This window comes from Alosa pseudoharengus, unplaced genomic scaffold, assembly GCF_046254945.1.
Source record: "Alosa pseudoharengus isolate Yale_2024_CS ecotype anadromous, Long Island Sound unplaced genomic scaffold, YU_APseudo_1.1 YU_APseudo_1.1_scf_9, whole genome shotgun sequence".
In the NCBI taxonomy this organism is placed as follows: Eukaryota; Metazoa; Chordata; class Actinopteri; order Clupeiformes; family Clupeidae; genus Alosa; species Alosa pseudoharengus.
The window spans coordinates 31448437-31592615 of record NW_027468881.1 but is presented as its reverse complement, the minus strand read 5'-3'; the positions used below and the strand labels follow the sequence as shown (position 1 = coordinate 31592615).

The 144179-nt window shown below is 42.4% G+C and overlaps 7 protein-coding genes and 1 long non-coding RNA gene across 12 annotated transcripts; 7 read left to right on the top strand and 1 right to left on the bottom strand.

Moving 5' to 3' along the window:
- Positions 1-26678: 26678 nt before the first annotated feature.
- Positions 26679-27618, top strand: LOC143115471 (uncharacterized). Its single transcript, XR_012985108.1, has 5 exons — positions 26679-26759; positions 26849-26911; positions 27057-27089; positions 27211-27451; positions 27537-27618. It is a non-coding gene; the product is annotated as an uncharacterized LOC143115471 (long non-coding RNA).
- Positions 27619-50942: 23324 nt separating this feature from the next.
- Positions 50943-59322, top strand: LOC143114275 (troponin C, skeletal muscle). The gene is made up of 6 exons (XM_076275797.1): positions 50943-51143; positions 53690-53744; positions 54586-54729; positions 55095-55209; positions 58246-58382; positions 58543-59322. The coding sequence occupies exons 1-6, from the start codon at positions 51141-51143 to the stop codon at positions 58572-58574; spliced, it is 486 nt and encodes a 161-aa protein (XP_076131912.1). The 5' UTR covers positions 50943-51140; the 3' UTR covers positions 58575-59322.
- Positions 59323-60970: 1648 nt separating this feature from the next.
- tnnc2.2 (troponin C2, fast skeletal type, tandem duplicate 2) lies at positions 60971-63707 on the top strand. The gene is made up of 6 exons (XM_076275582.1): positions 60971-61055; positions 62236-62287; positions 62398-62541; positions 62672-62786; positions 62873-63009; positions 63127-63707. Exons 1-6 carry the CDS (start codon positions 61053-61055, stop codon positions 63156-63158), a joined length of 483 nt encoding a protein of 160 aa, XP_076131697.1. The 5' UTR covers positions 60971-61052; the 3' UTR covers positions 63159-63707.
- Positions 63708-64399: 692 nt separating this feature from the next.
- On the bottom strand, positions 64400-65180 carry taf13 (TATA-box binding protein associated factor 13). Its single transcript, XM_076277039.1, has one exon. It carries the CDS (start codon positions 65042-65044, stop codon positions 64670-64672), a length of 375 nt encoding a protein of 124 aa, XP_076133154.1. The 5' UTR covers positions 65045-65180; the 3' UTR covers positions 64400-64669.
- A 52-nt stretch (positions 65181-65232) lies between these two features.
- LOC143115140 (solute carrier family 35 member C2-like) lies at positions 65233-71048 on the top strand. 4 transcript variants are annotated; one of them, XM_076277035.1, is made up of 11 exons: positions 65233-65288; positions 65387-65420; positions 66211-66412; positions 66566-66716; positions 67367-67430; positions 67655-67727; positions 68293-68461; positions 68800-68883; positions 69469-69644; positions 70003-70129; positions 70373-71048. In XM_076277035.1, the coding sequence occupies exons 3-11, from the start codon at positions 66302-66304 to the stop codon at positions 70495-70497; spliced, it is 1080 nt and encodes a 359-aa protein (XP_076133150.1). In that variant the 5' UTR covers positions 65233-65288; positions 65387-65420; positions 66211-66301; the 3' UTR covers positions 70498-71048. The 4 variants fall into 4 exon arrangements, with proteins under 4 accessions (XP_076133150.1, XP_076133153.1, XP_076133151.1 ...); XM_076277038.1 differs by lacking the exon at positions 65387-65420 and having other exon boundaries at positions 65252-65288; XM_076277036.1 differs by lacking the exon at positions 65233-65288 and having other exon boundaries at positions 65295-65420.
- Positions 71049-72201: 1153 nt separating this feature from the next.
- On the top strand, positions 72202-118072 carry LOC143115139 (collagen alpha-1(XX) chain-like). The gene is made up of 42 exons (XM_076277034.1): positions 72202-72635; positions 74219-74332; positions 76871-76975; positions 80689-80832; positions 81841-81996; positions 83419-83676; positions 85597-85764; positions 89088-89207; positions 89736-89900; positions 90432-90590; positions 91283-91455; positions 91879-92008; positions 92377-92531; positions 92969-93098; positions 99739-99878; positions 100585-100711; positions 101582-101721; positions 102527-102659; positions 105699-105844; positions 106000-106129; positions 106610-106726; positions 108050-108196; positions 108301-108357; positions 108684-108722; positions 109020-109158; positions 110660-110802; positions 111179-111288; positions 111384-111542; positions 111816-111893; positions 112014-112100; positions 112341-112394; positions 112669-112764; positions 113738-113791; positions 113952-114005; positions 114445-114498; positions 114595-114666; positions 114825-114860; positions 115048-115114; positions 115249-115437; positions 115910-115987; positions 116326-116490; positions 117043-118072. Exons 2-42 carry the CDS (start codon positions 74245-74247, stop codon positions 117069-117071), a joined length of 4791 nt encoding a protein of 1596 aa, XP_076133149.1. The 5' UTR covers positions 72202-72635; positions 74219-74244; the 3' UTR covers positions 117072-118072.
- A 5978-nt stretch (positions 118073-124050) lies between these two features.
- dpm1 (dolichyl-phosphate mannosyltransferase subunit 1, catalytic) lies at positions 124051-127232 on the top strand. Its single transcript, XM_076276705.1, has 9 exons — positions 124051-124203; positions 124627-124726; positions 124814-124847; positions 124963-125039; positions 125297-125322; positions 125448-125543; positions 125654-125722; positions 125843-125957; positions 126058-127232. The coding sequence occupies exons 1-9, from the start codon at positions 124076-124078 to the stop codon at positions 126160-126162; spliced, it is 750 nt and encodes a 249-aa protein (XP_076132820.1). The 5' UTR covers positions 124051-124075; the 3' UTR covers positions 126163-127232.
- Positions 127233-128592: 1360 nt separating this feature from the next.
- adnpb (activity-dependent neuroprotector homeobox b) lies at positions 128593-136507 on the top strand. Of its 2 annotated transcripts, none has more exons than XM_076275953.1 (4): positions 128593-128686; positions 131497-131612; positions 131955-132047; positions 132150-136507. In XM_076275953.1, the coding sequence occupies exons 2-4, from the start codon at positions 131505-131507 to the stop codon at positions 135183-135185; spliced, it is 3237 nt and encodes a 1078-aa protein (XP_076132068.1). In that variant the 5' UTR covers positions 128593-128686; positions 131497-131504; the 3' UTR covers positions 135186-136507. The 2 variants fall into 2 exon arrangements, with proteins under 2 accessions (XP_076132068.1, XP_076132067.1); XM_076275952.1 differs by having other exon boundaries at positions 128593-129036.
- The last annotated feature ends 7672 nt before the right edge of the window (positions 136508-144179 follow it).

Below are 144179 nucleotides of genomic sequence, written 5' to 3'. Positions count from 1 at the left end.
GTACAGTTTTAATTGCTCTTATTTGTAGGAGTGCATGTATGGAGATGTCTTAAGGGGCTATCACATTGTACACGGTATGCGCTGCGCTCACCGCTAGGTTGCTCTTGGTTGAGTTAACGTCCCAAAGATTTTTGGTGTGCTTGCCGCTGGGCTCAGCGCAAAATACCAATGACTTACAGCGTGCCGCGGTACAACCTGAACCTTGACCGCGGCACGCGCAAGGGTGGCAAAGTGTCAAAACTTTAACATAAATTAAAAATGTACACTATAAAAATAGTAATAATATTTTTTATGTATATATTTTTAAGATTTGTTGCCTCAATAGATGTTGGTATGGTAGTCAGGGCACATACTCAACCATAGCGCTGGCATTTTGTAAAACTTCATGAAGCACACTCATGCACTTCACACAAACAGGTGCCCCTCTTCCATCCTTCCATCCACTGTTAATCACAGACACAGGGTGCCTCACTAATGCATCGCCTTTTCATGGGGGCCCTCATACAGGGCTCAACCTGACCTAAGGGTCCCTCATACAGCTCTTACTTTGAGCACACTTCCATTAGCTTCACAGCAAGCCCTTTCACTTCTGGCATTATGTAGCGACAGGAGAAAGCAGTCACCCCACCTGGCCTCAAACCCCAGTACAAAACCTGCACTCTGATTGCATTTTATTTGTAGAGCGCTTTATCATGTACTCAAAGCACTGTGACTGAACATTGTAGGATACAATGTAGCAAAATGCCGATTGTGCTGCGCTTTGCTGAGCGCAGCGGCAGACCAGTTTTTGCGCGCGCAAGCCATTGACTATAATGCATTTCATAGCGCATGTCGCGTGTAATGTGACTGGCCCTTTTCATCTCCTTGATGAAAATTATACTCTGTTCAATATCGATCTGCCTTTCAGGGTTTTTTTTTCTGCCAATATAAATCATAAGCCTTACCATAGTGACTGTGTGTGTGTGTGTGTGTGAGAGAGAGAGAGAGAAAAGGGGGGGGTGTATGTCTGTGAGAGAGCGTCTGTGTGTGAGTGAGTGTGTGTGTGAGAGAGAAGGGGGGGTGTATGTCTGTGTGAGAGAGCGTCTGTGATTGTGTGTGAGTGTGTGTGTGTGAGAGAGAGAGAGAGAGAGAGAGAGTGAGAGACACAGTGTGTGTGAGATAGCGAATGCCCGAGTGTGCAAGACGGTGGCAAAATAGCAGAAGATATATGATTGAGATACTAAACAAAACAACTCTCAGGACTTCTAGTCCACCTTAGCATTGACAGCTAATATTTGTAAAACAGTGTGCTTACCAGAACATGCAATGTTTGACAAAGCAACATTTGAAAATGAAATCAAGGTCACGGTGCAAAAAGTGATTCAAGTAATTAACATTTATTTATCCATCTAAAAAGAAAAAATGACATTTGTTGCATGAGATTTTACTGAGGTATTTATTAAGCTTTTTACAGATACTATTATCAATGGCTTTTCAAAATGACCTTTGTCAACATTTAAAATATATACATACAATGCTGGCAGCTGATACTATGCAGAGCAAACACATACATACACATATACAGTACACACACATATGCATGTATGCATACACTCACACACGCACAGAGAGAGAGAGACGGATAGAGAGAGAGAGAGAAAAAGAAAGAAAGAAAGAGATTAGATTTATTTTCATAACAGTGTTCACATAGAACAATACACTACCATTTTTTAAAACTGCTACACACATTTGCATTGTTTTTTTTCTCAGAACTCTACACACAAATCCAACTATGCTCACACAAAATGCAAAATGCCTCATATCTCCTGCAAAATGAAATACAGCATTCAAAATATTGTAAACACATCTCAAAAGCAAGCATTTTGTAAAAGCATGTTGCACATTGTAAACACTTTTCTCATAATATGACATTTTTGGATACATCATGCTCAAAACCTAAAGCTCTTCTGTCTTGGGCTTCTATGTATATTTCCACAGTTAAAGTCATCTGCAAAGAGAAGTTGAAATATACACAGTAAACCGGCAGTGTTTCCTCTATGTTGATTTGGTAGTGGCGGCCCGCCACGGTTTAATTTTCTTCCCCCACGGTATCAGAAATGGGGCAGACGCACAATAGTCGCAGTTGCCTTTTAAATGATCCTGCCGACATTATGCACCCCCGTTGGCAGCCGCTAACATTGCAATTTAACAACAAGCAGAACTATTCAGAGGTTTGGGGCTGTCCAGTTTAACTCCACATAGTGTGTTGATGTGCTTATTGTCCAAACGTTTGCTTTCTTCTGAGTCACTATTAAACAACACCTCCACCAAAAACGTCACCGCGGTGGGTCCGTTTTAATAAGACAACGTTCAACTTGTCAGTTCTGACAGCTCACGTCCTGATATCAAACATCTGGAAACATTAAAACGATAAGTGAGTCACTAATATAATACAAATTGGAAATAGGCTATAGATCTAGTAATAGATGTAATGATGTTAAAGTAAATAGTTGTGTTGTATGACACGGAAAAGTTTATTTTTTAATGATTTGGGCTACACAGACGCACAAAGGCCGCACGACCTAAACGTTTGTTAGCCTACCCTTGTTGCTAAATGTGAAAATAAATTAGCAAAAAGAAGTGCAACCATTTTTTTAATTTTCTAACGAATTAGGCTACAGAATGCTTAGCCTAGGCCAGGGGTCGGCAAACTGCGGCCCGCCGAGCATTTTCATCCGGCCCGCCGAGCATTTCATTTGGTTATCAGGCTGCTCGCTATTTTTTTCCTGCGATAGAGACGACGTTGGTTAGCCTTACTGCAAACTGCTTTTCAGTCTCCTTAGAGAACGTTTGCAATGTCAATGTCAAAACATCATGTTAAATAGAGATAACATCATGTTAAACTAAGTTAACTCTTAGTTATCTCCTTTGCAGCAGATCTAACGTGAACATTATGCGATCCATTTAATTGGGAACGCCTCTGCACTCACGAGAGGGAGAGAGAGCCGCAGGTTCCAGCTGGCTTGCCGTTGTTGATAATTGATATCTCCTTCTTATAAGAAACTTTTAAAAGGAAATCATGAAGGCAACAGTAGTTCCCACTACTGACCATTTAAAAACTGTGAGAGGGCCCAGCCATAGGCACAGCACTAGCCATAGCGGTGCAGGCAGAAGATCATTGAGAAAAAAACGTGAATTAAAGCGACTGTCTTAAAGCGACAGTGCACAATTTATACATTTCTTAAACTGCATAAAATTAGCAGTATTTTTAAGCAATTCATATTTTAAAAGAAATACTTTTCATACTAAATTATAGGCTATAAAAACAATAGTTTTTTATGTGTCGTGGGGGGGGGGGGGGGAGAATTTCTTGTAAAATTCATTTTGCAGACCTGTTGTAGATTCTCCAAAAATACAGTTCAATCACAACTGAAAATAATGCCTCATTGAATAGAGTGTGTGAATAGAGGTTAATAAATATAATTGTTTGTGTTGCAGCGAAGTGTCAGTTGTCAGTTCTGTGGTGCTGGGACGGGGGGGGGGGGGCCTGGGGGGGGGCCTGCCCCCACTGCTTTAAAAAATCCTAGAGGAAACACTGGGGCAGTTCATCACAGTTCATCCATTGCAACTGGATTGATGAAAGGTCACTTACACCTGTAGGCTACATTGTATTTTTACAATGTTTATTTATAAACAAAAACATCTCTGTCAGTTCCATGCCGTTTTCAACAGCTATCAAAAACAAAGCTCATTTTTGGATGGATGGATTTTTTGTGAATGTTTCGTCTTCTACATAAGATTTTAGTCATCTTTAGTTCATGTAATACTTTATTGTCAATGCACAAATTAAGTAACAGTAGTCTGAAACGTTATTGTTAATGAAAAAATTAAGTAACAGTAGTCTGAAACAAAATGCTGTTTTACATCTAACCAGTGGTGCAAATAACTGACATGTCCAAATGGACCTTGATGAAATGTGTCGCTAGACTGTTCATACACATTTTAACGGGCCAAAGTTGAAGAGCTGTTGTCCGTTATTGTTCGTGCAAATATAGGCTGATTCATGTTCCCTTGCATTGTGTAACTGAGGTCCATGGCTAGTCTGGCTTTCACCAGACCAAGCTCAATCTTTTAAGAAATCAAAAAATAAATAGCGGGCAGATCAGGCTGGGTTCACTGGGTGCACCCGATATTGTTTAATTTTCCGATTGAGATATCCACGCTCTGGCTATTCTAAATGCAAAAATGCATCAGGGAGTTATGACAAAACTGTAACTAACAAACCTACTAGATCCTAATAGAAAGCTGTTAGCTTCCCTAAGCTACAGGTAGGCTTATAAGGTAGGCCTATTTACAACATAAATTGTCAATAGGCTATGCTGGCGACACAAATAAAATCTCCTTTGAAAACCAATGGCTTACGCCTTACAGTATCAAGCGGACTTAAACTCCCATATTGTGGCGAAAAGTTGTAATAAAATTCACGCAGCTCCATGAGTCAAGGAAAGCGCGAATGAAGTAGCCACTTCTAAATGGGACCCACTACACAGTAGCTTAAGGTGTGTTGCTAAAGCAGCCAAAATGAAATGAAGGTGTCATTGTTTGGATACTTCACACACACATGCTTTTTAATTTCACAGACTACAACTACCAAGCTGGAATCAAAGCACATCGATTCCCTTCTCACACCCTGCACGCACATAAAACAAAATAAACAGGCGTCTCAGTCTCACGCATGTATAGGCAAAACTGTATCAGACTGGTGTAACGTTGGTAAATCTTCCATTGCACAGAATGATTTTTGTAGCACGTGCAACAAATGACAGTCGAAAGATACAATTACAGTGCTGCTATCCAGGGGCGTATCAAGCTTTTTAAAAGTGTGGGGGTTGTGGGATAGGAAAATGAAACAATCTTGCCAAATTACAAATAACTCGCTACAGGGACGTTGTAAGTATTTTCAGAGAGGGGTGCGGACTATATTGGTGTCCGGCAGTTTCTACCCCGAAAAAAATTAGAAATTCTGATTGCTAAACACACCATTTTAATGCGGTTTGGGAGGGACAGAAGAAGCAGCGCCCCTCATATGTGTGGCTCATGTGACATGTAGGCCTACATGATCTACCTGCTATCACTTCACTATTTGACACTACCCTACATGGCGACATATCTCATGTTATAAATCAAAAAATCATTTCAGAAATTATGTTTTGTGCATATGGGTTAGCAGGCTACAATAAATTGCCCTAACAGACAGCAGCCTAATTTCGAGGTATCACTAATACCTATTAAATAAATGTAAAGGACACAGAATAGTGACAGAACTGTAAGCTCAAATTCAAAAACGTTTGAAGTCTACCCAAACAAAGGGAATATAAATAAATTGTGTTGCATATAGCCAGCTTAATTAATGTCAATTTAAAGATTATGATTAGCAGTCTATATGCTTTTTCCATTGATAGAGGAAGCCACGTTGTTGTTTAAACTATTGTTGCTTCTAGCCCACGTTACCTCCAGTTTCACTTGCTGCAGGGACACACACATTGCATGAGCGCTCTAAGAGTTCTATTTGAGTTCTACATGCTGGAAATCTTAGTTCTCAGATGTAGAACTCAAATGTGTCTTGACGCCTCCGTTTGTAAGATCAAAATAAGATGTTCTAAATGGAACGCGATCGTATTTAAGACGTAGTACTACGACACACACATTGACAGTGAAATCAGATCAGACGTGTGAAGCACCAGGCATAACTTAATTTCGCGGCTATGTGGACCAGTAGGTTAATTGTTGAGGAGACCCATAGTTTGAGAAAAGCTGCAGATCATAGACAGAGAAAGCATAATGCTCTGAGAACAGTAGCCAAAGGTCTTTCTGCACAAAAAAGTGCCTTGGTGCGCGCACCCCCGCTTTCACTTTGACTCCCTGCATTTATACATTGTGACAAAAACTGTCAGTCAGACAGTGAATTTTGGTTTACTAAATTAGCATAATGCGGTAACAATTATCATTTCAATATTGTAAATCTGAAATCTGCTCACTGCAGACGTTATAATGCAGACCCAGCAGCAGCACATGTTGAAAGATGCACACTTTGAATTTGATCAGAGCCGTCAGGTTCTTCACTGGCTAACTTGATGTGATTGGCTGGATGACCGTTCAATAAATCAACAGACCTATTTGTGTCTCTTTGTGTGTGCGTTGTAGATACGGTTCCAACTCTTTACGGGAGCGTTTATTTCCATTTTACTTTCATTTTAATCTGACAAAAAGTGTGGGGGATGGAATCGTGTTCCAGCAAAAGTGTGTACGTTATAACACCCACATCCCCCACGCTTGCTACGCGCCTGCTGCTATCGATTTGCTTGCTATAATCGCATTTATAGTTTTCTACAAATGCAATCAATCAAATTGTCCTCCATCACTCAACCAACGCTAACGGTAACATTACCTAGGTCCTTATTGATATTATAAGATTAACGTACCTGCAGTAAAAACCAAGCATGTCCGATAAACATCCTCAGATTTATTTCGGCTTCAAGAAGAAATGGGAATTACATTTCATGTGAACATCGTCCTATCCTTATTAGACGTTCTCTGCGGTAAACTTCAGTCCTGTAGGAAGCGTCCATTGTTTTTTCAACCCACTTTTAACTTCCAACAAAATTACGTCTCACTGCAACGATGTGCCATCTAGTGGACAAACGACTACTTATCGCCAATACTGGAAATGCAGCCATGATGATGATGATGAATATTTGGCTTTCTTTTAATCCTACTGAATTTGTAATTATGTATCGGCCGTTCTAATACCGATAGTATGTGGGTGCCTGTGTGTGTGTGCATGTGTATATGTGTGCACCGCCATCTACAGGCCAATGAGTGTACAGTCACTAAATGTACACATAAATGTACACCTAATTTTTTTAGACCCCCCCATGGATGAAATTCTACGAAACTTGGCATACCCCCAGAGAATGCCAGGTCAATCATACACATAAAATTTGGTGCAGTTCTGAACATCTTAACTGAAGATAGGGGCGATTAAAGCAGAATAATATTGCATTTTCCTTTTTTACCGGGGGGGTGCAAATCACAAATGAGTGATTATGGGCCAGGTTGATGTAGGCCCTTGAGACCAACATACCATAAAAGATTCTTCATCCTCGGTGCCACGGTTCAGGTAGTTATTTAGGAAAAACAGCTTTTTTTGTGGTTCGGGGGGCCCAGCACGGGGGGGGGGGAGTGGCCCCCGGGGACGAAACAAATTTTTTCCGTAAAAGTCTAGTGGGGCTACATACCCACCAAATTTCATGTGCCCCGGTGGTTCGGTGTCCCGGGTACCGTTGACCAAAAATTCAGGAAGTAGATGACGAAAAAAAAAAAAAAAAAAACTTTGACAATCCCTATATGACCGCTTCGCTAGCTTCATAATAATATGGCCTTCAGGTGCATCGGAAATATTATGGGTTAATGACATTAATAGCCTACCGCCCTGCAGACAATACCAACAGCATCTCTGCGACTAACACTGCAGCCAAGAAGGAAGAGTACTTTTGTCCCTGTTGGCCTTCCATACACAACAGCCTGCCAGCGAGACAATTTGCCTAGGATGTGGACCTAGCAAAGCTGTAGGCTATCATGGCAACTTTGGCAAGGAAACCATCGCGAGTGTCGATAACTGGAGTAGCCTAACTGAGTTTTTTAAAAGGTTCTGTACATGTATGTTAACAGCGTAGCCTGATAAGTCTGACTGTTTTCGTCAGAAAAGTTTAGCAACCATATTTGCGTTGTTAGCGAATACGACGTTAACTTGAATATAGTTACGATAAGTCGAGCGACGAGTAAGAATGAACAGGTATGATAAGGGATCAGATTCCAAAAATAATTCAGTGGAAATGCATGGATTCCAGTTTCTTCCAGTAGCAGCAACTGGAATCCATGCATTTCCACTGAATTATTTTTGGAATCTGATCCCTTATCATACCTGTTCATTCTTACTCGTCGCTCGACTTATCCTGACTAAATTCAAGATGGCTGCAAACGCTAAACTTCGTGAAGATGCTGTCTGTATAAATCGTCTTGTAAGTAAACTACCAGTGCTTTTTCGAAGTTGTCAATGTCTCGTTTTAAATGTCAGGGCCCTCGGAAGTCTACTAATAAAGTGTGGAGATACATTGAGCCTCATAAATGGGTGTAAAACAGTGATTTATTTGCATGGCTAGCCCGATGCCGAAGCACCACTATTGAAAAAGCTGTTGGTAGCATCGGCTAACTAGCGCCAGATTTTGGAGTGCAGGGGACAAGCCAAGATGGGCTATGAGACATACGTTCACACTCGGTATCATGTTTCAATACACTTTAGGTCAATATCACACTGGAATTCTCCTTTAAGCAACTAGGATCTAACACGAGACTAGGGTGAAAGAGAATCTTCAAGCCGCGGAACTTGTCTCTTTCCGTTGATAAGACCGGGCGGACAACCCGAACAGTGCCACAATTTGGCCTACCTTACTCTCCGACGTTTACAAGCTACTATGCTACATTAATGGAAACCCCCGAGACTTTGGTGAGATGCGTCCAACTCAGTTGAAGCGAACGTAGGGTAGGCTAAGCTACTGGTCTGTGACTGCATCACATGTTAAAGTTGTGGCGAAGTGAATGACTAGCTACCCGTGCATGGATATGGAACATCTAAAATCGGCACCTGAAAGCAACAGGCAGGTGCAAAGTGAAGTGATTATAAAGGATGATGCAGACTGGTGATTGGTCGGAAGTAATGAATGAATGAGTGACGCATGCATTGAGTCTTCCTGACAGAATTTAACGCTAAAGCTTCCATTACTATGAAATCAATGTACAACTTACCAAGAGCTCTTCAGGTCTCCTGTTTTTCCAACACAAGAAATGGTTCACAAATGTATGTAGTAGAGATGCACCGATATGGAATTTTAGGGCCGATAACGATAACCGATATTTATTGGTTTGTTGTGGCCGATACCGATACGATAACCGATAATATTACTCTTAAAAAAAATTGTGAAAAGTGATTTGGGGAAAGCATTTAATAAGCATAATTTTATTGCAGTAATTTTACCTACCACCAAATGATGGACAGAACTCAATAGTACAGCAGTCAACATAACAGTAGCCTAGCCCTACAGTATGTGTGGCTCCTTTAAGTGAACCTGACGTCAGTGAATTGCGAGTGAGTGGCTAGAGAGTATGAATCGTTTTCATTTAGGACTAAACACTCATAAACGGCTCAGCTGGGAATAAGCTACAGTATAGCGACCAAATCAGAGTTTGTGCGGGTAACTGAATAAAGCTGCAACTCCTCAGACTGTATCTTATGTCCGTCTACTCTGTTGCGCACAACCTGCTGCGGCAGAAATGAAAGGGGTTAGCCCCGAAGGTTTTAATAACTTATTTTGATGACCTGTCTGGAACTGAAGCAGCAATGGTTGGCATATTTCTAGGTAATAATACAAAACCCAAGCTAAAGTAATGCAAATATAATACTAAAACACAACTTAGAACTAGGCCTACTTATGTACTCGTCCCACTAACGAGTTTGTTTATTTGTTTCCCCGACCAGCGCGGTAAAGTGCAAACACATCAGCACAAGACGACTCTAGATAGGGCTGAGCTCCGCTCTGGTAAGGTTAAATGGCGGATCATTCACGAGAGGATTTTGAGATGCACAGATTCCCAAATGAACGCATATCCACAGATTTTGTTAGAGTGGTGAAATACATTCACACCGCTGACATTATATTGAGGAAAAAGTATAGCCAACCAAGCTCAAGTAGCTCAGTGTAGCCAGACGGACATTACGTAGGCCTAAATTAGGACTTTAAAAAATATCGGCGCAAATTATCGGCCAGAATTCTGTTATCGGACCGATAATAATATTTTCATTTTTTCACTTATCGGCCAATAATATATCGGCCGCCGATATATCGTGCATCCCTAGTATGTAGCCTAGCTTCTTCATCCAAAGGAGTGCAGGTCTCTGGTCAGTGTGGCCTGGATTCTGATGTGTACATTTAAAAAAGTCACAGTAACGTTAGGTTATGGAAGTATGTGTTCAAAATGATTACATGATCACAAACAACCCCTCAGTACAAAATACAGAACAACCTTAAAATACAGATTTTGATGAGCTTTACATGACCAGGACAGGACCCACCCTGCTACCATCTCTCTCTCTCTCACACACACACACACACACACACACACACACTCTTGTATAGGCATACAGTCTCAGTCCTGCCTGCCTAGTGCCAGTTGGATAGATAACGATGAGATGCCCAATTACCAATCGCTATATTCTAAGTCATGACATGCAATACTGGTTAATTGTTAAGCTATTTCTAAAATGATTAGATCACAATTTTCTTTGAAAACCACATAATCATGCAAGTAAAGCTAACGTTACAGCACTGAAAGTTTTTGACTAACCACCAACACTGACGTTAAAGGAATTATCCGGAGTAAAATGCACTTTAGATCAATTTACGGATGATTGGGAGTAGCCTACATACGTTGAGTTGACATCCAAATCATGTCATTCGGATGTGTTTTGAGAAAGTTCAATGTTACCGTTTTTAGTCAAAACTCGTTAGCCTGAAAGTGACGCGGGCATATCATTTCGCCGCTACAAAACGCTATTTTTATACCTCTTCTACAGTTCCAAACAACATTACACTTACATGGTAGTGAGTAGAGGGTCCCTAAAGCCAAACCGAAGTATCCCGAGGTCTTTATGTGGTCGGATAGAGAGTCCAGAATGATTTTCATCAAGCCAGTACCTTTCCGGAAATGTTGCCATCTTTGCTGCCATCTTCAGGGGAAAGTCCGTAGGAGTCGATTGCTGAGTGTGGAGTAACACGCTCTGGAAATTTACAATTTCGTCGCCACAATTTCAAAATTTCAAATTTACAATTTCGTCGTCACAATTTCCATGAACAATTCATATATAAATATGAAGGTAAAGTCAGTCAGCTAGCTAGATGGCTAATGCCAGATAACTAGATGGATAATACTAGATAAGACACAACAGCTTGTAAATGCACTTCAATAAAGCAGTGTAACAAAATTATCCTGTAGCCTACTTCTACTAAACCATCAGAATTGGATTGTAGATATAGATTGTTCCATGAACAGTTTATGTTTTGTGAAGGTAATGTTGATGTCAGCTAGCTAGGTGGCTAACGTCAGATCCAAACAGCTTGTAAATGCACTTCAATAAAGCTGTGTAAAGAAATGATCCAGTATTTTATTTTGCAATTATTACGTGCATGTTGTTTTTGTATAATATCCAACGTAGTAGGCCTAGATGGTAGTGTCGTTGTGAGATCACTGTGCTACCAATCTCTTAGAAAAAACGAGGAGCCGCACAAAGAGGTGTAGTGAACATTGAATCTGTCAGGGGCAAAAGGAACAAGTAACTTAGCCCTACGCCGAAATAGCTATTGTTTACAACAGTCTTTTTGAAGGGGGTGCGTTGGCCAAATAATATTAAAAAGATGCAACACTGGTTTGTCAACAAAAACGTTGTCTAGAGTATGCATCAATAATTGACAAACAAACGCTACCTACCCTGTTTTTCGTGCTAAACGTCACTGAAGCCTATTGATTGAAGGATGACATCTTACTTGCAACAGTGTCGATGCCTGAGACCTGGGCGATGTTTGAGCATCTTGCAATGTTAATAATGTGAGGTCCATAAGGCAATCCAAGCCGGAGACAGGATATAAAAGGGTATAGAAATACAAACAATTTATTAATTCTCTCCAACCCTCGGAGACACGTCAGATCATAACAATCGGTCAGACAACGTGCACACACAGCTACAAGCCCCCAAACAATTACCACAAGTAGACCTACGTTGGCACAAACAGGCTACTGCGCATTAGTAGCAATACCCACCCAATTACATTAATACACAGGATTAGATGTTAAAATCCCTTGTGCCAAAATCCAAGGTAAAAACACATTCAGAAGCCCCTGCTCAAGTTTAACTTTAAAAAGCACACTACCCACAAATCCGCAACCAAATGGTCACAAACACAATACAAATGGCCCATCCAACAGCAGTATATAGTATGCGGCATGTCATTGAGGTTATCTAGTGGGCACCCTCATTCACCGATGTTTCGTTAAGTTAGGCACACGACACCTCATGAAGGCTTAACAGTGAAACCAGCGTTCTGGAGACACTCCCCTCCATGCTGCCACCATATTACCACATTGAAATATCCAATACCCAAAATACTCTAAACCAGCCCAGGCATGGTCAAGGTTGGCTAGGTTGGTCCCGTCCCGTTGATATGGACTGAACGATAGCCATAAAAACCCTGGCCAACCAACCATCAACCTAGGCACAGCCCATCACAAACACAAAACAAATTAGCCAGTTAGCTTACCTTAGCTTGCGCCCCAGGAAGGGTAACTTCTCCTTACCCACAACCATTCGCTTGCCCGTTCTGCTGCTAAAGACATGTTACTAAACACCTGCCTTAGACTTCGACCACAAATGCCCAATTCAGACAGCAAGCCAATAGCAGATCTGGCCACAAACCCACGTGCACCGATTTCAATAGGCCTTAATCGTGCACTCCAACCTCGCTTAGCTGCCTCCTCTGCTATTTCAGTGTATTTAGCTCTCTTCAGCTCATTGCCCACTTCCACTCTGTCTTCCCAAGGAACAGTGAGTTCAATGAAGTAAACTATCTTCTCTGAATCCGACATAGAATTACGTCGGGTCGTAGCTTAGTACTCACTATATGTGGAGGTACCGCCATCTGCTGGCCAAGATCAACCTTCATTTCCCAGCCTGCCCCATTTTTCTACTGGCCGGTTTTACACCTGGCCTTCGCGGAACAAGGTTTATCCCCCTGACGTACAAAGTTAATTTGCCTTACCCCTTTACTAGCTGCTAATGAATTGACTTATCTCCTTTTATCCTCTATTGCCGCTGCCACACATTTCAATACTTGGTTATGACGCCACGTATACCGCCCCTGGGTGAGACTTACCTTGCACCCTGATAGGATATGGTGGAGACTGCCCACACACGAGCAAAGTATGCATTTATCATCCTCACCAAACCATTGACTTAAATTCTTGGGAGATGGGAGCACATCATATGTAGCACCTAACATAAATCTGATCTTACCAGCTTCCATGCCCCATAGATCTTTCCATTTAATCCATCTTTTTTCCACCCCTTCCCAGTTCACCCACTGCCCTTGTTTTGCCTGCGACACTGCCTTAGTACATCTTACAGCCTCCTCCTGTCTATGCATTTCCTCCACTACCATTTTCCTCTTTTCTCCTGCAGAAGCCTTACTCAACAAGGGTTTACTTACACCCACCCCTAGACCCCCCCGCCCGTGCTGCACATGGCCCATTATATCCCTATGCTTCAATGCTGATTGAGCTTGCTTAACTGCCTGCTCTGGGTTCCACTTCCTCCCTGCATTAACTGTGGGTGCAACTTTCCTCACCACTGGGTCCTTGGACTGAGTAAGAGTCATTTCCAATCTAGCCTTAGCACACTTAAATTCCTCTGTCATACTAAATATTGGCAACTCTACAATACCCTTCCCATACAAGGCTACACTGCTTAAGCAGCGTGGGACTCCGAGCCATTTTCTGACAAAGGAGTTGATCATTTTTTCCAACCTCTCTACCTTTGACAGAGGAACTTCTTAAACTGTCAATGGCCACATTAGCCGAGGCAACAAACCAAACTGCAAACACCACAGCTTGAGCTTACCTGGCAGCCCTGACTTGTCAATTTTTGCAATACCTTGCCTAGTGACCTGTCTCAAGTCCTCAACCTGTGATTTATCACTAAGGCTTGCATCATACCACCTTCCCAGACTCTTCACTGGTTTCTCCAGAACTGTGGGAATCACCTCCTTATCTATTACCTTCCCTTTAACAATTGAGAGACTCCTAGACTTACTTGGCTTCACCTTCATTCTGGCCCATTGCAGATTACTATTTAACTTATCCAGCAACCTGTTGGTGCATGGAACGGTTGACGTCAAGGTTGTCATGTCGTCCATGAAAGCCCTAATCGGGGGGAGGCGTGGCCCTCCCTGCAACTTCTCCCCACCCACTACCCATCTTGAGGCCCTAATGATGACCTCCATTGCCATTGTAAAAGCAAGTGGGGAGATGGTACATCCGGCCATGATTCCTATCTCAAGTTGTTGCCACCCTGTGGTGTAATCAGCTGTAGTAAAAAATAATTGAATATCCAGAAAGTATGCTTTTACTAGGCTTTTAATGCTACCTGGGATTCTGAAATAATCAAAGGCCTCCCACAACAGACTATGCGGCACAGACCCAAAAGCATTAGCCAAATCCAAGAACACAACGTGCAGGTCTCTCTTCTCACGCTTTGCTAATTGAATTTGGTGCCAAATCATGCTGGTATGCTCTAAGCACCCGGAGAAGCCAGGAATTCCAGCTTTTTGCACCGTGGTATCAATTAGTTTATTCCTTTCAAGGTAATTTGTCAACAATAGATAATACAACATAGATTCCCTCTAGTGCCCGACGGGCCTCACAATAATATACCCCACCTGTACCCTGATATGATGCGCACAACACAGCTGTAATATGGACTATAAAATGGGAGATATGAAACAGTGGCGTACACAATGCCTGTAATTAAAACAAACATAAAACACCTCATTTACAGATATTCCCACGCTTCCCCGCAACCACATCAAGCAGCCTTCCCCCCACACACCAGGAATCAGCAGACAAATCAATTAAAATTGCCACAAGGCCCATGCCAACTCACCCAGCTTCTCACGCTATGCCGCTCACACCGCTCGCGATAACCACCACAGCTCTCTGCATAAGCTACAAAACACATTGCGATATTACCCGGTGCTTGACTCGCAAAACCATCACATTTAAAGATCTGTGCGTCTTACCTTGGACCGCAACCAACACTCAAAACTTCGCAAACATTCCGCTGGACGAAGATGGCAAGGGGCTTGTGCAACCACACACAATCATCTGCTCTCCCACCTGCTTACCTAACGGGGCTATATCCAGGTGTGCTGCAATCAATGGGATTCCCCCTACGTCACTACAAGCGACACACCCCCCGACGTCATTCCCGCGGATACCCCCCGACTACACCACAATAACAAATGCACCTTCCTGTGTAGACTACAGTAAGGAGCCTAACTTGTGAAAGTTATGTGTGTTTTATGGGGAAATGTTTTGGATATCATACAAATGATGGTCATATGAAGGACAGATACACGCGAGGCATTTAATCAATGATATACCAGATGGCCTTTTATGTAGGTACATTGTAAAAGGCAATCTTACATAAAAAGCCAAGCTGGTATATCATTGATTAAATGCCTTTGTGTATGTGTCCTTCATATGACCATAATTTGTATGATATCCAAAACATTTCTCCATAGAAACACACATAAGTAGCAAATTGTTGCAACACTATGGAAGACAAAGCTCTTATTTCTTTCCCAAAAGTTTTAGTTGTTGTTCCACGAGTTAAGGTTCAGAAACTTTTGCTAATATGTTCCACTCACCGTGCTATTACTAACACTACTTCGGCCAGCAAGACTGCGGGGATATGCTGTTTTGTGTGTTGGTAGAGGACTCTGTAATCACATTGTTGCACATGCCACGCACTCAGGTAAACGTAACCTAACCAGTTGGTCATTAAAAAAACAAAAACATCGGGACGCTGCAGAGTGAAATCCACATTATATATGCCCTATAAAAGGTTAGTGTCAAAGTAACAAGTAAACAAGAAACATATTTTATTGAAAAACTTGTGGACATCATAGAAATACACAACATGGAACAATACATGAACACCCAAAATGAACACAATGAACAAACTATAAACCAATTATATATAAATATATATATATATATATATATATATGTACACCCGGTGCCACCTGTGGAGAGCAGGCTCACAGCAAGCCATGAGGTCCTTGCTGCCAGGAGAGATGAGACCCAGCAGTGGTTAGCAGGGAGGATCCTCAAGGGAACGTGGCAAACCTCAGATATGCGGCAGGGGCTGGAGCCAGAAGTGCTCCACCACTACGTGGATCTCTGGTAGGTCAAGGTCACTGCAGCATGGTTATGATACATCTGGGTGCAAGCCTAGATTGTCAGGTGGTTGATCCTTTGCAGGTTCCCCACTTTGTACTAATGGAGGTGAAATGGCCAGACATCACCAGCATCACGAGGCACCTCACATCAAGTTCGTTGGGGTGAAACCTCAACTAAAAATGAGTCACTGGAATTTCAGCCAGGTGCAAGGTCAACTTGCGGTCACTAGCCTTCCCTGGTGTGACAGTCACTGACACCAAGTCAGACATTTTCGTGTAGAGGAGAGGATTTGGTGAGACGAGTCCTTCATTGAAGTTCTGAAAGACAAATTAGATATTTTTTATCATTCCACATTTATGGACGTATTTCTTCAACAGTATGTGTGTGTGTGTGTATGTGCATGTGTGCGTGCTTTGTTCAATTTTCAATTTGTCTGTTTTACTGTTATTTTGTTGATCAGCATGTGGGCGTGCATGTGTGTGTGACATATTTCTCGATGTATTTTCTTGATTTTGGATTCAGTGATAATTGCTAACAACTTAGCATGTGGGAGTGCGTGCGTGCGTATGCATATAGAAGAGCAGGGAAGTGAAAATACTCACGTGACAACACCAGCACCTCCAGTTCCACGTGCATTGGATGCAGTTCTCGTGTGAGCTGCATCCAATGCACCTACCTGATGCAAACAAATAGACAAGTAGAGAAAAAGTAGAGAAATAATGAAACAGATCACAGCACCTCTTTAAACTCAGTCCATATCAAGAATAGCTTATTTACCTGATGCTGACATCCTGCTAACTGTAAACAACAATACTTATTAATTACGGTACACTACAATTACTGTAGTGTGCAATGATGACATACTGTAGTAAGTTATGAGTGCTGTGACACAAAATAACATCACAATAATCTGTGTTTCAGTAAAAGGTGTATATAAATGTATGAAATAATCTCTCGTTTAGTTTAAAACAGACACAGACACACTAACACAATTTGCTGTCTAAACCTAGCTAACATTACTATCTATATCTTTGCTTTGTTACCTAGGGCTATTGGCTCTGTGCAGCATGTAGAGACAAACTCCACGTAGTGCACGTAGGCGGGTGGAAGCTAACATCACGTAAATATCTACTTGAAACAGAGCAGACTGGCACACGGGTTTAAGAAGCGTAAAACACTTACAGCAACTGAAGCATTCATCTTTAGGTGTTTTTTAAAAGCGATTACAACGAGCGAGAAACGTGTGCCGTTCACCCACCATAACACAAACACGAAGTTCGTCTTTCATGTCATGCTGTAGGCTGGTGTATTTAGGAAAAAGGTGGAAGCTAAAATTGCGTTTAAATATCTACTGAAACCGAGCAGACTGGCACACAGCAGTGCTTCTTGGAGCTGCCCACGGGTTTAAGAAGCAAAACACTTGCATAAATTGTATTTCATACATTTTGGCACAACTGAAGCATTCATCTTTAGGTGCTTTTTTAAAAGCGATTACAACGAGCGAGAAACGTGTGCCGTTCACCCACCATAACACAAACACGAAGTTCGTCTTTCATATCATGCCGTAGGCTGGTGTATTTAGGAAAAAGGTGGAAGCTAAATTTGTGTTTAATCAGGGTTGCCAACTTTGGGTGTTTGGCTGGAGTGAGATTTTGTGAAGTCATAGTGCGTGTGCGTAAAATTTTTCCCTAAACCTAATTTTAAAAATGTCTGTCTCCTGACTTTTTTGCTATGTACAGTATAATCCCTGATTTATGTTTTTTTTTTTTTTTTAAAAACCTAATAGAATGGAAAAGTTTCTTCAAAATGTACAATTAAATTATTGATTGCACTTGAAAACAAGACCAGTGTTTTAACCCCGTGGCATGGAAGGATTATGAGCCACTGGGCCCCTGGGCACAGACATGAAAAGGGCCCCCCTGCCCACCTGAAAAAGTAGTAGTAGCTCAGTAGAAAAAATTGAAAAATAACCCCTTAAATGATGACTTCTGGCGAGTTTTGTGGAAAGAAATGGACAGATTGAGACTTATGAATGAGTGTACATATGTATCAGGGATGGAAATAGCCTAAAATATTTTTTTCCACCCATTGTGGCTGATGGATTCCAAAATCTACCAGCCACTAGAGATACAGTGAACATTTGATGAAAAATCATGACCAAAATGATCACCGTTATTGGTATTATTGCAATATGATTAAAATGTGCTGACTTTTTTTCTAAACCTACCATAAATGTTGGACAGAACTCATAATTGGCCTGCCCTTCATGCCCAGTATAACAAATCTAAAGGTCAACAGACTATAGTGTCATAAAAGTGGTGTGGCTCCTTTAAGACCCAATCCACTGGTGTGAGTTCTGGAGCCATCCAACTTTATCTAACTATATACTATCCTACATCATCTGATTTTAATATTATGTCTAGGCTATATTTAACATTTAACATTTATTTTCTATTTCCAGATCCTCAGGAGCTGCGCAGACCTGACGCGCCACAACTAACGGACCACTTTTCCCCCACATAAACCTGCAACTGCAACTACGTTATGTGATTATGCAGAGTGGAAGACAGGCTGCACCGTCTTTGTGATTATTGGTAGGTACATTATACAAGTATCATTTTAAATGTAAACTGGTGTTGATGTCATTTTAGTCTGCTAAATATTTAGGCCTGTTCTGTATTAAACATGAAAGTTTACAAACTTAGTTTACTCTGAAATTCTGACAACCTGAAACGTGCCAGACAAGCTACGGTTAGCTGGTAGTCTAGGTTCTTTTAAACATGCATCCACAACTAATGTGAACATATGCTTTAAGGCTAAATTGGTGAGCTTTGCTTATTATTCACCAAAATCGCTTAATATCGTGTCCTTGTGTGTTAGCTGCAAATTCGTAGCCATTTGTCTGTAGCTAGCCTTGCTGCTAGTAGCACTGCAGGTAGCTTTAGACGGCGTTTTTTAAGCCTGTTTAAAATGGATTTAGAGTGGAAAAACTGGGCTGTAAAGCCTTTTATAGAAGGTCCACAAGAATTGTCGCTGTCCTCCAGTTTATCCGGTTTGGGATGCAATGCGTTGTTGGCATACTATAACGTTACTGTTATAAAATAAATAATCTTTGGATGTTGAATCTAATATTTACTCTTTGTTTCTTTGCTTTGTGTGCTTTTTGTACGTCTCACAGGAGCAGTGAGGAAGAATCGCAGGTTGATGCCTAACTTTAACGTTAGTCCATTGGGCTAGTTTTTGCCCTGGTCCTCTGACATCCATCCGTGAACGGTGCTGCTATTCACCGTCTGCTCGAAAATATTTCTCAGGACAGATAGCCTCTGCGAGAGATCTGCCGCTGCCGCGACCAAGGAACTGCTGCTGACCTGCGAGCTGCCATGATAGCAGCCTGCACTGCAGTCTGGATTGAGTAGCCTAGCTAACGTCGAAGAACTCACGAAACAACAAACTGTCGCTGTCAAAGTCCACCGACCTGCTGATCTGCAGGATCGCCCAACTGTTCTGTGCTTTCAGTGCTCCCCAGACTGCCAGTAATCTTCCTCCGACACAGCTGAGCACCGTCGTCATCATCATCGGGACATCAGCCGGTTAGATGCAACGGACTATATTAACATGACATTTTCTTTCAGTGCGTTTAGCGGAGTTTGTTTATCAACATAAGCCTTATATTTCACATATTGGTTTCTGTTATGTTGTAGGCTTAGGCTAGCGGACACAGTGTTCTCTTTTGCCTTTTTAAAATAAAAAACTATTTTGAAAATTACAAATTGTGTGGGTCTTAATTGTCTGATAGCTATATGAATCACAGACCAGGGCCAGATGAGCCCCAGATGTAGAATATGAGTCTGGGCCAGATCCGCACCAAATGCCATGGCAATATTAACTGTACTGGGCCAGTTCTGGCCCAGATCTGTCTCTGATCCGTAATTCCAACATGTTCCGGTATTGGCCCGTTGGAAGAAATGACCCCGGGGCAGGTCCGTTTAGAGGATCTGCGCCAAATGCTAATGAAGATCTGGACCAAATCTGGCCCAAATATATTTTGCTGTCTGGGTCATGTCTAAATAGCAGCGTGTTCCGTGAAGGTGTCGCGGACCGGATTAAACAGTCAGCGAATCAACAATCAGAGAAAACTGCGCTGAGAACGTTGTAGGCTGATATTAGAACTACCTGCTGTTGGTCTAGACATATGTATGCCTTAAACTCGTATCCTGTCATTTAGAAACAATGCTGTGGTCTAGTCTAGTCATCAACAAAAAATGAACGGATTGCAAAAAAAAGAATGGATTTGGCGTGACATTTCTTGAGTGTGCGTGAGAGCGTGAGATTGGTGCTGAAAGCGTGAGTGTCACGCCAGATGCGTGAGAGTTGGCAACCCTGGTTTAATATCAACTTGAAACCGAGCAGACTGGCACACGTCAGTGCTAATCAGTCACCCATGGTTTTAAGAAGCTTAACACTTGCACATTGTAGTGCGGTAAAATTAGATTCAGATTGGATATTCAGCTGAGTTGATTTTACTGTTACAAACATGCGTTGTGTGTGGCGCATGAGATTCTAGGCGCCAATCCCGTTTACAGAGTCACAGGCTACATTTTGTTAAAAGAAGACTTAATTTGGTGTTTGGAAGCAGCAATATCTCACTTGTAATAACACGCTAACGCAAAACAGTAGAAACACACCGCACACGTTATAAAGAATCTATTGCTATGGACTACCTTTCACAGCAGTTGGTTTTTCAAAATAAAAGTCTTTCATCTGAATACAACAATTGGCATAATTTTCCCATGCCAATATTTCAGGCTGTGGCGCACTTGTGGCCAAATAAATCACACCATTCTAACCCTTTTCTGGAGCTCTTTGTATCACAGCTCATATTGTTTGGAAATAAGACTTAATTTGGTGTTTGGGGGCACTTGAAATATTTTACTTGTAATAACACACTAACACAAAACAGTAGAAGCACACCGCAAACGTTATAAAGAATCTATTGTTGTGGACTACCTTTCACAGCAGTTCGTTTTTAAAAATAAAAGTCCTATCATTGACATACTTTTCCCATGCCAACATTTCAGACTGTGGTGCACTTGTGGCCAAATAAATCACACCATTTGAACCTTCCTCGGGAGTTCTTCCTATCACAGCCCGTATTTTTTGGAAATAAGACTTAATTTGGTGTTTGGGGGGCATTTGTAATATTTCCCTTGTAATAACACGCTAACACGAAAGAGTAAAAGCACACCGCAAACATTATAAAGAATCTATTATGGACCTTTCACAGCAGTTGATTATTAAAAATAAAAGTCCTACATCTCTATACAACAATTGACATACAGTAATTTCCCCATGCCAATATTTCCAGCTGTGGCGCAATTGTGGCCAAATAAATCATACCATTTTAACCCTCTTCTGGAGGTCTTCGTATCACAGCCCATATTTTTTGGAAATAAGACTTCATTTGGTGTTTGGGGGCCCTTTACACCTTCCGAGGCAACTTAGGTTGATTGTTAGAAAAGTAGAACTTTTTTGTTTTAAAAAAACCTGTGTGAAAGGTACTGTGCAGGTATAGGTTCTTTGTCATATTTGTGCCATGCCTCAATCCTGGGCATGTTATTACAAGTGAAATATTGCAAATTGCCATACAGAACCACACAATTACATTTTTAGAAGATATGTGATGTGACATGAAGATCTCTATGAGAGCGATAAAATTATGTGACCTATTTGCTGAAATATTGGCATGTGAAAACTGTTGAATAGAGAAGTAGGACTTTTACTATGAAAAACCAACTGCTGTGAAAGATATTCCATAACAATAGGTTCTTAATAACATATGTGGTGTGTTTCTACATTTTTGTGTTATTTATCGTGTTATTACAAGTAAAATATTACATATGGTCCCAAACACTAAATGAATTTGTATTTCCAAAAAATATGGGCTGTTATACAAAGAGCTCCAAAAGAGGGTTAGAATGGTGTGATTTATTGGGCAACAAGTGCGCCACAGCCTGAAATATTGGCATTGAAAAATTATGTCAATGTTTGTATAGAGAAATAGGACTTTTACTTTAAAAAAACAACTGCTGTGAAAGGTAGTCTATAGCAATAGTTTCTTTATAACATTTGCAGTGTGTTTCTACTGCTTTGCGTTAGCATGTTATTACAAGTGAAATATTTCAAGTGGTCCCCAAACACCAAATGAAGTCTTATTTCCAAACAATATGGGCTGTGATACGAAGAGCTCCAGAAAAGGGTTAGAATGATGTGATTTATTTGGCCACACGTGACCATAGCGTGAAATTATTGGCATTGGAAAATTATGTAAATTGTTGAATAGAGATGTAGGACTTTTATTTTGAAAAACCAACTGCTGTGAAAGGTAGTCTACGACAATAGATTGTTAATAACGCTTGCGGCAAGCTTGTACTGTTTTGCGTTAGCGTGTTATTACAAGTGAAATGTTACAAGTGGCCCCCAAGCAGCAAATTAAGTCTTATTTCAAAAAATATGGGCTGTGATACGAAGAGCTCCAGAAGAGGGTTCGAATGGTGTGAATTATTTGGCCACAAGTGCACCACAGCCTGAAATATTGGCATGGGAATATTGTGTGCATTGTTGAATACAGCAGTAGGACTATTATTTTGAAAAACCAACTGCTGTGAAAAGTAGTCTACGGCAATAGATCGTTTATAATGCTTGCGGCGAGCTTGTACTGTTTTGCGTTAGCGTGTTATTACAAGTGAAATGTTCCAAGTGGCCCCCAAACACAAAATGAAGTAATTATTTCCAAAAATATGGGCTGTGATACGAAGACCTCCAGAAGAGGGCTAAGATGGTGTAATTTATTTGCCCACAATTGCGCCACACCCTGAAATATTGGCATGGGAAAATTACGTCAATTGTTGTATAGAGATGTAGGACTTTTATTTTGAAAAAATAACTGCTGTGAAAGGTAGTCCATACCAATAGATTCTTTATAATGTTTGCGGTGTGCTTCTACTGTTTTACGTTAGCAAGTTATTACAAGTGAAATGTTACAAGTGGCCCCCAAACACAAAATTAAGTCTTATTTCCAAAAAATATGGGCTGTGATATGAAGAGCTACAGAAGAGGGTGCGAATGGTGCATTATTTGGCCACAAGTGCACCACAGCCTGAAATATTGGCATGGGAATATTGTGTGCATCGTTGAATACAGAAGGGGGACTATTATTTTGAAAAACCAACTGAAAGGTAGTCCAGAGCAATAGGTTGTGTATAACGTTTGCGGCGTGCTTCTACTGTTTTGCGTTAGCATGTTATTACAAGTGAAATATTGTGGCTTCAAAAGAAGTCTTCTTTTCACCAAATGTGGGCTGGAGACCTCTGTAAACGGGATTTAATTGTGTGATTTATAAGCCTAGAATCTTAGATGTGTGCGACACACGATTAACAAGCAACGTTGTAACAGTAAATCAACTCAGTCGAATGTCTGCCGAATATCCAAAATCATTCTAATTTTACCGCACTGCACATTGTAATGTTATTTCTTACGTTTTTGGTACAATTTAAGTACTCATTATCTAGTGCACAGAGCCAGTAAAATCCTCCAAATAAACATAATGTATATGCAAATGTACACCTGGCTATTTATCTCCTTGCCAGTTCATCTACTCAGATCAAATCTTACCAGGGGATGGTCGTGCGTCGTAGTCGTGGTCCGTAGCTAAGATCAACATCTTCATTTCCACAAGGTTGTTGGACTTCATTAACATCAAACCCCAGTCTCTCAGTTGTCCTCTCAAAAACAGACTTCCTGGCTTGGGTTTTTGTCAGAGACCCATGAAAAAACAAAAGGTACCGCGTCTTGTTTAACTCTGGTTTGTTAAAACCACTAGGTGTTTTGTACAGGTTACTGCTATGGAAATGCATACTAGAAACGACTGTGCTATTAGAGACGTTAAACAGTGGGCCTTCCTCTCTCCTGATGGCTTGAATCCATTTTCTTCTACGGTCCACATTGCGGGAAAAATTATGAAAGCTCAAATATGGTTGTTTTTATCTGCTGTTGGTACACAGAGGTACATAATACCGCCTTGTGCAAATCATCTGTGCTATTGCCATTCACCGTGAATGGTGTTCCGCATGACCGGAAGTAGCGATCCGTCTTAACATAGCAAAACGGAAGAGACGCCATTTTTAGATGAGATAGGCTAATTCTTGTTATGCTACTTGCTTGTTAAACTTTGTCTGCAATAATAAGCCTACGTACATTCATAATGATTTACATGCAATAACAGGTAAAGGTAAAGTTGCATGTTACTTACCACAGGCAGTGTCCAAAACGAGACAGTTTCGCGCCGTCCTGGTTTCAAACTGAACAGTTGCTCTGCTCGTGGCTCTTCCACATGTAATGGGCCGACAGTCACTTTAGCCTACGTTTAGCGTCCGGCTGCCGCTAAATGTTTAATTTTTGCCGCCAACAGTCGCGATACTGATCAGTGTTCGTTCCTGAAGTATCGGGCCACACACTGTATGAAATCCGTCTGCCGAGATTGCTTCGAAAACTGGCAGTAGCCCGTCAAACCGCAATCGGGCCAAATAAGAAACTCAGTAATCAGCCCAACTACTGCGTGTCAGTGTCGGCCCATTCAAGGGGACAGTGCCTCAGCCGACCTGAAACTCCGCCGACAGTGGCAGCACTCAGCCAGGATCGGGCCGACTGTGTTTACTGTGCTTCAGCCAAGCGGCAACATTCTAATTTGAACAATAGACCTCTCCAGAATAAGTCCCGCCTCCGTAACTTCCGTATCCATCCAACTTCCGGGCGTCGATTGTCTATGGGAAATAACATGGCGTTTCGAAATATCATACCGGTAAAACATCTGTAGGTAACGAAGTAGAAAAAGCTGGTGGGCAGATTGGCCTACACACTTCTGCCATCTAGTTTCCACTGGATTTTTTGATTGTCGGTGCCGTTTAAGTAGTATACTATAGACTATACTACTTAAACGGCACCGAAAAATAAAAAAATCCAGTGGTCACCTACAGAGTTTGACAGGTACGATCTTTCAAAACGCCATGTTATTTCCCATAGACATTTGACGACCGAACGTTGGATGATACGGAAGTTAGGAGGCGGGACTTATTCTGGAGAGGTCTATGAAGCCTACCCGGAAATGCGAAAAATTGCAATACATCGAAAATCCGCTAGGGGCAGGTCCCAAAAGGGAGCAAATGTCCATAGACCCCCATATTAAAATGTCCGTTTTCGCAGCATAAATTCATGCTTTTACAGGTTGGTCCCATGGACTTTTATTGTATTTGTTGGTAGTTCCCGAGTGCCTGAACTGTGAGGGGGTGAATTTTTTTCTAACTCGTTAGTTTAGATCGCATTTAGATATTAAATGTATGAATAATTAAGGGCGTGGTCAACTTGATTGACGGCTGGTGACGAGGCAGCAGACGACGTCACTAGCTGAGTGGAGGAAACTCCGAAATTATGTCTTGTCTGTGATCCTACACACCACATCCTTTCTGAAAATGTTTATTCAAATATCTGACGTAAAATGGGTTGCTATTAACTGAAGCCTACTAACCGAGTTTTAGTGTACAGTCCTTTTAGGCAAGTCACTCGGCAGCAGTGGTGTAGTCTAGTAGGCTAGTGGATACTGTATGTAGCTGGATCTAGGCTACTGTGATGTAGGCTAGTAGTTAGCTGTAGTGGGTAGGCTATACTGTGATCAATCCCAAATGTATCATAGTCTATTTTAAGTGGGTAGGCTATACTGAGATGGTGATGCTTTTTAAGTGGGTATAACCTACTGAACAGTCCTGCATATGTAGGCTACACTAGAGCCATAGAGAAGATAATGTATACATCGGCGGCCATCTTGTAACACAGTTTATCGGATAGACGATTCAAGTGAATAGACCTCTGAATTTTGCCTTCAAAAAGCTGAGATCCGGTAGCCTATCTTGCAATTTTTGCTATGGGAAAATAACATGGGGAGATAATTATTGCACTCTCCCGGGGATGAAGAAGTCTGAAATGCAGACATTTTGCTCAACACACTTTTGTCCTCTGCCTTCGAGTGGTAGGCTAACTGTGATCTTCGGTAGGCCTGCTACGTTAAGACAGCAACTTAGATTTTTGCTACCCCAGACCTAACTTGCAATGTAACTTGTCATAGGTAGTTAGGTTAAATTAACACCCTGATCTCCTTATAGGCAAAGATGGCAGTTTTGGTTCCTTTTTGTAGGCGAACTTCAGAGGTCTGTTGGGAAGCATACAGGAAGGGGCGGAATGTAGGCTATACACAGCTGCCATACTGGCTTTACAAACTAAGCCCATGCATTTCTAAGGATGCTGTGTCTCCCCATTAGAAATTCTCTGGGCTACAATACAAAAATCAAGTCAAAAGCTGGGCCAAATATCCAGTCAAGAAAATCTGGTTGTGTACAGATGACTGATTGCTGCAATACTATCAATAATAGTTTTCTCTATATGGAAATACTGCTTTGCTCTACTACTGGCTCACAAAAACGTTGTTCTCTTAACGTAGATTCATACACCAAAGCTATGGAAAAGTGTCAGCGGCTGATGGACACTTCTAGCATTGAGGCAGAAGAACATGCGAGCGTCCACAAAAGGCAGTGCAGGGTCACGTGATGGTAAGACCTCTTAAATACAGACTACATTATTTGCACAATTCAAATATTCTTTTTGCAATCAGTGCAGATTGTATGGTCTTTTATTTCAGATGAATCCGTTCCGCAAGCAAGAAAGCATTCCAGGATGGTGCGTGTGCCTGGAAGCCCTGTCTGTAAGTTAACATTTATACATGTATTATTAAAGAAAACCAGTTGAGTCATATTTCCTACCATGGAACTACTGACATTCATGTTTATTAACCTGGTGCATATCATGTGGCTGTTCTGATGTATTTGTCTCTTCCTGCCTTTTTTTAGGTCAGCAGATGTCACTGCCTCCACCACCTGCATGTGAGTTTTTCTTTTTAGCGATTGTTTAATGTAACAGCATAGGTTTATCTTTTGCAAATGTCATGTGCAAGAAACCTACCATAAATTAACTGACCAATATTCATATTTACTTTCTTTTTAGATGAGTCAACACCACACAGGCAACCAGCTCATTGCCCAGAGCTGGATGGGTCTATTATAACGCCTGCCACTTCATCTTGGGACCCAGTTGAAGGTACAGTGTCTTTGAATTTTCCATTTCCAAGTAAATACAATTTCATGACAAGGAACTTGAGAGTAAGTAACTTTTTTTTTGTTGTAAACAGCACAAGTGACTCATCACACAGAGGGAGGTGGCTTGGCCATGGAGACGGAAATAAGAGGTAAGAAGATTCACTTAATTTGTTCACATATGCAAGTATATAATGTATTTAACAACTAAAACTAACACCATCCATTTTTCCATAGCAATAAGGACAACCATTACCGCATGGCACAGCGAATGGACGCATTTGAGAAGAAGATGGATGAGCTGCTCATGCTCTTAAGGATCTCTCAGTCACCTCCCTCTGCTCCAGTCGATGACATATTGCTGTCGTCCTGCTCGACAGTCACTGAGCTGCAGGAGAGGAGGAACAAAATGCCGTCCCTCCAGGACTTGTACTCTGGGACCTAAGCAGGCAGAGACCATCACCAAAGACTCCACATATCCTGCACACACACTCTTTAACTTCCTCCCCTCTGGCAGGCACTACAGATCCCTGCACACAAAAACAACCAGACACAAGAACAACTCTTTTCCCACTTCCGTCACCCTCCTGAACTGCAGATAAGTGGGGTCATCCCCACTTTGACCGTTCACCTGCACATTACATACTTTATCATTCCAATATGTGTCTTGACCATTACATTTGCACTATTACTTTGCACTCTACATCACACTCCATGTGTACTTATGTAGGTATTATGTCTTATTTGTATAGTTGTTTTGTATATTGTGTATAGAGCATCTACCAAAGTCAAATTCCTTGTGTTAGTATACTTGGGTAACATGGAGTCTGATGTTTATATATATTTTTAGACCTTTTATATTTTTTTGTATTTTGATTATTTTATATTAAAGGAACACGCCACCCAAAATCAGTAGTAATATATGTTCTTACCTTAACTTTCACGAGTTGAGTCATACCTCTCCCGCGCCGGTAGGTGCACTCAAACGCTCTGTTGCGCGGCGCGAATGTGTTAGCATGTTGCTATGCTAGCGGGCTCTGCCGTGGCCGTAGAGAGAGGAACATAGCAGTAACCAAACACCTCCACGTTTTCCCTACTTAAATACAGTTGCACGAGTAGTTGATAAAAATGTGTACGTCACACAACATGAAACGTGGCGATTTTCCAAGCGAATAAACAGGAGAACTACAATGTGTGGCGCAATAGCACTTGGGAGTACTTCGACCTAGCGTGGTAATATTATTAACACCTAATTGTAGATCCTATCCACCACAGAGTTTAGAATCCATGCTGGATCGACCCTCAGCCTCTCCCTCCCCTCTGAGCGAGAGAGAGGCACACACACTAGAGATGCGCTGATGGGCTATTATTTCAACCATAACTGCATAGGAAAACTTATCATCCATCAGCCATCCATCAGCACCAAAGTTTGTTGACCAATTTTCAAAACTGCACCTGCCCACCATCCGTTGGTTGTTTTAATGTAGGCTAGCCTATATGGGTGATGCAGCGCTGCTGACGTGAGGCTAGAAAGCCCTTGCCTGTTCTAGAAAAGACTGATCTAATGCAGCAAATATATTAAAAGGCTAAAGTCGTACATTGGCTAGGCCTATCCCCAGAATATCAGCAGCAAACTCAGTCTCTGTCGCGCAAAACAGTCTCCAAATAAAACGCACATCGGCCTGTTGCCTATTCTGCCATGCAGCTTGTGACAATATATCGTCCAAAATGCTTGATTGCATTGCATTCTCCACATTTTTAGCTAAATTTTCATGTACCACATCAGCATTTTTGTTCAGTGAATCTTTTGTAAATTGCTTTACAATTACCGTCGGGCCCTTGTCAGCAGACTTCGGCTTGCCTCTTGCCACTATTTACTCCTTGTCTTCCGATGTCATTTCTGAGTCATCTACAGATGTTTACACACATTCACCTCCCTAAATAGAACCAACTTGACGTTGACTTCAACCTGTGTTATATCCTAGATGAGACTGCCTGGGTTATTTTGTTTAGATATTAGCCTATATATAAAACACATAATTGTAGCCTACCGTTCAGGGAATAGCCATTTAAAAGAGAGACAGAGAGTGATATGACATCGGGCGATGGCAGTGCGAGATGTTCAGAACGTAAGAGCTAAAACTTCTACAAACTCAATAACATCCACAGCGGAAAAAGAAGGTAAGAAAAATAGTCGGAAAACTTAGATGTGTAAGGCAAGCAATCCAGTTTGGCGGTTGTTACTAAAAATGTGAACATGCACGTTGCACTGTTGTGCGGTGGACTTTCAGTATGAATGGAGTCGGAGTTTCTTTAATATCGAGGCGTCATATTTGTCCGATGGCCTGCTATAAAATGAATTGCGATGTCTGTCTGAAAAAGACGCGCTCGTGCAGTCAAAATGAATGGGAGTCTTCAGAACAGGCTTGTCAGTCAACCTGACATAACAGTGTGTAAAGTAGCCTATAATGTGAATGACTTGTTATTTTATCAAGGATTTCTTTCTTTTTGCAAAAAATAAAGTACAATAGGCATTAATTAGTAGGCCAGGAGCATGCTGAAATTATGTGGCAAATTGCGTTTTTTATTACAATGATAAAATTGTAAAAGAACGTGACCGAAGCTGAGGCAAGCCAGGCAATAGGCCTAGGCCCGACGGTAATTGTAAAGCAATTTACAAAAGATTCACTGAACAAAAATGCTGATGTGGTACATGAAAATGTAGCTAAAAATGTGGAGAATGCAATGCAATCAAGCATTTTGGACGATATATTGTCACAAGCTGCATGGCAGAATAGGCAACAGGCCGATGTGCGTTTTATTTGGAGACTGTTTTGCGCGACAGAGACTGAGTTTGCTGCTGATATTCTGGGGATAGGCCTAGCCAATGTACGACTTTAGCCTTTTAATATATTTGCTGCATTAGATCAGTCTTTCTAGAACAGGCAAGGGCTTTCTAGCCTCACGTCAGCAGCGCTGCATCACCCATATAGGCTAGCCTACATTAAAACAACCAACGGATGGTGGGCGGGTGCAGTTTTGAAAATTGGTCAACAAACTTTGGTGCTGATGGATGGCTGATGGATGATAAGTTTTCCTATGCAGTTATGGTTGAAATAATAGCCCATCAGCGCATCTCTAGTGTGTGTGCCTCTCTCTCGCTCAGAGGGGAGGGAGAGGCTGAGGGTCGATCCAGCATGGATTCTAAACTCTGTGGTGGATAGGATCTACAATTAGGTGTTAATAATATTACCACGCTAGGTCGAAGTACTCCCAAGTGCTATTGCGCCACACATTGTAGTTCTCCTGTTCATTCGCTTGGAAAATCGCCACGTTTCATGTTGTGTGACGTACACATTTTTATCAACTACTCGTGCAACTGTATTTAAGTAGGGAAAACGTGGAGGTGTTTGGTTACTGCTATGTTCCTCTCTCTACGGCCACGGCAGAGCCCGCTAGCATAGCAACATGCTAACACATTCGCGCCGCGCGACAGAGCGTTTGAGTGCACCTACCGGCGCGGGAGAGGTATGACTCAACTTGTGAAAGTTAAGGTAAGAACATATATTACTACTGATTTTGGGTGGCGTGTTCCTTTAAAGTTATAAATCCCATCAATTTTGCCTGTTTATTAATTCCTGCAAATATATAATAATGCATTCCTGCTCATGCAGTTTCAAGTAGTTTAAAGTAATAATAAAATTGGTATGCAAAGGTTTCAACGTTAGGGGAAGGTTCCCTAAAGGTTGCAACGTTTAGGGAAGGGAACGTTACCTAAATGTTGCTACGTTTAGGGAATGTTATGGGAACGTTCCCTAAAGGTTGCAACGGTTAGGGAACGTTAGGGGAAGGTTTCTAAAGGTTGCAACGGTTAGGGAACGTTAGGGGAAGGTTCTCTAAAGGTTGCAACCTTTAGATAACGTTATATAACCAAGAACTAATGTTCCCGGAACATTCAGCAAACTTTCCATGGGAACCAAAACTTACTCAAAAACTAACCTTCGGGGAACGTTTGGGAACCAAAAACCAACGTTCCCGAAACCAAAAACTATGGTTCCCAGAACGTTTTGGGAACCATAAATTGTTAGCTGGGAGGCAGGAGCAGAGCCATATAAAGGCTTAGGCCTATTGTTATAATTTTTTGCAAGGTGTTGCTCCTGGCAATACTTGTTTATAAGACGTTTGGTGATTAGTTGATAGCTGTTTTTGGGACAACGTTCTTTATAATGAGCGCATATGGGGAGTAAAACGACTGTTACGCGCAGTTACAACTGTAGGCTACAATGATTGCAATACAAAAATATGCGCGTGTTAGTTTAGTTAGTTTTGTGATGTTTTGCACTTTTGCCTCATGTGTTTTCAGGTTTGAGGGCTTTTTTGGCAAGATTGACCTTGGTTAGACTCTGCATATGTTACAAGTAGGGCAGTTCATCGCAGTTCAGCCATTGCAACTGGATTGATGAAAGGTCACTTACACCTGTAGGCTACATTGTATTTGGGAAAAGCAAAAGGTATCAGCATAATGTTATTTATTTATAAACAAAAACATCTCTGTCAGTTCCATGCCGTTTTCAACAGCTATCAAAAACAAAGGTCATTTTTGGATGGATGAATTTTTTTGTGAATGTTTCTTTTTCTACATAAGATTTTAGTCATCTTTAGTTCATGTAATACTTTATTGTCAATGCACAAATTAAGTAAAAGTAGTCTGAAACGTTATTGTTAATGCACAATTAAGTAACAGTAGTCTGAAACGAAATGCTGTTTTACATCTAACCAGTGGTGCAAATAACTGACATGTCCAAATGGGCCTTGTTCATACACATTTTAACGGGCCAAAGTTGAAGAGTTGTTGTCCATTATTGTTCGTGCAAATATAGGCTGATTCATGTTCCCTTGCATTGTGTAACTGAGGTCCATGGCTTGTCTGGCTTTTACCAGACCAAGCTCAATCTTTTAAGAAATCAAAAAATAAATAGCAGGCAGATCAGGCTGGGTTCACCCAGCCTAGTCCATAGGCGCCCGATATTGTTTAATTTTCCGATTGAGATATCTACGCTCTGGCTATTCTAAATGCAAAAATGCATCAGGGAGTTATGACAAAACTGTAACTAACAAACTAGATCCTAATAGAAAGCTGTTAGCTTCCCTAAGCTACAGGTAGGCTTATAAGGTAGGCCTATTTACAACATAAATTCTCAATAGGCTATGCTGGCGACACAAATAAAATCTTCTTTGGAAACCAATGGCTTACGCCTTACAGTATCAAGCAGACTTAAACTGACATATCGTGGCGAAAAGTTGTAATAAAATTCACGCAGCTCCATGAGTCAAGGAAAGCGCGAATGAAGCAGTGTTGTAGTACTCGAGTCCGAGACTCGAACTCGAGTCCAAGTCATTAGCTAAATTTAGAGACTCGTGACTTGACTTGGACTTGAGCACTGATGACTCGAACTTGGACTCGGACTCGTGCATTCGCACTCGCGATGACTCGTCGAGGACTCGACTTTTTTTTGTAATATATCATAAGGCTATAATTGTAGTATGTCATTAGGCTATAATTTGCTATATGATTTTAATATCTAAATTGTTCGTAATACTAATTTTAGTTCAAGGGAATGTTAGGCTACTGCTTCGTGTCGTAGGCTACATCGCAAGTCACATCATGTTCACATGTAAAGCAAACTAACGTTAACTTTAACACCAAAATGCCTGGAGATATGGCCGCCGCTATTTCAATGTAGTAGGCTATTGCCAGGCAATATTAGTTCTCATACATGACATAACATTACCTAAGATTACACTCAGCCTAGGCTAAACAACACACACTGCTGCTGGATAGCTGATCATCGTGACTTGGTGAACAGTGTTTTCCCTGACTGACACGAGAAGCGAGGTTCCATTCATTCATTTTCATTCGGGGCGTGCCCAGCTGTGCTTCTGTCTGTTAATTTGCAGCAGGCTATTATCGGATGAAAGAAAAATAAACTAAACGTTTTCCCTATCAAGATATAGCATACTTCTTAATTTTGGTGTCATAAAATATAGAAGCATAACATTAAATTGCCTAGTAGAGTGTCCATGTAGTGTCAATGTAGGCCTACGTGTCTGCGCAAGTTATACTGACAAACTGAACCTCTCGTGGGTAGGCCAGAAACAACTATATTTAAAACCACATGAACTGGATTACTGTTACTGTTCAAACGAGCGATTTGATAGCCTAATCCAGTGCACGAAAAAAAAGGAAATAGCAACGTGTTCTATTTCTAACAGGTGAATATCGTAGCAAATAGTATGGCGATGGCAGCTTAAAAAAACATTTATTTCACTCATCTCGCTGAAATGAACGTGGCCTGTTGCACAAATATATTAATTAGGCAGATGATCTACATCTTCGTTAACCTAAAGCTAGTTTTCATCTCTATTGTTGACGTGAAATATGTCTCCATAGTGTCAGTGAAGTGATAACATAATTATGCAGTTGCCGGTAGCAGTGTTCACGTCACGGGAGTCAGAAAGAAGCTACCAAGACGGGCCCTGCTCCTGTCCCTCCCAAACTGCGCTAAAATTGTGTAGGCTATTTAACAACCAGAATTTAAAAAAATGCCCTTTTATGATCCACACTACCTCTTACAAAATAGGCCTACTCCAACGTTCATCTAGCTCTTGTGAAGTATGAACTTCTACAACACTGCCTATACAATTGTCAGCAGTCAGCATAATGTGACTTAATGGCCTGTGTGATTGGGATGTGGATTGCTCTACATCGCCTATAGGCCTATAGGCTATGGTATAGCTATGGTATGGTATTCTCTCCGATATAATAAATACAACACATTGGGTTTGGCAAGAAATTTGGCAATACTACTTTCACACAAGTGATGGCACCCTGCTTTTAAGGATTTCATCTGCAATGGAAAAAAATGGAACGACATGTAGGCTATGCTTACTTTAGTGCTGGACTTGGACTCGACTTGATCAATGGGGACTCGACTCGGACTCGACGTGGATCAATAGTGACTCGACTCGGACTTGACTCGGATGAGTAGTGGACTGGACTCGGACTTGACTTGGAATTTTTTTTTAATGACTTGGACTTGACTCGGACTTGAACACTGAGGACTCGAACCTGGACTCGGACTCGAGGCATAGTGACTTGACTACAACACTGGAATGAAGTAGCCACTTCTAAATGGGACCCACTACACAGTAGCTTAAGGTGTGTTGCTAAAGCAGCCATAATGAAATGAAGGTGTCATTGTTTGGATACTTCACACACACATGCTTTTTAATTTCACAGACTACAACTACCAAACTGGAATCAAAGCACATCGATTCCCCTCTCAAACCCTGCACGCACTTAAAACAAAATAAACAGGCGTCTCAGTCTCACGCATGTATAGGCAAAACTGTATCAGACCGGTGTAACGTTGGTAAATCTTCCACTGCACAGAATGATTTTGTAGCACGTGCAACAAATGACTAACCTGACCCTAGCCAGATGAATTTCGTTCCGCTTAGCTCCGCCTAGCTTCACTCACATCCATCTCGGACCTCGGAGAGTGATTTCTGCAACCGATTTTATGGTACAGCCTATCAGGACGCAGGGCGGAAGTTTCATAGATGTGACATAGAAGCGACTGTAACCTAGCGTTCATGGGCTTCGGAAAAACCTTTCTCCGAGTGAAAACATCATCATTCCGCGTCATTCACGTCACGTAATGTGTGAGTCAGAGGTCGGAAACTGGGGCTAGATTTTGCTAACAGAGTTGGGGCTCGTCATCACTTTTGTCGTCACGTTGTAGTTCGTTTGTAGTCCATGTGGCCTTTCATGTCCAACAGTTTGAATGTGAACTTGGGAATTTGCCCTTTTTATCACTTGAAAAGTTGCATATCTTTCTTTCACGAGCATCTTACACTATATTTTAAGCAAATACAGTTGTTTGTTTAGGATTAGTGAGTGTATGTTTTAACCTTTGTTGTGGCATCTGTGTTTGTCACAGATTTGATGGCAAAGCACTTGAACACTTGCTATCGGAAAAACAAAGTAGCCATGGGGGCGGTCCTTGTCATTCCGAGGTGCTCTGAATGCACCCTGAGACTGTTATCAGCGTCACGGGTTGGCTTCGATGTGAGTGGTTGAAGTAGCACGTCAATAGATGACGGACAAGTGGCTTATTCAATCATATGCAAGCATTTTTTGATTGACCTGGCATTCTCTGGGGGTATGCCAAGTTTCGTAGAATTTCATCCATGGGGGGGTCTAAAAAAATGTAGGTTATGTGTACATTTAGTGACTGTACACTCATTGGCCTGTAGATGGCGGTGTACACATATACACATGCACACACACACAGGCACCCACATACTATCGGTATTAGAACGGCCAATACATAATTACAAATTCAGTAGGATTAAAAGAAAGCCAAAATAAATATTCATCATCATCATCATCATCATGGCTGCATTTCCAGTATTGGCGATACGTAGTCATTTGTCCACTAAATGGCGCATCGTTGCAGTGAGACGTAATTTTGTTGGAAGTTAAAAGTGGGTTGGAAAAACAATGGACGCTTCCTACAAGGACTGTAGTTTACCGCAGAGAACGTCTAATAAGGATAGGACGATGTTCACATGAAATGTAATTCACATTTCTTCTTGAAGCCGAAATAAATCTGAGGATGTTTATCGGACATGCTTGGTTTTTACTGCAGGTACGTTAATCTTATAATATCAATAAGGACCTAGGAAATGTTACTGTTAGCGTTGGTTGAGTGATGGAGGCCAATTTGATTGATTGCATTTGTAGAAAGCTATAAATGCGGTTATACCAAGCAAATTGATAGCAGCACTGTAATTGTATCTTTCGACTGTCATTTGTTGCACATGCTACAAAAATCATTCTGTTCAATCGAAGATTTACCAACGTTACACCGGTCTGATACAGTTTTGCCTATACATGCGTGAGACTGAGACGCCTGTTTATTTTGTTTTAAGTGTGTGCAGGGTGTGAGAGGGGAATCGATGTGCTTTGATTACAGCTTGGTAGTTGTAGTCTGTGAAATTAAAAAGCATGTGTGTGTGAAGTATCCAAACAATGACACCTTCATTTCATTATGGCTGCTTTAGCAACACACCTTAAGCTACTGTGTAGTGGGTCCCATTTAGAAGTGGCTACTTCATTCGCGCTTTCCTTGACTCATGGAGCTGCGTGAATTTTATTACAACTTTTCGCCACGATATGGCAGTTTAAGTCCGCTTGATACTGTAAGGCGTGAGCCATTGGTTTCCAAAGGAGATTTTATTTGTGTCGCCAGCATAGCCTATTGACAATTTATGTTGTAAATAGGCCTACCTTATAAGCCTACCTGTAGCTTAGGGAAGCTAACAGCTTTCTATTAGGATCTAGTTTGTTAGTTACAGTATTGTCATAACTCCCTGATGCATTTTTGCATTTAGAATAGCCAGAGTGTGGATATCTCAATCGGAAAATTAAACAATATCGGGTGCCTATGGACTAGGCTGGGTGAACCCAGCCTGATCTGCCCGCTATTTATTTTTTGATTTCTTAAAAGATTGAGGTGAAAGCCAGACTAGCCATGGACCTCAGTTACACAATGCAAGGGAACATGAATCAGCCTATATTTGCACGAACAATAACGGACAACAGCTCTTCAACTTTGGCCCGTTAAAATGTGTATATGAACAGTCTAGCGACGCATTTCATCAAGGCCCATTTGGACATGTCAGTTATTTGCACCACTGGTTAGATGTAAAACAGCATTTCGTTTCAGACTACTGTTACTTAATTTGTGCATTAACAATAACGTTTCAGACTACTGTTACTTAATTTGTGCATTGACAATAAAGTATCACATGAACTAAAGATGACTAAAATCTTATGTAGAAGAAGAAACATTCACAAAAAATCCATCCATCCAAAAATGACCTTTGTTTTTGATAGCTGTTGAAAACGGCATGGAACTGACAGAGATGTTTTTGTTTATAAATAAATAAATAAATAAATAACATTATGCTGATACCTTTTGCTTTTCCCAAATACAATGTAGCCTACAGGTGTAAGTGACCTTTCATCATTCCAGTTGCAATGGACGAACTGTGATGAACTGCCCTACTTGTGATTGTTTAGAGATTTTAAAGGTTTTATAAGAATGCTACATCTTCTTTGGCTATTCTACAATCTATTCACCTTTTCAGCACCAGTAGGCTACTTTCTGTGCAGCCGCACACACACACTCAGGCATGCCAAACAAGCATACACAAAAGTTTCAAGAGTGGGGGATGGAGTAAAAGATGGAGACAAATTGAAGTGTGATTTATTTTCGCGGAACGGATGTACAGGACTGAGCGGCGGTCATATTTTGTACCGCTATGCGGTACATCTAGTTTTACCTACTCTAGGCTATTGATATAATTTAAGATTAATGTAGCCTACCTGCAGTAAAAACCAAGCATGTCCGATAAACATTCGCAGATTTATTTCGGCTTCAAGAAGAAATGGGAATTACATGTCATGTAGAAATCATCCTACGCTTATTAGACGTTCTCTGCGGTAAACTACAGTCTTGTCCTGGAAGCGTAGTGTCTTTCCAACCCACTTTAGATTAACTTCCAACAAAATTACGTCTCACTGCAACGATGCGCCATATGGTGGACAAACGACTACGTGACGCCAATACTGGAAATGCAGCCAAATTATTATGATGAATATTTGGTTTTCCTTTAATCCTACTGAATTTGTAATTATGTATCGGCCGTTGTAATTGCCGATACTGATGGTATGTGCGTACCTGTGTGTGTGTGTGCGTGTGTATGTGTGTGCACCACCATCTACAGGCCAATGAGTGTACAGTCACTAAATGTACACATAACTTTTTTTCGACCCCCCCATGGATGAAATTCTACGAAACTTGGCATACCCCCAGAGAATGTCAGGTTAATCATACACATAAAATTTGGTGCAGTTCTGAACATCTTAACTGAAGAGAGGGGCGATTAAAGCAGAATGATATTGCATTTTCCTTTTTTTTGGGTTTCGGAGGGTCCAGCGCGGTGGGGGAGTGGCCCCCAGGGACCAAACTAAATTTTTCCGTAAAAGTCTAGTGGGGCTACATACCCACCAAATTTCATGTGCCCCGGTGGTTCGGTGTCCCGGGTATCGTTGACCAAAAATTCAGGAAGTAGATGACGGGAAAAAAAAAAAAAAAAAAAAACTTTGACAATCCCTATATGATCGCTTTGCAGGGGGTTTCGCCTGGCTTTTGGACAGAAGGCAGGCAGGTCAATGACTGCTCCTAAAGGGTGAGGTCAACACTTTAGGATGGTAGAAAGGATTTGGATACTGGAGCATGAGATCCCACAGAGGGACATAGAGACTCCTGCTGGCATTCTTCTGTTCTCTATAATGTGAATTTAATTAAATTAAAATAATTATTGATTATGAATCAAATTATGAATTGATTTAATGATTGAATGGTTTTATCTAATTGATATGCACCCTTTCCCCTTTCCCTTCCTCATCTTCACTGCAGATTGTTATGGTTAAAGCTATTGTTCTGCAAGAGGGACCTAAGGACCAGGGTGAGTTCATATTGAACACAGGCCTTACTATGCCCCTCTCCTTATTTAGCTAGAGACATCTTTTGGTTGATGCCCAGGTTGCAGCTGTGTCTCTAGAAGGAATGTCTAAGAATAAAGTGCAGAAAAGGGGAGGGGCGCTGAAGAAAGAGATAGAGAGACTGTGAGGGAGACAGAGAACTCAGACAGAAAGCAAGTGAGTTCGAGTGTGTGTGAGACAGAGACAGAGAGAAAGAAACAGCCACCTGCTACTTTCCATCAGCTTGGATTAACAGTAGCCTATAACTACAAATGACATCAGACGCTTAGTATTTAACCAATGTCTAGGAGTTGAACCAGCTGATGGGGAATATCTCTGATTCTGATCTTTGATTGGTATGTCACCTCAGGGTAACACAGAACAGTAGCAAATCAACCAAGCCTGTTTGATAAAACCTTTGTATCTGATTACGCTGCAAACATATGGGGAATATCTGTGTTTCTGTTCTTTGATTTCTATGCCCCCTTAGGGAGCTAAAGTAAAGGTGCTCTAAGCGATGCTGAGTTAAGTCACTTCTGTTGACTTTCAAACAAAACAGAGAGCTAGCTCGCTACTTCCTCCCCCTCCCACCCGTGCTGCCCCTGTGCAATTGAAACTCTCCTAAATGCGCATATCGTCTGTGATTTGCTGGAACAGTTTATGTTTTTATTGGCTAGGTATGCCAAGGTTGTTTTTGTTGCCGTTTTTGGAGCCTGGGCTGTCCACAGAGATCACAATTTTTTACAGTATTCAGGACACAGACAGCTAGCGGTTGGTTAGATAATGTTTGCAGTAAGTGACATAAAATGTTTTAGGGACCGTTCGTTATTTATAAACGGGGTCACCGGAGGGATTGAACGTTAGGAGCTGGATGTGTGGATGAATGAAGCACAAGTATGCTTTATAAGCATGCACACTGTTTAAAGTTAGGCTAGGCTACACGGTAAACTAGAAGTAAACCAAAGTTAAATTTAGCTTTTTTATGGCTGGATAAAGTTGACCAAATGGATAGGCTGTTAGGCGTGAATAAAACAGGCTACTTTGTTGCTCCAACCCTTCCAACGTTAATGGGGACGGATGTTGACATTTTCCGTATTTTGCGTGAGAAACCCGGGAAATCTCCCTCATTTTCATTGTTCAATGTTGACAGCTATGGAACGAAAGAGAACGTTATATGGCGACAGAAATCAACAATCAAACAAGCCACTTTGATTTTTTGCTGTTTTCATTAATACAAAAGATGGGTGACCCCCCCTCCTAGACAAAAAAAAGTTAGGTGACCCTCCCCTCAACAAAGAATAAAAAGGCATGACCCTCCCCTATTTTCCTCCGGTGACCCCGTTTATAAATAACGAACGCTCCCTTAGCCTAAAAAACGCATGGCATCGCTTAGAGCACCTTTAAGTTAAATGAGATTGAACTGAAGTAAAATTACTTAAAGGACAAGTTCGGTATTTTACACTTAAAGTCCTGTTTTCAGATAGTTTATGATTAAATAGAACGTTTAAGATTGAAATTTGGACACATGCTGCTGTCCTGAGAAGTTTCGGTTTCTGTGGTAGCGCCCCCCCTCCTCCAGAACGCTGCATAGGTGCACTGGAACAATCCTTCCTAAAACACATTAAACTTTCGTTTACAAAGACGTGAAACTCACCGAGTGGTCAGGGGTGTTCGCTGATATGCTCACACAAAAATCGCTGCAAAAGATGCTTTCCAACAGGTGTTTACCATGCGTTGTAAAACCGTGGAGCTATTTTTCCAAACGCCTCACACCCGTAAATTCTTCCGTTGAGAGCTTGAATAATAGACACTCCAGCCCAGTTGGTGGCGATAATGCACCTTACACCGTCTTGCCAATTACAAGCAAACTACTGGCATTTCATTGAATACACAGAAGAAGCAGAAGATCGCTGTCTTGAAGTATTTTGCAACAGAGAGCTAAAAATGAGGCAATTTTGTGCAGTTCCGAATTGCGGGAAAATTTGTAGCAAAAAAAAGTTGTCACAGACTTCCTTTCAACGATCCAGAAAGGCTAAAGTTGTGGCTGGAATTTCTGGGGTTGGATTTGAGCACACCTGTTGAGAATCTGCAGAAAGCTGATCACCGTGTCTCTGCGGTCTGCATTTTACTGAACTTCGCTGGAGGTCGAAAGAAATCGCCCAAAAAGCTCTTTCGCCTGAGAAATACAGCGGTTCCCACATTACCTCCTGGGACAACAGAGTTGGAAGAACTTGGGGTAAGGTTGACATTTTGTAACGTAACGTTTGTAACAAGCGGAAAATGAACTTATTTGTTATGTCCATAACCTGTCATGTTCACATCATAAGCCTAACACTAACCCTAGCCTACATGAATAATTTGGCTACATGATTTTGTACGTTTACTATTTTTTTGACTGTGGAACTTTCATGATGAAAACGTAATGATTCAAGTAGGCTATCATTCACATCGTGCAAGTTCCAAGACATTTTAGCATTAGCCATGGTTGGACATGACAATAATTTGGATAGCGTAGTAGCCTACGATACCGCGAATGCATAAGACTACAGAAAGATTACAAACAACCCCATATCCGTTTCCGGCAGCGGAATACCCGTACCTCACAGCACATCCAATACAAGTCAATGGAGTTGGACAAAAACTACAATAAAACCTGTTGGAAAGAATCTTTTGCAGCGATTTTTGTGTGAGCATATCTGTGAACACCCCTGACCACTCGGTGAGTTTCACGTCTTTGTAAACGAAAGTTTAATGCGTTTTAGGAAGGATTGTTCCAGTGCACCTATGCAGCGTTCTGGAGGAGGGGGGGCGCTACCACAGAAACCGAAAATTCTCAGGACAGCTGTCACAGGCAGGAGGGGTTTATTGTCATGATTGTTGGGTTTTGGGGGTTTTCCATGTATAAATGTCTGATGCTGGTTGAAAATGCTTAATTGTGTACAATGAACAATTCCCTGTGATGGACGGTTTCCTGCTTTCTCATGTGGAACACTGTGATTGGTGGATGGACTAATTGGACTGGGGTGTGTGAGGGTTTGTGATTGGGAGAATTGGGAGGCAAATCCTTTTTATAGGGAAAGGGGAGGTTGTAGAGGCAACGGGGGAAACCCAGGGCTGGCCTGATGATGCGACCCCGAAGCAACAGCTGATGCGAGGTGGACTGCTGGATGACTGACCGCTGACGGGTTGATTAAGAGGGCGCAAACTACCGATCCATGAAGGAAAGTAACCTTTGCTTATCTGTTGTCTTGCTGTGTGAGTGGGCCATCGGTCATCTGTCTAAGTTTTAAGAACTGTCCTTTTCCCGAGGGGTGCCGACTTCTTGGAGCTGTGCAGCCTGACTGAAGAGAGGAGACAGCTGATATGCGCGATCGTACGTTTGCTAAAGGAAAGTAAAACAAACATCATTCTTTCTTAGTGTGGCTGGGCCAGCTCAAGGGTTACGAAATATTAAAACGTTGTTCTCTCCCCGAGGCGCGATTGCTGTGTGGAAGATCGGGCCTACCGACAAGGAAGTCTTCTGCGCGATTTGAACAGCAGTCTGAGCGTGCCCTGACGTCACTGGCTGCAGGGAGGCGGACTCCACGGAGACAGCGCCGCTACACCACCCAGTGCATTGTGGGATTTGTTGTTTTCTTGGTCGGCGAGGAGGGTGCCGCCGACCAATGTTATTTCTCTGATCGGGGGCCAGACAGCGGAGGGGGCGTGGACTGTGTCATGGTGAGCCCTCCCTCCTTATAACTGCGTGGGCCTATTGCACAATTGTCTACCTCTGTGGCAATGAAGAAACAAACTGGACTGAAGTGATTTATTGGGTGCTTATTCCTATGTGGCTGTATTGGTGTTAAACTTTTTGCTATGCAATTTTGAATGGTATACTGGAGTGCTGTGAATAATATTGTGTTTCTGGGCATTTCTCAGATTTCGGGCCTATTTGGGTTACTGAAATTTTGAAAAATAAAATTCAAAATTTTACTAATTGGTATGCATCAAATTATTAGTCATTTTGATAGGAGTAACCTTGTGAGCTTGGTTGAGACCACAATATAAGGGAATTTATGATTTTTTGTCATTTTTCAGGTAAATGTCATTACCATCACATCATGTAATATGTACATTTTAAAGATGAAATGGTCAATCAATGATCAATCAATGATCAATTATGGTTTCACATGAAGTCTATTTTTATCTTGAACTTATTAGAATTGTTGAATATTACTTACAACATGAATTATAGTCGTTTAAGTATCTTATTTTTTGATTTTTTCACTCGACCCTGGCTTGGAATTGCATTTATTTGAAATAAATGCCATATATCATATCTGTTTTCATCCAGTGGCAATTTAGACTGTCCAACATTGTCAAAAATATCTAATTAATGTCATTTATTGTAATTTATACATAATCTATTGGCAAAAATATGCATGGTGATGGTGATGACATTGCAGTTCTGGTAATGACATTTGTTGCGGTGATGACAAATCACTGATCGTAATCTATTGCAATTAAATGTTTATAATTTAGAAACCCAAGTTGAACTGACTTTGTGAAAAAAAAAACTTATTTCTTTTAAAAAGAGTACTTTAAATGTATCTGCAAAAATGTCATCACCAACACAGTCGTCATTACCACTACATTTCAAGCTATAATGTGCTGGTAATGACTGTGCTGGTGATGACATTTATACCGAAAAACTACCCTGAGAAGCAAAAATGATCACCATGCAAGTGTAGCTAGCTTTCTACATGTAATGTACATCATTTAAACCATTAAAGTCATTTTAAAATTTCAGGAATATTCAAAAATACAGAAATACAATGCGTATGGTAATGACACATAATAAGTGTACATGCCCAAAACGAGGGATAAAGAGTAGATTTTCTTATGTTTCTGGACATCAAGGCATCAATCTTTCTGCTGGACACCCATGTATTCCACTGTGATAATAGGTGACCATGGTTACCAAATATTTTTTTGATGAAAAAACAGTAGCAAAGTGCCTTTATGTAGAGTGTGCTGGTAATGACGGCTAAACCATGGGACAGGTAAACATTAAGCAAAATAAAGCAGGAAATGCATATATATGCATAATGTGTGCATGCAGTTCATAAGTTCAGATAACATTTAATTCATATGCATGATTTTTTAAATGAATTTTTGATAAATAATGTTTGAGATATGGCACAATATGTGAAAACTCTGGTTGCGGACAACACCAAAACACTGATATTGTACCATAAAACACCAATAAAATGTGTCTAAATCATGAGTAGGAGCAACCATTAAAAAAGTCTAGGCTTGTTTTTCTTTATACTAATTAGTGATGCTAAACATTATTAGATTTAATGTGTTTTTAATAGAATTACACCCTGTGGACAGAAATAGGCCCCAATTCTGGGAAATACCCATCTACTAGTGCTAGCCTGTGTGTGTTGGTAATGCTATTCCCGTTGCTGTGATTGGGTGTGTGGGCTATTTTATCTTAAGAGAGTCCTGTGATGTTTTCTTGTTGCTCAGAGGTAGGCTTCTAGTGGCTTAAACTGGTATTGCGGGCACTGTGTGGGGGATATCCTGGGCCTTAACAGAGGGTGGGCTCGGGCCTGACACTGTGTACACTTAACATCTTCTGCCTGCTCTGCATGTATGCTTGCTGCTGCTCCCTTGTAATAAATAATTGTAAATTTATTCAGTGTGGTGGTTGTGTCTCAGAGAGGTTCGAATCTGCATTGTTAAGAGTGGCACGACACAGCGGCATGTGTTCAAATTTCAATCTTAAACGTTCTATTTAATCATAAACTATCTGAAAACAGGGCTTTAAGTGTAAAATACCGAACTTGTCCTTTAAATATTTGTTTGCATACATCTCTTACTATGCAGCCTATGCGTTTCATCTTTCTGTTTATGTCTAGCATGGAGATCTCTGAGTGATTAACATTTGATGGCAGATCCATCACCGCTGGCTAAATCCCAGAGGTTAGAGGAAAGTTCTGGAAACCTGAGGAACACACAGTGCACACAAAAATTATTTAATGACGACAACATGGCACTGTTGTATTGCCATGTTTATTGACTTGATTAGCGACCCACACTGAGCTGTTAATGTAAAATTAAGTATTTCAGAGGTTCATGCATAAATTTGGCAGTGGATGGGGATTATAATTGAGTTTGGCCCATGAAACACTTCCATTGGTCGGTGCCTCTAGTCAAGAGGTCAGTCAGGTCAAGATCTGATATGTGCATATTAAACAAGATGTACCACAAAGCGGTACAAAATCGCTCAGACCATCGCTCAGTTCTGCACATTCTCTCCGCAAAAATAAATCACGCATGTGTGTGTTTGCTTTTGTGTATATGTATGCTTCTGTGCGTGTGTGTATGTATGTGTGTGTGTGTGTTTGTGTGTGTGTTTGGTGTTGTAAGCCCCCAACGTCATCTTCCAGGCAGCGCTGCATGGAAGGCACTAGGGTTAGGCAAGGGTTAATGTTAGGTGCATTGAAGTCGACGGTCACAGCGCTGCCTTGAAGTCAACGGAGGGGGCTCAAAACACGTGTGTGTGTGTGTGTGTGTGTGTTTATGTGTGTGTGTGTGTGTGTGCGTGTGCCTGCTTGCCTGCATGTGTGTGTGTTTTTATGTGTGTGTACGTGTGTGAGTGTGTTTATGTGTGTGTGTGTGTGTACGTGCGATCATGTGTCAGTGTATGCGTGCGTGCGTGTGTGTGTGTGTTTATGTGTGTGTGCCTGTGTTTATGTGTATGTGGTCACTAAATGTACACATATATTAATTTAATCCATCCCATGAACGGAAAGGTGTCATAGTGATCCTACACCTCCAATTTTGTGCAGTTTTGACCATGGTGGCGCTATACCACAAATGAGTGGTTATGGGATGGGTTGAGGCAAAATCCTTTTTGTAAATGCATTTTGGGCACTTATCGGGCAGATAAGGGCAGAACTGCGCGTGTGCAAGGCTTCACGACACCAACCTCGGTCCAGCTGCGAGACCACAACACATGATTGTCCCTTAAAGAGGCCCTATGCAACAATTTTAGCAAAAATTACCTTAATTATGCAGGTTGAGAGTCGTTCTGATGGTTCTACAACACTTTTTGGGTCGTTTGGTGGGTGCTTCGTCTCCCCCTAGTGCTTCTCCGCGGAAAAAACGAATATGCAACTTTCTGGTCCCGGACCGAAGAAATCCGGATGTGTCGGCGGAAGGCCTCGAAAATGTAGTAAGAATATAGTTTCTAAGAAGACTGCAAAATGGACTCCGACTTGGCTTTGTTGCTGCTGAAATTGTAAGTAGCCTACCCTTGGGTAAACTTCGTTTTTGTAATGTAGTTTGATAGTCTCTTTAACAATGTGTTTGCTCGACCGTGAGCCCTGTATGTGGTTTCTTGATGGCTAGCTAGTTGGGGTTTAGCGTAGCAGTCACTACCGAAGCTGCAGGGGGAGCTATGTCGTGAAAAATGCAAGCCAAAATCAGGCGAAAACCCAGAAACAGCGAAGGAATAACCAGACTTGCATAGGGCTTCTTTAAATACTGTTCAACTCCCTATTAATTTATGTTTATTTTATATTTTATAATGTTTGGTTTGACATTGTGTAATAACATCGGGAAAATCTGTCATTGTTATAGCAGCCTACTCCAGCAGAAGGCTGACCGTCTCTGTCTGCAGTGCGTAGCTGTTCTGTGGATTGGAGATGGAGATATATATGGAGCCTGCCAGGGATAGACGTCAGAGTGGTCAGATGTGTGCTTGGTCTTATTGGCATGCGGGGAAATAATGATTCCTTCTTATTGACACAACACTTGAGTGTTGTAGAGGTCACACAAAACACCTGGTATGATCCTCGCCAACCCCAGAATGTTGTGGGTGCTCGTGGTCTCCCCATGAACCACAGAGTGAAAAAGTGAGATCTATATTACTTTTGATGTAGGCTGTAAAGCAGTTAAGTGGACTCTGTGGTCGGAAGTCACAGGTCTCTGTGTTAGAATCAGATTCCAGAGGGCTTCTGTCTCGTTTGGGATTTATTTTGTTTTGGAGAGGTAGGGTAGAGTACTCTGAGAGATTAATGAATGGGTTGTGTTTCTCCAGCAGTACCACACACTCACAGGAATGTGTATATATATGGGTGGTTGACTAGCCTAGAAATCTAGATGCACCCTAGCGGCAGCGGGCTAGTCTAGCAACTCTCTGTTGGCTTGTGAGCTCTAAAAAAATTAAACTTCTATCAGGCCAAACAAATCGTGTATAGAGTCGTTAGACGGCCTTAACATAATGATTGATGGAGTTGCAACGGTTTGGCTTGAATTCCCTGCTACTTGAAAACAAAGAAGATGGATGTTGCTGTTGGCCAACAGTTTTAAGTTGGCAAAAGTTTGAACTAGCCAATTAGCTCCGCTAGTGGGAAAACGCATGGGACTCAGCGCTGTCCTATTGCGTGCAGAGGGAATTTGAAAGACAACCGATTATCCCGCCCCTCTGGACTGAGCACTGCGAACGGTGAGTGCCCAGACCCTACAGTTTAATGTGGGTCTGGCTCGTCAGGCTAGTGGTTGACATGACATGGCCTTTTTTTGGTCCAATGTGTCAAAGATAGGTAAATAATTTTTTAAAAATGTCAAAAACTATGGTGATATTGTTCAGAAAATGCTGTTTTATATGAACATACAGAGCATTCCTGGGATTCATTTTCCATTTTTTCACAATTTTCAGCCAAACCAGAAAAAGCTCATATCAGGCTGTCCCAAGCACATTTCACAAATTTTGATTTTGAATAAAAACAAGAAAATGAATTCATTTTCTGTTTATTCAATCATATATTGATAACCCAGATGCCTACTTGTGAGTCTGCTTGACTAAAAGTTCAGGCATAATATTGTGAAGCCACCCTTAATCTAAAACACTTTGTCCCAGAAATGGATATCATATGGTGTGACGCCATATTACTTTTTTTAAACGGGCAATTGTTTGGAGACCTTTGGGGAGTAGGGGTCCTCCTTCTTTCAGTAGGAAGAACAACACCTCAGAAGGACACTGAAAGTTACAAGGTGAGTTTTCTCTCTTCATGTTTTCAAAAAAATCAAGTATATCCGGCACTCCTGCTTCAGTTCCCTTTTGCACTGTCTTTTGGTGTGACGCATTTTACACAAAAATGCTTACTCTGTGTATTGATGAAGAAATATACTGTAAAATGTAATACATTTGCACAAGAAAAATGCTATTGATGAAGTAATGATAGAAGATTATAATACATTGACTCACATTAAAAACAAAATACCCCATTATAATTTTACACACAAAAACTTTCATGTCACACCATATGACCATTTTAGTCACTACCACAACTAATTAGTGAATAAATATGAATTTCAACACAAAATCTAAAAGACCATACATATTGTTGGGAATGGAAGGGTCAGTACAACAGGACTAAGTGATTTCCATGCCTAATATTTTTTTTCAAAAACTTTTTTCGGCCTAAAACGTCAACCACCATATATATATATATATATGCTACCTCAATTGAAATGCAAGTGAAATTCAAGAATTGAATTGGAATTTAAGAGCCAGTTTCAATTCAATTCTGGAATTTTGCACAAGCCTGCTGCTATGGCAGTGAAGAAGACACACAGCCAGAAAGGATGCCCTGTCAATCACCTGTCCCTTGCCTGACATATGAGCCCACCACTGTTTAGTAACCCAGTTGCTAAGTGACCATTGGTTTAGTCATGGTGCAGCAACAAGCCTTAATCACAAATTGATTTCCATGCTGATATTACGTAGGAAGTTATGATGAGGGCAGTTGATTTCCAAGTATTTAATTATGATGCTTTGGTATCAGTATAAAACAATGTGTGTGTGTGTGTGTGTGTGTGTGTGTGTGTGTGTGTGTGTGTGTGTGTGTGTGATAGATACAGACATACCAAACTGTTTTAACTTGACAGATAGCCTGGGCTTTTGACATGTAATGGAGCATGTAGCATAAGCAAGGGCTTGTTTTACTTCTTCCCGGTGCATGAGTCAAACTGTTGATTTAGGACCATGCTCCTTTGGTGGCTGCTCATCTATTAAAAGACTGGTGGCGATTGATACGACTATGTTAATGTTTGTATTAATGTGTTAATTTGCATTACATTGCGTTTGCGTTACATAGAGATGTATTGCGTTTGCGTTACATATGTCTGTGTGTTTATTTGTTGGTAAGTGTGTGTGTGTGGGTAAGTGTGTGTGTGTGTGTGTGTCTGTGCGTATGTCTGTGTGTGTGAAAAAGAGGAAGAAAAAGAAAGAGAGAGCTTTTAGAGAGGAGGAAGTGTTTGTGTTTGTGTGTATGTGTGCACGTGCATGTGTGAGTGGTCACCCTTGAAGCAAAGAAGTTGGGCCTTGGAGATATATATATTTGCAAAGCCAACGAAACTCTAGCACGTCAAGGATTACAACAAGAAACCGGAGCAGCCGCGGGCCGGGATGGATGTGTAGATAAGGATTAGTGGACAAGGTCACTCCTTGTGCAGTAGATGTGAGAGCAGCCCAGGAACAAGACGAGAGAGAGAGAGATAGAGATGAGCTGCGGAAGAGTGGTGAAAAGATGGAAGAAAGAAAGAAAGAAAGAAAGAACGAAAGAGAAATTGTGTGTAATACTTTAAAACGATATGTAATCATTCACTGTCCTAGATCAGTAAATCACTGAAGAGTTGAATGTTCTCATAAGTCATCAAGAAATTATAATGGTGCAGAATGAAGTACAGTTTTTTTTCCTTTAACTGAAACGAATTTAAAGGAGAATTCCTTTCTCCGAGCGACGAGTAAGAATGAACAGGTATGATAAGGGATCAGATTCCAAAAATAATTCTGTGGAAATGCATGGATTACAGATTACAATAATTCCACGGAATTATTTTTGGAATCTGATCCCTTATCATACCTGTTCATTCTTACTCGTCGCTCGACTTATCGTGACTAAATTCAAGATGGCTGCAAACGCTAAACTTTGAGAAGATACTGTCTGTATAAATCGTCTTGTAAGTAAACTACCAGTGCTTTTTCAAAGTTCTCAATGTCTCGTTTTAAATGTCAGGGCCCTCGGAAGTCTACCAATGAAGTGTGGAGATACATTGAGCCTCGTAAATGGTGTAAAACAGTGATTTATTTGCATGGCTATGCCGATGCCCGAGGCACCACCATTGACCGCTTTGTTGGTAGCATCGGCTAACTAGCGCCAGATTTCGGAGTGCAGGGGACAAGCCGAGATGGGCTATGAGACATACGTTCACACTCGGTATCATGTTTCAAAACACTTTAGGTCAAAATCACACCGGAATTCTCTTTTAACACGTTATGAAGATAGAAACATGTGAAAGATGAAAGTAAAAAATACATTTACATACATTGCATGGACATTTATTTCGGAATAATATGTTATTTTAAATAAAGTACATCCTATTCTCTCTTCAGTTATCTTTAAGGGAGTGTTAACAGAGCAAATAATTTTTTTATGTTGAACTCTGACGACTGATCATCTGATAGTTTTCCTAATACTTTTTTATTCTAATGAACAGGAATCATTGACTACAGATGAAGATTAATTACTTGTCACCTATTTTGCAGAAGTCCAAACAAGACGTGTCCACATAGTGTTGGTGAAGAAAGCCAGCGAACACTGATGGACAGATTGACAGATGAGGAGGAGATGATACACAAGCATGCAAGCAATGAAACACATCTCTCTCTCACTCTCTCTCTCTCTCTGTTTGTGCATATAACACAGAGACAAGGAGAGGGATAGAGAGAGGAGGAGGAGGAGAGGCGGAGAGCAAAAGAGAAGATCCATTTGTCCGAGCATTCTTTGTTAATCCGCTGCCAAAATAACTTCTCGATGTCTCACTTGTTTTTCTTTCCCTCCTTTTTCATTAAATGTCATTGCGGCTGCCCGTCCTGTCCTCTAGCTAAATATGGGGAAAGCAAGATTGTGCATGGGGCATTGGAGTGGTACAGACAGCCTATAGGGAACGGTGTGGGGTGGGGTTTCCTTTTCAAGGACGAAAGTGATTGGTTAAAGTTAACCCTCTCGAGTACGTCTCACCCTATCCCAGTCAGCTGCAGTTTAACTGAGAGGGGATATACAGGTACTTATTGGGGAAGTTCTGTTCTGTTCTGTTGTGAATCCCAGATCTTTCTTTTTCTCTGGCTCTCTTTGGTCAGCTCATCAGCCAAGCCAGCCACTATGGTAAGATTTTCTCTATGCTACCTACCTATTGGATGTTGAGATGTAAAAGGAAAGGACACTGAGCGACAATCAGTTAGTTAGGATGACCTGGTACTTCATGGGATTAGAAGCTTTTTTGAAGACAGTAGTCCTGGAAACAGAGTTGACCGTCTGTAAAGATTATGGATTATATTGGACTTTTTATGGACTAGTATCTTCCATGACCATGAAATCATCAAGGTGTCCAGAAAAACACCCAGCACAGCACCACTGGATGTATGGGAATGTTTATGTGGGAGCTCAGAGTGTTGGCGTGGAAAATGAACAGGTGTCTGTGGCAAACAGGTCATGCAGTTCTTTTGTGGACACCAGTTGTTGATCATTTTACACGTCTAGTCAGTTATCTGCAGTCAAAATGTGTACATTTGTATGCAAAATAATATTCAAAATGAAATACATTCAGACTCCATATTCGTTTTCTAAAGTATGTCACATACATTAGTCGTTATTGGAGGAGATTTTTTTGAGGCAAGTTTGCTTTATCTTAGATGCTGTGATGAGAGTTGACATGAAGGTCATCACTGTCCAGAGAGCACTGGCAGGAACATCAATGTCACATTCATGAGAGCTAACATAGCTGACATCTTAACACTTAAAGCTTAGCTTATAAGCCATGTGCATTGGTCTATGGTGCACTATTTCTGCTGCAGAAGACAGGTGAAAAGGCCAGCAAGGCCAGTAAATACCCTAGCCATTTGATGCAGAAGGGCTAAATCCCAGAGAGAGAGCTAGTGATTTCTGAACCTTGTGATCTGGTGTTGTGCAGGGAGAGAGCAGTCACCCCTTTCGGCCTCAAACGGAAATAATAATTTGGCGTTGTTGCTTATTAATTAATAGGAGCATAAACTCAACCATGGTGACATCACTACATTACACACAGGCATCCCTTGTGCACCACCCCACCTAATGCCCGCCCCCAACAACCCACCCATCCACTTACCCATCCACCTACACACACACACATACCCATCCACCTACCCAACACACACACACACACACACACATACCCATCCACCTACCCAACACACACACACACTCACACACACACACACACACACACACACACACACACACACACATACACACACACACACACATACCCATCCACCTACCCAACACACACACACACACACACACACACACAAACAGAACTTCTCCCATTTCATGGTGCTCCACATACTAGTGCTTCACCTTTTGCTGTGATCCCAGATACAGTGATACTGGGCCCACAAATGCCTCAAGACAAGCCACACTATCCATCCCATTTGAGACACTGACTGTAGCAAAGGGAAAGAGGTGTAGCACTGCTGGCCTCAAACCAGGACTTCAGAGTAATGAACAAATATGTTGGTTTGGGTTTCAGAGCACCAGTAAAGACCCTCTTCCACAGTAAGGGATTTCTTGCAGAGGACGTTACTGTAATGACAGTTCGCTCAGTGGCAAAGAGTGGGATTTTGTTTTATTCTTTGCAGTTTCTCCTTACTAATATTCTTAGAATGCTTTTTATTGTTGATTGCAATTCAGTGGAACGTTTCCTTCCTGGTTGAAATTAAGTGGATAAATAAGGTTCCCTCCTGGTTTTGAGGGAGAATGATTAGGGTTGTTTTACTGTGTAATGATACAATACACAAAGACATGTTACTAACTGTCTTATTGTAGAGAGTAATCTGACTCTCAATTATTTGAAACGATAGTCACTTATATCACTTACTATCTAGCTCACTATATCACTTCATGATAGGTTGTTTAGGAAGAAGATGGACAATTGCACTGGTTACATCAACATATACATGTTTAACAGACTTAGCTGTGTGTACAGCAGTGATAGTTTGCATTCAAATGAAAAGTTCAAGGTAATGATTTAGGGTGGAGCATACCAGTAAGCAGATGGAATTTGTTGCATTTAAAAATCGTACAGATGATTGTTTTCTGTGTAGATGCAAATATCTTCCTTTTAAACAGCTTCTGTTTCTTTATACGGATATCTATGGCGAGGCGTATATTGAAATTGACAGTGAAAGATGATAAATAGAAAGCTTTGAGGTGATTTTTTTGTATGGAAAATATCCACAGCTCTTTTTCCGTCTCCAGTGAAATCATTTGATCTTGATTAGAATCAAGAATCATGTTTCTAACTACTACTGACTATAGATAGCTAACTCAAGTGGCATTTTAGAGAAGGGGGGTGAGGACCAGTCAATTGTAAGTTTGAATGTTTTCGTTCAAATGGGAGGCAGCTAATATTGTTGAAGTCATCATTTTCTGGCACAAAGGTAGGCCTTATTCAAAACAGCACAAAGGTCTTCTTTCAACAATCTTTGATCACAGTCATCTGAAATAAAAATAAGTTATGCAAATTAAAATGAATCACTTGGTAGAAAAAAAAGAAGTAACAGAGATTAGTCCTTTTTAAATTGGATGGAACGTTCTTTGATTATTTGGACAATACAATTTTCTTTGTGTGTATTTGAGATAACCTCTCACAAAAATGCTTCTTTCTTTTTCAGCCGACTGATGCCCAAACTGATGCTCGCTCCTTCTTGAGCGAGGAAATGATTGCGGGTAATTTTGTATGTGTGTGTGTGTGTGGGGGGGGGGGGGGGTTTAAGCAAGTAAGTGGTGACTCCTTACCTTCAGTGGTCATGAAGTCCATTTGTGTCCCGGTATTTTGATAGAGGTCTCTCTCTCTCTCTCTCTCTCTCTCTCTCTCTCTCTCTCTCTCTCAGTGCACAAGGTTTGCCTACATAAAACATTGTCAAATAAATGATTGATAATTGATGTTATGTATAGCCTGTGGCCAGAGGGAGGCATAAATGGCTAGTCCACTGGCTTACAGATATGGGGGCCTACTTGGATTTGCCTCTGTATGCCTGAAGACATTACTGAATATAGTAGCCTACTCCGCCTCTTGCTGTTCCAATGCCATATTAACAGGACTTTTTTAGAAATAACCATCAACAACATCACAGTGCTTCAATATTGCTATTTAAGTGCGATTGAAAGTTTAATTTCAAATACAAAAAATACTTTCACTGTACAACATTGCCAACTATATCAGCTTTTTCAGCCTTTTATCAGTGTATGGTTTTTGTGTGCCTTTTCAGAAGTTAAAGGAAAAATCCCGCGATTTTTCACATAGATCTCCATTTCGCTGAGGTCACCGAGTACTGTCGGTATGGAAAAAAACCCCGAAAACAAACGGTTTTACCAAGCTCGAGTTGCTGCAGCCAACAGCTAAAGTAGCCAGGCAGCTACAGCGCTACACTCTGGGGGCATAAACATGGGGGCTCAAGAACATGCCTGGCTGCTTTAGCTGCTGTGAAAAATCACCAGATATCTCCTTTGATTGAACGTTTTTGAATAAAATACAGTTGCTTTAAATTCATATCTTTGTTTTTGTCAGAGTTCAAGGCTGCCTTCGACTTGTTTGACACAGATGGAGGCGGTGATATCAGCACCAAGGAGTTGGGTCAAGTCATGAGAATGTTGGGTCAGAACCCAACCAGAGAAGAACTGGATGCCATTATTATAGAGGTTGATGAGGATGGTAAACTTGTTAATGTAATATCTCCCTGCTCATTTTGTTTATTCCATCAAATATTAAACAAATGTGTAATCTTTGTATAGAACACTATACGATATGGTTATGAGTTATTCATTAATATAAAGTGCAATGTAAACACATACCTATTTAATATAAACATTAACATAAAAACACCTAGACAAAATGGACTTAAACTGCTAATTCTGAAAAGGCATCAATTCAAAATATAACTGTTTATTTCCTTCAACATTCCAGTTATCCTAGAGAGCATTAGTGTTTATATTCCAAATTTCAAATGCCTGTTATTATAGGTATCAGTGTGATCACATCGGTAAAGATATTATTAATCTTCTATTAACCTTCTGTAGGCAGTGGAACCATCGACTTTGAGGAGTTCTTAGTCATGATGGTGCAGCAGCTGAAAGAGGACCAGGCTGGAAAGTCAGATGAGGAGCTGTCAGAATGTTTCCGTGTGTTTGACAAGTGCGTATCTCTAAGCCTTAAGCATGAACTGAATCTCTGATGTATTTTCCCCCCTCCCCAATAATTTGGCAAGTACCTGTGAACCAACTAGATGTACCGCAGAGCGGTACAAAATATGACCGCCGCCCAGTCCAGCACATTTTTTCCACAAAAATAAATCACGCTGAAAGGCCTATATGATTCTAACTGTCTCACTAAATTGCATTATCCACACTCAATTCTCACTGGTATCTGCTAGACAACAAGTACCAAAACATCATTTTATACAACCCCACCTCCATCTTGCCTGTTCATAATTCTGAGAAATTCTTGAATTGTGTGCATGTGTGCATGTACATGTTTATGTTATGTGTGTGGTTGTGTGTGTATGTGTGTGTGTGTGTGTGTGTGTGTGTGCGTGCTTGTGTGTGTGCCTGCGTATGTGCCTGTGCATGCAAGCGTACATATGTCTACTGTGTGAGTATGTGTCATACGTATGATTACTGTGAATGTATGTGTGTGTGTGTGTATCTGTTTGTGCACATGTGTGCACATGAAATGGGTTAACATGACCCCTGGAGGCAAACATACGGAAAAAAATGGTCATCCTAGGCCCTACAGTTCTCAAGATATTCACAGAGAACTGTGTATGCCCTACCCTCCTTTCGGGGGGTCCAGTCCAGCGGGGGGGCTACAGATCAACAAGTCAAGATCAAGTTTTAGGAGGACCATTTTTTTTGTTGTATGTTGATCTCAAGGGGCCATGTCAACCCATTCCATAACCACTCATTTCATGTATAGCGCCACCTAGTTAAACACAAAAAAGTAAAAATGAGGTGTTGTAATCGCAGGTATCTGTGACCTAACATAGTCAAAACTGCACGAAATTGGAAGTGTAGGATCATTATGACACCCTCTGAATGCACGCCAAGTTTCGTGGAATTCCGTTCATGGGGGGCCACACAATAAATTAATTTATGTTACTATACACCAACTGGCCTGTAGGTGGCCGGAGACAGTTTTCTGTGAATATCTCGAGAACTGTAGGGCCTAGGAGGTCCACCTTTTTTTTGTATGTTTGTCTTAAGGGGGCATGTCAACCCATCCCATTACCACTTATTTCATGTATAGCGCCACCTAGTTAAAAATTAAAAATCAAACAATTAGGTGTTTTCATCACAATATCTCTGGCTGACATGGTCAGAACTGCACGAAATTGAAAGTGTAGGATCATTATGACACCCTCTGAATGCATGCCAAGTTTTGTGAACTTTCGTTCATGGGGGGCCTTACAATAAAATAATTTATGTGTACATTTAGTGACCTTACACCAACAAGGATTCCCGTGACACTGAAAGACCGGGGTACATGAAACTTGGTGGGCATGTAACCCCACATGGATAGCATGGAACCATCGTTTTTCGTTTTGATCTGTAGCCCTCCCGCTGTACTGGACCCCCCGAAAGGAGGGTAGGGCAGACACAATTTTCTGTGAATATCTTGAGAACCGTAGGGCCTAGGATGACCAATTTTTTGCGTATGTTTGCCTCCAGGGGTCATGTAAACCCATTCCATATGCACACATGTGCATAAACAGATATACACGCACACACATACATTCACAGTAATCCTACATATGACACATACTCACACAGTAGACATATATACGCATGCATGCACATGCACACACACAGGCACATAAACAGGCAAACACACAAGCACATGCACATGCACGCACACCCACACACATAAACATAAACGTGTACACGCACACATGCACACAATTCAAGAATTTCTCAGAATTATGAACAGGCAAGATGGGGGTGGGGTTGTATAAAATGAATTTTACATGTGAAATCTATGAACTAATCATGTTTTGGTACCTGTTGTCTAGCAGATACCAGTTAGAATTGAGTGTGGCGAATGCAATTTAGTGAGACAGTTAGAATCATATAGGCCTTTCAGCGTGATTTATTTTTGTGGAAAAAATGTGCTGGACTGGGCGGCGGTCATATTTTGTACCACTTTGCGGTACATCTAGTTATTAATAATTTGGTTAAATCTGTTTTTTGTTTGTTAGTTTTTGCAGTTGATCACCTGAATGCCGTCATTTGTGATGCACACGTTTATTCTTGCACATAAGTGCAGAGTAGGTACATGACAGAATAGCACCCCACAGGCCGACTTTACATGACCTGGGCCAGTGTCTGAGTTGCTGTACATGGTCACATTGTAAGAATAGGCTATAGCCATCCTGGTTGCAGTACATTTAAACATCTGCAGGGGGCACTGCCAAAAATCCTCCTGTGCATAGTAGATAGTTACAGACATCCCCACCTGCAAATAGTCATTTTAGGGAGGAATCCAGAAGAGCACTTCATGAACAGGCACATGGACCACACACACGCACTGTCTCTCTCTCTCCCTTTCCTTCGTGTGCGCGCTACACTCAGATGCACATGCAATTTGGAGCAAAGAGTTACTTAGCCTACTCTTTGATTTGGAGCAAAGTGTCGGTCTCGCGTGCGCGCTCCAGATTTCGTGAGATTTTATCTAATTTGCGGGCATAAGGGAGCCACTATCAATATGTGACTCCCGGAACTTCAGGAGACTTGGGATGTCTGCTTAGTTATTGAAAATTCCATTTAGATTTCATACATTTCATTCCTAAAAATAGCAGGAGGAGTCAAAACATGAGCGATACACATCAGCAGCACACTGTAGGCCTACATACATATCAGTATCAGTGCAGTAGATCTTCAGGAGATTTACTTCTTATTAACACTTAAATGCTCAGATTATTTTAGGCATACTTGAAAACCCCTGCTTATCTGGCTTTGGTGAAATTACCCTGGGTAGGAAAAACTAAACTTCTGCCAGTTCGTTGTCGTTTATGGTGTATATTTATCTGAAAATCCTGTATGACTGTGCTCATCTAAGCACCTAGCTGTTTTCCAAATCCAGCTGTCACAGCGGTTAATAGGAAGCTGTAGCATTATGGATATTAAGACATGAATGATTGAATGATTGTTTTGATTCCAATGACGGTGGCAACAGGAATGGGGATGGGTGGATTGACCGTGAGGAGTTTGGTGACATCATGCGCGCCACTGGAGAGCCATTGATGGAGGAAGAAGTGGACGAATTGATGGCTGACGCAGACACAAACAAAGATGGCAAGATCGATTTCGATGGTGAGGAGATTTGATCTGTAAATACACACACACACGCACACATTCTGCTCCCCTCATTATGTCTATATGGTAATCACCTTCATTATGTGTGTGTGGACTATCGGCACATCCCTCTCCCATGGTTTCACTGTAATCCAGACTCTCTCATTCTCTTCCACAGAGTTTCTGAAAATGATGGAGAACGTCCAGTAAGAGAAAAAACACATTCCTTCATGCCCCATTCTTGACAAGAGGCTGTGGTGAAAAAACAGAGAACTAACACCTTGGATACTAATGAAAGAAGAATGAAGATTGTAGATTGGAAGTCCATTTCACAGGAAAATCTGCAGCCGATGGTGATAAATAGACCATATATTCTACTGTCAACACTTTTCTGGAGATGGCTGCTGGTGGACATCTATAAATAGCTATGTGAAATCCTTGAAGTGGACAGCTAACACCCCCCCTCCCCCAATCTACTCCCATTCCTCCTCCTCCCAATGCACCCTTGAGAGACTTTCCCTCCCACCCCTTGCCCCTCTCTCTCAGCTGTCTTCTTCCACACCTGCTACTTCTGGAAAGATACCCGCCTACCCCATCCCACCCCTTATTTGAGTCTCCTCTTGGGCCCTCATCGTGTGCCCCACCCTCTGTGAAATGTTTCAAAATAAACCAGCTTCCATCTTTGCCTCAGAATCCCACCTCCATGTTATACATTGATGTTAAAGAGACTTTAAATGGTGTAAAACACTCAGAAACTAAACCATTTAATTCAGGAAGTTTGTGTGTTCAGGGAATTTATTTCTTCTTGAATTAGACAACAGCCCTGGCAGAGACAAACAGAATCGGCTGAGCTTCTCTCTACTTGACAGAAATTACTGGAATGTTTACAGCATGTTGTTTTTAATGTATTTCTCACTGTCCTTTCCAGTAAAATTTCCATGCCATTATTACAAGTTGACACATTTGTCTTTTTGTCATCTCATTCTCCATATTCCACACCTAAATATAATATTGCATGTAAAAGAGATACGTCATTGCATTTTCTCCTAAAAACTAAACCACCCTCCCCTCCCTTCCCCTTCCCTGCCCTCCCACCTTCCTTGGCACTCGTTTGGGTCACAGATCATATATCCAGATCATGAAAAATCTTCTCTCCCCTCAATTGCATTTAACATCCATGTGGCAGTCCATAGGCAGAGAGACATATTCCAAATGCTCCTATATCCACAATACTTACCTTTATGTGTTACTTGTCTTTTACTATAACAGCTAAACAGTCACAAGTGGCACATTTGTTTAAAAGGGAAAAAAACACCATTATACCTTTTCTAACCAAGCAACAGAATGCAAGGTAACGATGTCTTTCATAACCAAACAAAATGTCATCCCAATAAAAAAAAAAAACAGGGCAAAAAAGATCTAATCTCATTCACTCAGTGGGATCTTCGCATGCTGCTCAGCCTACATCATCCACTGATGTGTCTTTGTCTCCCAGAAAAGGTACAGTCACCATTCACCAATTGCGTTTGTTGTAAATGCCCATACCATCTCCCAGGACTGGAATGCAAGGTCAAGCCTCGAAAAGCCAGATAATTGATTCTGAACCATCCCCTGAGTGGTGCTTCTAAAAATGTTCGAATACCATCACAATGCTTGCGCGCATCACTCCACAAATTCTCCCTTTAAAAACATAGCCCCTCGACCTCAAAGTATATAGGGCTTAATGCCCTCCCCCATGCCAATAGCCCCAGTCAAGAGTTCCCGAACTCCTAACGCATGTCTCTTTGCCCGCCTTCCTGGCTGGGTTCAGGAAACAACCTCCATACATGGAGAGCCAGATTTGAGGCCGCAGTGTGTGCAAATTACCTGGTTTGTTGGTTGTATGTGTGTTTTCAGGGGAGGGGGCCACTCTATCCCCTTTTAGCTTTCAATCATTTGCTATTCGGGGCGCGGTGAAATTTCTGCACTACTGCAGTTTTTCCTGGGCATCTAAGGTTTCACTCTACCCCTGAGAAGTCCCAAGATAACTATCCACCCAAGAGCCTAACTTGCTCCGCACAGGCAGTCTCCTGAACGTTATAAACGTCATTTCAAACACCATATCCTTCATTTGCATCTGGAAACTAACAGCAGTAATTTGGCAACCTTTAATACAACCTCAAAATGAGAGTGATTACAACCTCGCTGTCTATATTGTCTACATTCAAAATAAATATTAGTTGACTGTCTAACAATGAGACACATACATGTTGGTAAAGTGGGCTTGTAGGCTGCTAAATTGATCAGAATCCAGCATGCATTTATCAATAACTGGATTCCTTTTTATTTGTCCAATTTATTTATCCAATTTTATTTTCAATCTGTAAACCTCTGATTCCGTTCTAAATATGCTCTCTGTTTATATTGAATGTCTGAACCAAATCTCAAAACGTTATAGAGCAATTGCAACTACTGTTGTACAAAATAAAAATTTCGATTGGCTTGTAGGCAACCAAGAACCCTAAAAGTTCAAGATTCTAAATCTGGAGGCCTGGGTACGCCAGGGGGCGTGTCTTAAATGCTCGGTTTTAAGTGAGTCTGAACTGTCACTTGACGTCTAGTCTATCTGTTGAGGTGCACACGGATTGACCACTCCTTTTGGGCTTATTTCGTGGATATTAAGGGGGAAAACTAATCCACTTGCCTACCATGGTAAGTAGGCATATAACACAGTCAGCGTCGACTTTGTTTGTAAAAGCATGAGAAACAGCCTTGAATGCAGTTGGCTATGTGGAATAATACCAGAGGAAATTAACAGATGTTGGCTTCTTAGAATTAAATAGGCCTATGGAAAACCTTAAGAACACAACAGGAAACTGTACAGAGATAATATGGAATACCCATGGAAACAATGATTGCTTTAGTAATTTCAGCTTTTCATTGTTTATAAAAAAAACTCTTGGTTAAAAAAAGTGATAGATAGATAGATAGATAGATAAATACTTTATAGATAGATAGATAGATAGATAGATAGATAGATACTTTATTGATCCCCAAGAGGGAATTCAAGGAATATACCGACCAGATGGATTTCATACGCTTTTGTATTGCCTAATTAGCCTATATTCTTGCTGTTACCTTTTAATTGGTTGTCGAGGTCTAATTAAAGTAGTTCTGAATAAAACAAGCATGAATATAGTGGATAGTGGATCAATAAAGTATCTATCTATCTATCTATCATTTGAGGTTGGTCAATTAACGCCAGCGGTTGAAGGAGAGAAAGCACGGATCTAAAAGGAAGTCTGTTAGAGTCGTTTGTGTGGCCCATGCTGATTACTTGCTTGGGCTACACATTCCAAGGATTGTGTTTCGGAATTACCATGTACAGTCACTGGCTGCGGGGATTATTCGCCTAGCCTTAAAATAGCCAATAACTTGCAGTAGGTGTCGGATGAACCAGCAGCCTCACCAATGGTTTCTATGACAATTTATGAAAGGCCAGTGCCAATAAATTATGCAAAGCTGAAAAAGCACGGTGGGCAATTCCACGGAAAATTGACTTTTTGTCACATCCATAACGCCATTGAAATACCTTGGCATTTGTATGATATGAATGACAACTTTCATTTTTCTTGATGTTTTTCTCATTTACATTCTTCAGCCAAAAATAGCAAATGCTCAAATTTCATGTAATCATGCACATCATACCATACCATCACATTTTATTGGCGTTATGGATGTTACAAAAAATGCAATTTTGCATGGAATTGCCCCGGTGTTCTAATTGTTAGTATAGTGTGTTGCGTAATGACTTATTTTATGGTTTGTCGGTTGGTTAGCTAAGGCTAAATCAAACAACAATAATGACAAACACTTAAATGTTATTTTGTAGACTGACGCGCAACAGGAGGCCCGCTCATACCTGAGCGAGGAGATGCTTGCTGGTGAGTGTATAAAAGAAAACATGAATTTTAAAAAGATTGTACGTATAAACATATCTGTGATGATAATAGGCTACATTATGTTGTTAACACTTCGTTGTTGACCCTGGTAGAGTTCAAGGCTGCCTTCGACATGTTCGACACTGATGGTGGCGGTGATATCAGCACCAAGGAGTTGGGTCAAGTCATGAGAATGTTGGGTCAGAACCCAACCAGAGAGGAGTTGGAAGAAATCATCGAGGAGGTCGATGAGGACGGTGAGAAGACACATATTTCGTTGATAAAACATTAAAGGCTTGGCTTACACTCACTCACGTTTATCTGTAGTGCGATGTTAGGCCTACAATGTGGGCCTTGTTTGTAAATGGATGACTGTATGACCTTCAGGCAGCGGTTCCATTGACTTCGAGGAGTTCTTGGTCATGATGGTGAGGCTCCTAAAGGAGGACCAGGCCGGAAAGAGCGAGGAAGAGTTGGCAGAGTGCTTCCGTGTGTTTGACAAGTAGGTCACTCTCTGCATAGACTATGTGTGGTATGTTGCTTACTTTTTGGAAGCAGGCTCTTTCATAACACCTGTTGTCTCTTTAGCAACGGTGATGGATACATCGACAGAGATGAGTTTGCTGAGATCATCCGCAGCACTGGTGAGTCCGTTACAGAAGAGGAGATTGATGAGCTGCTGAAGGATGGAGACAAGAACGCTGATGGCATGCTGGACTTTGATGGTAATTCACCCTTTTTACATGCTTTGAATGCTTTTAATTACTTTCAATTGAAGGTATTATGTCTGTATACTATGAAGTGGTTAGTAATTGTGGCTTGTGGATTTTGCTCTTTTTCAGAATTCCTCAAGATGATGGAGAACGTGCAGTAAAACACTCACGGACATTCCTCTTCCCCGTTACCCTCCTGCCAACCAACCAGTCCTCTCACACCCACTTATGCCCCTTACTGCCCTTATGTACTGGTCCATTACCTCCTCCCCCTTCATCTTGACTCAGCTAGTCCTCAACAGATAGATTGACACCCGGATGGGGCTATCCAACACTCTGGGGGCCATTTCTTTTTTTGTGACAGAAATGTTCATACGGTTGCGTCAGTGACCCGCATGTTTAAAGACCCAAGGAGCCAGGTTGTGACAGCCCCACGGGAGAACGCTTAGTACATCGAGAGCGCACACCATCAAAAATTTCCCCAACATTGCTGGGCGTTTAGTCTAGACATAGACTAAATCGGCAGCTCGCTATCGCTGCTTAGACCAATGCCAAAGCCTCAATAATTTCATCGTGACTAATAAATGCTTGACAGTACAAAATAAATAAATAAAACATGCTCATGTTTAGTTGGTCTAATGTTTGATGGTCTGTCTGTATGGTTTTGTTTTGAGGAATATCAATAAACATTATATATTTTTTTTCCTTTTCTCTCCAAAGGTTTCATTGATCTCTAGTGACATTCCCTACTAGCTTTTGTGACATTCCCAATCCAGCTTTCGTTTCTGGATACATGCGTGGTAATCCGGTTCTTGCCTGTAGGCCTAAGACTTCTACACTTGTGTTGTGTCATCATAAACCAGGTCTTAGTCTTTTTTTAGGTTTCTTTTCAGTTCAAAGTGTTGTGAATAATCTCTTCTTTTCTTCACATTTGAAAAATGTTGTCCTACAGGTATTCCTACAGGCACAATAACCATTTGCACTACACAATATAGGCTAGACATAAAACTTAACTTTGGAGCAAGTTGAAAAATGCTCCCATACTCACAATGTAATTGTATGGCAAGGATTGAAAGCCATCCATATCCCTGTGAAATCTTACATTTTCCTCAGCATATCTATGCCATCCCTAAATATACTGAAGCTTGGGGGTTTATGTATCAAACATGAATGCATAAAAATGTCAGGAAGGTGTTGTACTCCAATCACTCAGCATTTTTAAAATGTAGACAGTTTTATTTTGGAGACCAAGAACTACATTTACCCTAGTGGGCACATCACATTCGGACTGCAACATCTACTGCTTGACCACTGTTGTGCATAGAACACAATGACATATGATAGCATAACCATACTGCATTAGGCCTATAACTTGGAAGGGCAATGAAACAAATACGAAACATTGGCAATAAAAGGAAGAAATTTTAATTTCTTTAAAAAAAAAAGTGTTGGAAGGACGTTATGGTGAACAACAGGCTTGGTATGACAAATACCAGTCCAGCACGGAAAACTGAAAGGCTTCTATTTGGCCTAAATGCATGCGTCTCGATCAAGAGCTTCCATCACCTTGAAGCTGAGTGACTGGCTGTGTGTGGCGGTTTGTGGGACTGTCAAAATAGATTAACCCTTATCACCACCACTCGTTGGTAATTTGAGGACCACCAGTATCCCATTACGAGCCATAATTCGCTTCGTCAAAAGCTTTGCGAGCCCTCTTCAGCTCTTCGTTCATAGTGAGAAGATCCTTCACTCTGGCGAACTTTCTTGGATCCTTACGAATGAGAAACACAATGTCTTCAACTTGGACACGGCCTTGACGACCGATAGACATGGCTTTGTGGGTCATTTCAGTGATGAATTCGATCACAAGGTCCTCGAGAATGTCCACCGATTCGGTATACGGATTCTGATCATCTCCAAACCCGTACATCATGCATCGGAGTTCTTTAGAAAACAGTCTCTTTCTTTTGCCGTGGCCTGATTCAACACCGTTGCCTGCATCGTCGAAATCTTCATCAAAATTAGGGTCATCCTCCTCTTCGGCCATTCTAGAAAGCGGAGTCTGTAGTTACGTTCTGATTTGCAAAACCAAATTGAATAGTTACTTCATTAAAATGTTCTTTATCGTTACAGATAAGAGAACTCGCTGCTGAAGCGTATCCCGCAGCACAAACTAGCGGCAGTCTGCTTCTACGTCACATCCTGAAGTACTTCTGTAGTGGGCTGGAGTGTTAGTGCGTCGCCGCCACCTACAGTATTGGAGTGCGGATATGGCAAGCCAGTGTTAGAAGGTAAGCAGCCCTTTTGTTGCGTGAAAATCCACCCAAAACGTATTGCTTTGTTTTAGTCGCTGTTGCAATGTACTTTATTCCACCACTATCTTTTACAGTTGCATACCCTTGCCAACGTCACGACAGTCTTGTGTAAGTAAAAATGTCCCAGCCTGCATCAGTTCATGTGAAGGCTAGGTAGCTAACACGTTAGCAGTCTCACACAACACGTCAGAGAAGTAGTACGGTCAGAGTGGTCCCTTGTTTCGCAAATTTAGATTTCAACTCTAATTCGTTGTTCTTTTTTTAGTTAATATTATGGCATGCAGTCGCCATTGACTCAAAAATTAGGAGAATGTTTTGATAACTTTGACACTTTCGGTTAGGCTGCATGATTTCCTCTACATTTCTGAACAAGGCAACCTGCCAGTTGGTAAGTTAACCTGGTTAGCAGCAGCTAACGTTACAGTAAGGGAGGGGATTGGTGGTGGCGGTCGGTTCCTTAGAGATATGTTGGAGCTTTACACTTATATATGCTTCGTGTGATGCTCTCTTTTCGTCTTTGTTGTTATACTGGCTAAGCATTGTTCAAAGTCAACCTTGTCAACAAGTTTTTTGACGCAACCATGTCAGTACTGTCAACATTACCACTAACTTTCGAACTTTACTTTATCAGTCGTTAAAGTGTTGCCTAGCTATCTATATAATTCACAAATCACATAAAGACGAGCATGGTTAGTTTCTACAGCCATATTTAATTTATATAGAATGGTTGGCTCTGTTAGGCAGTTGTGCACAAACATGTCTCACATATCTCAACTCACACAGAACTAGTAGCGCATGGTTGTACAACGCTGAACATGATGAGACTACCTTATCAACACAGTTATCGCCCAATACAAAACACTGCCTGTCTTTGTTGACGTGGCTGTCCTTTCCCCAGGTGTGATCACTGTGAAGGACTCAAGGACTGGGAGCCATGATAGACATTGAGTGAAGCCCTCCTCCAAGAGAGGGCTGACAGGAGGGCCGTTATGGCGTTCCCCGTACAATTCCTATGCCGTGCGCTTCGCACCGTAGGATTGGTGCTTTTTTATTATGTCTTCTCTATTGGAATCACGTTCTATAACAAATGGCTCATGAAGGTAAGGCTTTGCATATTTATGCGTCTTGCTAAGGTACAATCTATCTACATCTAGAATAGAGGAACACTTGCACATGACTCAAACTATAACTTTAATTTGTCCATCACTGGTATGCAGTGCTCTCCCCTTAAACTTGCTATTCATGTTTCCCAGGGCTTCCATTTTCCTCTCTTCATGACCCTAGTCCACTTGACCATAATATTTTGTCTCTCTGCCTTGACTCGTTCTGCCATGCAATGTTGGACGGGTAAACCAAGGGTTATGCTTAACTGGTCAGACTACATCTACAAAGTGGCACCTACTGGTAAGACAGCCTTTTACTAATTCAGATGCTCCTCAGTTCCAAATGTTGTTGAACACAAAACAAAAGACACAGGAACCATAGCAACAGGGTCGCTGAATATGTCTTTTTCAGTGCCACAGTGCATGTTTTATCATTCTGTAGGGTTGCATTGAACCCAAAGTCCAGACTGGCTTGAAAGGCCTTATCTGTGATTGTTTTAGTTTTCCACAAAGTGAAGGCTAGACCATGAACCAAGATATATACCTGTATGAAATGTTTGTAGGTGTAATCAGTTCCAGCACTTTAAGTGTATACATTTGGAAAGTTTATTAAGACAGATAAAAAGCTGCTCTATCTAAACATAGTTTATTCTGCCATCGTGTTAATTTGAGTGATTAAAGATTAAATATAATAATACATCCTCTGTAATGTATGCACACTGCGCAAAACGCATGCTAAAATGGTCTCCTCAAGTGGTGCTGCTTATACATATCAATGTTTTTTTCTTGTATAAATGATAACCTTACATGATGGCAACATAAATGCTAAAATAGTATGACTCATAGGATTTGTGATTGTCATGACAGGGTGAAATTCTTTGTATGGTGTAAGCATTTGGCAAACATGTACCGGTACTGTTATTTACTCTCTGCTGTTCTTTTCTGCTGTAGCTCTGGCAACTGTGCTGGACATTGGGTTATCTAACTGGAGCTTTCTCTTCATTACCATCAGTTTGTAAGTAAGTGTGTGTGTGTGTGTTGTGTGTGTTTTGTGTGTGTGTGTGTGATCTAAGGTGGAGAGTGCATGAAGGATAGAAAGTATTTACGAGTCAAATTCCAGAGAGATTAAAAAATAGATATGTTTTTTACAAAGCATCTGAACATACCTGTATTTTGCATCTTAGTTCACTGAACAAGCTAGGTCTGATGTGTCTTGTTTTGTGTTGCAATGTTCCACAGGTACACAATGACCAAGTCTTCCGCTGTCCTCTTCATCTTGCTGTTCTCGCTTCTCTTTAAACTTGAGGAGCCGGTAAGATATGTCATCACCGTGTCTACTAAATGTGTTTAAGGAAACTCATATAGCCAACAGGTGATATTACATCTGATTAAGGAACTTGTATTTGGGCAGAGAGTTTATGGCAGAGTTGCTGTGCTAAACTTTTCGTGTTTGATTAACTTACATTTAATTAATTTATGCTGGTTAAAAACAGGGATGCTGGTCTTCCTAATGGGCCAAAAATGAAAGGATAGAAAAAGTGTTAATGTGTCTCCTACTCTAATTTCAAATGTCATAAGGTTCATTTCTGTTATGTGCTGCTGTTTGGAGTTATATATGTTGTATTTGGAGATTATCAGCTGTTGTAGTTGTATATGTTTGTATATGGATGGTTTTGTTCTGTTAAAGCCTAAAATGTGTGAAGGCAATATTGCCTGAAGGCACTCCATCAAAGTGTGTGTGTGTGTATGTGTGTGTGTGTGTGTGTGTGTTTGTGTGTTTGTGTTAGTAGAAATCAGAAATCATCTGATTTATCAAATAAATTAATGTTTTTGATGAATGTCTTTTTTTTTTATTTTGTAACTACCCTGTTTGTCAGAATCCATTCCTCATTGTGGTGGTCCTGCTCATTTCGGGGGGTCTGTTCATGTTCACGTACGAGTCGACCCAGTTTAACCTGGAAGGGTTCATCATGGTCCTCCTCGCCTCCTTCATTGGTGGCATCCGTTGGACCCTCACACAGGTCCTCATGCAGAAGGCAGAACTGGGTGAGTAACCGGGTTCCACACTTGAGAAGATGTTGTGTTCCCTGTGCCAGAACGTGGTTGGAGTGTGGTGTGATGTAGGCGGGGCGGGGTCACTTTCAATATTTTGTCCCACTAGGAACAGAGAATAGTTCATTCCAGTTTTACCAGATCTTTAACCGTTATTTCCTGTTACGCCAGTCCAAACTCTGTAACATTGTGACATTGTTGTTACAGTGATGTGCATTGGTGCCATTTCCCTCTGTCAGCATGGTTAACATTGCTCTTCTGTTGACAGGTTATTGTTGTTATTATTATTATTATTATTATTATTATTATTAACATTGCTCTTCTGTTGACAGGTCTTCAAAATCCAATTGACACCATGTTCCACCTACAGCCTCTCATGTTCCTGGGGCTCTTCCCACTCTTCCTGTACAATGAAGGTTGGCTCTGGGTCCTATTTTTACTCTGTTAAAATCTGTATGTTTGCAAATTATCTTTTTTATGTAATAGGGTTGCTTATTTGTAAAGACATGTATCGGCTTCTACACACAGTTGCGTGCGTTGCAGTGCTGGAGACGCATCCCATTCACTTTACATGGGCTCACGTCATCCGTTGCCGAACTGAATTCTGGGTCCGTTGCGTCGCGTTTCTCCCGTCGCTCGCGTTGAGAAGTTCAGCTGTTGCTGCATCGACATACGGCACCGGCCAATCAAGCCAATCGACGGACGGCATCAACCAATCAAATTATGCTTATACTTCAAGTCATTTGCATAGCTACTGTCGGGAACACCGACTGGCATGCTTTGACGGAACGCAACTGTGTGTAGAAGCCGTATGTGTCACCACAGATATTCACATACAGGTATATTTAAACTTTATTCATATTACTTACATGAAGACGCCATAATTTAAGTGATTACCTGCAGACCTGAAACCATATTGATCACACATCGTTGTCATTTATTGTTTATCATTCTCTGCCCTGTGGCTGAAAAAAATCAGCTGAGTTTTTGCCTGCTTTTAGGGTTGAGTCTGTGCACCTCGGAGAAGCTGTTCCGTGTGAATGAGCTGGCCCCTCTGTTGTACTCTCTGTCGACCCTGGCAGTGGGAGGCTCATTGGCCTTTGGGCTGGGCTTCTCCGAGTTCCTGCTGGTCTCGCGAACGTCCAGCCTCACTCTCTCCATCGCTGGGATATTCAAGGTGGGTCTGGGAGCCTTTTTACGTGTGGTCTTTATAGTATAGTAGTAGGCTATTCCCTAGGCTTCCCTAGTTATTGCACAGTTCAGGACAAGGGAGTTACCTAAGCAAGTTAACCCCAAATTAACACCACAATTGATGTTGGGGGTGTGGACCAGCTCAAAACAGCACAAAACTCCCAGAAATCTTTGTGGCTGGATACATCAGTTTGTATCACCTAAATTAAAAGCTGTCAGGCATCCAATAGATAGATCAGAGCATCAGCACCCAACTCTTACTCTCCCTCTCATCTCTCTCTCTCTCTCTTTCTTTCTTTCTTTCTCTTTTTCTCTCTCTCTTTCTCTCTCTCTCCACTATTTAGGAAGTGAGCACCTTGTTGCTGGCAGAGGTGTTCATGGGAGACAGAATGAGTCTGGTTAACTGGCTGGGCTTCTTTGTCTGTCTGTCAGGCATCTCTCTGCATGTTGGCCTTAAGACTTACTACAAAGGTAGGATGATCTTGATCTTGTATACGCCATGCGATTTTACAAGAGGAAATGCTCACTAAAAAAGAACCCTGTTCAGAGAAAATAAGAATCATGTTTGCTGCCAGAAATGTGTTAATTTATTTAAAACATATTAATGTAATTATTTTTTTTATTTGTTGGGCACAATTTTTTCTGTACAAAAATTAGTACCGGTAATTATTTTCTGTACTTATGTAAAGATGTCTATATGTCTATATTTTTAAGCTAAGGCACACTCTGTGAGGCAGCTGCCCTGTAAAGAAGGCCCTGAGATCGAGCTTCCTCTCCTACACCGGGAGGAGGAAGAGGAGGTGTACGACGAAGACGAAGAGCAGGAGATCCTGCACTGAGCGCGAGTGAACACTGCTCAGTTTGTTGTTCGGTCTGCTTGCGCTTGAGCCCCACATAAAGATCTCCACAATGGAGGAGGATATTATGCGGGATCTTTCTCATCCCAAGAATGGTCACATTGACCACAGAGACTGTAAAACAGTACTGTACCTCGGCAAAGATGGTGCATTCTGTTAACTATGGACCTACTAGTATCTTCCCATGTCAGACATGATTTCTTAAAAATGGATTAAAGATGCACATGGGGAGCGTTACCACATTACTGAGATGACCAACTGACATGACAGTTGTTTGCCAATGGATGGGAGGGGAGTTGGGGTCAGTTACTACACTCCCGTGTAGTGTCAGAACCATTTTTTTTGTGGCCTTTACGAATAGTTTACTAGAATAATCCACTGTTCTGTTTAGATGGAACACATGTTAGTTGATGAACAGCTGTGATTATTTGCTAAAGCTATGTCCAAACCATTAACTTAATTAATGAATTATACCTCGTTCACACAATTGTTCACATTTGTTGTTTGTGGATTTTATAAATGGGCTGTTTGCATTCGCTGCGTGATCCATACCACAGTCTCTACAGCACACCACCCTTGTCTTCCTGGCTCTGTGTCTCTTTGGGTATAAAGCACATCACTGACATGATTCTTGCTCCTCGCAATTAGATTCCACAAATCGGAAGAGAGAGGAGATCTTGTACCTTTCCCTGCGGAGTGACGGCTGTGATGAGATTTCCGTTAAAAGGAGGTTTACTTTCATGCGGCAAGAATAGAAGAGAGATATAGAGAGCGAGGGAGCAGTTATAGATGGAGGGGATTATTAATCTGATTGAATTTGACTGAGTTTGTGTAGGAAAATGAATCAACATGCGTACAGGGGTTGATTCATAAAGCAGCCGCAGGGACAAAGACACCCCAGAAGGGAAAGCAAGATGCCAAATTAACAACGCCAAGTTATTTTCAAAGCTGCTCTCATTTTTACTTATTGCAAATGATGATGCAAACCCATAGCCACATGGGAAATGTTAGCCTTACACAAAGCACTTAGTGCTTACTGGCCTGCTGAAAATACTGTCATGGCACAGTAGTGGTTACTGTATAATCTGATGTTTGAAGTTCTAGTTTTACAGGTTTGGCCAATGTTGTTTACTTAGTCTGAGTGAAGAGAAAATATATTTGTTGAGTGTCCCTACAGTCTGCTAAACTGGCACAGATGATAGTACTTTTTTTAGACTATGCATTTTATAAACAAGAGGGACTTACAGCTAGCTGGGAATGTTTTAAATATTTGGCTCAAATTTCAAGTTTTACTAAATATATTTTTTGTTTAAAAGAAAGGACTCTGCATTAAGTAGCTGATAACAAAAAAGATGATGACAGATTGGTTGCTAGGTGTGTAGCCTACACTGCTGTGTCACTAAGGGCCTTGAGTTTGATGTGATAAGCTATTGTGTTTTATGAGCTTACGGAAAAAACACAAAAACAGGCTGTTCAAAAATAAAAACCTGTAGACACATTTCAAATATGCTATATCAAGTGCATCTAATTGGTTTCTCGCAGTTTCTTCGCATGTCGTCATTCATTTGTAACATTTATGACTCCAGGAGTTTTTTTGGAAAGGTCATCATTACTGTACCGTTGTCCTGGTGAGTGCACTGCCTGCTGCTCACTGTGGGAGCGCAGTAGAGGGTAGCCTACTGCCCCCACCATTCTTTCAATTTTTTAACTGACAAAATTTTAGGCCTACATATTTTGAGAGTCATCTCACATAAATGACATAAGACCAGAATCAAGTGAAAAGATCATGCAGTTTCGGGAATGTCTGCAAAAAGGAATCAAAATGGCATGTCGCTCGCGCCAGGCGTTTGCTTTGTCTTTCGGAGACAAGTCACAACAGAGGGAGAAATTATTTCCCAGGAGAATTTATACCCTTCCCAAAAGTTACCCCGCCCATGTTCTTGTTGGAAACCCTGAAGACCCATATCAAATTTCACACCTAGTTCCTCTAGAGACAACGGTTGATAAGGGATCGACAGACACAAGAAGGTTGAACGCCTGTTGACACCCAGGTCTTTGGAATGCTCGGGACTTGGCCCGCACCGTCGGAATAAACTGCACGAGGAGACGTACGGCCTCAGGTAAATTCCCATTTGACTCATGGTGAATAAGGACCCATTCACAACGTACGCTAACTTTGAGGGCTGTGTGACAACATGTTACGTACAACATCTGTTGTGGTAATGCGCCCACTGAGTTTTCATTGCAAGTGTAAAGATATAGCCTACTGTGTTCATGGATAGTCATGGTGATTGAATCTAGCCTGCATTGAATTAGGTTTATCAGCTTATGTATATGAAGATATGTAACAGCATGGTGAACCGCAAATACACAAATCCAGCTTTTTCTGGCCATTAGATCATCATGATAACTTTTACGCTCAGTAGGCCTACAACACTACACAATGTTAATTCTGCAGTGTCTCGTTGTAGGCAGATATTAGACCTACCTGCTGTTTATCTAAAGGGCCTATGCCTTAAACTCGTCTCCTGTCATTTAGAAACAAAGCTGTGGTCTAGTCTAGTAATCAACAGAAAAAGAACGGATTTAAAAAAAGAAGAATGGATTTGGCGTGACATTTTTTCTGTGTGCGTAAGAGCGTGTGATTCATGCTGATAGCGTGAGTGTCACGCCAAGTAAGTGAGAGTGTGTCGTTGTAGGCAGAGGCAGATATTAGACAATATACCTGATGTTGGTCTAAAGATGTGTTCCGTGTGCGTGAGATTGATGCTGACAGCGTGGGTGTCACGCCAGATGCGTGAGAGTTGGCAACGGGTCTCAGTCTGGTTGCTTTCATCTTCTAGACGTTAGTCTTTTCTCTATTACCTTAAATCAGAAGGAAATAGTAGGTCTGAAGCTTATGATGTCAGAACTTAAGTTATGTGATTTCGCATTGCAGCCATTAACCATTGTGACACTCCATACACTCTTGAAACTTTGTGGTTCACCACTTGTTGGTTATTCTCTGACTCACCCACACGTTCAGACATAAAACAGCTGTTAAATAATGTTTGTCTTGTAATTAGTTAAAGTGGCTTTCCTAATGACAACTGTTTGGAAGGGAAGCTCCTTTTGACTCTTGCACAAATGTATGCTCCATGAGGCAAATTATGTGTCCACGCTGTAATTACATTCGTGTGGCTACATTAAAAACCCACCTGTGCTTCAGATCATGTGCACTCACCCACAGGTTCCCTTGGGAAAACAGGTTGTTTCATAGGACAGCAAGTGTTGGTCTCAATGGGACCACCAAATAGTGTGCAGTGTCATGATGTATTTGTTAATACATAGAGTTTTGGTCCACACACCTCTGTAGCCTACTCACCTCCAGCCACAGTGATGTCTTAGACCAAATTCTGAATAGGGAAAGGCATTTTATAATGTTCTGTGTGTGCCTATCATGCCTGATAGTAAATTTGCAGGTGCTCCTGTCATTCATATTTAATCCGTAACAGTTTACAGTATGTCTGATTTACCTGACCCTTATAGTATGTCAAATGGGCTCAAATTCTGTGGTGGACCTGATTAAACACCTTTTTATACAATAAGTCTTTAACATGCTCCATTTGCTGCCGTTCAATAACCCTTGAAAGGTGTCTTTACAACCCTCAGATTAAGTCTACTTTGGCTGCAGTGTGCTTGAAGTGTCAATTCATTTTTACAGGTTTATATGATCTTCAGTGTACCATCATGTCCAGACATCTGTCATCTGTGTCATGGCTTCCGCTGCCTATACTTGGAACAGTTCTTATGCTGATCACCGGAGTTAGCTCTCAAGGTAACATTACGATGTCTGTCAGCACTGCCTCATGCTTCCATACTGCACTGCACTCTGTTAACAGATGGCTCATCTCTGTATTGAAGACCACTCTACTACATCATAGAAGACCATGTATTAGAATAATTAGATGGTTTGTCTTTCTTTATAGAAACCCTAACCCTAGATGGCCAGTCACTCTCTCATACACACACACACACACACACACACATCTGGCACACACATCTGGCTTTGGTCCTGTGGACCATGATCCTTTCATGGAATGAATTACACCCAGACACTCATAGAGCATCTCTAAATGTTATTGTTATCTTTGAGTACTTGCCAGAGCAAGCATTAGCACATCAGCTTTATCAGAGTTTGGATGGACAGAGCTGCGAGATTATGTGGCAGACAACAATAACAACAATCATTGCTAATCTGTCCTGTAGCATGTACACACACCCAAACACACATTTTTGAAACCCAAACGTTTCTCATGTAAAAACAATGAAGATATGCAAGACACTCGTGTTTAATTATGCGTGACAGACACAGTTAACAGTTGTTGCATGATTTATGCTCTGTTAAACAGTAATATTATTCCTGAAGGGCTTCAATTACTGGAGACCTTAGATGAGCGTTTTTGGAATGCCCATTTACTATATGTTAGATTCTCTACTACGCCACAATGCTCTTTAATTGTGGTGAGAGCCTCAGGGTTTTAGCTCTCTAATTGTCCGTCATTGTTGTTGTTTGCGGGTGTGCGGAAGCCGGCGAAGTTCAGATTGCCTCTGATCCTCTGCCACTATTCCAGAGGCTGGGGTTCTTCAGCGTTGCCATGGACACAGCTTTAACCCTCAACTGTACCCCCTCCCCACCACAACTACAGACAGACAGACAGACACACACACACACACAAAAACATACATACAGGCACACAAACTCCCGCCTCCCCTCCTCACCCCACCCAAACACACACAGACTGTCTAAATGAGGATAGGACTTGAAAGACTACACTTGAGTCAAGACAAAGATGCCTTCACTCTCTGCCGGCAGACAACATCCTGCGCCCTTGTCCTCCCCCTCGCTCTCCCCCTCCCCCTGTTACCCTCCCCATCTTACCCCGCCTGGGCCCTGACGTCACCCCACAGGCGGTGTCTTAAATCTAACGCTCCTGTCACTATAACCCCCCAAACCCCACGGCCGCCCCACTTCAGGGCCCCCCTCGAAAACGGATGTCCTGTGCCCGTGACTCTGCCCCCTCGTAACCCCGGGCGACGGCATAAGGCCCGCTTTGAGCCATGCACGACAGCTGGAGAGAAGAGGGGGCCGCGGTACAGGCGAGGCATGAAAAGGCAGATTGTTGGGGAATGCCATGTGGAACTTATGCAGATGGGCCACAGACAAGGGAAGGGTTGAGCGAGAGAATGGAGAGGCGAGGGACGAGAGGGCAGGAGGGGGGGGGGGGGGTGGCAAAACCAGAGACTTGAGATGTTTTACAACTTCTGGAAGGATGGTGGAGAGGAGGGGGTGGCAGAAGGGCTTTGAGATATTCTTGGTGGATGGCTTTGATGTCCAAGACCCCCGAAGCCTCCACTTGGCCCATCACACTGACCTCGCTTTCTATGGATCTCCCTGTCAGTTTATTATCATCTGCCACAAGTCCCAGGGTACAGACACACAACCCATTTATTCTTGCCATCAGAGCTCCTGTTTTGCTGGCCTAGTTTAACTCCTGTCTACTGTATCTTAACTGATGTATGTGTTGACCACAGACCACAGACTAATGATATTCCAAGTTAAATTAGTGTAATCCAAGTAAAGAGTGTAAAAAAATTCTCACATTAGCTCCTATTTTGTGTGATTTTTGTGTTTTTTTAAGCATACATGCATATGAAAGTATGTGTAAGTGGTGTTTGCCTTTGTTGTCTTCAGTGCTCCGCATATAGCCGCTGAGTGAGTGCAGTCCCGAAATGTTCAACTGACAAGCACTCAATTAACAATGGATTTCGTTAAGTGACGCCGACAAAAATAGACCCGAAACGATGCGGTGGCGGCAGCAGCGTTCGATGCTGGTGTGTGGTGTTGTATTGAAAACAATGGAATCTAATGTAATCAAGTTTTTAAAAGCGGAATGCGGCGCACTCATGTCAGTGCCTATGTGCGGAGCGCTTTCATGTGCTGTAGCTGTAATGTGATGTTATCGATGTCGCAGTTGATGCTAGACAGAGCTTCCTCCCAATGCTCCTCTCTATCAAAGCATTCTCTTGTTAATCAGGGCCGCATGGAGCTCATTACAGTAGTGATTTGTTGGCAAGTGGTATCTAACAACCTCAAATCCATCAATCTCCAATCTCTGTGGGAAACCACAACCACAATCACAAAGACATCCAGATTCAATGACTTGGATCCCACAATGTAAGCAGCGTGTTTGTGTGTGTGTGTGTGTGTGTGTGTGTGTGTGTGTGTGTGTGTGTGTGTGTGTGTGTGTGTGTGTGTGTGTGTGTGTGTGTGTGTGTGTGTGTGTGTGTGTGTGTGTGTGTGTGTGTCCCACAGGCCGGCTAAAGCTAACTGTGCTGTCTGAGGATCGACTGCAGATGAAGTGGAAAGAAGCGGACGGACCAGTTCAGGGCTACAAGGTCCGAGTGCGTCCGATTTCGGGTAAGACATACTCACATAACCCTCAGCCCTCGAGCCTAGCCATGCCCCTGAGAACCCCAGATGCAGGTCTTCATGAAGAATGTCCGCATGATGAAAAAATATTGACCACTGAACTGTCTCTACACCTGGTTTTGGTGGGTCAGTTGTTGATTGACAGCCCGTTGCAAATGTCAACACCTCGTGATCAGTCAGTTATGGGGGTCGGTAGGTCATCCGTGGAATGTTTATGACCCAGCAGATAGAATCAGTGGCTAAGCTACGTCTGCTATATCTTCCCATGACTCTTGGCCTGACCCTCACGCCTTTTTACTGCCTTTTTAGGACCTAATGTAGCATAGAATCTTCAACAGTAGACCCCCTTAGCCTACACCTTTGCTACATTAGCGTATATTTTCAAGGGGACTTTTGCTGGTTGAGGGGGGAGGGCAGGCTGTGCACGGACTTCGAACCTTCTAACCTGATGAGAGCAGTGGTTCTCCACCTGAGGGTCAGGAACCCCATTGGGGGTCACAAGATAATTACTTGGGGTTGCCAGAGTGTGTAAAAATAACATATTTTAATTTACATTAAGCCATCACTTTTCATCCATTTTGTTTAATTTCCATTACCATTTCTAACACAAATGCATAGAAGCAGCGTTGTTGTTCAGGCAGTTTTGCTTTATCTAAGTGTCAGTAAACTGGCAAAAGGAAATTCAGCCTTTGTAGGCTTTGTGGTCCATTAGCTGTGCATTGTTGTTTATGGTCAGGAATTGCTGTTATGAACATAACGGTGTCCTAGGTATTTGTAACATATGTGATTGTAAACCACCACCATCCACCACGTAATGATATGGCTTTTCAGAAAAAGTAGACTTATTCCAACTCAAAGACTCCAATCTAAATCGAATCTAGAAGTACAGCAGTAAAGCTAAAATGGAAATTGTTATTCTGTCTGTGGACAAAAAAGTGCAGGGAGTTTGCAGGGTGGGGTTGGGGGTCGCGAACACCAACCTTATTATTCTGCGGGGTCATGACTCATAAAATGTTGAGAACAATTGGATCATTCCAATTGGAATTGGAGGATTCCAGCATTCATGCTGATTCAGTTTGTGTATGTGTAATTCTCTTGGAGGTGAGGGAGGTTATGACCATTGTTAAATTTTAGGGATTCATCAATTGTGAAATTCTGGGCCAATTCAGATACCGGTGTTAATAGTAACTTGCCCAATAACCGATACCAATATGCTTTTGTTTGTTTGTTTGTTTGCTTTGTTTTGTTTTGTTTTGTTTACCATTTAGTATCAAGAAAACAGTCTTGAAGCCTTTCATAGCACTATCTCTGAATGTGGTAGTTTGCACATTCTATTTAGCCTGTCCAGAATTGATGGGACATAGCAGATGAACACCAGAAGACACCAACTGCCATCGGTAAATGTCATATTCTTTGCCGATAGGGTGATAGATACCAGTCAACAAGGCAAATATCAGCCAATCCTGATGACAGGCTGATATATGCATGTACATGCCTAATAATTTTCCTGCAACATTACCTCAACCATTAAGCTCTCCCTCTGCGCAGTCGTAGTGCCCTTTCTAATCACCCAGAAAGCCATTTCTACAGGAGGGTTGGCCTGATTTGCTGCTTTGCCATATCCTCTCATGACCCAAACAAAAATTCCTGAAGACCTGAGATTAGCAGGAAGTGACTCTGTTGATGGTGGTAAATGCGGAACTGTCTGCCAATGAAGTGCACCTTTGCACATTGTTTTCACAAGTGTGAAGTTAACTAGTTAGGCATGGGTCAATGGCAGATGGTAGGGGTTATACTGTAGATTATGGTGTGAGTCACAAATCAGTAATTTCTCTTTGAACTTGTGGATATAACTTTTGAACTATGGAAAGTAAATCTACGACATGTCACCCCACTGCAATCATCTGCAACCACCTGTGCCTACAAGCTGCACCATACAGGGATAGAAACAGGAGTAGTGGAATAGCAAAAGCTGGATAGATGAGTTATGCTGTTGTGGTGCATTCTTTTCGCATGGTGTCAGACGCTTGTCTGCGGGCGGGCGAGGGGAGCTCAAAGGTGTTACACACTGACAATAATAGAATGTGGGAGAGACGAGATAGGCATCCAGCCAGCGTGCCGCCGCCCTTCCCCCTCTCAACCTCATACTCTATACTGTCATCTCCTTTATTCACATCCTCTTATTATCCTCACTCCCCCTCTTTCTCTCTGTCTCGCTCTCTTTCTCTCTGTCTCGCGCTCTCTCTCCCTCTCTCTCTCTCTTTCTCTATCTGTCTGTCTCTCTCTCTTTCTTTTGGTCTCTCTCTCGCTCTCTCTCTCTCACTCACTGTCTCGCCTTCTCTCCTTCTCTGTTGTTTTCCATCCTGCCTGCCCTTTTCTCTTCCTCTTTTTTATTTCTCCTCTCTTCTTTTCTCTTCACAGTCTTTCTACTCCTCTCTGTCCAGTTCCCTCTCTCTTTTCTCTTCTCCCATTTCTCCCTTCTTCTCTCTTCGCCTCATCCTTGCACAATCTCCCCTCTTGTCTCTTATCTCCTTCTCATCTCATCTCTCTCTTTCGCTCTTTTTGCTCAGTCCATACAGGCCTGTTGGGAAACCACACGGAAAAACAAACATGAGCCAGGTCTTCCCTTCAGGTCTTAGGTGGGGGAGCAAGATAAAGGGGGAAGGGCGAGACATAAAAGTGGTTTGATGGAAAGATCTGGAAAAAGTTGATTGTGGGGAGCGTGGATAGAAACTCACAGGGGGGCTTACAGTAGTTGAGTAACCCATTTTAAATATATAAAAAGTGCACCCGAAGAGCACTACTACTCCCAGATCCTGTACTTATTCAGTCTCTACCACGAGCCTTTTGTGATGCATGCTTGAACACCTGGACTGTATGCACACTTCCCTGTGCTTTGTGTAAGTGCGCAAGCATGTCCCACTTCTCTGCCGGTACTACATTTTTGCCCTCTCCACTCCTTTGTCAAGAGTGCTTAGGAGCAGGACTTGACTAACAAAGTGAATAACTCAGTGACATTGAAAAAGTGTCTCCAAGTAAGTGATGGTGGCTGGTGCTGCAAAATGAGACAAGCTTTTGATTTTTAAAAACATTTCCCTAAAAACATACTTTAAAAACACCTAGTTTGAGATCTAGTTTGGAACACCATATTTCATAACTGTTTCCCTCAGACAAGAAAAATGTCAGGGCAATCAGTGACGAGAGGCACAGTAGGGAGTAACATTAGGAATCTCTGATCAATGTGATTGATAAGGCTGGACCAATGATTTCAAAGTTAGTGCCCATCACAATGCAAGTGTTGGAAATGTTTCCCAATCGAGAGTCACCAGACTCTATTCACTTTGTGAATGAGTTGTACCCAATGTTAGAATGAAGAATCATTTTGATTATGATACATGACATGATACAGGATTATATAGCTTATTTATGTTGACCAGCAGAGACATTTGTGTTTACCAGACTGTCGACCCCTGCAATGGTTGTGTCTCTAAAATATGTTTTGTCTCTGTCTTTTTGTCGTGTGTGTGTGTGTGTGTGTGTGTGTGTGTGTGTGTGTGTGTGTGTGTGTGTGTGTGTGTGTGTGTGTGTGTGTGTGTGTGTGTGTGTGTGTGTGTGTGTGTGTGTGTGTGTGTGTGTGTGTGTGTGTGTGTGTGTGTGTGTGTGTGTGTGTGTGTGTGTGTGATTCTTCCTTGTGTGTGCAGATGATCCACAACCAGAGCTGATGCTGACCACCACCAAGGGCCGGGCCACAGTGGCGGGACTGGACTCCACTCAGGAGTACCTCCTGCAGGTCCTCATGCTCAACGGCACCATGGAGAAACTGGTGGCCAAGAGACGCTTCACTAGTAAGAACCCCAAGGCACTGTGGGAAGTGTGGAAGTGTGTGTGTGTGTGTGTGGGGGGGGGGGGATTAAGACCAAACAAGGACCATCATTCTGTCATGATCTTACTCACGCTGTCGATTTTTGCTGATTTTCTTATTTGCAAGTTGTGCAGGGGGTAGTAAACACCTGAGGCTCTACATTTGATGCACCAACAGTGTGTGTGACTTATTTTACTCTGTTCTCTGGTTTTCAAAAGCCCTGGTTAACAGTTGTTCACAGAAATTCTCAAAAGTGTTGGCATAGACCGGCTCACCTTTATATTGTTGTGAGAAGTGCCTGTGGGGGGGGGGGGGTGTGAGTTAAGTCGTATGTGTCTGGACATGCTGCGCTTGCGGCCGGGCCGGAACAGCATCTCTGTGGCTGCAGGGATTATTCCATTGTTCCAGTCAGACTGCCAACTCTATAGGTGCCTCTAGCAGCTCTGATGGACAGTTCACTTTTTTCCTTGTGAGTCATGAAAAAGGCATTTTCAAGCCCATTTTCTAGCCCTGGTCTGCTATTTCTGTCTGTCTGTCCTTTAGTTATTAGTTGTTGGTTAGTTGTGTATTTTCCTTTGTGCTTGACCATGCACATTGTTCCTTTCTCTAAAAGGAAATGAAAGTCATGACATTTTAACATTCATCATATCTCCTCCTCTATCTTCTGCTTTGCAGAGAAGAAAATACATTGATACAGTTAATACATGCTGATTTTCACAATGCTGTTTTTTTACTTTGCTATTGCTCTGATATTGTGAGTGGTTATTACGGTATAAGAGTTCAGTGGTGGATGGTCACCCTGACACAGGTGGAAAATGTGAAATAATGGTGCAAAGACCATGAAAAGGCTCAAAATCCAGGCTCTCTCTCTCCCTCTCTCTTTCTCTCTCTCTCTCTCTTATTTGCTCGCTCTTTGCCTACTCTCAATCCTGTGTTCTCTCTATCCTCCTTTTTTGGGGCCCCCCTTCTCTCCTCTCTATGCGCTCCCTAGTTGACGGACTGCGGGAGGATGAGCTGATACGCAGTGGGAACCGCGAGCAGAAGAAGAAGAGTCTGGCTACTGGCTCTGGCTCAGGAGAGATGGACGATGTTACAGAGCTGCTGACGGCCCTGCCCACAGTGCTCTACCAGGAGCCCACCACTTTAGGTACCCGGAGTCTTCTCTCTCTCTGTCTCTCTCTCTCTTTCTTTCTCTCTCTCTCTCTCTGTTTCACTGCATTTTTCTCTCTCTTTCTCTCTGTTTCACTACATACTACATCGCTTGCTCTCTCTTGGGCTCTCCCTCATTCTCTCTTTTCCTTCCTCTCTCTGTTTCACATTCTTTCTCTCTGACCCCCCCCCCCTCTCTCTGGAAAGCTCTGTTATTATGTGTGTGAGTGTGTGAAATGAGTGGAAGCAGGTGCTTGAGTGTCTCCTCATCCATTCATAAAACCTCAGCTCCACCCACCTATGCCCCCCCACCCACCCACCAACACACACACACACACACACACACACACACACACACACACACACACACACACACACACACACACACACACACTGTAATTTCATGGTTGTGGCAAAAGTGAGTCGAAGCCCTGGTTTGAAAGGGTTACGAGAGTCCAGGCCTCAAGCTAAAGCAATGGCAGATTCCTCCTTGTCTATTCTCACGGCCTAAGCATTTTTTAGTGACCCATCTGAAACACAAAGAGTACGTAATACCAAAACATGTATCTATTTAAGTGTATATCCTTCTGTAGTGTGATCATTAATTACATACTGTAATGTTATCCCACTCCTCTATATAGTGATATGTAGTACATGCCATAATGCTGCATGGGGAGCTTGATGAGACCATACTGTAGCTTTAGTGATTCATAATATGCTGCTATTGAACCAACAAAACTGAACCCCTGTGATCTTAATTCAGGGGACATTCAGGGGCCTCTGATGATGTTCGATATAGCCTACATTCGATGCAGGCTATGTCAGGGCATTAGAGATCTTCTATAAAAAGGTAGGAAAAACTGAGTGTCCTGAGTAGGCCATTATGTTAGGGCAAATCGTTAAATAAACTTTAACATTTTCTTCTGGTGGAACATGCCCCTGTAGAATGGAAAAATCCAGACTCATTCACAAAAGGAGAGTCTGGTGACTATCGATTGGGAAACATTTGCAACACTTGCATCACGACGGGCACTAACTTTGAAATCATTGATCTAGCCTTACCAATCACATTGATCAGAGATTGATCAGAATTGATTCCTATTTCGCCTAAACTTTACAAACTGACAATAAACAGCATCAACAGTCAGGAAACAATGTATGAGGGTCTACCTTTGCTTTAAATACATTTCTTAATTTTTCCAACTGCATTATTTGACGTTTGTAGGTGTTGCTGCTTCTGTTTATCAAATGTCAAAAATCACTATTAAACTACTAATCACTATTACTTACTCCCCTTGAATGGTACCGATTGACCTAAATTAGAGGATCTGGCTCAATGACTACATGTTAACTTGGGGCAGGGAACTGCCTTCTGGACCATGATGATGATGAAAGGTCTGATCACCTTCTCCATATTTAGTTCTGTCTTCAGCTCCCACTACAGTGGCAAGCCCCGCACCCACCGAGCCCCCCACTACAGCAGAGGACGAGGCTGTGACCGTGAGCGCGGCCATTACAGAGAAGTCCCCCAGAGAGAGGAAGAAGAAGAAGAAGGACAAGAATCGCTCCAGGACTGACGACAAAGGTGGAGATCAGGGAACAGGTCGGGTCGAACCAGCAGAGGAGAGCAGCAGTAGCAGAGACAAACCTCGCAAGGTGCCCTCACCACCAGTAACAGGTAACTCCCTAACCCCCCCCATTTCCTAGTCTGCCCTTTCAAATGGAGTAAAGTAATGGTGCCAGGTGTTTAGACATGGGCGAAAAAACAGAACAGAACAGACTTCTGGATGGTTCAACTCAACAGGGAGGCTGGATGGGACTTTTTGCTGTGTGCTGAAGGGCATAGTGACTGTTGCTGTAGGGACGGTAATGATTGGTCTCTGTGTAGTTCTTCTGATGTAGATAAGTACAGATCATAATAAGTATTTTTGTTTGAAGTGGGGGAAGTGTGTGTGTGTGTGTGCGTGTGCGTGTGCGTGTGCGTGTGCGTGTGTGTGTGTGTGTGTGTGTGTGTGTGTGCGCATGCGTGTGCGTGCGCGAGTGTGTGTGTGTGTGTATGGTAGTGGTGCATTTATAGGCAGTGTAATCAGAGTCACAGAAAGAACTCTAAAACACACACATACATACACACACACACACACACTTTCTCCCTTTTATTTTCCCCTCAGCTCAACAGCATGTACACAATCAACTAGAACAGTGGTCTCCAACACGGTGCCTGCGTGTCTAAAAATAGGCAACAAGTCTCCTGCAGATCACGCTCTAAAAACACGCTCCATTGTCAAGTTGTTAATAGATATTTAAGTCTAGACCAGAACAATTTTACAAATTGTAGCTGTGTTAAAGTTTAGCCTTTGGTTCCGAATCCGTTTCCCATTTAATCTTTAAACAACAACGGAAGCGGAGTGCATACACACTGCTTGCACGCATAGACAAGGGGGGGAAAAAACTTGCTCGTCTGGTGTAGCCAATGGAAGCATATTTTTGCAAAAGTTCTGTGGCCATTCCATTTTCGTCAAATATGGTTCTTGCATGATGGTTCAAGGACTGAAAAACAGTTGCTTTAGCTCACAGGCCTTTTCTCCTCTGTAGGCTACTGGCGTAGCAAGCACTGAATTTTGTGGCATGCATGACTGTGCATGACTGTGCAGGACTGTGCATTACCTGGTGAAAAACAAAACCTTTTTTGTCAGATCATGGAGAGATTTCAGGTGTGCAATAACTATAAAAGTTGTCTTTAAAAGTTAGGGTGGTGTGTGCGATTACGATTGAAATGTTAAAACCGAATTGTCCACTGGAATCAGAACTTAAAGGAACCGTATGTAAGAAATGTATTTCAATTAATCATAAAATGGCCCTGATACGTCACTAGACATTAAGAAATCATGTTCATTTCAAATACTTATATCACTGACAACAGTAGTCCGGCCAGGATATTGTCATTTAAAAAGTGAAGTTGCAGCCCTCAACTGATGTTGATGTTGTCATGTTGTGTTTTGGCCTGATGCGCCACCCTCTACCTATCTACTAATCACAAAGTCAGTAGTGATTTGGCATCCGGGTTGCCAGCTCTGCTAGTCAGGGGGGAGGGGGAGGGGATACAAATTACTTTCACAGTGATTGCAGTACCAGAATAAGTGATTGCAGTACCAGTTTGGCCACAATCTTACATACGGTTCCTTTAAACAACCCCTGAATTGCTAAAAATTGTAACCTAAATTATTAATTGCACAAAAGATTGTTTTTTTTGTTTAAAAAATAGATTAGATTCCCCATGCAAACTTTGAAATTAACAAACTGAACACAAATGTTGGTAGTGTTGCATATTGATATTAAAGTATTGAAGAATCAGATGAAAATACAGTTGCTTAATACTGTATATAAAGACTTATAGGCCTACATAATATTGATAATTGAAAAGTAAAAATTACATAGGCCTATTATTTAGATTACCCTCGCAAAAAAGGGATGAGGATGTGGGTTGTGATGATGATTAAGTTGATGTGGATTATGATGATGAGGATGTGGATTATGATGATGATGACTATGGTGATGATGGTGGTGGAGGTGATGATGACCATGATGATTATACCTCCAGTTGGGGCCACAAGTGGGACGTTCGCGTGTGACCCGGCGACGCAGGCGGACCTGGTGCTGCTGGTGGACGGCTCTTGGAGCATCGGGCGCACCAACTTCAGACGTGTGAGGGACTTCCTGGAGGGTGTGGTCATCCCCTTCCACATCGGCCCAGACACGGTGCAGATAGGTGAGGAGGAGGAGGAAGAGGAAGAGGAGGAAGAAGCTCCCACACAGCTGCACTGGCTTGTTCTGTAGAGACTATTTTATTTGCTGTTAGGCCCCTAAAACTTTTTTTTTTTACAACTCCAAATCAGAAAAAGTAAACTCGTAAACTCATATTGAGCAGCAAAAAGGACAGACATCACATCAAATGTTGAAAATGACAAATTTGACTATTTCATGGAAAATATATGTTAATCTTGAATTTGATAGCAGCAACATGTTTCAAAAAAAGTTGGGACGGGGGCTACAAAATGGTGGAAAAGTTCTGTAATGATAAAGAAATCAAAAGGAGGAATATTTCACAACTAATTGGGTATGAAAAAGAGCATCCCAGAGAAGCAAGGTCTCTTAGAACGAAAGATGTAGGGGTATTCATCACTCTGTGAAAACCTGTGTGGACAAATGATGAAACAATGTAATTGTAATGCTTCTTAACATGAAATTATAAAGTATTTGGGGAGTTCATCATCTTCAGTACATAATATCATTAAAATATTCAGACATTCACCATCTTATCTGGGCCTGAGCTTGTTTAAAATGGACTGAGGTAAAGTGGAAAAGGTCCTGTGGTTAGACCAAACAAAATTTGCAATTCTTTTTTGAAATCATGGACTCATCTGGGCTAAAGAGGAGAGGGCCTATCCAAGTATCTAACCTATCCAACTTGTTTTATTGCTCAGTTTGAAACCCAACATCTATGATGGTGTGGAGGTGCATTAGTGCCTACAGCATGGGCATCTTGCACATCTGGCAAGGTACAATCAATTCTGAATGATGTAAACAGATTTTGAGCAACATATACTGCCACCCAGGCAATGTCTTTTCCAGGGAAGACCTTGATATCAGGAAAACAATGGCAAAATGAATTCTGCACATGTTTAAACAGTATTTCTCCATAGAAGAAAAGTTCAGGTGCTAAAATGGCCTGTCAAGTTAGGAATCATCATGGAATGACATACATGATTAAGAATACCCCATACTGTTGAGCAACTGAAATCCTGTATCGGTCAGGAATGGGACATTTCATTCTCAAAACGCTAGCAACTGGTGTCCCCAGTTCCTAAACATTTACAGAATTTTGTTAAAGAAGTGAAGCCGCACAGTGGTAAATATTCCCCTGTCCCAGCTTTTTTTGAAACATGTTTCTGGCATCAAATTCAAAATGAACATCTATTTTCCATGAAATAGTCAAATTTGTAATTTTTAACATTTTATGTTGTCTACATCCTTTTTGCAGCTAAATATGGGTTTTCGAGATTTGTAGATTTTCACATTATGTTTTTATTTGCCTTTTACACAACATCCGATTATTTTCTGATTTTGTGTTGTACTTATACATACATTTTGCATATCAATATTACTTCAGTTCAGAAAACCAAAAATACTTACATTTGTTCTGCTGCTTGAATCGAAATGTACATTATTTCCTGTTGAAACACCAATACACAAGGTAGAAAATAACTGTGTTTTGGCTAACAGGCAGGCTACACCAGGGACGTAACTGAAGCGTTGCGTTTGCAGAGCGTGAAAATAGTTTTAGAAGATTGGTCTAATTCAGTGTTTCTCAAACTTTTCAGACGAAGGAACACTTAACCAATAAAAAAGAAACGCAAAAAAAAAAGATTAGACCTACTTCAACAGTATATTAGCCTACACAATATGCCTACTCACTGAACCACCTTGCTTATTGTCTTATTGGCTTATTGCTTATTGTGTCAGAGGATTCATATGATTTAAACTGGCTTATCTTACATAGATATTGTTGCAGAACTATTTGGATTTACGTACTAGTTGGTTCAATATTACAAACAACTCATCTATACTATTTTTGACCACGTCTGCTCACGGACCACTTGGGATAGCTTGCGGACCACCAGTGGTGCCCGGACCACACTTTGAGAAACACTGGTCTAATTCTTTCAAATGTATGTGCCGCTAACACATCTGGTGTAGCCAGTTCCATTGATTATAGTGGAAGCTATATTTTATTATCCCACCAATCAAACTGCTGTGTCTCAAATGTCCTATGCATAGTTTTACTGCAATCCCAATATTATTTGTAATAAGCAGACTCTTGATGTTCTTCTGTACTCATACTGTTCCCATAGCTGACTGGAGATCCCAAATACCAGTGCTTTCATTCCTTACACCCATAATATTGATTTGGCCAATATTAAGCCCTGTGCAAAGTCTCTTTTTGTGTCCTAGTTCATTAGGGTGTTGTCTCCCCACACTCATGTTTCGCTGCAATACTAGCACATAGCAAGACTGTAGGAGATTTCCCTGGATTGCTTCTCTATAGCTTCCTTCGGCAGCGGTGCCTAAGGAGGTAGAGGAGCTTGTACAGTAACTGGATGGTTGCTGGTTCAAGCCTGACCCCTCCTAAACCCTGTCGAAGTGTCCTTGAGCAAAGTCACTGAACCAATTTGCCGATGTGCAGGTTGGCAACTTGCATGGCAACCTCCACCATCAGTGTATGAGAGTGTGTGTGAATGGTTGAATGTGAGGCATGAAATTATAAAGCTCTTTGAATGCTCGGAGGAGTAGAAAGCACTATATATAAATGCAGTCCATTCACCATTAATGCTTAAAGGGACACCAGGCAAGCCTGATGCTTTTTCTCTACGAAACTCCCCCTCGCTCGGTCTGAAGCTCTTTTCCTTTACTTTGCATCTTCCGTCAAGGGTTTTCGCTGCTTCTTCGCCGGCTCTGCCATTATACACACGTTTGCAACAATCGCTAGCATTTCGTTAGCCTGCCTCTGTGCTGTGGATGCAGGATGTAAACTTATCCTGCTTCGGTCGGCGGGTACGATACACTGAACTTGCAAGCGGGATATTCTTCCTACAGGCAGTAGGGGCAGGCGAGAGAGTCTTCATTCGCCCTATAATGAGTAATTTAACCATATACCGACTTACGAAGATGATTAATTAACACGAAAACGTTGCCTGGTGTCCCTTTAACAGCATTATGTCACCTCACTTTTCACCTGCAGCTTTGGTGTTGCCATGGTGTCTACATCAGTACACTCTGAAGCATCAGCTCCACATGCCTTTGGCTGCATATTAGTGCACCTTAGGTGATCAGTTTGGGGTAAAACTGTCAGATGCATCAACCTGGTAAAAACACCAGAGGGTGTAAGACTGTCAAAAATCATAGGTGTAAGACGATCAAACATGCTGGTACAGCTGAAATGGCTGAATGTATTTGTCAGGAGACAAGTGAAAGGCTGTGCTGTATCAGAGGTCACTGTGAACTGTTAACGGACTGCCTTGCCATGTCCATCAGCTTTGTCCCAGTACAGTGGAGACCCTCGCACCGAGTGGCAGCTCAACAACTTCACCACCAAGGAGCAGCTTGTGGAGGCAGTACGCAACTTCAGATACAAGGGCGGAAACACCTTCACAGGTCAGATGTTATGATTGGCAGTGATCACACACATTTACACTTCTACTAACCACAGGATTCTGTAAGCACATTCCTGGGTGTACATTTGCATACTAAATGAAGACCTCAGCAACACAGCAAATCATTCTACTGTGGCACTGTGACAAGCAGTGGCATGTTTTGTTTTTTATAAAGCAACTGATGATCTTAAGAACTTTATTTATGTGCGTGTGTTTCTACATACTTATGTGCAAGTCCTTACTTGTGGTTTCATATATGTTCAAATGTGTGTGTGGGTGTATGTGTGTGTGGGTGTGTGTGGGTAATATGTCTTCTCCGGGTCAGGCCCTGATGCACGTTCTGAATGAGAATGTATAGACCTGGAGAAGACATACCCACACACACCCACACACACATACACCCATAAAAGAGTTCTTAATATCAAAAAACAAATAAAAACAAAACATGCCACTGCTTGTCACAGTGCCACAGTAGAATGGTTTACAGTGTTGCTGAGGTCTTCATTTAGTATATGTATGTCTTCTCCAGGTCAGGCCTTGATGCACGTTCTGAATGAGAATCTGAAGGAGGAGGCCGGGGCACGAGAAGACGTCCCTCGCTTTGTCCTGTTGCTCACCGATGGGAAGTCTCAGGACGATGCTATCGCTGCAGCTAGCAAGCTGAAGAGTGTTGGAGTGGAGATCATCGCTGTGGGTGAGACCTCTAGTGGTGAACTTTATGTACTGCAGCTTGGCTGGAACGGCAAACAGAGTTCCACGCAATGATGCAAAGTTCAAATGTATTTACTTGGGAGTGTTTTCCCCCCAAATTGTTCTTTCCTTTTAAATGAACCACATACATGTTGTGATCTGCTATGAGCAAAGGTTATTTGTTGCTGGTGGTGTTTGGAAAGATTTTCTCTTTTTCCTTTAATAAATATTTGAATTATACTGTATGTTTAAGTTCATGATTCTGCACTGAGCATCTGTCAATTATTAGCACATATGTGGGTGTATGTAAGAATGTATGCAAGTGTAGTCTCTATCTCTCTCTCTCTCTCTCTCTCTCTCTCTCTCTCTCTCTCTTTCTCTCACTTTCTCAAAATCCTTTTGATTTCTCACACTCACATCTATTTTTCATTTTCTATCTATCTGTCTGTCTGTCTGTGAATGTGTATGCGTGTTTCACTGATTCACTCTCTTTCACCGATTCTCTCTCTCTCTCTCTCTCTCTCTCTCTCTGAAGGTGTGAAGAATGCAGACATAGCCGAATTAAAGCAGGTGGCCTCTCCCCCTGAAGACCTGAACGCCTACAACGTGAATGACTTCCCTCTGCTCAGTAAGCTGGTGGGCCGACTTGTACGAATCCTCTGTGGGAAAATGGAGGAACGCAGCAAAGCCAGGAGTGAGTGGCACTTAGACACACACACACACACACGCGCACACGCACACGCACACGCACACGCACACATACACACACACACACACACACACACATACACATACGTACACAGACACAGACACACACACATACACATACGTACACATACACACACACACACACACACACACATACACATACGTACACAGACACAGACACACACACACACACACACACACACACACACACATACGTACACATACACAGACACACACACACACACACACACACACATACACACACATACACTTACACATACGTATACATACACAGACACACAAATGCATACACATCCCCTAAACACAGACACAAGTTCACTTTCACTGTATTTCATCTTTAAAAAAATCACACAAAACCCTATATTATAGCACAATTAGACACCTACAATAACAATATCGTAACACAAATTAGTATTATACTGTATGCATTTATGTAGCTATTGTATCTGTGCCAACTGAGAGCATGTGTCACCTGTATATTTCTGTTTGCGTGTGTGTGTGTGTGTGTGTGTGTGTGTGTGTGTGTGTGTGTGTGTGTGTGTGTGTGTGTCTTTGCGTGTGTGTTTTTGCGTGTGTGTGTGTGTGTGTGTGTGTCTTTGCGTGTGTGTGTGTGTGTGTGTGTGTGTCTTTGCGTGTGTGTGTGTGTACTGTGTTTAGGAAGGGACCGGCCCACTCAGAAGCCTGCGGTGGTGTCGTACCCGAGCCCCTCTGACCTGTACTTCTCTGACCTGGGGCCTCGAGAGGTGCGACTCAGCTGGACTCGGCCGTCACGGCGCCTGGGCCAGTACAGGGTGGTGTTCCACAGCAGCGAGGGACTCACACCACAGGAGGTGAGACACACACACACACACACACACACACACACACACATGGTTTATCATGCTAATGAAGCTCTTTTGAACTGAAACATTGAGAGAGCAAGAGAGAGAGCGAGAGAGATAGAGAGTGAAAAATTGCACAACTTCCATCTGTCTTCCAGTTAATAGTTGGTTAGCTGGTTAACAGTGTCCTCAAGCTGTCTAAAATATCATTTGTTTTTCATTTAAACTACAGGTTCTAGCGTCTTGATACCCTGCTGGGATGGTGCTAGCACCCCAGTTATGTCTGGTCCAATTGTCTGAGATTTCAATATTTCACAGCACTACAGTATTACCGCTAAATGAAATGACGGTTTTGAGAGTTCCTAGCTCATTATGACAGTTCAGTTCCTGTCTTCTCTCTCGGAAATTCCATTTTCGTGTTCTGCTCCTCAGGTGGTTGTGAATGGAACTCTGTCCAGTGTTCTCCTGACTGGCCTGTCCTCCCAGACACAGTACCAGGTGTCTATCTTCCCCGTCTATGAAGACAACGTGGGTCCGCCTGTGCGAGGCACCTTCACCACCTGTAAGAAACACGTTCCCCTAAAAATCAGTTGAAGCATTTTGGGATATATTGCCAGAACCTGTTTGCTGTTTTCTTTTCTCCCCTTACCTCTAATCCATTGTGCCCTTCTCTCTCTCCCTCTCTATGTCTCTCTATCTCCCTCTCTCTCTTCCTCTCTGCCCTTTCTTCCTTTCATCTCATCTACTGTACTCTCCTCCCCTCACTTCTTCTCTCCTTTCCTTTCCTTTCCTTTCCTCTCTCTCTTCTCCTCTCCTCTCTTGTCTTCTCATTCCTCCCTCATTCTTCTTTCTTCTCCTCTATTCCCCCCCCCTCTCCTCCCTCCACCTCCTTCCTCCACCACCCTCTCTCTCTCTCCTCTCTCTCTGCAGTGCCATTGGCCATGCCGGAGGGGATGGAGGTGACCCCTTCCTCCCCCACCAGTCTGAGGGTCCACTGGGGCACTGCGGTCGGGGCCACCCAGTACATGGCCCTCTACTTCGCCCTCACTGATGGAACTGATGGAGAACCGGACGACGCTAAGGAGGTGAGGCAGAGGAGCTAGAGGAGTGTTCTGTTATCATGCCGAGTGCCTCTTCATTTTCAAATACATACATGGACCACACTGATGGAAATGACTGAAAAGCCTGTGGGTTTTGGGGTAGAATGTGTGGGGCAGATTGTTGTCTGTCTGTTTTTGCATGGCCTGTTTTGGGGAAAATGTATTATTTACAGTATACTGTGTGTGTCTGTCTGTCTGTCTGTCTGTTTCCCTTCTGTTATATTCGATAAAATGTCTAATTGAAGGTTAACACATAAGCTCGTCTGTGTAATACTTATGGCTGTTTTGACTATAATGGTCTGACTAAAGGTGGGTGGATAAGTAGCTCTTCCTCAGGTGGAGGGTGTCAATATGTTGCTCTAATAAGCTGTCAGGATATGACAAGTAATACTGACAGCTTTCCCCATCTGGTCCCTCCTCAGGTGAAGTTTGGAGCAGAGCAGACAGATGTGGAGCTGGAGGGTCTAATGCCAGCCACTGACTACTCTGTCACGCTCTACGCTCTCTATGACGACGAGCCTAGTGACCCTGTCACTGCCACGGCAACCACCTGTAAATAACTCAGCCGCCAACTCCTACACACACACACTAACACAAATAACACAGTCAATCAGAACAATCAGAGAGCACTGCAAAAAATCATATTTTACCAAGTGTTATAATCTTATATTAAGATAAAAAATCTAGTTGGGGGCCAAGCAGCGAAGCTGCGAGGCAACCCATAGTGATTCTACGTATTCTTATTATTATTATTATTATAACGAAACGCTAATTTGCCATTAAACCATACAGTAAAAAGTTGGGATATTCGGCACATTGATTCGGTTCAGTCATATCTTTAATTTATCAAAGTTTCAAGTCTGCACTTTGAGTGCTCTAGCGCCACCAACATTTCAAATTTTTTATTACATCTAGGCACATAACGTTTGAATGGTACACCACATTTTGAACATTAAGGTATATTTGGAATCCTTGGATGAGACCGAACTCAACGCAGATGTCAATTTATGGGGTAAACGTAATTGATCAGGCTGCCATATTGGATTTAATCAAAAACACCTAAAAGGCATCAAAGTTCGCAAAGTTTGTCCGATTTTCACGAAACTTGACGCAGATGATCTTCAGACCATGACTCATAAATGCATTGCTTTTAGGAGCCATATTCAAAACCCGTCGCCCGTCACAACCAATCAAGTTTGGCGGCGAAGCCGCCAAACAGGAAGTGAAGTGATCTCAGCAAGGCTTTCGCGTATCAACACCAAACTCAGTATAGGGTCTCAGGACCCAATTAGGAGGAGGCTCAATAAATTTGGTGACTTTTGACCTATAGGTGGCGCTATAATTACCAAAATTACGTTTTAGCCTGTAACGGGTCATGTGTTTGGAATTAAAGCATATTAGTGATATCTGTTAATACCTTGAGAGGTCCTTAGGCCGCCACATGCCAACATGTGACGTCAACATAAATGATCCAACCGCCATATTGGATGTCATCAAAAACACTTAAAAGGCATCAAAGGTCACAAAGTTTCTCCGATTTTCACGAAACTTGACGCAGATGATCGTCAGACCATGTCTCATAAATGCATTGCTTTCTGGAACCATATTCAAAACCTGTTGCCCGTGACAACCAATCAAGTTTGGCGGCGAAGCCGCCAAACAGGAAGTGAAGTGATATCTCAGCAATGCTTTCACATATCAAAACCAAACTAGGTATATAGGTTCAGGACTCAATCAGGAGGACACTCAAGAAATGTGGTAAATTTTGACCACTATGTGGCGCTATAATCACAGGAAGTGGGCTCATATTTCTGCAATGCTTTCACGTATCGAAACCAAACTTGGCTCATTGACTCGGGACCACATCCTGAGGACATACAATAATTTTAGCGACCTTTGACCACTAGGGGTGCTATAATTTGCAACACTTTCTCGTTACGACACCAAACTTGGTACCTGGAATCGGGACCACATCCTGAATAAGGACAATACATTTAATGACCTTTGACCACTAGGGGCGCTATAATTAGCAAAACTTTCTCGTATCAACACCAAACTTGGTACATGGACTCGGGAACACATCCTGAAGACGCTCAATATATTTAGTGACATTTGACCACTAGTCACTATAATTATCAACACTTTCTCGTATTGACACCAAACTTGGTATGTGGACTTGTGACTACAACCTGAGGAAGCATAATACATTTTGTGATGTTTGAGGGATGCGTATGTGTGTGGGACTATTGGAGTGTGTGCGAGAGGAGGTTTATCTGTGTATATTTCTGTGTGTGGGATGGGGGGTTAATTGGGTGTGTGTATAATGTAACAACATTGGGTTGCCATGAACTCCTGCTCAACTGCTTGGCCCCCACATTGCTGCTTGCAGCTATATTTATTATTATTATTATTATTACGCTTCCGTCATTGAAGTCAATGGCAGCCCATAGAACCGTCTGGTGAAAAGTTCTGAAATTTGGCACACTGAATAAGGACAGTCTCATGATTAATTTCACCAAGTTTCATACCGGCACCTTGAGCGCTCTAGCGCCACCAACAGGCCAAAGTTGGATGTGCGTTCACGCACGTAACTTTTGACCCGTTGATCCGATTGTCAAAAATTAGGTATTGTTAGAATCCTTGGACCAAGCCGAGTTCAACGCACCCTGTGACGTCATTTTCCGCCATGATGGATTTTCCGCCATATTGGATTTCATCAAAAACACTAAAAAGTCTTCAAAGGTCACAAATTTTGTCCGATCGACACCAAACTTCACAGATATCATCTACAGACCACGACTCATTAATGCATTGCTTTTTGTCTTCGGAACTAAAACCGTTTGCGAGTAACCGCCAATCAAAATTTGCGGCGAAGCCGCCAAACAGGAAGTGAGCTCATATCTCAGCAACCCATTCATCTATCATAACCAAACTTAGGACATGGACTCAGGACCCAATCAGGAGGATGCTGAAGAAATCTGGTGACCTTTGACCTCTAGGGGGCGCTGTAATTGAGAAACATGCCTTTTGGCCTGTAGCTGCTGTTGTGCTTAGAATTCAAATGCACTACTGGTGTCTGGTAATACTGTTGGAGGTCCTTAGGCCGACCCAAGCCAATTTGTGATGTCATCGTAATTGATTCGGCCGCCATATTGGATTTAATCAAAAACACGTACAAGTTTTCGCAGGTCACACATTTCAGCGGATCCTCACCAAAATTGGCAGAGACCATCTTCAGACCATGCCTTATCAGTGCCATGCTTTCTGGAACAATTGACAGAAGCATCCGGCTGTAACAGCCAATCGAAATTTGCGGCGAAGCCGCCAAACAGGAAGTGAGCTCATATCTCAGCAACCTTTGCATGTATCAAAGCCAAACTGGGTGCATGGACTCAGGACCCAATCAGAAGGACACTAAATAAATCTGGTGACCTTTGACCTCTAGGGGGCGCTGTAATTAAGAAACATGCCTTTTGGCCTGTAGCTGCTGTTCTGTTTGGAATTAAAATGTACTAGTGGTGTCTGGTAATACTGTTGGAGGTCCTTAGGCCGACCCAGGCCAAGAAAAGCATTCGCCTGTAACAGCCAATCGAAATTGGTGGCGAAGCCGCCAAACAGGAAGTGAGCTCATATCTCAGCAACCCTGCCATGTATCATAACCAAACTTACTACATATATTCATGACCCCATTAGCAGGACGCTCAAAAAATTTGGTGACCTTTGACCTGTAGGGACTGCTGCAATAAGCAATATTGCATTTTGATGTGTAGTTGCTGATGTGTTTTATCAATCTTTTATTTTTTGATGTGAAACTGATGACAACATGTTCCATCTAGTTAATTCTAATGCGTGCGTGCAAGAGCAGGGCAGGGCAGGACGGGGTGGGACGGGCTGGGGTGATTAGGTGGGGGGGGCTGGCTGGCGGAGGCGGTGGCAATACTCAGCCCTGTTTCAGCCCTGTTGATCCCGGGTGTCTGCTGAGTTCTATCTTGTCACCGTGGCTACTCCGGCCTATACTGCTTGGCCCCCTCATTGCTGCTTGCAGCTATATTTGGGGGCCAAGCAGCGAAGCTGCGAAGGCACCCATTGTGTTTCTATTTGTTCTTATTATTATTATTATTATTCCGCCATTGAAGTCAATGGCAGCCCATAGAACCGTCTGGTGAAAAGTTGTGAAATTTGGCACACTGATTAGGGACAGTCCCATGATTAATGTCACCAAGTTTCATGATGGCACCTAGAGCACTCTAGCGCCACCAACAGGCCAAAGTTGGACGTGCGTTCACGCACGTAACTTTTGACCCGTATTGCCGATTGTCAAAAATGAGGTATCGTTGGAATCCTTGGACCAAGCCGAGTTCAACGCACCCTATGACGTCAATTTCCGCCATGATGGATTTTCCGCCATATTGGATTTCATCAAAAACACTAGAAAGACCTCTCAGGTCACATATTTTGTCCGATCGACACCAAACTTCACAGATATCATTTACAGACCATGCCTCATTAATGCATTGCTTTTTGTCTTCGGAACTAAAACCGTTCGCGCGTAACAGCCAATCGAAGTTTGCGGCGAAGCCGCCAAACAGGAAGTGAGCTCATATCTCAGCAACCCATTCACCTATCATAACCAAACTTAGTACATGGACTCAGGACCCAATCAGGGGGAAGCCCAAGAAATCTGGTGACCTTTGACCTGTAGGGGGCGCTGTAATTAAGAAACATGCCTTTTGGCCTGTAGCTGCAGTTGTGCTTAGAATTAAAACGCACTAGTGGTGTCTGGTAATACTGTTGGAGGTCCTTAGGCCGACCCAAGTCAACTTGTGATGTCATCGTAATTAATTCGGCCGCTATATTGGATTTAATCAAAAACACGTACAAATTTTTGCATGTCATAAATTTCAGCGGATCCTCACCAAAATTGGCAGAGACCATCTTCAGACCATGCCTTATCAGTGCCTTGCTTTTTGGAACAATTGACAGTAACATTCGGCTATAACAGCCAATCGAAACTTGCGGCAAAGCCGCCAAACAGGAAGTGAGCTCATATCTCAGCAACCCTTGCATGTATCAAAGCCAAACTTGGTGCATGGACTCGGGACCCAATCAGGGGGACGCTCAAGAAATCTGGTGACCTTTGACCTCTAGGGGTCGCTGTAATTAAGAAACATGCCTTTTGCCCTGTAGCTGCTGTTGTGTTTGGAATTAAAATGTACTAGTGGTGTCTGGTAATACTGTTGGAGGTCCTTAGGCCGACCCAGGCCAACTTTTGATGTCATCGTAATTGATTCGGCCGCCATGTTAGATTTAATCACAAACATCAAAAAGTTATCACAGGTCGCAAATTTCATCTGATCTTCACCAACATTGACACAGACCATCTTCAGACCATAACCTATCAATATATTGCTCTCTGGAACAATTGACAAAAGCATTCGCCCATATCAGCCAATCGAAATTGGTGGCGAAGCCGCCAAACAGGAAGTGAGCTCATATCTCAGCAACCCTGCCATGTATCATAACCAAACTTACAACATAGATTCATGACCCCATTAGGAGGACGCTCAAAAAATTTGGTGACCTTTGACCTGTAGGGGGTGCTGCAATTAGCAATATTGCATTTTGATCTGTATTTGCTGATGTGTTTTATCAATCTTTTGTTTTTTGATGTGAAACTGATGACAACATGTTCCATCCAGTTAATTTTAATGCGTGCGTGCAAGGGCAGGGCAGGGCAGGGCAGGGCAGGACGGGGTGGGACGGGCAGGGGTGATTAGGTGGGGGGGGCTGGCTGGCGGAGGCGGTGGCAATACTCAGCCCTGTTTCAGCCCTACAAAATCAGTTATGTTTTGATGTGACACTTGTTGAAAGTGTTGATCGCGGGTGTCTGCTGAGTTCTATCTTGTCGCCGTGGCTACTCCGGCCCATTCTGCTTGGCCCCCTCATTGCTGCTTGCAGCTATATTTAGTATTGTTTTTAGTACAAAGATACTTACTTTGAGCTTTCTTGTAAGATTATTTGACTTAAAAGAAGTCAAAATCTTCTTAAATTACAGTTTTTCTCAGTCGCTTTGGTGCTTTTCTCACATCACTATTAACATTTGCACAGCAGTTAGTGCATTTCTCAAAACAATTAGTGCAAACTGCAAAACCTAGTGGATAACCTGCAAAAGCACGTCACTTGCTCAAAATGGATAGTCTATTCCTCAAAAGCAAGTATTTATGTCAATGAAACTGCCAGTGTCATCAAAATGAGAAGTCTTGACACCATCGTTCATGAACAAGATAGTCAAATGGCTTTGTCATGTTTTCATTATGACAGTTTATGCTCTCAGTGTTTTCCCATGCAAAAAAGGTCAGAACTCGGTGACACTACCTGAACATGCTCAAGACAGCACTATACAGTACTTGTACAGCCATTTGAAAACTACAGTAAAGTTACAAATTGCTGTAGTTAGGGGAGTAAGTGAGTACAAGATACACTGAATATGTACGTTTCACAGTTTTACTGTATATGCTCTTTGCAATTCTACAGCATTGTTACAGAATTTGATAACTAGTTCGCCAATTTTGTACGTAATGACTCGAGCAATGAAATGAAGACTATTAGTTTTATTGGGAACGACTATTTAGCATCCATAAGTATCGTTAATTTTGACTGACGTGACAAAGCAACTGATACATGTTCAAAAGCATTTGCAATTTGTTCAGAGGAAGGAGAAATTGCTTCTATGATGTGCACAAATGACTAAATGTTGTGGAGGTTGAACTAATTTTTATTCTGATCTGAGAAAAAAACCAAAGCGACTGAGAAAAACTGTAAGATTTGCCAGTGGAGTAAGTAAATTTACCTTAAATTAAGATAAAATTACTTACTCCACTGGCAGATAAACAATAGCCGTTGTTGCTATTTTTGGGATTCTGATTGGCTAACATGGGCTTAAACTTCTCGTTACACTGCCACCTACAGGTTCGGCATGCTCTTGACGACATATACACGGGTTAGTGTAAATGAAAACTTTTCTGAAAACTGGTGTGCATGATGTTATTTTTGAAAATGAGGAGGGTGAAATGTCCGTCTATGAAAATAGCCGGCCACGTGTAAATGCAGCCTTTGTTTTGCACTTATTCTCTCACTTTGCATTCATTCTCCCCCCCCCTACTCCCCCTCCCATCCTCTCTTCTCTCCACAGTCCCTCTCCCCCCTCCCCTTAGTGTCCAAATCACCGTGGTCAGCCACAGCTCGCTGCGGGTCAGCTGGGTGCCCGGTGCGGTGGACGTGCCCGGGCACCGCATTGTCTGCAGAACCAACATTGGCACTGATACCCGTCAGGTGAGCGCTGAGCAGAGCTGTAAAGGCAGGCGACCAGGCAGTGAGGCCTCCAGTCTGACACACAGCCCCACATGGTAATAGCTGTCTATGCTGTTGAGGCTTCAACATCGATATGATAGTGTGTGTGTGTGTGTGAGCAGGTGAACAGGAGAAAGAATTCATGGCTCATAGTATCACAGTATCATCCTCGTCATGAAATACCATAAGTAGTTTCTCGTGGTCACTATCGGTACGGGGGGGGAGGGCGGATGGTTGCTGCAGCCAACATCTAGAGCAGCCAGGCAGCTACAGTGGTAGTACTCGGTAACCTCGAGAAACAGAGATCTAAGTGAAAAATGGCTTGAGTTTTCCTTTAATCTGGACTCTGGCAGGCAAGCAGGCAGGAATGGAGAGGAGAAACACGCAGGAGGAAACGGTTGTCTGTGTTTGTCTCCCTCCCTCCTAGTGTGAGTTTTCACAGATCCACTGTGCTACTGTTGCTGCTGAGGTGTTGATCACTGCCAAACCTCCTTCTGACTGCTCACGGCTGTCTCTGTTATGAATTATGAATATGTACTGTAAATAGATTTAAGTGTAAATAAATCTATGAATGTGACATGCATATCATTAGAATAAGTCTCTCTGACTGATGCATCTCTCTCTTTCTGTCTGTCTGTCTCTCTCTCTCTCTTTCTCCCTCTCTTCTCTCTCTTTCAATCATTATCAGGTGGAGGTGAAAGGTACCAATTCTGTGCTGTTGCAGAATCTGTCATCTCTCTCCAGGTACCTTGTGTCGGTGCAGTCACACTATGAGAAAGGACTGTCGACAGCTGTCACAGCCAACGCAACCACATGTGAGTCCTTTTTGTGCACATGGAAATGACCTACTTACACCTTCTTCGAACGCTCTCTTCCAAACTTATGGCACACTACTATTTACTATGATGAAATCTCATGGCACACTGCCATAATATTCAACTATTCGTCATAAAATGACAGGTCTACTGCTGTTAAGCTGTTAATTACCCCCCACATAACGCTGGCAGGCGATATGTGAATCCATAGCTCAAGTCATAGCCTGCCATCTTTGCCACCATCTCTCTGTTGCATACTGCTTTCATTTATTTATTTGTTTTGTTCAGAGTGATAAAAGGGGGTGAGTCAGGTTCATGATGCTTTTGAAGTATTTGTCCAGTTCCTTTATATGCCTTTTCGGCTATAGAGCATGAGAACTTTTCTGAATGCAGCTTTGTTGTGCCGTGTATGTGATATGATTGGCAGTTACATTTGCACATTGTAACATTCTTTGTTAAACATTGATCAAAATGCTAAACATTTAAGTAGATATAATAGAGTAATTTAAATAGCCTACAATTTCAGCCAGTTGTTAACTATTAGTGACTACTGTGTGCTACGGAACTGCTCTGATGAACCATTCAGAAATCGTCTTTGTATTGTGATAATTGTTATTGATGAAATGTAAGAATGGTGCTCACTGACTCAAGGCACATGTATAAATACTTTGTTATTTCTTAGTTTGTCTTCACTGCCTAATATGTATTGGTCACACAGCTATGTAGCACTAATATACTGCTGAACTTCCATGTTTGTTATTTACTCGTATTGTACCTCACTTGCACGTCTCTTTGGACATAAGCCTTTGCTGAATGACTACATTTAGATGTAAATGTGAACGTAAATGTGAATGTGAATGTCTTCTCCAGTGAAAGTGCCAGCCCCCTCAAACCTCAGGGTTGCCAACTTCTCAGGAAATGACATCACAGTGAGGTGGGAGCCTGCAGCTGACGATGTCATGTCATACATGATCAAGTGGATCTCCCTCAGTGGAGGGAAGCTTCATCAGGTGAGTAGCACAGGTTGACTGCTCTAAGTGGGGCCAGTGTAGCCTTTACATTTCTTGAGACAATAATGGAATTCTTAAGGAGTATTCCATGACATTATTAGTGCATCCCTCCCTTACCTGTACTTATAGATGACTGTCATTATCTGTTAATTAAATAGGTTACACTGTACTTGACAGTATCAACATAAGAATGACATGACACTGTCATGAACGTATCATAAACAAGTCATAAATGTTTATGACATAACACAGTTAAGTGACATTCGTTTTTTGTCATAACGGGTTAGGATAAGGGTTAGAGGTTAGGGTTAAAGTTAGGGTTCATGTGTCATGTGTTCATTACACTGTCGTGTCACTCTTATGTTGATACTGTCAAGTAAAGTGTTAAATCAGTCATTAAATAAATATAAACAGAAATGCATTATAATACACCTCATTTTATTAGTTTACTTCATTCTGTAATACCCTGTAGTCTCTTTGCCTATAGATAAGTACCGTAGTAGTAAATGCTCCCGTTAAGAACCAAACCAGATTCTGCTCAAATCTACACACCTATGACTACTGAAAAATGTATGTGAAAAATGATCATTAATAAAATGTTATTTTGAAGTATTAAAAAACATCTTTGTTTTAGAATTTTTTAACGAAAGGGGCGAAAATTGGTACTTTTTACGATAGTCTCTTTGCCTATCTGCACTGCCCAAAGCACACTGTAATGTTCGAGCATGTGATGCCCTGTGGTCAGTGTACCACCTCTCTGTGTGATGCTGTGTTTGTTTTGGTGCTCCCTGTGCCTGGGCTGCAGCTGTCAGTGGATGGGCAAAGTGAGGGAGCCATCTTGGAGGATGTGGAGGACAACAAGGAGTACCAGATCTCACTGTCTGCCCTCTACGCTGACGGGGAGCAGAGCGAGGCAGTGGCCACTAGATACAGCACCTGTGAGTGTGTACACACGTACAGTACATATATGTATCCAGACTTACAGACAGACTCACACACACACACACACGCACACACACACACACACGCGCACACACACACACACACAGACATTCACACACACACACACACACACACACACACACACACACACACACACACACACACACACACACACACACTCACACTCACACTCACACTCACACTCACACTCACACTTCATTAAAGTGTGCATTACGCCTTTGGTCGGCAAGCTTAGGCTTGAGGATGGTCTGGTGCTGAAGATGCTTTGGTGTTGAATTTTTTGCCCCTGAAGTGAGAAAAAAAAAACTCAATTGGCTTATTGGTTGATATGGGGGTGTGTGATTGTGACAACAATAAGCAGAGAATGGCACTGACCATTTTCTTTATCTCCTGTTGCTATGTCAGTTTTCCAGTCCAGGCCTGTCAGGAGAAATCAGATTTCACCTGCTCAATGTGAGGCCAGTACACATGTCTTTGGCTAGTAGCCTAGGCTACTACAGACACAGGTGAAGAACAGTCAGCCTCAGCCAGTAGCACAACCAAATATGTACGGCCAGCTTCAAAAGAAGCAGCCCAGACCCTAAAATTGAGCATTTATAGCTGTAAAGGTGATTCACACACAATAATTGTTCTTTCCCCCACTTCTGTAGACATCCAAAATGGGGTGAGTGTTTAGTTAGTGAAAAAAAAAACTATTGCAAAAAAACAGTTTTTTAAGTTGTCGTATTTATCTTTTTCGCCATGGTATAGTCTTCATTTTTCCATTTAAATGTCTTGAAAAGGTCTTAAAAGTCTTTAAATTTGCACTTGAAAAATGTACCCTGTCATATGATGATACAGTAGATACAGTATATATTTGCATGCATACATTTATATACTTAATTTGGATTGGAATAGCACACACACACACACACACACACAGGAACATGCCTTAAACACACTCAAATGCACATCACTCCTCACTTACACACACATAAGCACAAGCACCTACAGTACTTGTATAGTATAGTATATAGTATAGTATATAAATATACTGTATATAAGTATATAATAAAGTACTGTACTCCCTGATTAAATGTACTGTAAACACACACACCTGAACATGTACAATATTACTATGTACAGTAATACACACCTCCACCACCATTGCACCATTTTACAGCCTACATCGTCATGCCCTTTCCTAGTGTCCTGTGCTGCATGGCCTGTCCTAGTGTCCGGTCATTTTACAGCCTACATCGTCATGCCCTTTCCTAGTGTCCTGTGCTGCATGGCCTGTCCTAGTGTCCGGTCATTTTACAGCCTACATCTTCATGCCCTGTCCTAGTGTCCTGTGCTGCATGCCCTGTCCTAGTGTCCGGTCATTTTACAGCCTACATCGTCATGCCCTGGTTCTGTCCTAGTGTCAGGTGCTGGTCCCAGCAGCGTGTCCGTGTCGGAGGAGACTGCAGTAGGCATGCTGGTCAGCTGGGTGCCCCCCAATGCCCACGTGCAGCAGTACCGCGTGTCCTACACCCCCCCCCCCCCCCCCCCACACACACACACACACACACACACACACTCACACTCACACTCACACACATACATCTACATATGCATCATGACATCAGGGTTCATATCAGGGTCCCCGCGGATCCTTAAAAAGTCTTAAAAAGTCTTAAATACAACTTTCAGTTTTTAAGGCCTAAAAAAGTCTTACATTTTCTGGAATGTTTTGAATTTTCAAAAGGGAGGTATTACATTTCTGTATGGGACCATGAGAGAGTGAAATGTCTCCATCTGGTTTAGTGTAGTTTTAGAGGTGGATAAACTGAGTTTACTTGCGTTTAGCCTCCAACACATCCCTGAACCTAAGGGATTGTCATTTTCAATAAAGTGTGTATTACGCCTTTGGTCGGCAAGCTTAGGCTTGAGGATGGTCTGGTGCTGAAGATGCTTTGGTGTTGAATTTTTTGCCCCTGAAGTGAGAAAAAAAAAACTCAATTGGCTTATTGGTTGATATGGGGGTGTGTGATTGTGACAACAATAAGCAGAGAATGGCATTGACCATTTTCTTTATCTCCTGTTGCTATGTCAGTTTTCCAGTCCAGGCCTGTCAGGAGAAATCAGATTTCACCTGCTCAATGTGAGGCCAGTACACATGTCTTTGGCTAGTAGCCTAGGCTACTACAGACACAGGTGAAGAACAGTCAGCCTCAGCCAGTAGCACAACCAAATATGTACAGCCAGCTTCAAAAGAAGCAGCCCAGACCCTAAAATTGAGCATTTATAGCTGTAAAGGTGATTCACACACAATAATTGTTCTTTCCCCAAAATACTATATTTGGTAACTTCTGTAGACATCCAAAATGGGGTGAGTGTTTAGTTAGTGAAAAAAAAAACTATTGCAAAAAAACTGTTTTTTAAGTTGTCATATTTATCTTTTTCACCATGGTATAGTCTTCATTTTTCCATTTAAATGTCTTGAAAAGGTCTTAAAAGTCTTTAAATTTGCACTTGAAAAATGTACCCAGTCATATGATGATACAGTAGATACAGTATATATTTGCATGCATACATTTATATACTTAATTTGGATTGGAATAGCACACACACACACACAGGAACATGCCTTAAACACACTCAAATGCACATCACTCCTCACTTACACACACATAAGCACAAGCACCTACAGTACTTGTATAGTATAGTATATAGTATAGTATATAAATATACTGTATATAAGTATATAATATAGTACTGTACTCCCTGATTAAATGTACTGTAAACACACACACCTGAACATGTACAATATTACTATGTACAGTAATACACACCTCCACCACCATTGCACCATTTTACAGCCTACATCGTCATGCCCTTTCCTAGTGTCCTGTGCTGCATGGCCTGTCCTAGTGTCCGGTCATTTTACAGCCTACATCGTCATGCCCTGTCCTAGTGTCCTGTGCTGCATGCCCTGTCCTAGTGTCCGGTCATTTTACAGCCTACATCTTCATGCCCTGGTTCTGTCCTAGTGTCCGGTGCTGGTCCCAGCAGTGTGTCCGTGTCGGAGGAGACTGCAGTAGGCATGCTGGTCAGCTGGGTGCCCCCCAATGCCCACGTGCAGCAGTACCGCGTGTCCTACACCCCCCTCTCAGGAGACAACCCACGGGAGAACACTGTGAGTGTGTATGTGTGTGAGTGTGTGTGTGTGTGCGTGTGTGTGTGAGAACACACAGTGTTTTAACTGTCCCTTTTTACGTGTGTGTGTGTGTGTGTGTGTGTGTGTGTGCGTGCATGTGTGCGTGCGTGTGTGCGTGTGTGTGTGTATTCCAGGTGTCTGTACCTGGTACTGAGAGCCGTGTGCTGCTGCAGTCTCTGGTGCCTGACACGCGTTACAGCATCCTGGTCACTGCTGAGTACCGCAGTCGAGAGGGGGGCAGTGCTTCCGCACAGGGAAAGACTGGTGAGGCTCTCTCTCCCACGTTATATCATTCAATAAACATGTAAACATGTTCAATAGACATGTGTAGAAACATTTTCTCATTTGGAATGTAATGACACTGTAGAATTGGTCCTCCTTGCAAGGCTCTAGTCATCTTACCTCTTGTTCCCTCTCTCTCTTACTGCATTCCTCCTGCCTCTCCCATGTCTTGTCTTCATCTTCCTTTCTCTCTTTTTTTCTCTCCCTCCATTTACCTGTTTACCCTCTCTCTGTCTCCCTCTCTCTCTCTCTGCCCCCACCCCACCACCCGACTATCTCTCGCCCCCTCCTCCCTCCCTCTCACTGCTTCCCCTCCTTCTCTCTCTGCCCCCACCCCACCACCCGACTATCTCTCGCCCCCCCCTCTTCCCTCCCTCTCTCTGCTTCCCCTCCTTCTCTCTCTTTATCTGCCCCCCCCCTCCCGACACCCCTTCCTCTTTCTCTTTCTCTGTCTCTCTCTAGCCAGTCTGCGTGTGAGCAGTGTGAGTGTGGCGCGCTCCGACCACTCCAGCATGTGTGTGTCATGGAGACCGGTGGCCGCAGTCAGCAGTTACCGCGTCCTCATCCAGGCCCTCAGAGGTGAGGCACACACACACACACACACACACACACACACACACACACACACACACACACACAGCCCTGCTTCAAATGAGAGGTGATAGTGTCTGTGGTAACACAAGCCTCTCTTACACCTCAAAGAAACCTTTGACTCATACATCTTAGATTTCAGTTTTAGTGATACCATCAGCAGGTAGAGTAATCACATCTATCCACATCAACCACCCACCCCCAACCCCACTCCATATTGGCTGTGTGACAGCAGTCCAGTTCAGAGTTTAGGATGTTTTTTTTCTGCTTATGAAATCCTTATGAAAACGATTTTATATTATTACCTTGGATTAGTGTAATACTTGAGTCCGGTCTCGAGATTTTTTGCTTACTCGGTCTCGTCTAGGAATTGAAAACAAAAATACTCTGTCTTGACTTGGTCTCGGACTACATTGGAAGGAGGCAGACTCATAATTTTAGAGCGAGACCACAAGATCCCCCCCTTTTTGTTTTTTTAGACTGTGTATATTTTAAGGTATATTCTAAAATATCCACCATTACAAATATTCTTATTTTAATGTAAATTTTAATATTGACTGGCTTTAGAATATATCCCATGGTGCTATGCTGTGCCGCACAAATGTTTTAAAAGATACAATCTGGAGAGGGTTGAAGTAGCCTGACCTAGGGTTTTTGCCTAATCTGTCATTCCAATGCATGCCTCTGGTTGTGTCTGGTTAAATGTCACACTTTGAATATGAAATCCAGGTATATTGCTGTTAATAGTGTCAAAATTAAACACCTTCAACTTTAATGAAATGTTGACATCATGCCATACTATTTTGAATCCAGCTGTGCTCCTAGTCTTAAAGTATTGTTCAGAAAAGAAGTTTGGTAGACAAGTGTGTGCTTGACTACTCTTATAGCCAACAATCCCCTCTTTGGGAATTTAACCGTTTAATATGATACTTGGGTGATGTTAAATGTAAGTAAATCATCAAAATCTAGTCTTTTTTTGGATCTCGATGCGGTGTCGACTCCTTGAATTGGTCTTGCCTCCTCAAAGACTCGGTCTTGACTCAGTCTCTCCTGCATTTAAAAATCAACCGTCTCGGTCTCGACTCGGTCTTGACCCTTTAAAGACTCAGTCTCGACATATGCGGTCTTGTCCCCATCACTACCTTGGATCTATGGATTTGATAGAAAAACAGCTACCGGTAATCATAGTTAACATTCTCTAGTCCTCAACATACCCTTGCTCTGTTTTCTTTCTTGTGTGTGTGTGTGTGTGTGTGTGTGTGTGTGTGTGTGTGTGTGTGTGTGTGTGTGTGTGTTATTGTGTGAACATAGATAAGCAGATGAAGCAGGAGGTGTTGGACGCTTCCACCAACAATCACTGTTTCTCTGAGCTGCAGCCCGAAACAGTGTATCGCATCAGCGTGTACTCCCGTCTAGAGACAGTAGAGGGCGCTGCTGTTTCTATCCTGCATGCCACAGGTTATACAGCTTTCACATCATTCAGTTTCCTTTCTGAGTATATCATATGCACCTTTTACAAGTTACTATCAGCCAATAAGAGCTTAAGTTTTATATCTTGACAGCTGCAGCCCCAGTCAGGATCCCTATACCTCCAAGAATATTTTCTTCACATAATGAAGGTGAGGGCTGTCATAAAGCCATACATTCTCTGAAATTAATCATATGCTTTTCTTTGATGTATGCTGCTTGAAATTGTAAGAATCTGGCATGTCGTGGTATGTATTTAAGATAGCAATTTCTGTGTATTTATTAAAAGTTGTCTGAAAAAGAGCAGTATGCTCGAAACGTCTCGCACATTAAATTATTAATGGGAGTTATTTTTCTACCTGTATTTTTGCAACTGACACTTATTTGAACTCTGCATCCTATATATGTTTGGGGACATGCATGTCCTTCCTCCACTTTTTCACTTGATAAGCTGGAGTATAACTTATGTTCCCCACAGTGTGTCCTGAGTTGACAATAAGAAACAGCATAGTAAAAGGTATGGATGAGCTGTGCAATGTTCTTTTTTACACAACATATTTTTTGTTGCGCAACAGTCAACACATCACAGTTTTTTTTTATGTGTGTGTGTGTGTGTGTGTGTGTATGTTTCATGTGTGCATGGATGTGTGCATGTATTTGTGTGCATGTGCATATGTTTAAATGGATGTGTGTGTGTATGTGCGTGTGCGTGTGTGTATGTGTATATATATGTGTATTTGTGTGTGCATGTATGTGCGTGTGTGTGTGTGTGTGTATGTGTGTGTGTGTGTGTGTGTGTGTTTGTGCACTGTAGGATATGACATGATGGAGGCGTTTGGCTTGACTAAGACGGCTCACTCTTCAGTGGAGGGGGTGGCAGCTGAACCCTTTATCTTCACCACGCTGCCCAGCTACACACTCTACAGGGACGTCCAGCTGACCCAGAACACAGGGTGAGACACACACACACACACACACACACGCACAGACACACACACAGACACACACACACACACACACACACACACACACACACTTGTTTACACTTGGTAGGCAAGACCCAATCTTGGCCATTTCACAACTCTAATGCCAGATATGAACACACTTAGTCCGCACGTAAGTTCCGATACCTCTGACCACATTATGTGTCTGCATAGAGTCTAATGTGAAGAGACAAGCGTCCTGAGCCAAGTTTGAAGCTGCCTGTTAAATTGATATCTCTTGCATAACACACCCTAATGAGCCATTTATTAGGCTAAAGACACACGCTTAAAACCTGTCTTTCTTAATGTAAGATTGATATGCATAATAAGGATACAGTCAGACACGATATAGCTGTACAGTGCGTCAGTTATTAATTGAATCCCATCTTGCAGATTGCATTCAACTTGTCTACACACAAGCAAACATGAGCCGATGCACAGAATTCTAGTTAAACAGGAGCTACTGAGTAGGACCTATCGCTCAGTGCTCTGGGTATTTGCCTTTCAGGTTCATCCCTAACAGATAGGTGTTTACAGTGCACGCATAGCCTAGCCTGCTGTTTACTCAACACCATGAAGGAAATCCCTCCAGCTGTGATCACATCTCCGTGTGTCTTGTCACCGTTTCATCCACATGCCGTGCACACATCCCTTGTGTTCTAGTCTGTGTCATGAAGGAAATACTTTTACGCTGTGCTTACAGCTCTCTGTGTGTTCCTGTGTCTGTGCAGTGAAGGAAACAGCTTCACCCTTTACTCACCAGGGTCCCCGCGGATCCTTAAAAAGTCTTAAAAAGTCTTAAATACAACTTTCGTTTTTAAGGCATAAAAAAGTCTTACATTTCCTGGAATGTCTTGAATTTTCGAAAGGGAGGTATTACATTTGGTGTGAAAATGGTAAAACAAAATATGCCTGTGTAGCCAAGGCCTGAGAGATACACAGGTAGCCTACGCGAGTGGTAGAGTGAGCGGGAGAAAGAGTTGGTAAGCCAGTTAGCGGCGTCCAGTGCAGCCTCAATCCAGACGCTCATTTGTCCTCCTTTTTGGAGTTGCGCTGGGCTTCTAGAATCTTTGCTCGGACGCAGGTTGAGATGCCGCTGAGTGGCTCACATTGAACGTGTGAAATCTGATTTCTCCTGACAGGCCTGAAGTTGAAAAGTGACATAGCAACAGGAGATAAAGAAAATGGTCAATGCTATTCTCTGCTTATTATTGTCACAATCCCATATCAACCAATAAGCCCCAAAAACCTATATTTGGTAACTTCTGTAGACATCCAAAATGGGGGGGGTGTTAAAGTTAGTAAAATAACTATTGTATAAAAGTTTTAAGTTGTTGTATTTATCTTTTTTGCCATGGTATAGTCTTAATTTTTCCATTTGGATGTCTTGAAAAGGTCTTAAAAGTCTTTAAATGTGCACTTGAAAAATGTGCAGCTACCCCGACTCACTCGCTGTGCGCTTTTGTCCCAGGTTCATCCACCCGGCGGGCATAGCGGCGGAGCACACCATCAGCATGGTGTTCCGGCTGCTCCAGGACACCCCCAGGGAGCCCTTCGCCCTGTGGCAGCTCACCGACAACGACTTCCAGCCCAAAATGGGGGTCGTGCTGGACCGTGAGTCAGGGGGGGAATGGGTTCAGGGTTTACTTTCCACGTGTATAAAGATAGAGGCCAGCCTATAGGTAGATTGGTGGACGGGTGGATGGATGGATTTATAGGAGAATGGATGGATGGAGGGATGGATGGATGGATGGACGGAGGGATGAGGAACGGGTGACTCAGTGGATGAATTGATGAAAAGAAATGAATTGAGGATGGACAGAAAGATTGATGAAAGGACATTTCAGATGCGAGACAATAGTCACACATTACAATACAATCATAAAGGACCATTAGGTATCCTGGCTAACACAATCAGTTATACATATTTTGTGTAATTTCATCTCTTCCTGACTGATTAAATTGCTGAGTCATTTTTGTGTGTTCTTAGCTGAAAATAAGGTCCTGCTGTACTTTAGTCTGGACTACAGAGGGGAGGTGCAGGAGCTCACCTTCGACCAGCCTCAGGTCCACAAGATCTTCTATGGCAGCTTCCACAAGGTCAGTATCCACTCCTGCAGTCATCCAGAGGCTAGGAAGGTAGGGAAGGTGGACAGCAAACAGTAATTCCTCTCTACTGTCCTTGTGATTGGCAGCTTCACCTGTCCGTCAGCCAAGTGAGCGTATCCCTGTCTGTGGACTGTGAACATGTTGGGGAGAGGCCGGCCCGCCCACTGGGAGCACTGCCCACTGACGGTTTTGAGATGCTGGGGAAACTAGTGAAGACCCGGGGGCCTAACAGCGGCTCAGCCCCGGTATGGAACAAATCCATAACTCTCTCAAATCTAGATCATGTACAAAGATATATGTACTGCTACACTAGTGATAGAGCCATTTTAAAGGCACCCTTAACAGTTTTTTGACCTTAACATAACGTTTCCAAAATCATTTTGATGGCACATAACTTCTTAACATGACGAACGGCATTTCTGGCATTGTCTGAACGGTCTTCTGTAGGCGATTGCCGACCTAGCAACTTTCTAGTTTTGGGTAGGAAACTAACTATCTGTGTTCCCCTTGCCTTGTAGTTTCAGTTGCAGTCATTTGAGATTGTGTGCAACACCTCCTGGCCCTCTGAAGACACCTGCTGTGACCTGCCTGCTCAGGTACATGAAACAGACCTATTACCTTTTGCATTTTTGTGTTTGTGTATAAAAGCAAGTCATGAAAGACCAGGCAGGACTCTTGTTTGTTGTATTGTGATTGGCTGGATTTGGCCTTTGCAGAGGGACGAGGAGAGCTGTCCTGCCCCAGCCTACGCCTGTACCTGCACCTCCAACGCCCCCGGGAGGCCCGGCGACATGGGGCCAGCGGTGAGTCGGAATACTTAAGACTGCATAGACTGTGGTCCTCATGACAACACTCATTCAGTTAATTCAGTTCAATTCAGTTCCATTCCGTTTTATTGATATAGCGCCAGACAATGTATGAATACGTCTCAAGGTGCTTCACAGAGGCCAGCTTGAACGTGAACCATGAATGATGATGGCTCTAAATGCTCCTTTCTCTGTGTTTTCTCTGTCCGTTCTAACTTTGATTGACCTGATTGACAGGGTAAGCCTGGTCCACGCGGGGAGAAAGGGGAGAAGGGTGAGGCAGGTCAAAAGGTGAGGTGCCAAACAGATAAACACATACTGTGTGGATGAGGGTCTATATACACTGACAATAGAGTATGTTTTGTATTACACAGAGTGGAGACATCACAGTCTGAATATGTAAAACAGTTCATTGGAGATAGTCCTGAACGTGATAGAGGATGATTCCACTAGTCTAGCATGACATACATTGATCTTGTGTGGTAACAATTAAGCCTCTAATTGTCTAATTCATGGTGAAGAATTGCAGTGTATACTATAATTTCTTCATCTTGTTTCTGGACAGGGGGAGATGGGCCCTCCCGGCACAATAGGTCCGGACGGTGTGCTGGGAGCCATAGGCGCGCGCGGACCCCAAGGCATCACTGTCCAAGGGAAAATGGTAGTAGTTCCTCTACAGCATTTCTTCCTCAGATATATTTTCAAGGAAGCCCTATGGACCTTATACATGGAAAGCTCTTTAGCCAGCTCATTTATTTCCGGTGGAGCCAGGTGTGTTGTAGCCGCCGCTGTTGTTAATGTAATTAGTGTCTACACGGACCCGGTTGGAGTGAACGTGTAAGGAGCAGAATATAACAGAAGAAAATGAGCTGCCCAGAGAGCCCTCTGTGCATAAGGTCTGTTGGAGATCATGTGTGGAGAGGTGTTGAAGTGGATTATTATACGGCTCTTCACAATGCAAGTAGAACGCTCCATTGACTTGAATGGGATTTCCCAAAGTTCTAGAGGTCATTCATTTCGACTAGGGGACCTGACCGCTGTAATGACCGATGTCAATGGCAACAGATTTTCATTCAAAAGTGAAGGCAGACGATTGATCAGCTGTGTTCTAAAGAACGTTTGATTCTAGTTCAGCGTGTGTTGTGAACAATTTGTCAGCAAAAGCAACAACGAAACGGTAACAATGTAAAGAGACATATCGTGGAGTTTATTTTTTTGTTTTGGCAAGTAGCCGTATAATAAGCAGGATAATGTATAGAACGCCAGTCATTATTGGGAAAATAAGTCCCTTCAGGGCGAAGCAAGACCCCTTCGCTGGCGCGTCGGGGTCCGGTTCTCCCTGTCGGAATTTATTTTTCCAATAATGACCGGCGTTCTATACATTATCCTTTACGTATGGTCTTGTAGGTTCATGTACGTTTGTGCATGTGTGGAGAGGTGTTGAAGTGGAGTATGGTCTTGTAGGTTCATGTAAGTTTGTGCATGTGTGGAGAGGTGTTGAAGTGGAGTATGGTCTTGTAGGTTCATGTAAGTTTGTGCATGTGTGGAGAGGTGTTGAAGTGGCGTATGGTCTTGTAGGTTTGTGTAAGTTTGTGCACGTGTGTTCTCATAACTGTGCCAACGTCTCTTCTAAGGGACCACCGGGTGCAAGAGGAGAGAAAGGGGAGATGGGGAAACCAGGAAATCAGGTGAGCATGGCTAATGTCACATGACCCACCTCTGTCAGTCCTCAGCCAATCAGATCTCCTACACGATGTGCTTTAGTTGTGCAAAGAAAAAACTCTGTTTTTGCTTTATTCATCCTGCATTCATAATTTTCTTGCATTTTCTTTACACCTTCTCTCTTAGGGATCACCAGGTTCTCCTGGCCCAAAGGGTAGTCAAGGGAACCCTGGTCCTGAGGTAAAAGCACTTTAATAAGACACTCTGATGCAGTGCATCCAGTATAAGTATATATACTCTTTTGATCCCGTGAGGGAAATTTGGTCTCTGCATTTATTCCAATCCGTGAATTAGTGAAACACACTCAGCACACAGTGAACACACAGTGAGGTGAAGCAATCCCAGCGCAGTGAGCTGCCTGCAACAACAGCGGCGCTTGGGGAGTGCCTTGAGGGGTTAGGTGCCTTGCTCAAGGGCACTTCAGCCATGCATACTGGTCAGGGTTCGAACCCGCAACCCTCCGGTTACAAGTCCGAAGCGCTAACCAGTAGGCCACGGCTGCCCACCCATCCTTCACTCTATACAGAAATAAACACAAAGTTACACAAACAAACGTAACAGCTTTGTCTATAATATATATGACTGTATCTTGAGATCATTTTGTGTCCACAACATTCAGGGAATCAGAGGTGTCGAGGGGAACATTGGATCTCCAGGCATTACTGGACCAAGGGTAAGGACCAGACACCATGATGTCTGTAAATCAGTAAAGGTGTTGGTCATATCTGGCGACGGCTGTTGACTGTGCCTCTTTCCCCGTCTTCCTCAGGGCTTTCAGGGGATGCCAGGACACCCTGGGCCAGTGGGTGACAGAGGACCTTTGGGGCCAGTGGGACCTTCGGTGAGCACCAAAAATGACAAATGTCTCCAAAGTGTCAATTATTCTCTTCATTGTAATGTGTATTTTTATTTTTTTGCCGTTCTAAAGTTGAGTTTGAATATTTAACATATTGCTTTCTAATATCTGTGGGTAGTGATTTAATCCCATTTCAATTTCAGGGTCTCCCAGGAAAAAAGGGAGACAGGGGAGAAAAGGTGAGTTATGATGTGATAGGAAAAATAATGCTCCTCATTGATTTTGGTATGACCATGGCGTCTAATTCTACCAGATTGAATAGATGGACTCTTGAAAATCCTGCTTGTTTGCTATTTTAAATGGACTTGTTTCACAGTAATCACCTGAAAAGGCTGATATTTAAAGTTATTTTTTCTAATATTTTAGGGGGAGCCACAGTCACTCGCCATGATCTATCAACTGGTGACAGAGGCCTGTGAAAAATTAGTACACAGTATGTACAACTAAAACACCCTAGAACACACACACAAACACACACACACACACACACACAGCTTCTGAAATGTAATCTATTAGTATTTCTTGTTGAGGATTTGCTAGCCCATTGATGAGCATGTGTCCGTTCAGATGAGGTTCTGAAGCTGGACGCCTTCATGAATGAGATGAGTCGGAAGCCTGTCCCCATCGAGGAACCTGTGGGCCCACCAGGCGAGCCAGGCATCCCAGGGTCCAAAGGCCCGCCAGGTCTTAGGGGCGAGCAGGGACGACAGGGAACGAGAGGGAAGCCAGGAAGGTCTGGCTACCCAGGAGAACAAGGTGGGTCATTGGGACACTGTGGACAACTTCCACTTACCAGGAATCACTCCTGTTAGCAGTAAAACGTTGGTTGATGAAGTAGCTGCTTTACCGCTACTGGGAACTAAGGATGAGTGTTAAAGGAACACGCCACCCAATGTCAGTAGTAATATATGTTCTTACCTTAACTTTCACGAGTTGAGTCATACCTCTCCCATGTTGGTACGTGCACTCAAACGCTCTGGTGCACAGCGCGAATGTGTTAGCATTGTCACATTGAAATAGCTTTAGACATCAGTACTGTATAGTGTGTATTTACATGAAAGTACATATAAGAAGCACACTGTTTAATTATACAGTATATGCAGTAAAAAAAAACGTATTTTTCATATAAAGCCATGCTGCAGTGTGTCCTCCTTAGTATAGGAAAAGCAGGGGAGAGACTAGTAAATGAGATTTGGTTAATCGTCACTATGTCTGATCCATTAACCAGGACAAAGAGGCCCTCCAGGCGAGAAGGGCAACTTAGGTGCTAATACACAGGGACCACCAGGGATCAAAGGATTTTCAGGTAATGTTCAAAGTCATATTGAGATATTAATTCATCATGTAACATATTTTAGAAGTGCCCTTGGTATGCAGCAGTACCTCATTAAAGACTTAAAGATTACATTTGTTTGTCCTTGTGTGTGTGTTTGTGTGTATGTGTGTGTGTCTGTGTGTGCACGGTGCATTTGTGCTGGTGTGGGTGGGTGTGTGTGTGCGTTTGTTTGTGCTGGTGTGGATGTGTGTGTGTGTGTGTGTGTGTGTGTGTGTGTACGTACGTTTGTGTGGGTGTGTGTACGTTTGTGTTTATGTGGGTGTGTGTGTGTGTGTGTATGTGTGTACATGTGTTTATTTGTTTATTAGGTCCTCCTGGAGAGACCAAAGTGGGTGATCCAGGTGCCAGAGGGGAAGATGGTGAGCAAGGCTCACCTGGCATTGCAGGAGCTGTGGGACAGATCGGGGAGATGGGCCCCCCTGGTATCTGTGACAGCAGCGGTGGCTGCAATCCCTCACCGGAGATTGGAGCAGGTTGGTGGTTTTATATTTACAAGAACCCTCTCCAACACACATCCCCAACATACTTACAGTACAGCACACTGCCCTCTCCCCACATACACAGCACACTATCCCATCTCCCTTGTCATCCCCCCAACACACACACCAAGACCCCTGGCAGTTGGGTTAGCCCCTTGAGCCGTGGATCTGCCCAAGGTTTCTTCCTTAGTAAGGGAGTTTTTCCTTGCCCCTGTTGCTCTTGGGTGCTCCTTGTTGGTGCCCCCCCCCCAATCCCAATCCTTCCCCACCTTTCTTATGCAGCCCTTGCCACTTAATCTACTAAACCCCTCCTCTACTGCACTTTTTACCCCCCCCATCCTTGTAACCCTTATGGAAGCCCATACATACACCACAACAATTCAGCTGATTCTTCACCTAGATGACCTTAGAGTTTATCACAAGGCCACTCACAGCAAAACCTTGTTTTGTGTTATAAGAAATGTCCACATGCCCTTTTTACTTCTTTTGTTTGATGTAAACAGACAATGTTCAGTGCCAGTAAAATAATCTTTTTTTTTATTTCAGAGGACCCATACTATGGATACCTACCATGAGTGGATAGGTTTGAAAACAACAACACAGGGACAGCAATATAGCACCTGTTCTTACACAATGTTTGTGTACAGAGACATGTACACAATGTACATGTTTGTGTACGATTGTCTACAGAGACATGGTCCTAGGACTGACAGAATGACAGGAGCTGTCAAAATAATGCACTGCTCAGACAAGACTGACAAGACATGGCTGGACATTGGTCATATCAGAACTGCTATGAAGTGTGCATAAAAAGCTGCAGACCTCCCATTCTGAGTTACAGTGGTACGATATTCAGATATGCCTTCTATGATCTACAAATCTGCACACGTTTGATGAAAAAATATGCCCATAAAGCCATCAAAGCTAATGTTGAAGATTTAAATGCTGATTTAAATTGTGTGTGGAAGGTGTCTCTTTATTTCAAAATGAGTAAGCAGTATGTATGTATGATGTATGGAGTAACACATGTTTTCGCACTGATTATGTTTATAATGCTCATCAGTTTGTTGTATAATATTGTTTTTTTATTTATGTGTTGTGTGTGATTTTTTTTTTCAGTTCAGTTCAAATTAATTTTACTCGTGTTATTATAAAACTTAACTGTGAGACTTTATTACTAGTGCGCATGTTAAGCATTTAGAATTTGTTTGATGCCATACTAAATAATTGTATAATTTGGTTACTTTTGGGAATATATTGTATCTTGAAAAGATTGTGCTTTTACAAGTTGTACTTTGAGTTTGTCTTTTGTATATGGACAATACAGTCACTACCTACTAAACTATTCTTAAAATTAGGCTACTATAAGATATATTTCACTATGTGTCATATTCATCCGACATCCATATAGCCGTGTGTGTGAGTGTGTGTGTGCGTGTGTGTGTGTGTGTAATGGGAGGGGGTGGGGGGGGGTTATCTATCTGCCTGTCTGTGCATTGATGTATGTGTGTATGTGAAAGAGACAGCGAACACTGACTGAAAAACACTAGTACATTTGATATGGTATTGCCTTAATAAAAAACTTTTGTACAAAATTTGTATTATTTTTTCTATGAAGAATGTGACATTGCATTTGGTCACTGATGGGAAAAACTGATTTTTACCTAAATTTTACACCCAATCACAACAAACTGAAACTTGCCTACCAAATATCTTCTGCAAAAGTCTGCAAAACTTTGGAGAGGAATATTACATCAAAGGATACACTGCCATTTAAACTGCTACTCCTCAAACAAGTAAAATAAGTAGTCTATACTGTAGGCCATGTCATAATTTAAAGTTTTTGCCTATTGCTTACACACTTTTTGCAGAATTTGGCTCATTATGTCAAAACTACACACAGCCAAATAAAACATAGCACTTGGAGATTAACAACTCACATGTATGCCAAAATGAAACACTGCAATCAAAACTCAACAATCCTATCTAAAAATGTAATTATTGTGACAAAACCATACCATTTAAGAGTGTGTCCATGAGAGGACCAGGCGGGGGTGACACATGCTACGTCACCGATTTTGATGAAACTTGGACAGTTTGAAGGGTCCACCTAAAAACTCAAAAAGCCAAAATAGTAAAAAATGTGAAACAACCCAGGGGGAGTTAGGACTGCCTCCTTGTTTTAGGGCAAAAAAACTCAAAAAAAGGCCCAAAATTGCATAAAATGTTGACATCCCTCCTGCTGTCAGATTTAAACACAGCAAAGTAACAATCCATGCCATCAAAGGTCCATCCAAGGTTAGTTTAAAACTGGAGTTACAAGGCGTAAGGTGTGACTGGTGTCAGTCCAGGACTGCACATGTCCACTATGTCACATGCTTTTTGGCGAATACCCAAAAAATAGCAATATTCAGACCTGAATATCTCCGATGAGCAACCTCCTTTTTTCAAAATTCTTTCTCCACATGAAAGGGCCATCTGTGGACTTCATAAATCAAAAGAAAAATGCTCGGCCTTTTTATTATTTTTTTCGTGACAACCGCCTAAATAGTGTGATCCAGCCAGTGATTTCAAATACATATCTACTTCAATGATTGGTTGAAAATAATGCTTAGGTCATTTATGGTGGACAAATGGAGATATATTATCATCAATCATGTCTGCTGATCAAATCCAAGCTACATTTAATGTCCTGAGTGTAATATATTCCTTAAGGTAGCTCAAAATGACATCATCGGGTGACATACACCAGTATACCCGTAGGTCTAATTTTTGCAAATGTGATATCTCCAACATATCTCAGGGCTAGAAACAGTCACTTGGACTCAAATAATAACTTGTAATATTTTGATAGTCAAAGGTCAAAGGTCAAGGTCACTGTGACCTTATGTACATCCCATTGTGGTGAATAAACCTCTAAAAATCCCTGACATAATTGCAAATGTGATACAAACATTCACACTGGCCCTTTCTGAAACCAATCCCTACCCACTCCCCTAAGTTACGGTGTGCACTCAGGTGGGAATCACCCTTACAGCTAAATCGAGTTCTCCATGTAAATGGGAAAATGTTGGAGTTCTTTTATCACTTTTGGGTGCTATAGGCTAGTTGCAACTGCTCACCTCAATGAACTATGATAAGCTATGCTAACAGTGGGTGCTTCAGACTGAGGTACTGCACACACACAGATGAGAAGGGTATGTATCATCTTATCTAACTCTGGCAGAGACAATAAGATAATTTCCCAAAATGTTGGCGTGTTCCTTTAACACTTGGTTAGGAGTGCAAGTGGCTAGGGAGAGAGTGTAGCTAGTTTCGGAAAGGGCCTTTCACTCACAGATAACAAATTCATTTGAATTTGATGGTCAAAGGTCAAAGGTCAAGGTTATTGTTACTTCACATTCTTGTGAGGAATGCCTATAGGAAGTTTTTTTTTCTTTCAGATTCGGCACACACAGTCACTTACACTCAAAGATGAACTGATTAGATGTGAGTGGTCAATGTTACTGTGACCTCTCAAAAAAACAACATGGGCCTACTGTATTTTTACACCATGAACAGAATATCCTGGAAACACCTTGAGGGAGTTATTTCAAATTTAGCACAACTTAGGCCCTGTACACACATAACCAGATATTTTATGTTTGGGTCTTTCATCCACACATAAACAGTGTTTTAGCCCACACAGATATTTTTTAAAAACCTTCTAAAGAGAATGCTGGTTTACTTGGATCTGTGGACATCCAAAATGGAGATTTTTACGAACAAGTATATACGTATTGTATATACTCTTTTGATCCCGTGAGGGAAATTTGGTCTCTGCATTTATCCCAATCCGTGAATTAGTGAAACACACACACAGCACACAGTGAACACACATAACCGTGAGGTGAAGCACACACTAATCCCGACGCAGTGAGCTGCCTGCTACAGCGGCGCTCGGGGAGCAGTGAGGGGTTAGGTGTCTTGCTCAAGGGCACTTCGGCCGCTCCTACTGGTCGGGGTTCAAACCGACAACCCTTCGGTTACAAGGCCGAAGCACTAACCAGTAGGCCATGGCTGCCCCCGTGTACAAGGACATGATGGTTACTTTGGGTATTGGGTGGGCTTTACTTGTTTCGTAGCCTACTGTACCTCGATGTCCATCCATCGTAAAAACATGTCTGTAGACCCTGCTTATTAGTACAAGTTGTTTTAAAGCAGAGACTCTGATATGGTATAACCACCTAGCTTCATGTTAGGGTCCCACAAGGAAATCTGTCTGAAACATTGAAAACATGATAATGTACATTACTTGTGAATCTATTTCCATTGCATGCCACATGACCAGTGGATAAAGTGGGATTTGGCAGGTGGGGGAACCCTAAAATCCAGTGTCAGTGCAACGGGGAAGAATGACTCACTGTTGGACAAAATATTGAGTATTGTGGTGTAGCAATACTTTTTGGACAAGAATTGATAGCTTCTTGGTCACCTCTGTACACATGAAAATTAACTCCCCAATTATTTTAACAATATAATCGTGCTGTATCGTTGGTATGAAAGAATATATTTATTATTAAATTATCCGAGGTGGCGGAACTGCGTTCCTCCCACTTTAATTCCTGCATATGACCGCTGTCTGCTGTGTTGGGCTAATGGGACAGTGCTAATTGAGTAATGCCAAGCTAGATTAACATTTTCCAATGTTAAAACCATTTATCACATGAAAAATAACAATGTTATTATCATGTGATAATAACAATAATAACAATACTCTGTGTTTCCAGGATATCATGTTCAAGTTGTAAAAATATTTTTTAGTGAATAGTGAAATAGTTTTTTTTTGTGAGGTCAGAGTAATATTGACCTTTCACCACCCAAATATAATCAGCCACAAAACTTCTGTTAGACTTTTTTTGAGGAAGGTCACTGAAAGGAGCTGTAACAAATATTGGAGGCTGCTGAAAAGGCAAGCCAATGGCTATGGCACTCACATGCTATTTGGGGTCATGTTGTAACCTGAATTGACTCTGAGACGCTGCTGCTGTGTTTTTGGAGTGGTAGTTGTTGGTGCCTACATCAAGGGCTTGCATGTCGGCTGTATGTTGTTGATCAGATCCACAGTAATGAAGAGGAATGAGTGGAGAATTTATGATATTGCTTGGTATGTTGGTATGTTGCTGATCGGATCATAAATGGCCATAGCAACAAACAGGAATGACTGAAGAATTTGTGACAATGGTTGGTAGTTGGTATCTAAATATTTGTTGGTATTTGTTGGTGTCTGCATCAAAGGCTTGCGTTTTGACTGGGTATGTTAATGATCAGATAATAAACCACCAAAGCAATGAAGAGGATTGACTGAAGAATGTGTAGGTATTTGTGGGTGCCCACATCAAGGGCTTACAGTTGGTCTGGTTATGTTGCTGATTGGATCAGAAACTGTGGGAGAAAAAGAACAGGAATGACTAAAGACTTTGGTGGTACTTCTTGGTGCCCTCATTAAGGGTTGGTGTTTTGTTTGTTGTATAGTTGCTGATGGGATCATAAATGGCCACAGCAAAAAAGATGATTAACTGAAGAATTTGTTGGTATTTGTGGGTGCCCACATCAAGGGACTGCAGTTTGCTTGGCTGTGTTGCTGATCGGATCATAAACGGCCACAGCAAAGAAGACAAATTACCAAAAAATGTGTCGGTATTGGTTGGTAGACAACCTATCATGAGTGTGGAGGGAGCTGGGTCTGAGATGCCAGATACCACTGTTGAGCCTTCTGAAGGTCACCGATGAATGACGAAGACAAAAGTGCAAGTGAATATTTGTACCAAATTTGAAAAAACATCCCTACAGGCATTTATGATATATAATTTTCTCAAGAATGCAAGGTCCTTGACCTCGACTTTTGACCACCAGATTCAAATATTTGTTATCTGTGAGTCAAAGTGAATATTTGTATCACATATGAAATTATGTCAGGGATTTTTTGAGATTTATCCACCACAAAGGGATATACATAAGGTCACAGTGACCTTGACCTTTGACCTTTGGCTGCCAAAATGTTACAAGTTATTATTTGAATCCAAGTGACTGTTTCTAGCCCTGAGATATGTTGGAGATATCACATTTGCAAATATTGGACCTACGGGTATACTGGTGTATGTCACCCAATGATGTCATTTTGAGCTACCTTAAAGAATATATTGCACTTAGGACATTAAATCTAGCTTGGATTTGATCAGTAGACATGATTGATGATAATATATCTCCATTTGTCCACCATAAATGACCTAAACATTATGTTTCAACTAATCATTGAAATAGATATGTATTTGAAATCACTGGCTGGATCACACTATTTAGGCGGTTACAGCGACAAAAATAATAAAAAGGCCGAGCATTTTTCTTTTGATTTATGAAGTCCACAGATGGCCCTTCCACGTGCAGAAAGAATTTTGAAAAAAGGAGGTTGCTCATCGGAGATATTCAGGTCTGAATATTGCTATTTTTTGGGTATTCGCCAAAAGGCATTTGACATAGTAGATACGTGCAGTCCTGGACTGACACCAGTCACACCTTACGCCTTGTAACTCCAGTTTTAAACTAACCTTGGATGGACCTTTGATGGCATGGATTGTTACTTTGCTGTGTTTAAATCTGACAGCAGGAGGGATGTCAACATTTTATGCAATTTTGGGCCTTTTTTTGAGGTTTTTTGGCCTAAAACAAGGACGGGGGCCTAACTCCCCCTGGGTTGTTTCAAATTTTGTACTATTTTGGCTTTTTGAGTTTTTAGGTGGACCCTTCAAACTGTCCAAGTTTCATCAAAATCGGTGACGTAGCATGTGTCACCCCCGCCTGGTCCTCTCATGGACACACTCTTAAATTACTCTTTCAAATCAGCAGCAACACACTGATGTGCTAGTATAATTTTCTACAGTAATCACCTATAATAGCTATATGGCTAAAATATAGCAAAACAAATGTCTCAGCGTCTCTGCATGCCACTTCCATTGCCTGCAAAAGAGGCATGCAGGCATGTGGTTGGTGGTCATATACTTTTCATTGGCACACTGAAAATAATTATTCTATTTAGAAATGGGGAGTAAAGGGGCAAATACAAAACTGTACACAGGGACTCAATGTAAAAGTACACACTTGAACAGGAGGTACACAATAACTTACCTGAAGTTTATTTGAAGGTATGTGTGTGGGTTTTACCAATTACAAGATGTGCTGGCATTTTGAATGGAAGAGTTTTCCCAATTATAACAGGATATTTGATTTTTGAAGAACGTGTAATGTAAAAAAACGTGTGTAGTGTTTTGCAATAAGTGTGTTGCAGAACTGCAAACAATGTGCAAAGCAGAACATGTGTTTAAGCTATGGTTACACAGTGTTTAAGGTATGCTAGGTATGTTTAGGTATTGAGGCTTTGGTCTAAGCATTCGTTTTTAGTGTGTAAGCAATAGGCAAAAACTGTAACGACGCTATGGCTCCACCTAGTGGTGCACATTTCCCCGGAACCAATAAGTGGCGTTTGTGGTACGGACAAAATATCTTGTTACGCCTACATCCGCCGGTGTCCCAACATTCCAACATGGCAAGTAGAAAGAGTAACAAAAAGCAAGAGAAGGGAGACAAATATTCTGTGTTGTTGCCCACTTACAATGAACGAGAAAATCTACCTCTTATCGTGTGGCTCTTGGTTAAATACTTCGGCGACAGGTGAGATGCCGGACATTCAGGTTTTCGCATCTTCAACTGGATTGACAGATAAGCTGCAGCTTCTGACAGTCAAGAAGTTATGATGACCTCATACAAAATTCAGCTCAGTTTCTTGAATGATTTGCCTAGCTACTATGTAACTAACGATAGTAACGGTTTGTATCAGTTTGCATTGTCCCTTCGAAGCCATTGTAATGAAAGGCTCAACATTTAGTTGTGTTCTGCTACTTGAGTTTTAGATTCATTCAGCTAACCAAATTAACCTGAATTCAAATGTGTGCTGACAAGTCACGGCTAGCTAACTAACGCTTTATTACTTTCAATACCTAACTTGCATTGGATTCAGTAGCTAGGACGATGACGATGTTCTTGATTTTGTGTTGTTGTACATTACAACAATCATTCAATGTATGTTGTGTGTAGTGGGTACAACTACGAGATAATCGTCATTGATGATGGAAGCCCTGATGGAACACTACAAGTTGCTGAAGAGTTGCAGAAAATCTATGGCGAGGACAAGATAGTGAGTGGCGGGGGGCGGGGGCATCATCATTGTACGCCTAACAATTAAATGCTTTGAAAGTTGTTAACTACATTTTGTTCTTTACAGTTACTCAGACCAAGAGCAAAAAAACTAGGATTAGGTAAAGTATTTTTCCTTTTTTCAATTTTGTAACATTTTCCATATGATGTTGTGCAGGTATATATAGTAGGAAGCATAACAACAAACTCAAATACTTCATCCTCTTTTCCACATAGGCACAGCTTATATCCATGGCATCCAGCATGCCACTGGCAATTTTATCTTCATCATGGATGCTGATCTCTCTCATCATGTATGATTATTTGAATATTATGATTATTACTGTAGACTATGCCTATATCTGTGGTTCTTTTTTTAGAGTAAATGTTAGAAGCACTATATATGGCAATTGACCACATATGCATTAAAGAGCTATGCCATTTTTGACTTTATAAGTATTTGCTTACAGTATTCAGGAACATGGCAAAAATACATTGATGTCTTTGGTAAAGCTTGAAATAAGTAAATATACAGCACATCAAAATGTTCAAATGTACGTTTCTGTTGCAGCCTAAATTCATTCCAGAGTTCATAGAGTAAGTCCTTCCTTTTGTTTCCAGAAATCACAAACTCCATGATTGTTTTCTTCAAGGTTTCAAGTCTGTGTATCATGTTTTTTCCAAATCCATACCGAATGTATGATTCTGTGTGTTTGTTCCAGAAAACAAAGAGAAGGTGGATTTGACGTGGTCTCAGGCACAAGGTACAGTGGAAATGGAGGTGTGTATGGATGGGATTTGCGCAGGAAACTTATCAGGTAATGACCAAGTCCCCTCTTTATCAGTCAAATTTAACATTAGATATTTAATTTGAGGCTAAGAATGTCTGCTTTTCCCCACTCTTTCCGTCATTTCAACACCATCCCAGCCGGGGAGCGAACTTCGTCACACAGGTGCTCTTACGACCTGGAGCGTCAGATTTGACAGGAAGCTTCAGGTAAGACGTGTGTGTGTGTGTGTGTGTGTGTGTGTTTGATTGTGATCCTGCAGAATGGAATGTCGCTAAGTGCTTTAAGGTTGTATTCATGTTCTATGGGCTCATATCTCTGTGTTTCAGGCTATACAAAAAGGAGGTGTTGGAGAGCTTGATAGAGCGATGTGTGTCTAAGGGCTATGTCTTTCAAATGGAAATGATTGTGCGTGCTAGACAACTGGGATACAGTATTGGAGAGGTAAGACCCAATGAAAAAATCCATAATATCAACAATTCTCCTTCTGCACCTATGCACAATAATCTGATCTTGATATATTATATCCGACTCATTTCAATAGGTCCCCATCTCATTTGTGGACCGTGTTTATGGGGAGTCCAAGCTGGGAGGAAATGAAATTGTCTCCTTCCTGAAAGGACTTCTGACCTTGTTTGCAACAACGTAAACTAAATAATGAATTACATAAACTGAGTCATGAGACAAGCTTAAATGGTAGCCTGTTTTGCGTAGAGTCAGTCCATGATAATACTTTCATAATGATGAATTTATATTGTATATGGGAAGTGAAGATAGTCAGTCATATTGGCAGTGGATTTTTATATGTGCTCTTTAGAGAAATGTTCTACTGTGAGATGTCGATTCAGTTGTGCCCAAGGCACTACATCAAGCAAGGCAACTGAATTTTCAGCATACTGTTCAAAAATTAAAGATGGTCAAAAAAAACAAAAAACTGGCACGTCAAATTTATATGTGCTGTTGCTCATTGCATATATTTATTTTTTCACCTGTACTTTACTGCAGTTATGAAAGGAACTGATGGGTTGGTGTGACCAAATGCTCGGCTATCATTGTACGTCATACTGTGATAGTGCACTGAACATTATGTGACAGAAGCCAAGAGATTTACTGTTTACTGTAGTAGTCACATTTAGCATAAAATGAAACCTTTGACATTAATAATGACATCTATGTAGGGTGTAAAGCGGTTTATATTGCTGGAGGTATGGTTGGTCAAACCCATGTTTGCTATGGAATTATAATGCACTATGTGCTTACCAAGTGTGATATCATGATCAATCTTTTTATTGTCTTTTGAGTCTTTGCTCCATTTTGTAAAAGAAATGATTGGAATTAATTATTGATGGGAATCTTAATCATGATTCTGACTTTTTTTATTATTAGGCATATTAATATCATTCAGATTATACCTGTACAGGCAGTGTAATCACAGCAGCTAGTTAAGATCTATTTTTGGACATACCTGGAATGAGCTTGTAGCATTTGCCTTTCTTTGTGTTCAGTGCGATTTAACAGGTGTATATGTAGTTGTCTTGATCTTTAGTGAGGGGTATAGCATAATTCTGTTGGATGTTTCTCCAAAATTGTAATTGTTTTAAAAAATATATTTCTATGTTGCCTGTAATGAGTTACATTGTTACCAAAATGATCATTGCTCTTCCATATTGTCCTGATTGCTGTCTCTATTAAATAAATAAAGTCATATTGAGTAGGTTATCAATTTGCTCTGGCATTCTGCTTTAATTATGTATTTTTAAGAATGCAATAGACTCAGTTGAAGGCTAAATAATGATTGTGTGTCACGATCTGACTAATCTCTGTGTCTGGGCATGTTGATCTCTTCTCTTCTTTCCCGGTGTCGTATTGACCTGTGAGGAAAGGTTATTAATGACCTTTGTGCCATAGAGCGCATCCAAGGCGGTTTACATTATGAATTTGTAGCTTTTTATCCATCATAACTGACAATGTTCATAAAAAAGTCATTATGTAAATAAGGACTTTTGATTACTGAAGTTTTTGTGTTTGTGATTTGCCTTGGAAACGGATTCAACCTGTTATTGTCCAGACTACTGTTACCTTCTTATGATGCTTATGAACACAGGACCACTTTGGCTGTATAGGTTACAGGACCACTTCTGAGTACGGATGGCAGAAGTACAATTTAATGATTACCATAATCTTTCATTTTCTTCTTCTCTGATACTGTGTGTTAATATACTGAGATAATGCAACACAATGTATCAACTAGCGTAGTACTCTGTACATATATAGTGGACAGTGAATGAATATTTCTTAGTTTGTTATAAGTCTATAATTACACTTGTTGACAGTGTTACAGATATAAGTAGCATTTCAGGAGTGTGCTGCTTATGATGACTGACATTTGGTCAGTAATAAGACTGAGCAATGAGTAGGCCCACACTCACGATGTGGGATCAGTTGAGCTGTGCCAGCTGTATTGGCACATAACTACAAACCTGTCATTGCCTTCTATATGAGAAATGGGTGAAGATGTATGAGTTACTCCCAATATTTAACCCCTTCATGAAAAAAAACACTCATTTAAAGGGGATACCACCAACTGTGCACACACATAGATGCTCACAGTCACTCCCCGTCCCTGGCACTGAAAAGTAGTCCCGGTGAACAGCGCCACCACCTGAAATGATAGTACTCCGACGCTGGGTAAGTACTCAGGCACTGTATACATCCGAGTCTCTGTGGGGGAAGCAGAGGGGAAGGCACCAGATGTAGTCTCAACGCATGCGTTCACTGTCAGTTGCGCTTCTGAGAAGGGCGCCCCCTGTGTTCCAAACGTGATAAGTGCAGATTGGGTTTGTTTACCCCAGTGTTAGAGCAGAAGGGAAAATCGCCTCAGCAATCTTCATCAGAGACACTGGTGTCGTCGTGAATTTCAAGAGGAAGGGGAACCGCTACTTAACAGGTATGATTGATGACCGCGTGACAGCCCCATCTCTGATTTTCTGTACTCAACGGCTCTCTCTGTCGGCACAATGAGTTTTTATGCTAATCAAACACATATGTCACTTCCGCCCTTTTAGACACGCCATTTTGGACAGAGCAGGCGCTGGATTGGGTTGTATTGTCTGTGTGGGAGATGAGGGAATAGACTAGCGTTGATTGTGGACAGTTTTGGATTATCTGATTGTGTAGGTATCCGGGTAAACCCCGTTCACAACAAATGCCAATAACTCGAAATAATCAACTACTCTTCTGTAACACTAGTATTCTTAAGGATCACCTAACTAGATGAGTTTCAGCACATCATCCCCGGTAACCGAACAGAGGGAGACGGACAGCTCTGACTCCGCTAGTTGTAGAAGTCGAGCTCCCTCTCTTGGTGTGGTGTGCCCGTTTCGAATGGTTTCAGCGAGGCTGTGTATTGTGCCTACCCCATTGGAGGAAGAGGAGGGAAAGTGAGAGTGCCGGTCACGTTTTTGTGCCTGCGGTTGTGCTGGAATAAGAATTGCCTTTTCGGGAGAGACAGACTCGTAGCCAGGTAACTAACTTCTACTTAAACAAGAGGCTAGCTCGCTACTGGGATGTTTAGCTAAGATAGCATTAATGCTAACAACAGGAAACATTGAAAATACAGAAAAATAGCTTGGACGCTAGGATGGCTAACGTTAGCTAAATGTCGTATCCCTGCTACCAGCGCAATGGCCCTTCTTGAAAGCAGTGGATACTCTTCCAGTCACACTTCATAAGACACTCTTTGTCAGATATCGTGATGAATATAACATGAGTTTATATTGTGGTTCCCCCGTTTACATCAGCCAAGAAGCTCGTTTCCATAGCCCACCGCCTTGCCTGCTAGCGAAGGGTAGCTTTCTGAGATATGTCAGCTAGTAGCCTACATCAGTCAGCAGCCAGCTAGCCTGTCGTCACCCCCATTGACAAACAGCTCGTGCCAAAAGATTGGAACTAACGTTAGCTATCCGGTTTGCTCCTGTGTTTTTTCGATGTTTATTCTGTATACTGCATTGTGTTGATGAACTGGTCAACTATTCTAGGCTGTCGACTGATTTCTTACGATGTCCTTTCATCTTGAGCTGCTTTAACTCCGGTTAGAGAAGCTTTTTAACTTACTATTCATGTCTGTAGCTTAACGTTGCCCCGCTAACGTTAGCCACCTGGTTTGTTATATTTTATTAAGTTTGTTCAAATGCTTGTTAGTATCAAGTCATAACTTACTTGTCGAAGTGATGGAAACATTTGATATTAAAGCTAAATCATTAGCGACTTCAGAGAGGTGAAATAGGCTGATGTGATAACTTGAACAAGTCTATCTCTACAATACCGTTTGTGCATGTCCCTCTGATGGCCGGGACACCTACATTTATTAGATGTTAATAGGTCCACTGGCTTATGCTAGGTGACAAACATTTAGCTATAATTGTTATTGTCTTTCTGCGCGGTGAACGGGACTATAGCATGTTTGGACATTTTATCCCACAATAGTGAGTCAGTCACTGCCCTGTATGACGCACCTCTGGATACTTTGTTAACGTTTCTGTTCAAATGGGAAACAATCTTTCCTATGCAGTTTTGTTGTGCTCGTATGGACTCTGATTGGATGTACCAAGGTGCTACAGATGTCAAAGTTCGCTGACACTGTCAAATGTCCTCCCATTTATCCCGGCATCTATCCGCTCCATAAATTTGTTTTCTGTTCCAAAAACCGTGTAACAGAGACAAAAGATAAATAGACAAATGACAGCTCTCATCCCTGTCAGTTCTAAGTAATGACGTTTTCAGGCAGCAGCTTGCATCTAAAGTCGTGTTTTGTATGGTGTTGTCATCCTCTGCGTCTAGAGCTGCTAAGCGTCGTTCCTTTAAATCAGCAACTACTAAAGGGGAGACACCCACTTACTTAGGGCAGCGGTTGCATTTCAGGTCAGCAAAGGTAAATGTTACCTTTGAAAGCCCCCCTCCTCCCTGAGCGTTCCATCTGATGACGAGATCTGTTTAGATTCTCATGGTCATTGTCTGTTGTGGGAAAACAGGGAACCGTTGGTGCTGCGGTTCCAGCTGGCCCTCAGTCTGGCAGTCTTGATTCCTGCCCCCACCCAAAAAAAAAAAAAATCCTTCTCTGCAGACATGTTGTATAGGTTGGGCTCTGCTGCTGTTTCAGTAGGAGGCGCCATCCTGTGATAGCAGGCAGGGAGGCAAGCAGAGAAGAGAAAAAAAGAAGGGGGGGGGGGGGGGGTGGAGGGCAAGCATGAAAGGAGAGGCTTATATAACAGGGAGGCAGAAGCGTTCTCTAGCGCCATCTACAAATGATGGGAGAAAGCAAGGCATTGAGAGAAAAAAAGCCCAGCCCTTTGCTGAAGCTGGAACAAGCAGACAGACAGTTAGCTTAGTACACCCTACCCATAATCCCTCAGTGGAGGAACCTCACAACCCCTGTTTTGACTGCCAGCTCAGGGGATGGATCTGGGGGGGGGTCCTCATCAGTGACAATCAATAGTGGCCATGTGGCCGTCAGTTGACCTTTGACCTACATGACCTTTTCACATCATCTGTTTATTTTTATAATTAAGCCTTGTTGTGTTCTTCAGCAGGCATATTAAGAAAGTTTTCAGGCATGTGTTGGTAACCTGATGAGTCCTTTCAATCTGTACGATTTTAGGTTTTGTTTGTTGTCTGGTTCTCTGATCTGTGTGCCTCAAAGAGCATGACGGCGGTCATGTGATTTTCCAGACCATTTTTCTCTTCTGCTTTGTTTATGTGCAACTAATGTCAAAGACTGCTAGAGTTTGTTTGCCACTCTTAGTTTGGGGTTGTCTTCAAAAACCAAGGCATCAGTTAGCCTCTGGACAAAGGGCAAAGACAGGGGTCTGTTTTGTTAGTTGTCATAGGTGTTGGACTCTTGATCTGAGTACTTTGGAATTGTGCTGCTAATTTAGAGACATTCACATGTACTCTTCTCTGATTTCTTTTATTCTGTCTTTCTAAGTGGGCAGCATGTTCCAACTCCCAGTCAACAACCTTGGCAGTTTACGCAAAGCCAGGAAAAATGTCAAGAAGGTGCTTGGAGACATCGGCTTGGAGTTTTGCAAGAAGCATATTGACGTGAGTACACTTGGCCCCAGACAAGGCACTTCCTCGCCCACTTAAGCAGCTGTAAACAAATCAATAGATTTATCACTTCTTCTCTACTAAGTCACTTATCTCATGTCGTCTTTACACTTACAAGGTTGGCCAATTGTGATGTGATTGCTTTTTTACATGTACACTTAATTATGTAACACTTTGAGAGGAATTCCGTTAATACATGCATTGTAAATTATTTGTGATTAAATATATATTTTTTTAAATATCTAAAAAATATATTGATCTGGACTCGTAGCTGAGTCTTTCTGCAGTTAGTGGAGCGCCACAGGTAGTGACCATGTTCCCTTCACCCCTCCACAGGATTTCAAAGACTTTGTTCCAAATGATTTCTACCTAAAACACACTACGTGGGACGATGTGTGCATGTATGATCCTTCTATGACCAAATCTCAAGTAAGTGTTGTGTGTCTCAACTTATTTATTCTCCTTGTTGAACGCCAGTGCCTTTGCTTTAAGCCTAATTCCTAACTTGTTTCGTCCCCCGTCTCCCCATAGGACTATCGCTCAAAGCCATTCTGCTGCTCAGGATGTCCCTTCTCCTCCAAGTTCTTCTCGGCCTACAAAAGCCACTTCCGCAATGTCCACAGCGAGGATTTCGAGAACCGCATCCTCCTCAACTGCCCGTACTGCACGTACAATGGCAACAAGAAGACTCTGGAGACCCACATCAAGCTGTTCCACATGCCCAACAACATGATGCGGCAGGGCCAGCAGGGGGCCATGGGCGCCCTCAGCAAAGGCATAGACAAGGCCACCGTGGAGCAGCCGGTTTACTACTGTAAGAAGTGTACATATCGGGACCCACTGTACAACGTTGTGCGCAAGCACATCTACCGGGAACACTTCCAGCACGTGGCTGCACCGTACATGGTGAAGCCGGGGGAGAAGGTCACGCCGCCCAACGGGGCGACCGGAGCTGCCGCTGCGGCCACTGGCACAGGTGCTGCCGGGGGCAGCGGGGACACTGGCACCGGAGGCGCCGCAGGTGGCAACAGCTCAGCCATCCACTGCAAGCGCTGCCTGTTTGTGCCACGCACCTACGAGGCGCTGGTGCAGCATGTAATTGAGGACCACGAGCGGATAGGGTACCAAGTCACCGCCATGATCGGTCACACCAACGTGGTGGTTCCCCGTGCTAAGCCAGTGATCATGGTCTCGCCCAAAAATCCAGGGGACAGTAAGGGCATCATCGGGGTCACTCCCAAGGGCACGGTGGTGACTGCCGGGGTGCGTCCTCTCTCCACCCAGCAGCTAAGCCGTATCGTGATCCCCAAAGTGGGCCTCAACTCCTCAGGGCTCCTATCGGGCCTGAAGCAGGGCACCTTTGGACTGAAAGCAGGGACCACGCAGTCCGTGTCCATAGGTGGGCAGCAGGTGCGCATAACATTACCTGGCAATGCCCAGGTATCAGTGCCACAGCAGTCCCACGCAGCCAAACCTCACCTCTCCACCAGCGGCGTCCGTAGCCCCGTGGCTGTAGGCTCCTCCTCCACGCTGAAGACGTCGCCGTTGACCCCACGCGTGCAGGCCGCCGCCACCATCGTCTCCTCGGTGGTGGCCAAAAAAGGCGGCACGTCGGTGATCGGCACATCCTACACGCAGAAGTGGAAGATCTGCACCATCTGCAACGAGCTCTTCCCCGAGAACGTCTACAGCTCGCACTTCGAGAAGGAACACAAGGCGGAGAAGGTGCCCGCCGTGGCCGCCTACATCATGAAGATCCACAACTTCACCAGCAAGTGCTTGTACTGCAACCGCTACCTGCCCAGTGACACCCTGCTCAACCACATGCTCATCCACGGCTTGTCGTGCCCGCACTGCCGTGCCACCTTCAACGACGTGGAGAAGATGGTGGCGCACATGCGCAGCGCGCACCCCAACGAGCCCGTGGGGCCCCGCACCGACTCACCCCTCACCTTTGACCTCACCCTCCAGCAGGGGAACCCCAAGAATGTCCAGCTGATCGTCACCACCTACAACATGCGGGACGCCCCGGAGGAGTCGGTGGCCTTTTACGCGCAGAAAAGCAGTGCCTCTTCCTCCTCGCAGGTCAAGAAACCCACCACGGGCACTCCGGCAAAGCCGGACGGCGAGGCCCAGGATGGCGCGGCGGCAGCGGCAACTGCAACGGCAACGGCAGTGGCGGTTAAAAGCCCTCCGCAGGCAGCGGTGCCCTACAAGAGGGACGTGGGCAAGACGCTGTGCCCACTGTGTTTCTCCATCCTCAAGGGCCCCATCTCGGACGCGCTGGCGCACCACCTGCGCGAGCGGCACCAGGTCATCCAGACGGTGCACCCGGTGGAGAAGAAGCTGACGTACAAGTGCATCCACTGCCTGGGGGTGTACACCAGCAACATGACTGCCTCCACCATCACCCTGCACCTGGTGCACTGCCGCGGCGTGGGCAAGACGCAGAACGGCAAGGACGCCAGCAGGCCCACACCGTCCTCCAAGTCCGGACAGTCCCAAAGCTCCTCGCTCAAGCGAGCGAGTGCTGAAAACGTCGACCCGTCTGACCCGAAGCGGCGGAAGGCGTCGGCGGCGGGAGCGGAACAGGCTTCGGGACCCGGTTCCGCGGGGGATAAGTCGCCGGAGGAACCTGTGACGCTGGTTCTAGATCCCAAGGGCCACGAGGACGAGTCGTACGAAGCACGCAAGGCCTTCCTCACCAAGTACTTCAACCTGCAGCCATACCCTACGCGGCGCGAGGTGGAGAAGCTGGCGGCCAGCCTGTGGCTCTGGAAGTCCGACGTGGGCAGCCACTTCAGCAACCGCCGGCGGAAGTGCGTGCACGACTGCGAGACGCGGCGCTTCCAGGTGCTGCTGGGCTTCAAGATGCGCGACGTCCACCGGCTGCAGCACAGCATGGGCTTCCCCGGCAACCTGCAGTTCCAGCACCACGAGCCGGCGGACAGCCGGACATCCCCAAGCTCCATCGGCCGGTCCGAGGACGCAGTCAAACGGTGGTTGAAGGATGGCGCCAACACTGCTACCGCCAACACTGCTACCGCCAACACTGGTACCGCCAACATTGGTACCGCCAACACTGGTACCGCCAACACTGGTACTGCCAACACTGGTACCGCCAATGGAGCCGGTCGGCGGCGTTTGAGTGCCGCCTTGCCAAAGGGTCCCCAGGGAACGCCAACCAGTGACCAAAGCAAGACAATCAAGAAGAGCTTGACCCCTCCTAGCGTGGTGACCTCGGAGCTCATCACGCTCGACTCAGACAGCGAGTCGGAGGAGAATGCGACGGATGGGAAAGATGGGGGGGAACCTATGGAGACGGACCAGAACGCTGTCGAGGGACAGACTGTAGACGCAAAGGCGGCAGGAAAGAAGGGGGAGGAGAAGGTGGAGGAGGGAGAGGAAGGCGTCCCGGACTCTGGAGAGGTCCATGGGGAGAACGGCTACGGACTCAACGAAGAGCCTACGAAAGCTGTGAAGCGCAAGTCAGGGTCCCGGCGAGACGCCAAGACGAAACTCAGACAGACAGGACCAGGGGCCCAGCTAGGCAAGCAGCAAGTCTAACTGGCACAGCAAGGACATTTCTCGCACAACACAGTACTCACATACATGCTCAAACATAACCATAAACACACACACACACACACAGATGCGCACACAACACACCGTGACATTTGTTACAACTGACATATGCCAACAACTCTGCCTCACCCAAACTCATGCGAGCCATAATCAGTGGCTCTGATGAGAGGAACAAGGGAGGGAAGACCAGGGCCTGAGAGAGAGGCTACCTCCCACCACCAGAAGCCATTGTTTTGCGGTTAGAAGTGAAGTTTATTTACAATGTACTTTATTCAGATTCAGAGTTTAAAAAAAAATGAAAAAAGAAAAAAAAACGAGTGGGGAGAAATTATTTTACATGATCTCCAGGGCAGGGAACGAACACACTGAAAAATGCACCAAACAATAGAAGACAGCTTTTTGCCGTCAATGTCGTTGGCTTTCGAGTTTAAAAAGAGTACTTATTGGTTTAGCCACTAACTTGAGCCGTGGCAAAGATGAGTTGGATATTTAGATTTTAATAATTACAAGTTAGGCGTTTCACATAGGCATACTGAAGAGCTATTGTATATTTGTACAGTCTTTTAGACACATCTGAAGAGATGTCGGTGTAGGTGTATTCATTAAATAAAAATGCTATTCATTTTTTTGTGCACAGATTAGATTGTCATATGTTCTACATTGGTTCACTTAGACAATGGATGTGGCTTCGGTGGCTATTACTTTTTTTATCGGGCTCTCTTCATTTTTGATGAAAAACCTTTAGCAAAAAATAATATATCTATATATTAAATGCACATTAAAATGGACATATTCTCATGCTTTTTTGGCTGGTTACTACTACTATAATTATTATTATTATTATTATTATATTTTTTTATTGGTAGTAATTATAACTTTGGTTCTACTGTATGATCAGTTTTTATTCCCTGTCTGGCCTCCTGTCTACCCTTGGGTCAGAGTTTTGGGGCTGGTTTACTGATGGCTGTAGCTCTGTGTGTGTAGGCTAGACTGTGGTAAATTCAGCCTTTGCTGAACAGTACTTGCCCCCCCCCACCCCCCCTTTTCTTTGCATTGTTGACCTTTTTGACCCCTTAAGACTGAGCTCTTGTGTTGTTTTCTTTGTTTTTGTTTTTTTCGCCCATGGTGCCCGGAGATCTTTGGCTGTTGACCTGACTTTGCTGTGTGTACATGTTTAATTTGTGACCTGCGATTTCTGTTCTGTTTTTTTTTTTTTTCTTTGGTTGTTTGTTTTTTTTGTTTTGTTTTTGTTATTTTGTCACTTAAGCATTTCTGAACAATAAAGTGCTGTATTGTGCTTCTCACACTGGTTTGAATCCTGCCATATTTGCAATGTCTGTACATCCTTGGGTCTTCCCGTTTCAGCACAGCCCTGATCATAGGTGGCGTTGTGTTCATATTCAAGACAAATAGCATCCAGGATATTTTGGTTCAGACTTGGGTTGTAAGAAACCGAGGAGAATATATTCAAACAATCCGCCATTACGTTACTGCGAGCATTGGTGCCATATATTGTTATGGCTGGTGGTTGTGGTTGTCCCTGAAAACATGAAGGAATGCTCTGCCCGTGAATTTCACAGGCCTAGATCACTTGTCCTGTGTACTCCCTTAATTTGGTGGGGGTGCATGTGTCTGCATGGCGAAGGGGTTGGTGTATTGGGCAGATTATGTTTTCTATAAATGTCTTGTATTAGATATGTTGAGGCCTAGGAGTCTTTTTCCTTTCAGGGAGAGGCTACAAAATGGAGGGAAACTACCCCTTTGCAAGAGCACCCTCCTTCCCTCTCTCCCACCCCACCTCCCCCCCCACTGGCTCACTGTTCTTGCTGTGCTAGTGTGAGGAGGAAAAAGGGAGGGAGAGAGACAGAAAGAAAAGAGAGAGGAGGCAAGGGTGGGGAGGGAGGGAGTGCTAGCAAAGGAGGAGGGAGGGAGGGAGGGAGGCAGAGGAGGCCCGACTCACTCTGAAGGGAGGCTGTAGTCGTGTTCTCTGAGCTTCTAGAAGAGTGGAGGAGGAGGAGGGGGGGAGGGGACCGAAAGAGAAAAGCGAGTGAGATGGAGCAAGCGAGGGAGTGTGTGTGAGAGCGAGGGAGTGTGTGAGAGTGAGGGAGTGAGAGAGAGAGAGAGAGTGAGGGAGGGGGAGGGGAAAAAGAACTGAGGAGGCTGCAGTAGCAAGCAGAAATCTACGAATGGTGCCTCCTAGCGGCCGTGAGGAGCAGCCATTGACTCCTACTGCCCCTAGTGGTGTGTTTGGGGGCCGGCAATTGCTTCTGGCCTGCCTACTGCTGCTGCTATATCACCCTCCCTCTCTCTCTCCCTCCCTCCCTCCTGTTCTCCGCTCAAGTTGTTTCATTCGTCAGCGATGATGTCATCTTCCTCTGTCAGTCTCTTTGTTATGTGATTGAAGGGTTTAGATATCTGTTCGATTTGGACATATCAGGGTGTGTGAGTGCTGCCGGGTAGAGCAGGCCCAAGCCAGGGCTTCATCAGGTCAACTGAAGGCAACTCCCTACATGTAATAGCATGTTGTCAGGCTGTTATTACATTTACAGTAGACGTGCCAAGCTTAGATGTCAGAACATCTTCGTTTGTTTGTCATGCCAGACAGGAAACTGGCTGAATTGAAACTATCAAGTTCACTTTTCCATTATCATTCCAGCATCATGCGCAATGTTATGTTTTTGTTTTGTTTTTAAACAAAGAGCATTGCCGTGTGAATTTTTGGCAGTCACCAAGATGAATGGAGGAGCAAAGTCACCATGGATTCTGGTCAGCTGATCCTTGTCATTTGACCTCTGCCTCATAATATTAAATTATTAGCCCTCCCATATCCAGTAGAAATGTAGCCATATGATATTCTTGATCTTGTTGCATTACTTGCTACACTTAAAAGTCTTCAATTCAGTGGCTTTTTATTGTGCTTCATTACTCTATATGCCCCAGAGGCTTCATCTCGCTGTTGTATCTCCTGCAGCTTATGCTGAAGTGGTGATAAAAGATGATAATATTTACCCACAACTTCTGGACAGAGGTTGTGGACAAACCTCTAAGGGCACTTACCTCCAGAACATCTCACATACTTTATCATTTTATGCAACAGAAAACAATGTACAAAATGTGAGCTCAAGCATCGCAGATCATTTAAAGGCATCCTCCTCTTTTTTGATTCAGCTCCAGAAGAATATCATATTGAATATTGTGTACACAGTACACATTCGCAATATTATTGACTGCACTCATTTTCTGGTCTTGCTACAGTTTTCATCCTCATGAAATATGTTAATGATGTGTACATAAACCAGGTCACATTGAACAAAGGCATTTGAAGAGGAAACCAGTGTTCTGATTTCTTTAACAGTTTAAAGTTTGTGGAAGAGAACAAGACATTCATTAAGTGTTGAAATGCCTGTCTGCTACATGGACTCTGCCAGGCAGCAATAACAACTAACACGCATTCTAAATGTACATATTGGTACTAAAGACATTAAGAGACAGATTAGCAAGCTCAGACTTAACCTCAAACATTCACAAGCTTTTTTTAAAGACCTCATTAAGTGGTGTAGCCTATAAAAATGGCAGGAGGTTGAATTTACATAGAGTTTCATGATAATTATGTGTGCAGGTTATCTGGCTATATAGGGTGTGAAATTTCACAAACAGCACATGCTATCAGATCTCTTTCAGTGCTCCTTTTCTAGTCACATCCCCCTTTGACATTTTGGGTCATTTTTCTGGGACGCTGCAGATGTCCTCAACCGAATGCTCATATTTCTGTTCTCTGAGCTGGAACGCCTTTGTCTGGCTCCTCCAGATAGTATATGATGCCTCACTGTGCAGACGTATGACCGTGACCGTTCCCCTTACTGAAAGTAGAGAGCAGTACGAGTGTACCATCATTCTCATAATTGGTTCCCTTTGAAAGTGTATGTGCAGTTGAAAGTAAATGACCAAACTGCTACATATCAGTGAGAAAACCTACTTTGTGGTAGACAGATACGGTGCCCTTTAAAAAGGCCATAAAGTGCCTGTTGTACACTTCAAAATCGTGTTTCCTGTAAAACACAGCCTGCAGCATACTTGCTGGTGTTCAGTAGATCAAACTGGATCTCAAGCGCTCCATACATCCCAGATTTGAAAGCTGAGTTCTTCAGAGTACATTGTTCTGCAACTGCAAATAGGATGAATGTGTTGTAACAGTTGTAAGCTACCAGCAGATGGCAGTAAATCCATGTACACAAGGCAATATCAAAGACAGAGATAATGTTAAATCATTGTGTTTAATCATTATTATTCTAAGAAATATAAACTTTTAAAGTCAACAGACAACAGTTCTTGACTATGAATATGTTGGCTTGACCTATGACCATGAACGGCCAGGGTTTGCCATTTTTGGCGACAGGCTCCTGACAAACCTGCCTGGTAGAATCCCTGAGGAGTGACCCTCTGGGCACAGTTATGGGCAGTCGCGGTGTGGCTCTGGTTGGCATGCGTCCTCATGCCCACAAGCTTTGTTTTTGTCAGAGGAAGCCCTGCGTGCCCACTCCAGCACTCAGTGGGAAGTTACTGCAGCCCACTTCCTGTCCTGGGCGCGGGCCACCAGAGCAATCTGTGCCCTCCTCGGGATGTGGTGGGCAGCTCAGTCACACGCCCCCTCTTATGCCACCGAGCAGCATGCTAGATGACCTCACGACTCAGTGTGGCGTCCATTTTTCACTGTTAACAGCAACAATCAAGCTTTGAAGACGGGAATTTTTTGGCCAGATTAGTGTGTGTGTGTGTGTGTGTGTGTGTGTGTGTGTGTGTGTGTGTGTGTGTGTGTGTGTGCGCGTGTGTGCGCGTGTGCGCGTGTGTGCGCGTGTGCACCGCTGTAGCAAGGCAGCTCACTGCTCCGGGTTAGTGTGTGCTTCACCTCACTGTGTGTTCACTAATTCACGAATGGGATAAATACAAATCCTTGTATACGCAAGTATACTTGGCCGAGAAACCTGATTTACATTTACAATTTACATTGTATACGTATTTATAACTCATCTGCATTAATTGGCTAAGTCACTGTGAACAAATTGGACAGCATGCATTGCACTGATGATGAAGTCAAATCCATGGCTACCACATAGTCTATCATTACAATATTTATAAGGTTAGTGAGAAATATATGCATCGAGGCATTATCGTACATCCTTACAGAGTTCTACAGACCTACAGATATTCTACAGAGGAGCCCTGGCATTGTGAAATATTCATCAAGTGACATGGTCACGCTGTGGAGGATCCTCTCTGCGCAACAGGGAGATCATTCAAAGAAGAATCGTGGGGCTGATTTCAACTCCTTCAGGGGATGTGCTTTTCCTTCCCCTCTCTCTCTCTCTCTCTCTCTCTCTCTATCTCTATCTCGCTCTCTCTTTGCCTTTAGCAACTGCAGACATCTAAAGTGCATTGTATGTAGGTTCCTGGCAGAATTCTTACCGATAGTCAAGAATTCTTTTGTTAATTTTTTTCATTTTTTGGAAATCTTTCTCCATGTGCTGGTGTCAGGTTTCCAGTGCTGCCTATTCTGGCAGAATTGTTAATCAAAGGCACATTTGGCAGAGTCTAACTGAAATCTAATGAGTCTCCATCCTTTGGAGAGTTGAGATGATGAGACCAACATTCTTGAACACACCTCAGCACACCATTATCCTTATATTATTCATGATATTACATAATTAAAATATGGTCTAATGTCATTTTGCATATAATTTTAAAATAAGTCCATTTAAATTCATACCTGTTTCTAACATTGTGCATTTGTTACGCATTGAGCAATGTTCACCAAAAATCATATTCTCTCCCTTGCTCTCTCTCTCTCTCTCTCTCTCTCTCTCTCTCCCTCTCCCTCTGTTTGCTGGTGTATTGACAGATACTGCATACTTGCCTGATCCTCAGAGACGGGTAGCTTTTCCAGAGCTCTGCACTGAGAGGCATTGTCAGCCAGTGATCATCTGCCAAGGCCAGAAATCACTGCACAGAAAAATCTTCAACACCGAGTATCACTCTATTCTGCTGTCCCTTGGTTCCCTGTCAGTGTGTGTATGTGTATGTGTATGTGTATGTGTATGTGTATGTGTATGTGTATGTGTATGTGTATGTGTATGTGTATGTGTATGTGTATGTGTCTCTGTATCTGTCTCTGTTTGTATGTGTGTGTCTTTCTGTTTTTGTGGGTGTATGCATACTCCTCGTGTGTGCGGTGTGTGTGTGTGTCTCTCTCTCTCTCTCTCTCTCTCTCTCTCTGTGTGTGTGTGTGTGTGTGTAAAGGTCAGATGCTTGTGGGTGTTCTCTAATTCAGATGAAAGAGAATGGAAGTAGAGCAGGAACCCTTCCAAGGACACGCATCCCCACGATAAGCTCCACAGCGCTCTATTTAGTGTGTCAATCTGTCATTGTCATACACAGGAGCAAAACAAACATGCCAGGTAATCTACATCTGTTGGAATTACTTTATACCCTCCTGGAATATATTAGTGACTGAAGGTACATCATTTATTTGTTTTTCATTCTCTCTTTCTCTCTCTCTCTCACACACACACACACACAAACACAAACTTTCTCTCTCACTCTCACTGTGTGTTTGTGTGTGTGTGTGTGTGTGTGTGTGTGTGTGTGTGTGTGTGTGTGTTCATGGCGCTATAGATTGACACTTTCCTAATGTACATTCAGCAGCAGAGGCAGTGTCCTGGCCCAGTTAGTGGCTCCTCTCCTTATAGTAACTCCTCTTTATTAATATCCACTCTGATCTGATCAGGAGGAGAGGGAACTCTCCTTCCAGTCTCCTTCTCTGATCTGTAGTGCACTCTCTCTCTCTCTCTCTCTCTCTCTCTCTCTCTCTCTCTCGCGCACACACACACACATACTGTACACACACATTCACATATAGCACACACAACCCAATTCAGACACGACACAAAAACAGTAATACTATGATTTTATTTGTGATCCATTATCACATGTGTGACACAAACACAGATACACACACATGCACACGTACACAGTCCCAATTTGATTGGTGAGATCATCACCACTAGATTCCCTGGGGGAAAGCAGTCCATTAAACCACCCTTAAAATACTCAGCCCATTTAGGACAGGTAACCACTCTCACTCACTCATACTTTTACTCCGGTGTGTGTGTGTGTGTGTGTGTGTGTGTGTGTGTGTGTGTGTGTGTGTGTGTGTGTGTGTGTGTGTGTGTGTGTGTGTGTGTGTGTGTGTGTGTGTGTGTGTGTGTGTGTGTGTGTGTGTGTGTGTGTGTGTGTGTGTGTGTGTGTGTGTGCGTGTGTGTTTACTGATGTCAGGTAATCACCATCTATACCTTTTTGAGAGTTAGATAGCCTAACTAAATTAGCTGATTAAATGTGGTGCTTTCTGTGTGTCTCTCTCTCTCTCTCTCTCTCTCTCTCTCTCTCTCTCTCTCTCTCTCTCTCTCTCTATCTGTGTGTGTGTGTGTGTGTGTGTGCGTGTCCATGAGATGTTTTTGATCAGTGAGCAGTGGGTGTGTGAACTAGTCACATCAGAGGACCCCAGGACAAAGGAGCAGACTAATTGGGGACCTTGCCTGGCGATTGGACAGCTGAAATGAAGCTTAAAAAGGTTGGAAATATCAGAAAGTGTGGCTCTCTGCTGATAAGGATTACGGTAAAGAATAGAAAATGAGTTTTCTAAATAAAGCCTTCACCTTTTCCAAAATACCAGCCATCAAAAACACACAGTGACATTTCCATAAATTACATGGTAATGTTTCCTCTCAATTACTAAAGCAGAATACAATCGCTTTCCTTGCCACATTATCCAAAACAAAACTATCCAGGTATTGAAAATAAAAAAAACTCACATTTTATCCTGAAGAAAACACCATGTGGCAATGCAAATCTCCACGGATTTGAATAGAGCCAACAGTATGACAGAAACATGCTTGAGTTTGGTTTAACACCCCTGTGGCTGTGATGGGAGATATATGGATCCTCTGACCTACATCCCCAGTCAAATATAGTCTTATAATTGGGGCCAGAGAGCATAATGTGGAATTTGGAGCAGTAATGAGGGGACGAAAGCCATTTTAGGCCCTACAAATGTTTTTCTGTTTTAATTTGGTGGACACATGACTGCAAATTGGTCTATGTTTTAAGCACTCTTGCATCCGAATTGCATCAGCATAAAAAGCCAAGTGTTTGTATAAGGATAATGAAATTATTTTTGTATATAATTACTTTTGTCCTATTATTCTGTTTAGTCATTCTGTGACTTCATAGATAAATATTCTACTTCTTGTCTCTCTCTACCTCTCATGTCTATCTTTGCATCTAAGATAGGGAAGTAAGGCGACCACACACATACACACTTGTTCAGTGGGATTTCTGTTGAGGGTGACTATTTCCTGCTTGCACAATAACTCAAGGTTATAGCATGAATACATGTGGGCAAGTACTGCAGACAGTGTTTCTGACCAAAACACTGTGTCAAAGGAGAGAGAGGTTGTGTAATGGAGGAGGTGACTGGAAAGAGCAATGTCTGTCATGACCAAACTCTGGTAAACATGCATGACAAAGATGAATAATTATAAACATAATCATCTTTATTTGTTGAGCAATTTTCAAAGTTCATGTTATACGGTTCAAATACATAAAATCAGTTTTTAAATGAGAACATAAAAGCAATTAGGTGTATAAAAAACATGTCAGCTTAATAATAGACAATAAAAAACAGTTCAAAGTAAAAATCAAGAATGATAGAGCTGATAAACTAAATAACCAAGTGATTGGATCAACTTTGAACAAAAAACTGTAAAAAAACAAAACAAACACCTGTATTGTTCCTATAACATCGTTTAGTTGTTGAACATGCATTTTGTACAGTTTTACTGTCGTCATTAGTACAGTCAGTGGAGAGTTCAGATGGTAGCAACACAGCAATTATTGCAATGAAACAACAGATGATGTCACTTT

Excerpts from the sequence above, each read along its gene's own strand:
- LOC143114275 (XM_076275797.1), top strand. Across the intron at positions 54,730-55,094 it reads TATAGAGGTTGATGAGGATG|GCAGTGGAACCATCGACTTT; the intron begins GTAAACTTGTTA and ends AACCTTCTGTAG. Across the intron at positions 58,383-58,542 it reads TGGCAAGATCGATTTCGATG|AGTTTCTGAAAATGATGGAG; the intron begins GTGAGGAGATTT and ends TCTCTTCCACAG.
- tnnc2.2 (XM_076275582.1), top strand. Across the intron at positions 62,288-62,397 it reads GAGCGAGGAGATGCTTGCTG|AGTTCAAGGCTGCCTTCGAC; the intron begins GTGAGTGTATAA and ends TGACCCTGGTAG. Across the intron at positions 62,787-62,872 it reads TGCTTCCGTGTGTTTGACAA|CAACGGTGATGGATACATCG; the intron begins GTAGGTCACTCT and ends TTGTCTCTTTAG.
- taf13 (XM_076277039.1), bottom strand. The coding sequence starts at position 65,044 with ATGGCCGAAGAGGAGGATGACCCTAATTTTGATGAAGATTTCGACGAT.
- LOC143115140 (XM_076277035.1), top strand. The coding sequence starts at position 66,302 with ATGGCGTTCCCCGTACAATTCCTATGCCGTGCGCTTCGCACCGTAGGA. Across the intron at positions 66,413-66,565 it reads ATAACAAATGGCTCATGAAG|GGCTTCCATTTTCCTCTCTT; the intron begins GTAAGGCTTTGC and ends CATGTTTCCCAG. Across the intron at positions 66,717-67,366 it reads CTACAAAGTGGCACCTACTG|CTCTGGCAACTGTGCTGGAC; the intron begins GTAAGACAGCCT and ends TTTCTGCTGTAG.
- LOC143115139 (XM_076277034.1), top strand. The coding sequence starts at position 74,245 with ATGTCCAGACATCTGTCATCTGTGTCATGGCTTCCGCTGCCTATACTT. Across the intron at positions 109,159-110,659 it reads CAGCTGACCCAGAACACAGG|GTTCATCCACCCGGCGGGCA; the intron begins GTGAGACACACA and ends CTTTTGTCCCAG. Across the intron at positions 112,395-112,668 it reads AGGGTGAGGCAGGTCAAAAG|GGGGAGATGGGCCCTCCCGG; the intron begins GTGAGGTGCCAA and ends GTTTCTGGACAG.
- dpm1 (XM_076276705.1), top strand. The coding sequence starts at position 124,076 with ATGGCAAGTAGAAAGAGTAACAAAAAGCAAGAGAAGGGAGACAAATAT. Across the intron at positions 124,727-124,813 it reads TCTATGGCGAGGACAAGATA|TTACTCAGACCAAGAGCAAA; the intron begins GTGAGTGGCGGG and ends TGTTCTTTACAG. Across the intron at positions 125,723-125,842 it reads GATTTGACAGGAAGCTTCAG|GCTATACAAAAAGGAGGTGT; the intron begins GTAAGACGTGTG and ends TCTGTGTTTCAG.
- adnpb (XM_076275953.1), top strand. The coding sequence starts at position 131,505 with ATGTTCCAACTCCCAGTCAACAACCTTGGCAGTTTACGCAAAGCCAGG. Across the intron at positions 131,613-131,954 it reads TTTGCAAGAAGCATATTGAC|GATTTCAAAGACTTTGTTCC; the intron begins GTGAGTACACTT and ends ACCCCTCCACAG. Across the intron at positions 132,048-132,149 it reads CTTCTATGACCAAATCTCAA|GACTATCGCTCAAAGCCATT; the intron begins GTAAGTGTTGTG and ends GTCTCCCCATAG.